The 144,179-nt window shown below is 35.5% G+C and overlaps 6 protein-coding genes across 6 annotated transcripts; 4 read left to right on the plus strand and 2 right to left on the minus strand.

Annotated features, from left to right (window-relative positions):
* Nucleotides 1-349: 349 nt before the first annotated feature.
* LOC129256961 (uncharacterized) lies at nt 350-15,288 on the plus strand. Its single transcript, XM_054895191.2, has 8 exons — nt 350-791; nt 7,571-7,643; nt 8,181-8,233; nt 8,593-8,721; nt 9,066-9,268; nt 10,681-10,758; nt 11,596-11,806; nt 12,981-15,288. The coding sequence occupies exons 1-8, from the start codon at nt 536-538 to the stop codon at nt 13,022-13,024; spliced, it is 1,047 nt and encodes a 348-aa protein (XP_054751166.1). The 5' UTR covers nt 350-535; the 3' UTR covers nt 13,025-15,288.
* A 9,532-nt stretch (nt 15,289-24,820) lies between these two features.
* Nucleotides 24,821-25,915, minus strand: LOC129255483 (uncharacterized). The gene has a single exon (XM_054893834.2). It carries the CDS (start codon nt 25,913-25,915, stop codon nt 24,821-24,823), a length of 1,095 nt encoding a protein of 364 aa, XP_054749809.2.
* A 13,809-nt stretch (nt 25,916-39,724) lies between these two features.
* On the plus strand, nt 39,725-52,450 carry LOC129256210 (ATP-binding cassette sub-family C member 9-like). Its single transcript, XM_054894465.2, has 4 exons — nt 39,725-39,866; nt 46,856-47,496; nt 47,822-47,923; nt 48,731-52,450. Exons 2-4 carry the CDS (start codon nt 46,879-46,881, stop codon nt 48,935-48,937), a joined length of 927 nt encoding a protein of 308 aa, XP_054750440.2. The 5' UTR covers nt 39,725-39,866; nt 46,856-46,878; the 3' UTR covers nt 48,938-52,450.
* Nucleotides 52,451-62,595: 10,145 nt separating this feature from the next.
* LOC135153445 (ATP-binding cassette sub-family C member 9-like) lies at nt 62,596-79,155 on the plus strand. The gene is made up of 12 exons (XM_064096022.1): nt 62,596-63,784; nt 64,459-64,611; nt 65,456-65,611; nt 66,901-67,035; nt 68,154-68,316; nt 68,772-68,812; nt 69,703-69,951; nt 70,377-70,532; nt 73,358-73,436; nt 73,764-73,869; nt 74,823-75,084; nt 78,976-79,155. Exons 1-12 carry the CDS (start codon nt 63,632-63,634, stop codon nt 79,153-79,155), a joined length of 1,833 nt encoding a protein of 610 aa, XP_063952092.1. The 5' UTR covers nt 62,596-63,631.
* Nucleotides 79,156-85,108: 5,953 nt separating this feature from the next.
* LOC129256960 (ATP-binding cassette sub-family C member 8-like) lies at nt 85,109-113,688 on the plus strand. The gene is made up of 17 exons (XM_054895189.2): nt 85,109-85,584; nt 85,900-86,125; nt 92,385-92,584; nt 93,164-93,330; nt 97,075-97,144; nt 97,761-97,918; nt 98,379-98,471; nt 99,183-99,285; nt 100,236-100,352; nt 103,536-103,647; nt 104,923-105,050; nt 105,856-105,934; nt 106,344-106,452; nt 107,269-107,372; nt 107,827-107,960; nt 108,372-108,434; nt 109,276-113,688. Exons 1-17 carry the CDS (start codon nt 85,507-85,509, stop codon nt 109,411-109,413), a joined length of 2,079 nt encoding a protein of 692 aa, XP_054751164.2. The 5' UTR covers nt 85,109-85,506; the 3' UTR covers nt 109,414-113,688.
* Nucleotides 113,689-119,444: 5,756 nt separating this feature from the next.
* On the minus strand, nt 119,445-129,277 carry LOC129255482 (mitochondrial import inner membrane translocase subunit Tim17-B-like). Its single transcript, XM_054893833.2, has 6 exons — nt 129,094-129,277; nt 128,646-128,709; nt 126,463-126,591; nt 123,513-123,548; nt 123,094-123,168; nt 119,445-122,671 (listed from the first exon to the last, which is right to left on the minus strand). Exons 1-6 carry the CDS (start codon nt 129,151-129,153, stop codon nt 122,601-122,603), a joined length of 435 nt encoding a protein of 144 aa, XP_054749808.2. The 5' UTR covers nt 129,154-129,277; the 3' UTR covers nt 119,445-122,600.
* Between the last annotated feature and the right edge of the window lie 14,902 nt (nt 129,278-144,179).

The following is a 144,179-nucleotide window of genomic DNA, read 5'->3' on the forward strand; positions in this document are numbered from 1 at the left end:
AACATTGCCTGTACTATGGAAGAAAAACAGGGCAATATATAGACAACAATGCACTGCACTCTATGCCCAGTATTCATCTATGTACTTAGATATAATAATTTCATAATTGTGGCAGAGCAAAATTATTTAGATAAGGAAAAAGACATCAGAATAGTGTGTACAACATCATTTGAGCCATTTTGCTATCCAGTCAAATATAGCCCACTCCCAATAATACGGTATTAAATATTTGTCGTCATATTTCGTCTAGAATAGTTATGTTACGCTCAACTGAACACCAACACTTTGAAAAGCTAATTCAAACTTTGCAATGGAGCAATAGGGAACAATAAACCCAATATCTGTGATCTCTGGTGAAAACAAGTGCACAGGTGGGTGTGTTCAACTGGTGAATAACTAACACCACATAAACGCATGTATCATCTTCTCACTGTGCTGTTTGATAATTTTAGTGTCAGACTTTTACCCCCTAAAGACTCTTCGATGCAAATACCTATTTTCAGACGTTTAAGAGTCCTGATTATATGTAATAAACATGTCGAGCAAAGATGTTGAGCTGAGCAGTGTTTCTGATATGAGAGCCGTCATCCCACCCGAGCCCAAAGAAAATGACTCGAAATCGTCACCATTACTCATCTTCGTTCTCGTTGTGGGTCTAATCGTGGGATTCGTCGCTCTTGTCATCGCTGCGATAAGCCTTGGGCGAACTAGTGGTGGTAGTGGTGGTAGTGGTGGTGACGATCGATCAGTACCTAATATTATCATCAATCAGGATGGTACAGGACAGGGAGGTAAGTCGTTATCTATTCATTTTCAGATCAAATCTTAGCTTGTTGGCTGTCAGGCAAATTTGATAAAGTTTAGGACCTATAGATTTCTATATGAAAACAGCATAGTAAAAAAAACATATCAAAATATGCTACAATTAATTATGATATGATAGAAGCGAGCAAACGAACAAAAGAAAAAAAAAGAGTGAAGAAATATGTACTTTTACTCTACAGAAATAAAAATATAAGAAGTGACAAGAAGGCCGAGCCTTATATGTAAAGGTCAAGCTCCAAACATATATAGCGAATCATGTACATGAAATAAATTATCACCGATTTAAACAAATAGATAAGAAGTTAGGTACATAATCATCAAGTTTAAACACATCCTTGTTTACGACTCACACGCATATACACTCATCAGCTCTCATCCACACACACACACGCACCCGCTCACATATATTTTATTGAGTATGTACCTGTGAATAGTTTTGAAGCAAGTAAAATTTCATTTTCCTTTTGAAACTATTTAATGATGGGCTTAGTTTTATCTCTGACAGTGAAGCATTCCACATTTTGGAAGCCCTGATAAATGTATTATTGTGAGAAATTGATGTTTTTACTAACGGAATGTAGATATTTTATTTGAAAACCTGGTTTGATGTCAGTAACATCTTTATTCAATTTAAAATATTGTAAAATAGTATTTGGTAGGATTTTTTTTATATCATAAGTACATAAAACTTGTTCTCTGATAAATATATTACTTCTCAGAATGTTCATGCAATGGCAGAGAGGCATAGTATGGGAAAGATATGGGCTATGTTTAACAGTTCGTATTATTTTCTTCTGCAACAGTAGGAGTTTATTTGTATTTTGCATACTGGAACATGTTCACAATAAAAAACTTAAGCATTTTATTAAGGTTTCTTTAGGGAGAAATTTCAGTCTATAAAACATATACACGAGCACGTTTAGCTACTTGTTGCAGATGACACCAGTGTGTTCTTTCCTTTGAAGCTTAATTGTCAATTAAGACATCTAGAAAAGTTGCCTGTGTGACCTGATCATTAAAGGAGCCTTTTAATTTAATTATTAATTGAGAATTATCAATTGGATTTTCGAAATAAAATGTATATTGGAGAAATATCATGTCTTGGTGATGCATAAACCCACTAATGTCATCTCCATTGGAAATATACGTATATGAAAGAAATAAAAGCGGCCCTAAAATTGAACGTTGGGGCACTCCACAACTTATACATTCTCTTTCTGAGATTTAGATTCATCTAATACTACATAATTATTGCTTTCGATTATCCAAATAACATTTAAACCTCTCCATTACAATACTTCTAAATCAATTTTGTGTTCTTGCTTTCAAAATACAAAACGATTTAGCCCCAGCTTATCTGGGACCACTTATCTGCAAACGTAATGTAACTTAAAACACGATATTCTGAACAATGTCCCCTTCAAATACCCTGCCCAAGGACGGGTTATAAAAGATCTTTTGAATATGTTGCTGCCGTCTTATTTAATTCTCTCCCTTGTGATATATATAAAATACACGTCCCTCCTTGCATCAAAAACAAAAACAAAAACACTGTAAGTCATTAAAATTCTGACTGTCATACATGTAATTACACTGAATAACTTGATGTAGAAGTATTGATCCCATGATAATTGTTGATTTCACTCTATATGTATATAATGTATTCTCTTTTTACTTTATTATATGTTACATACATTGAATTGATATGATGTTGAGTTGTTTGTCAAACTGCAGGGCGCCTTTGGAAAGCAGTTTTGCATAACTGAACAGGCCTACCCTGCAGTATAAAATAAACAAAACCAATAATTAAATAAATCCATGATTTTCAATTTTTCAATAAAATTGTGTGATGAGGAAAATCAAATGCCTAAGATATGAACATATCTAATCATAATATCTTTATTATCAAAGGAATTAAATACTTAATGTATACATTAAGACAAAAGATGTGGAGTTTCCCGCTCGAATACCGAATTGTTTGGGGGTAATGATATTGCACTCATCCAAAAATTTATATACACGCAGGTACACACATTTTCTAAAATGTTTGAAAAACAAAAGAAGGACAGATATGGGCCTATAGTTTAATACATCATCCTTTGGGCTGGAATGTTTTGTTTAATCCCATCTTATTGGTAATTTGTCATTCTTTTTCAATTTTGTGACTTTTGATTCTGAAACCACTGATGTAAGGGGCTATAGCCGGGCATGGTGGCTTAGTGGTAGAGCGTCCGCCTCATGAACCGGAGGTCGTGGGTTCGATCCTCGGCCGAGTCATACCAAAGACTTATAAAAATGGGATCTTCTGCCTTCTTGCTAGGCGCTCAGCATTTAGATTGGAGAAGGGTAATAGTAACATAATGTTATGCATGGCCCGCTGGTAGAGCAGTTTCATAGTCTACCTGCTCTACTGAAGTGGCTAATCTGGGTGATTAAAATGTTATTATTGTTTTTTTTAATCATTATTATTATTATTATCATTATTATTGTTATTATTATCATCATTATTATTATTAGTATCATTATTATAGCCTCTCTGTGATTGAACCAACCTCTTGATTATTGACACGTGCTTAGTAAAGGTTATTGAAGCTAGCCTATATGTGACAATATTAATCTTGACTGAGTGGAATTTGTGCAGTGCCCTTGTAAATTTTGATCAGTTTCTTTTGAAACCCAGTTTATCATAACAGTCTTCATCAATCCACTACAAACCCAATCGAAACAGGACTCAATAGCTTCTTTAGGTGTACATGGAGTATAATACATACTTTTTATACAACTTTAAAAAAAATTACATATTGCATAAATAACAATTGTTTGTAAAGGAGAAAGATAATTCTTAGCCCATGTTTACAAAGAACATATTAAAAGTATTGCACATTGGACCTTTCCCATTAGCTGTTTTCATCATTGGAAAGAACAGAGTTTGGTAGTATCTTATTTCTTACACCCTCATCAAGCATTTTTTTTTCCATGTGTTTTTCACGTCACCAGCACCTGTGGCGTACCTGGCATATTTCGTCAGGGGGGGCAAGCGACAAGGATGAGCAAGGGGGGGGGGTTGTAGGCATGGACGTATATAGGCACAATTTTTTCAAGGGGGGGCTGTAATCATTGCCAAAATATCAACTTCACAGTTTTTAATTTCGAGTGAGCGAAGCGAGCGAACATTTTTGCAATTATTATTTAGCCTTTTTACATGATGTGAAACGTGCAGAAATTATACATTCGGTCATAAAATTACCAATACACGAGGATATTTGGGCATCTCGCAGTCCTCGTTGCCCTGAATTTTGCTGCCTACCCCCCTTACACGTTGTATAGGTCTGGCAGTGGCACTGAAGATGGGAAAGGTTACCCAGTGGTGCCCAATAAAACAGTTGGGATCTTGCTACTACTAATATTTACTATTGGGCGATTGCACTTTATTGTCGAAATTAATTTTTTTTTGTATATCATTCCAGAAATGAAATGTATTGGATCGTGATCGATATATTTCTAATCAAGTGGAAATTGCAATGTTTATATTAAAATACTTCTTTTATTCCTCTTTGAAGGTGTTTACATTATGTTGCCAATTCTGCTCTTTTGGAGAAGTTATAAAGAGGTATTTGACATTGAAATCAGTTAAAAATGATAATGTAAAAATAATAATTGCGAGCGCGAAGCGCGAGCTGAATTTTTTCTAAAAATTTAGACCTAAAACAATACATTTTGTGCACTTAATTATGAATAGGATGGGTATCTTCTCTAATAAATTATGCGAACGCGAAGCGCGAGCTAAATTTTTTTTATATTCCTAACTGGACACTAGACGTTCCAAGCAGTTTTACAGGATGGGTTTCTAAACAGTCGTTCGGGCGCGAAGCGCGAGCTAAAACTTTTGATATTTTGACTTAAGAACTGAACATTCTAAGCACTTTTAGTAACCATGAACAAATTGGTTTCTAACTGAATAATTAATTGATGCGAGCGTTTGTTTGTTTGTTTGTATTTATTTCCATATAAAAAGATAAAATATATACATGCTCAATTTAAAATAACATACAGATCATATGGAGGATGGCCCATTTCAACGGTATTAATAAAATACCACTGTTCTTCCATGGGGTCCGTGAAGAGCGAGCTGATATCCCCACCTCAAAAGTTTTTTTTAACTTTTTTAACTATGAACAAAATGGTAGTTAAAAACAATTAATTGGTGTGAGCGCAATTTCGACCTGAAAACTTTACATTCTGAGCACTTCATTTAATTATGAACAGGATGGAATTTTATGCGAGTGCGAAGCTCGAGCTGAAATTTTTGATATTTCTGTTTGTTTGTTTCGACCTAAGAACTTGATATTCTAAGCAATTTTTGTAACTGTGAACAAATTGGTTTCTAATGATATATTTTTGATTTTTCATATTTCTACCTGAAAACCGAACATTCTGAGCACTTAATTTAACTATGAACAGGATGGATATATATGTAAACAGTATATGTGAGCACAAAGTGCGAGCTGAGATTTTTGATATTCCGGCCTAAGAACTGGATATTATTATAAGCACTTTTTAAAAAATATATTTCAACCTGAAAACTAGACATTTATCATAGGTATCCAACTAAAAAATTGATGCGAGCGCTACGCGCGTTATTTTTTATTGTTATAATTATATTACCTAAAAGTTGTTCTCTAACTTTTTCCTGTCCCAGGTCAGCCCAGTCCGTCCTCACTATCGGTACAGAGAGCTCTAAAAGTCGCTTTGCGTAAAAATCACAATTTACCGATAAAAGTGTACAGTTTAATTGACATTTACCGACAAAGATGGTGGAACTAAAAACCGAATCAGTTGGAACAGCCCCGTGTGCCTGACAGTTTATAATTTTTTCCGACAGTCTGCGGTCCAGTTTTTAGTTTTTCCCCTTCTCTTAAACTCTTTCTTCTTTTTCCCCTTCCCCTTTTTTTCTCTCTTTCCTCTTTTATTTTTTCTTTCCCTTTTTCGCTTCCTTTTTTTTGCTTGTGACTCGTCAGGGGGGGGGGGCAGTCTGCCCCCCCCTTAGGTACGCTAGTGACCAGCACCATCAAATTTACTTTTAAAATATACTTTCTTAACTTTTCCAAATTCATTTGATACCTTATTTCTAAAATTCTTGCCCCTTTAATATTTCTCTGAGGTATTACATTTTAAATATTTTATATGTTGTGCAAAAATGTTGTCAAAAGAAGTAAGCTGAATGAGTGGTTATCAGAGTTGGAGTATAAATCAGTGGATAAATATGATGAAACATGCATATATTCAGAAATTCGTTTACTCGTTGGCAAGATGTGACATCTAATAAATTTAGATTAAATATCCCCCATTAAATATAATAATTCATGCTACCTTTTTACAATATCTAGAATTTTCTCAAGAAAAGATTTCATAAAGCATTGCACTGGTTGATTTGGGGGTCGGTGCATAACCCAACTATAATATTTTTACTAAAATTTATGATCTCTAAAAGATAGACTCAAAGGAGGGAAGACCACCAAAAAAAAATGAGGAAGAACAAGAAGAAGAGGATAGGAAGGGATGAAAAGTGAACAGGAAGGACAAATAAAAGGAGGAAAAGTGAACAAAAATGAAAGGAAGCTACGGGTAAATTAGCAAATGACAAATCTTTGGGCCTTTTCAGGTCATTATATCAAAATAAACATTCCGCTTGCGCTTCGCACTCGCATCACCCGTACAATGTTATATTTATCATAATTATTCATAATGATTAAATATCTTGCTAGTCAAGATAAAAGAAATAGTGAAGATCATGCATCGCACTTTAATTAGTCTGTTTTGTAAGATACTCAAAAAGAAACTGCTCTACATGTCCCGATTTAGTCCTTAATATAACTACAAGTTTTAGCTTGCGCTTTGCGCTCACATTTTTTTTTTACTGAGATAAATATGCATGAATATGTACAAAAGTTTTTTCAGGTCACTATATCAAGCTAAAAATTCCTCTTGCGCTTCGCAGATCGGTTTATCAAAAATAAAATTAGCTCGCATGATGTTTACTTATTCTGTTCATGAAGGTTCTCAAAATGTCTCTTTTACAAGTGTTGCTTTTGTTCCACAAATTTGGACAACGTACTTTTTTTATGTATAGTCAATCAATAATACATATGGGGGTGGGGTGTTTGAGCCATATGGGTGTATTGGTGGTTATTAGAGCAAATACTTTACAATAGACACTGTGCAATATCATTTATGTGTACACATATTTTCAGCTGAAAGAATTATTTCGACGTAGGTAAATAATTCATTCCTTAATGCTAACTACGTAATGAATGAAATCGATTAGCATTGGGATTAATAACTCAGAAGACTGAAAAGAGAAATAAGGATAGAAGGAAAGGTACTATAATGATGATGGTATAAAGATGATACTGATGAAAGAGATAAATTGTAAATAAATATATATCATGGCAAAAATAATAGATTTTCATGAAAGTTTTTTGAAGCGAATGTTTAAATGTATCATCATGAACTGTTAAACTCAAAAAGAAAAGAAGAAAGCTGGAAAAAGAAATAGAGGATGAGAGAGAGAAAATGAGAGGAGAGAGAGAGAGAGAGAGAGAGAGATGGAGAGGGAGATGGAGAGAGAGAGGAAGAGGAGAGAGAGAGAGAGGGAGACAGAGAAGTTGGGGATGAGATAATGGGAGATTAAGATGTTAAGTTGCCTTTTATTTTCTCTGTGACTTATTTTTGTGATACTTTTTAGACACTTCAGTCTCTATTTCTGGAGACATCTGGACTTTCGCCATTGGGCATGACGGGACGAATATCGAATACATGTACGTATTTTAATCTATGAATCCATTCAATTCAAATATTATGATTATTAAACTTTACGGTAAAGATAAGAGTACAAAGATAATATATAAATGATATAGGCCAAGTATAAAGTGAAGACCACATAGGATATATATATATATATATATATATACATATATATATATATATATATGTGAGGGTGTGTGTGCGTGTGTGTACAATAGTAATTAGATGGAATGGGAAGTCAACCTAAACCAAATATAGCCAGGGGCTAAAGCCACTTGCTCCTGGGACTGAAACAGGGTTTCCCCTTCACAGCCCGTACAGATGCAAGCTAGTCCAAGGCTGGCTCCTTGAAGTTTATTTGAGCCACCTCTATATACTGCTTGCATATCCGCATAGCTTTTATGAGGACATAATTATCTACCATTGTTAAGAGCTGCAAGCTTGTTTCACTTTTGACTTATGTAATGACCTATCCCGCTACCAACATGATTGAATTAGTGTTTTCTTTTGTCCTTTTCTGGTACCGTCTGGTATTTTCTCTTTATTCACAGTGATGATCTAACTGGAACTCTGCGTGGCTTCCATGTTGATATCGTAGATGCAGGTAACTATCTTCTTTGAAAAAATATCTTCAAAGGGGCAACCCATAGAATAATTGTTGATGATCTAACTTTACCTTTTATAGTATTCAGACAATATGACCGCATACCAAAATGTCATATGTTGACATGAAAGCGGTACAATTTATGTTTTGATGTTGTTCATGATTTATATTTTCTTATCTGGATTACACCTATCTGTATTAACCTGCAGACATGATGTCGTTTATCATCAGCATACATGACTTGTGTATGGTTTGTCATCGTATCTGTAGTTTTTGACAAGGACTGATCTATAGACAGAAATCAGCTACTTAGCCACTATGCGCAGCGAAAATACTTTTCACTTTTTTCATCCACGCAGTTTGCGCAGCAGCAAATAAGGACTGTCGACTCATCTGGGATGTGTACGAGAATTGCTGGGATTCTGAAGCTGGTCAACGTTCTCGTGGGGGCTTTGGAATTATGGCTCGCTGGTATGATGCCTGCACTGGTGAGACTCAGAATTTGTCTTTTTTCGGGGAGGGAGTTCAATATTCATTTACATGGATTATTCTTTTTTTTTAATGTTTATTTCAAATTCCTCGTTTCTAGAAAACTGCAAAAAGTCTTAAAGTGCATGGTTCAATGTTTTGTTTTTCATATATTATTATGATGACTGTAATTAGTGTAAACATTGTTGGGCCGAAAAGTAATGAAATAAACCAATGTATTTTCAGCGCAGCATTTTCATCCGTTGTACATACCCGGGTATACACCAAGTCTGATATTAGTTAATTGTGTGTGAAACTAATTGCATGCATTGTCTAATTTTCACCTTTGGTCTTTCACTTCTAGGATGGTTTAATACCTACGAGCGAGCCCTCACCGTGCAATTCTCAGACGAGTTCCGCGTTGGTCTAAGTGGGATCTTTTACGTCAGACCTTCCAATCCAGGCGGTTTTAATCCCACTAATATCCCATCAAATCAGATAATTGGTTTCGTGGATGGATGGGCGTCCGATGAATATTGCTTGGCTCGTAACGCCGACGCAATACAGGTATTATTGGAAGGAGAGTGGTCGACAAGGGGGATGACAGGTTTTAGGGAAGCTGGAGCAAGAGAGGGAGAGAGGGAAAGAGAGTCAGAGGGGTGGGGCGTATAGCGCGATGAGGGTTAAACAGATAATCACTGCTGAGGAAGTGCTATCGTACAAGAGCATCATAATCATGGATTAAGAATAAAGCACCTAAGTTCCTAACACAAACAAGCTTGGAGGAGAACAATTAAAAAAGTTAAGATCTTCCTAAGATGCAAGAAAGATAGAAGGGAGAGAGAGAGATGACGGGGTAGTGTTGGTTGAGAAAGAGAGAGGAGGGGGAGTAGAAAAGGTAAATGAGAGGGTAGAAAATAAAAGAGAGGGAAAAGGGAATTAGAGAGTGAGAGCGATAGGTGATTGTGGCTTTGTAGAAGAGGTTCATATCTTCTGAAGATTATGGATTTAGAGCATAATCGATTAAAGAGAGTGCTAAACATAGAAAAGAATAATAAGAAGAATAAGATTGAGAAGAAGAAGAAGAAGCCAGGAGAAGAAGGACAAAACGAAATGAAATGAAATGGGAAGGATGAAATGAGAGCTTTTTAAAAATCCAGTATCAAGTATAGACAACAAAGGCAAATGTGACTGAGTGAAAGAGGGTTAAGAAGGGGGGTATAATATAATCAAGAGATGGAGAAAGGAACACAGAACGGAAAAGAGTGAGAAGGGGGGGGGGGAGAAAGAAAGAGGAGTTATTCAGGGAAACCGATTGAAGATTGTAGGTCAAATTATATTTTGTGCGATTATAGTCTTTATAACTAATAAATTTCATTTTGTACAAGGTTTGATACGAGATTTTGGAATACAAATATTATGTTTGTCTTATAAACATAATTATATTTCTTCCTGTACAAAATCCCAAGAGAAGGTCAATGGTACATAATAATATTATATCGAAGATTGTAGAAAGATTTCAGTCTACAAATATGATTTTTTTCCCGTGCCTTTATAAAAATATAATTTATATTGTGAGGAGGTCTACTCTATGAGACACAATCGTACTGAACGTTGCAGAAAGGACTTGAAAAGACTAAATTTATACAAAAAATATTGTGAAATCGTTCATTTTAAGTTTATGCTTAAGGAATTATAAGCTAGTAAGGGTATACTTTATATCAATGCCTCTTTCTACATGATTTCCGGTGAAAGAAGGCTAATAAAGTTATTATAATAACGTTTTAGCGACTAGTTTACAAACTTAGTTATTAAATCCATACTTATTTATTACCGGTCCTTCGGTATCACGCATTATTACTGTAAAATTACTGTACTCTTTTAAGACCTAATTGCAGTATAAAGCCAATAACAATTAAGTGGTATATATTTAAATCAGTTAATTTTATTTTGAAACTAATTTTATGTTTGCTGTATAGGGTGCTCCACTTGCGACGAGTCAAGTGATGCATTATCCGACCAGGGAGGCTCTTAAAGCCGGAATCATCGCAAATGAAGTAAGTCGAAGTACAAAATAGGTTAAACCATAAACATAATTATAGGAATTAAAGTGATCACGACAGTACGTCGCACTCGTCATGACATTGGCATATTATATACCGTACTCTTTATGCTTTTTTATGAAATATTTCGTACTTTGTCTTGCTCAACTTGATTGCAATAATTTAAAAGACCTCGAGTCGCTTTGCTCCCTCGCTTTCACTTCTCCAAATTATTTACTACATATACGCTAAAAATGTTTTGCCCCTTAAATGAAACACTGTTATAACTTTTCGGGTGTAATCTTGTACGCTAAGTGAGAAAAGGTGCAAAATTCACTTTATTATTGTTATTATTATTGTTGTTGTTGTTGTTATTATTATTATTATCATCATCATCATCATATCATTATTATCATTATTTGCACCAAGAAATCATTATTGTACCAACGCATAGGGTTCAAATTTGAACCCCTATTTCTTAGTTATTAAAAGGTTGTATACATTGCATTATGAAAGTATATTGTCTTTATTAATCTTTATTATTGAGTAATTTCACAGACTTATATCTGGTTGAAAATATCATTATTGTGATCATTTTATTTTAATAAAAAAAATTAAGTATGCTAAATCATGTTTCAAGTACGCTGGGCGTAAATTCGAAGGAGGAGTGGATATAAATCCTTTCCTGAAACATTTGGGAGTAAGGGTGATCTGTAATGTACATCCAACACTTAAGGGAAAGTAAATATTTGTCAAACCATGGATATCAAACTATGTCATAAAACATACTAGGGAGAGTAATATCGCAATAATGCTTCGGCTCAAGGGGTTTATGCAATTACCTTTAATCAGGTGGCAGCAGGATTTGCGAACACCAATGTGTATGCCGATGATCCTGAGCTGGATACGGTTGGGCAGGCTATCACTACCTGTATCAAAGGAGGTGGTTCTATGATGTCTCGATTGGATAGCTCCCTCAACGTTTGGTGGAATCCAGCCTTTGCAAGTATAAAAAACACTGAAACCTACCGACAAATCTGCGAGCGAGCTTCTACAAGCCACGGTAGGTTAATCATTGATCTATTCTTAACTCAGTAATCTAAAAATAAATAAATAAATAAATCAATACACTCACTAAACTTAACAACAACAAAAACGAGCTTACATGATTCTTTCAAATACAAGAGAATAAAGCGTTACTTGACCATTATCACCATTCATTAGCATGATAACCTAAAGGGAGCCTTTAATTTATCATGGCAACTTAAGAATAGTTTATAGACGTAGATTTTTTTCATCAACCAGACAGAATTAGCCATAAAACTAATGATCCAATGAGGCAGGGCGAACCGGTGCTTTTTATTAAACCAAGATTTGGTAAAGGTGTTATGCTATTTTAGTATCAGTATCGGATATATACAGGATGTAAAATTTATTTGGGTTTTCGTTGTTCCCCCAGATTAAGTTAACAAAATAACTAGTAAATAAAGAGCCTGCAAGTTTTGTTTTAAATATGTTAAATGATGCCATCAAAATTCTGAAAGGCGGAGTGTAACACTCACTGATAAGGAATTGAGGGCAATTACGTCACGGTTTATTCTTTTCACATTCTTATCAAAAAGGCTGCATGACGATCTGCGATGCGAGATTTTGAACTGATGCTATTCTGCAATGGATAAAAATATCTTATACTACCCGGATATGTACTTGAGCGAAAACACATAGCTCCAAAATGTCCAAAGTGAAAAATGAAATCAATTTGACGGTCATTTTCAATGCATTTACTATGTTCTAGAATCCCTCCCCGTTGCACTTGCGAAAACTCGTTGGTGGTTTTTCTTTTACATATTTTATATCTGTCAGAGTAGAGAGATCACAAACGTTAAGTGTAAAGGTATTTCTGAATCCAGTAATGGTATCATAAACAGAGGCATCTAGTCGGATTCGTGCAAACCATCAATAGTTTTATTACTATTGGTGTTAAGATGGACGGTGTTTGTCATGAATAATGGCTATCATCATAAAAGCACGCTTTCCATAAACTCGTATTAAAAATACAGGGGGCAGTCTTAATAGCATTGATATAATCTTTCATCATTTCAGATCCTCTGTCGGTCAAGAGAAAAACATCTTCTGCTTTCTTTCTTTTTTTAAGGTGAGGGTGGGTCTATTTTTTTATTACTCTATTAATGAATAAAGCATAACACGCATCCATATTCTCTTTTTGTATTTGACAGGACACATGCCCGGAGCCACAGGACCTGATCTTTGTTTGAACTAAGAAACGAATGCATCCAAACCTACTCTTTCTTTTTTTTTCTTTTGTCAAGATTTAGTATAAAGTATTGAATTATGTGATACCTTACTTTAGAAATGTGTTTTTTTATAAGAAAATCAAGAAAAAATTTCAATCGATGTTATTTTATCACGTATCATTAAGAAGTATAATGTACCGTATGATGGTATGGTGTTTGGTGGGCAATTCAATGAGTCAATTAAAATTATCGTTATGCTGTCTTGTTTTGATCAATATTTGAACGTATTGATTGATATTCAACAGCAAATTTATGACCTCGTCTTCATTATTCAAAGATTCTACATACTAAATATATCAAAACAGAATATTGTCATTGATTTTTTTTTCTCGACTGGAAAAAATATGGAAGAAAGAAAGGTATTGAAAAATAGTGACCTGGGGCGTTGAAGTCCCATGAACAACGAAATCAATACTCTTGTGCAAAATTTATATGCATAAAATATTAATAAACTTTTATATTTGTTACTATTATATCTCCCTATTTTTGGTGAAGAATTTGCATTTTCTGTACAATATAGGTTTCAGTAGATGTAGAAAAGAGTTTGTTGTAAGTATTGTAGGAATCTTAAAAACAGCTACACTGTAAAAAAAAATATTGGGTAAAATTCTAACCAGCACGAGGGTAATTATGTGTCCAACCAATTTGGGACAGCATTTTACCCAATGCGGGAAGCATATTGTCCAGTATAAGGTTAAACAATAAGCAGCATTTACTTTAGAATGGGCAAAATTTTCATCACATTGGATAAATAAAAATGCCCAATGTTGGTTGGACACATAATTACCCTCATGGAGCATTTTTACCCAATATTTTTTTTGGAGTGTATGTATATGGTTGATGATATAGGGTGGTGACGACGCTACACTGCACTTGGATTTTAAAGAGAGAAAAGAGTGAGACCGTTGTTGATCAAAGACTGCGATAACTTAGCCGAGCTAGACCCACATGGTAAAAGATATCCAGATTGGGTTAAATTTAGTTGATCTGTTTGGCAGTCGGTACTCCTACTGATGGAAAAAAAATCGTCAGATCGATTACTCGTTGCTGAAATTGATTAAGCCATGTTTACATTGCTGAATTGATCGTGCCAGATTAAAATATTCTCGACCGGTATAGTTTCTACTCAGCAATTTAGAACTGAACATTATATGCGTAAACATTGTAAATCTGATAGATGTCCTATTTAAATGAGAATTAAAGTACATAGATCTATTGGGAAGTCCATTCATGCCAAGCATGGTTTTGAGAGACATGTCAGGATTACCTACCCTTTCTGCATATTTTCCGATTCTTGATACCACTGAATTTGATTCTCCTATAAGAAAAGAAGTTTTCCGCATTAATAAACGCAAGAACACAATTAATGATTGACTTGTTTTGGTAAACACTGATGATGTACAGGCCTCAATGATTCTGTGTAATCCGGTTGAATATCACCATCGATCGCCTCGCATCATTTGGTTAGTGAAATACGTATGGTCTTAGTGCATTCCTACAAACAAGCCTTAGAATGCCCCTCTTCAGGTCTGATATCCTAAATTTTCCACTCGCGCTTCGTGCTAGCAATATTTGATTAGTGAGATGCGTATGATAATCATGATTACAATGACTACAATTGCTTCAAAATTGTTTTTAGATGTAATTCTGGTAAAATGTGCTTGGCACTCGCATTAGTTGACAATGGCGAGATATGTATACTCTTAATGGGTTCCTAAAATATAGTCCTTAAATGTCTTTGTTTGTGGTCAATATATACAAAATTTCAGCTCGCGCTTCGCGCTCGCATTGTTTGTTTAGCGAGAGCGAGATACATATTCGTTTAATGGCACTGTCCTTAAAATTTCTCAATTAGGTCAGTATACCTGGCGACTGAGCACGCTTCGCGCGCTCACTAAATAACTCAATTTTTTTTGCTGGTGCCCCCCCCCCCCCATGCCGTGACCCACAGTATGCCACTGCGACCAATGATAACTTGATCATAATGCATATTTTGTGCATGCAACAACAGGAAAGGGAGACAGGATTTGTCAAGGGAAAGAGATCATTGTTCGATGTTGTATCAAATTGTTAACATAACCATGTTAACCTGGTTGGCCAGGGTATAATCGATTACGTTCGTTTAAAAAAAATAAAATTTTCATTAGTGTATATGTTTTTTACTTTGAAACATTAATCCATACTTTTCATTGTCAGAGTCTCAATAAAATGAATTTGATATTTTAATATATGCCTTTAGATTTTTTAAAACATTTTTATTATACTTTTAATGAGTTGTGTTGGTAGAAATAATGATATCGGTAATAATCTGATAATAAAAATAACTTGTCTGATATATGATATAATTATCATTCAATTAGTAGAAAATCCAGAGAAGAAGAAAAGTAAACGAACGTGGAGAATTTAAAGAAATGAGGAAATGGAAAGTAATAAGACTGGAAAGGAAAAGGCAAATGGAGGGAGTTATTAAAATAAACCACAAGAAATGCATCCGTGGGCACAGTCGACATCGACATAAAAAAGCGAGAAAAAGATTATAAAAAAAAGAGCTGGGGGGGGTGATAGAGAGGAAAACGGAGAAATGAGATTAGAAAATGCATGAAGAAACATGCAAACGTCAATATAGGCGGGGCATAGCAATCAAATTCAACGGAGGTATTTATTTTAAAGATTTCGACATTCCCATAAGTTTTTTTTCTTCCTTAGTACACTTTCTCTTTAAAATGTTTAAAGAACAGCAAACGGCATGACTATCATTCAGAGGTTATTTTGTTGAGGGAAATTACTCATGATCAAGGAATCTTTTGTATGAAAGAAATAATTTGAAGAGATGGTGTAGAGATAAAGAGCGAAAGAGAGATGAGTTGGTGAGTATTAAATGATAAAATCTCGAAGCGAGCTCCTTGTTTGATGCTATCTTTTTAATTCTATCATTACTACTTCTTTCTTAACTTGTTTGTTACCTCGGTGATGATAAAAGCGCGGTGAGATGAATGAAAAAGATATTTGAATTAGGACTGTTATTTGTTGTCATCGCATAATCTCCTCACAGTACGCAAACCATCTTTCTTCGTGGCGCTAACGGAAGGAAATGCATAAAGAGAAAAATAAAATCAGTTGGAAAAACGTATAGATCTAGAAGTACATCAACCTGATATAGGCTAAGGACGTGTCTTAGTGAGATACAAGAAACGAGTTTTTGAAAAGAGCGTCCTTCTGTGTGCTTTTGCAGAAAAATACCTTTATTTTCAAACGAAATAATCGGGTGTATCTGTTGCTTCAAACAAACAAGAAATCTTTAGAAAGAAAAAGATATTCCTTCAACTTGCACTTTTTGTTATCTGTCACATCTGCTCTGGTGTTATCCTCATCATTGTTCATCATATTCCCGGAGTTAACTTGAGTTTTTTTTATTGAGGTACAATAGGCTTCCTCTGACATTTAGAAGAACTTATACTACTAACATTGCCAGTAAACACGAAAACGTAAGTCATTGAAGTATATAGGATCAGAGAGAAACTGACCTTTTCAATTTTACCTGTTAATGTCATCGAAATGACTTTTCAGACTTTATCTAAGGTGGAAAGCAATTGAACATAACAATCAAGAATATGTACACATGGTAAAATTTCGTTTATATTTGGTATTATTATCATTAATAATAATAATAACAATAATAATAATAATAAAATAATAATAATAATAATAATAATAATAATAATGATAATAATAACGTTTGAAGGGTAGAGCATTCCAATTTTACGGGGGATTTATTGTTTTGTTGAAAATGGGCATCGCCGACGTAGGTTCTAATTTTTCCTAGTATCGAACTATCGATATTACTCTAGTTTTTCAGATGTTTTAATTGATGGAATCAAATACAGTAAATTCATAACGATCACACATTCACCTCGGCATAATTATACTTGGTATCATTTTTTTCTTTATAATTATACTAGGTATTATTTTAAAGCGAGCGAGCGAGGAAAAAAATCGAGCAAATCTCAATGGTCTATCACACACAGAGTTAAACTTCACGTCTTGAATGGAATATGTAACAGAGTATTTTATTCATAATTATATAGTTTTTTTATTTACCAATAATGATTTGGTAAGCATTTTCACTATCTTCCCATGATTTTATTACCTGAATGTGCCTTCTCATATGATAGCAGGTATAGGTGTTTCATTAAGCTTTTCGTAAATTTACGCACAACTTTACGCACGACTGGAACTTGTTGTTAGGTGTTGAGTCAATTATACATGCATGTACAGGGATATCATTTAGCACAAGAATTAAAGGATCAGCAGTCGTGCGTAAAGTCATTCGTATCTTAAGAAGAGCTTAATTGACATTTTGTAAATGTGATTATTTCTATGCTATATTTTGTATGTTCAATACCATGTAAAAATGTAAATGTCTGTTCATTTATTTTTTGGGACAATAAATACAACCTTATGAACCTTATAAATTTCCCTACTGGCAATGATGATAACTATGCTTGTTTAAAGCAGCAACAAACGAGCAGCCTTAATAACACCACCTTAAGTCTTCAACCACTGACATCTGGCCAGTAACATGTAACATTCTGAGATGTGTAGTCTCACCTGAATGATAACACACTAATTCACGACTCAACACATTCATACCACACTCATTATGTTACCAAGTAGTAAAGTACTTTCTTCTAAAAAAAACCCATACGGGTTTCGCGGTGTAAATAAAATTATAAACTAATACATTCTCTGTATTATTGATGGTTATATCAAAACGTAGTGTATATTAGACTAGTTATTTATAACAAACGGTCAATGAGAAACCTAATAAAGTTTAGGTCAGTTTGCACCCCCCTTAAACTCTTTCTGAAGAAAGCACTTTTAAAATACAAAAACATGTTGCGAAAGAAAAAAAACGGCGACGGATCATAAAAGGAGAGTTTGGGGGAAGGGGTAGGCCCGCCATAGTTGATCTCGAGTTGATTCTCGCCATGCAAGGTTTAAATGAATATGCGATATGATATTTTTTTTAGCCTATTTGAATACTTTGAATACAAATTTTATTCTCCGAATATTCATGATATAGTGATTAGTATACTTACCCATTCGTCAGCGACATTTCTGTCTTGTGCCGTTTTTCTTGCCCCCGTCTTTACTGCGGGGGAGGGGGGGGGGGCAGTGAATGAAACAAAAATGATTGGATTGATTTATCAACGGCAAATTTCTGTGAACATTGGCTGTATATCCCATAGTTGAAATTCGAGTTTCTCAGTCAGGTCCTGCGTGGATATGTGAGAGGTGGTGGGGGTGCTGTTCGTCCGCCTGCCACACCCTTTTATTCGGTGGATTTGACAATGATTCACCAGATGGTCTCAAATACTAGAGAGAGGGCATGTATACCCACTTTCAGGGGGCACAATAAGTGGGAAAGTGAAGGGGAATGGGATTGGGAGGAAGAAGAAAAACAAGATATGAAATCTGATGAAACGAGGAGTATTTAACTGAGGCGCGGGAGTCAGACTGTCGGATGCTTGGCCGTATATCAGTTTTGGTACAGGGTGCATGCCCTTTTGCCCTTATAGGGCCTTATAGACACGCCACTATAATATCATATTATGACTTGTCATACAAAATAATCATACCCCCAATTTATAACTTACAAATGCATATTGCTTGTATGAAAACACAAAAAATATGATCTGTGGCGCAAATAACTCACAAGAGAGTATACCATCAAATAAAAGATATATGCATGTAATGTTAGAAATGAAATAAAAAAATATGCCTGTTACATGTCTTGAGAAAAATTACAATTAGTACAGACAGAAAGACACACACACACACAGAGACTTTCTTAGAATGTGTTTGAATGTATATTTAATTGGTGAAGATAAAATATCAAACTATGTACACAATAACAATACTATTTTACAGGTTCAATTAAACATGCTGAAAATATAGGATGCATTACTGAAAATGAAAAGAAATTTCCCCATTTCTTCTCAATAAGTGTTGTTGATTCTATTTACTCATACATTTTAAACTAATTTCAGGCATTTGGCCTATGATAATATTTCCCATGTATTTTTATTAATATAATAGAACACCATGAATAATAGTCTAACAGTACTTTAATAGCTTCAATAATAAAAGGCAGTATTCTGTGTCTATAAAGCACAATAATATATGTATACCCTCTAGTCTTGAAACTCCGTCTTTAATTGAGCACAATGTTATTTAGCTATTATGTGTTGATCTGTTTGATTACTTCGATCAAAAAATCTTTCAACTTAGTAGAAATAATTTAGTTACATGCGTTTATAATTCATAATTATATCAACCTTACAATGTAAAACCGTTCAGATTAATTTCGACAATTGACATCACTTTTCCCGCCTTATTTTCTCTTAGTTATAATTTGATTTTTCTTCTGTCACTCAAACTAACTTGTTCCAATTCTCTTTGAAGTTCGAACATCTCTATTTGGTTCACTTTCGTTGCTTTATTGTTTCATACAGGGAGCATTGACGTTCTACGATTCATAAAACTGTTTTGTTTTTGTTACACGCGGGTTTACGCACTGATGAACAGTTTTCATACTGTAGTCACCAAATCAGACCAACGTTGAATTCCAAACCTAATTTCTTATATTTAATGATTTTAAATTATCTGAATGTAAGGTGTTTTCCCAGACGGGTTATGAAATTCGATATATCTAATTTCAAACAGAACAAAGAGATATATATCGGGTGTATATCCTATGGACCACACGTCGTTCGTAAAGCATGGCCCTGGGAAGCAGGGTGCTGAAAACCCCCCAAGATTTTCTTGGGGGTTCTGCGTGTAATATTCTCCATAGGCAGCACCCCCATTAATTTTTTCGCTTGTCAAATTTATTGGGACAAAAATGACCATCATTTTTTAGTAAAACTGATTTTTTTAAACCAAATTGTTCCCAGTGTCCTGTCGTAAAGTTGCTTTATCAAACTCAGATAAAAATATAAATGTTCAAGTTTAATAATTTAATTTGAGACCTATTGAATAAACGTTGAATTCCCTCCCAAATAGCAATCTAAATTTTGTTTTGTCGGCAAGATTTGTATAACTCGTAATTTTAATGCGTATTTTGATAACATGACAAAAAATATTCAAATTCACTCAGCACACTCACGAAATAAATGTCAATTTCTTTTCCAATTGTCAAGCAATTACAGAAGTCGTTTCCGCAATTTTAAGGTTCAAATTTAATCAACACAAACATAATTAATTATAAGGCATATGTAGCTCGAAAAATTGTATTTTTTTCATGTAAATTTTCACAACTCTTGCACCTTATTTTATGATTTCTTTCCTTTCTATAGTTTATATAGTTCATAAAGGCTGCTGAGTTGTATACAGCTGCAAGTTGCCGTTTGTTTTGTTTGCTTACTCACGGTCCGTCAAATGAATAAGTAATATACCGTTTGCATGTAAATTTCATTCAAAACGAAATGGAAAGTGAGACTATCACGAACAGTTACGAAAGTCACATGTACACATATAATTCGAAATCCTTTATGTGAGAGTGCATGAATGGCGACTGCGCAAATATGCATTTAAAAAAATAAAGGTTTTAAATGCGCTTTTTATATGATTCAATAATGAAATCGCTTATAAATATATATATAATATATTATAAAAAATATATATAAAGTATTGTTTGGACTTGTTACCCTTTTCGTCAATGAAAATTTAAATTCGAAATATTGACCGAATGAGATGCTGTACGTGCAATATAAACACAATTATACATATTGGTGAAAACATACAACTCTGAGATATATACAATCATGTACACATACACTTTTTTATATCCCACCTCGGGGCCTACTTTTATACCCCACTGAACCAATGAACGTATAATACGCGACTTATCGATACAAACCACAACTAAACCGTGATCGGACCCGATGAACAAAACAAATTTGGAAAAAAGTGTGAGCATGGACAGGGGCGCCGGAAACGGGGGGGGGGGGGGGGGTGAAGGGGCAGATGCCCCTAGTAAAATGGTAGGGGTCAAGAAAAACAAGATGATGCGAGTAAAACGAATCAATTTTTTTTCGCCACGCGTCAGATTATCACAATTCATAATCTGACAATGTTTTTAGCTTTTAATTATCAAATATTAGTAAAAGTAGTAAAATAAGAGGATTGCCCCTGAAACGTGGACTTGTAAAGGCAAATCAAGGGGTCCTAAGCGGTCGCCTCACCAATTACCGGCGCAACTTATAGGAAAAGGGGAAAGAAGCGAAGAAACCGAAAAAAACAGAAAAGAGAAAGGAAAGAAAAGAAATTGAAAAAGAAAAGGAGAAAGAAAAGTAAAGAAAATCCAAAATCTGGGAACGGGAGTACTAGCAAATAGTAAACTTCAGGTTACTGCATAAATATAAAAACCCACTCTTTCTTCTTGCTTCAATTACCTGTTTAATGAGATAGATATCATTTTCGAAAATTAAGGATAACATGGCGCTTTTTTCGTTTCGTTTTCAAGACAGTCAATATTCTTACTGAAATTTACTAATTTCAAAAACTTTTATAAAAAAAAGCTTCATATCCTATTCGCATGAAAGATATGTATCGGGCCTATTCGTGATTTTCAGCCCGCGTGTTATTATGATAAGCTCATCCGTTTCGCTTCCCAGCTTATGAATTTCTTCGAAAAATATTAATATCAATAATCAATACAAAAAAGTCATGTAAGCTTAATTAAAAGAAATATATTGCCGGTCATGTATGCGTCTCCAAGTATCACCTATACCATCACCAATTTGGGGATGAGATTTATTTTATAAAAGTTCAGACTCCATATAGTTTTGACCTCAAACTTATTCTCAGTCTACGCACGTCTTTTAAAATATTCAAACCTAGAAATTCGAACATATCATCCTCAAATACTTTTTGCCAAACAAAGATGACACATGTAAAAATATGGAAACACTGACTCGCCTTAATCTGCATCTCCCTGTTATACAATATCACTTTCCCTCCTCTCTATATGCGCTCATATAAGATAGATTACTTTAATGTAAAAGTTTCAATCCTAAATAGGCTTTTCCTATATTCCTGGCAAACATTTAATGAAGCTGAATTACTTTACTACTGATGAATTGAGTGTTTTGTTCGATGGTTAAATTTAAAATAAAGTAAAGCCCTGTTTTCCATGGCTCAAATGAGAAGAAAAAGGCTATTCCGTGTCTCAGAAAGTGCACTCAAAGGGAAATCCCAAACAGATGATGCAGAATAGATTAGGTGTTCTGAAATCAAAGGAGCAGCAAAAATTAGGTTTAAAAACTATTAAAAACTAAAGTAAAAACACTTAAAGTCCTGTGACAGACCGTGAACGGTCAGCAAACAACGACCTGAAAAGTGGTATTTTTAAGCACTCAGTTTACCGTGCATATCTCAAAAACATAACTCAAGTGTTCCATGACATTTGCTCCGGCGACAATTGCTCCGCTCTAAATTCCACACACTAATCGAATGACCAACTTCAACCCTGGGTTTAACACTATATCCCACCAAAAAATTAACCCTAAAACTAACATAAAACCATGTTGCAAAGGAGCAAATGTCGTGTCACCAACTCGGTTGCCGGAGCGCAAGCTGATTTTTTTATTATACTGACGTAACAATATTTCTGACCTCACTTCGCGCTCGTTTTATCTGTTTAGTGATAAACGGATACCTTTGGCCGTTAAAATCTTAAAATCTTGTCTGTACATCAGCGATTTTTAGCTTGCGTTTCGCGCTCATATTTTGATTAGTGAAATACATACATGAATTCCTACAAACAGTACTTAAACTGTCCCTTTTTTCAGGACAGTATATTTAAGAACTTTCTATTCAATGCTTATTAAACTATATTTACCTTGTAAAAATAGTGATATGTATCGAATCTTCAGCTTTTATAGCTCTTCAAGCAGCCTATCGGGGGAAAATCTTCATGAACAAAATCAAATCCCGTCCCTCCTCAAATTAAACAATGCTGGATCGGCCCCTCCTGAAAAATATTATTCTTTCAGGCAGTGGCGTACCTAGGATTTTCCACAGGGGGGGCAAAATCGGCCGCCAAAAAAATTTACAAGCACAAAAAAAAAAAAAGGTCTTCAATCAAAAATAAAGGTTATTGTTCCAGAAAAAAAATTGACAAGCAAAAAAAAAAAAAAAAAAGAAGGTCTTCAATCAAAATTAAAGGTTATTGTTCCAGAAAAAAAATTGACAAGCAAAAAAAAAAAAAAAAAAAAAAAAAAGGTCTTCAAGCTCGTCAGAGGGGCCAATAAAGGTCTTTAAGCTCGTCAGGGGGGGCAGTGATATGTATTTTGTATGGGTTGTGGCTCGTCAGGGGGGCCAGAGTGCCCCCCTGCCCCCCCCTATAGGTACGCTAGTGCTTTCAGGTCTAAATATCAACCACTTTCTGGTCGTGTTTCGCGCTCGCATTTTATTTTGATTAGTAAGACGAATATTGTCCGTAACAAAAGACCCTTTTATGCGTCAATATAAATTCAGCTCGCAATTTGCACTCGCATTAGGCCTATTTTCTTAGGGCGATACGCTTACGGATTAAATATTTGGAAATCATATTTTTTTAAGGTCTAGATCTCCAAATTTTCAGCAAGAGCTTCGCTCTATGGCACTATTGATTTAGTGAGATACGTAATGTTTCCATGTATCAAAGCCTGCATAAAACGTTTCCTTTCGGATCAATATATTCAGCTCGATTATTATTTTTGGGGGGTTGGTTTCTATGAGGTACCCAAAAATATGGAAGGTGTTAAAAATATTCCGTTTTCAGGAATGAAAATCAACATTATTTTCAGCGCGTTTTACGCACATCATTAAGCGGACACGTATCGTTTTGATGAACTCATACCGAATCATTATAATGTCCCTTTGTTAGGCCATAGGCCAGTGTAATCAAAATTTCAGCTGGCGCTTTTCGCTCTCATTACTCATTTTAGGTCGTATGAGATACATATTTTTATTTACACAAATACTGTTATATTCTTGTTGTCGTTGAACAGAATGCGAAACAGTGCAAATTTTAATTGGGTTGAAGAAAAAATTCAGATTACAACCTAAATTTAATTGTATCCTTTCTTGATAAAAAAAAAATAGGTACTAGAAAAGAGAGAATCATTATGCTCTAGCATGTTTCCCAAAAGTAATCAACATTATTGATAAACTATCAATGCTTTTAATGCTGATAAATATACAATAAATGAAACGATGAAACCAAATAGCATAACTATGCATTTATAAAGGGTCAGGGAGATGGGATGGGGATCTAGCAATATCATTAGGTATGATTTAAAGCAGCTGGAAAACCGACGGAGTGTTGTGTCCCCCAAGCTCAAGTTTGGAGTGCATGACGCCCATGTCAATAAGTCAAGAAATAAGGCCCTAAATTTACTTTAATCTAGCTATTGATTACACGAAATCATACTCTAGATTGGAATGAATCAATTTGTAAATATTTGATAATTTCGCAGGCTCTTAATTATGTTACAAGTTTTCGTACAATAGTAAATTTGTTTTTGCTCTGGATTGGATGTAACGGGTAGCCATTAAACAAATTTTTTTGACGACTTTCAAAGTCGTCATACGTCGCTGCGACGTCAAGTAAAATCCTGTATTAGGACGAGTTTCTTGTGTTGTTTTTAACACTTAGATTAGTAGATTCTAAATTTTCGTTTCAATTGCATACATACAGACTTGACTTAATACAATTACAGCAATGTTTTCTTACCCATTATTTTTTTACAAGAAAGCAAATTGTAACACTCTTGCCGAAATTTTCTGTTAATAGCCATGTAAATAAAGAAGTTGGTAAAGTGAGTGATGTACTTAAGCTGAAGGAGGAGATAGGTGATGGGTCCTCCAATTGTTTGTTGATGAATCTTTATGAGTTGAATTGTCGTAAGGTAGTTGTAGGCCACGGTGGGGAGCCATGTTATAAGGAGGACAGCAGTGATGACCAACAACATCAGAGTGACACGGTGTTCTCCCGTGTTAGAGGATGGTTTTGCAACAGTTTTCTCACGTGTAGCACGACTGGCGTTTTCGTTCTTCCCATCGATGTTTGAATGGGAGACTGATAAATCATTAAGTCCATTTGAAACAGTTTTGTCCTTGCTTACATTCATCCTATCGTTGTGTTTCTCCTCGAGCTCATATCCTGGATTGACACAAGAATGAGCTGCATTGTTCTGAGTGACCAGGTTATTTTGATCAGATACGTTGATATTTGTCATTACCACTGACACCGAGGTGTTGATGCCAGATGCGCTCAGAGAGGATGAGGATAGTTCATTGCCTGCTAACTTGACATTGGTACCTGTACCTCTTTGCCCTCCAAGTACTGTCTTACGAACCTTCTGTGATGCACGAATCACCAAGAAAATTTTCGAGTAGAGACCCACAACCGTGGTGCAACTGATCAAATAAATGGCTGCTTGCCCAGACGAGTAAATGTTGGCAACTAACTCGATCTGGCCATACAGATCGCAGATCAGGAGTCGTGGTCCCAAATAGTAAGCATGCCCAAAATAAGCGATGGGAGCACTAATAACAACCGCAAGAAGAAAGCATCCGAAAGACACCAAGATACTTGACTTCACACTCCACTGCCTCGAGAAGGGATAGCAGATGGCTCTGTGACGATAAAAAGCTATCATAACAGTCAATAACAATGATGTGAAGATCCCGATACGACTTGAAGTTCCTCGTATTTTACAAGTGATGTCGCTGTTGCCGTAAAAGAATTGTAGCAACTTGAAAACGTTGAAGAAAGAAGCAGCCATGTCTACAAGAGCCATAGCCATTATCGCAACATCGGTTACATTCTTAACCCGACGGCGTCCATATACAGCAAGGATCACACCATTTCCTGGGATCCCAAGGAAAAGAGAAAGAAATGACATTATTAAAGCCATGTACTTATGCATGATGCTATCACTTAGCAGTCTTATTCGACTATAAACCAGTATGCAAAAATGTGAGCAGATGGATAGAAGCACAGACTATTATAGCTACATCAAGCGATAATTTTCTGACTTTCGTTCCTCGGAATTCATAATGTCTCTGAACTTTTTCTGATGTATTCTTTTTTTATTCGATTCACATGACGAAGGCCATTTTACTTGATATGATATACAGGTATATGATGTGATACGAAAAGTAGATAGAAAGATAAAGCATCAATGAGAATACTACCTCAAAATGACAGAAGGTGATTGGATGAGCATGCTGCCCAATAATCATGCGATGAGCAAGTCTTCGAATGAAGCCTTCTGGTCGTTATAACGCTAATTGACGGACTCGGAGATCTATTGTCATGCCAACCATGAACCCATAAGCTTTCAAAATTCATCGCCCGCTCACGGACAAAAGAGATGTTATATCAGCTTCCTTTCCCTAATCAAACCGAATGAATTTCTATTCACAATTTTTCTATCTTCATCCCTTTCGATTGTACCCATGCACTGCACTATATCTTCTTTTGTATTCTTTAAATAAAAATAAAAAAAAAACTCTGATCTTCTGGGTACTTATCTTTCAGACACAGTTCTCCGAGAGGAGGAGGGAGAGACTAATGTACTCTTCCAAAAATTGACAATTATCTGCAATTAAAAAAAAATGATGTAATGTAGATTCCAGTCGGGTCGGGTCTGTCTTAAAATCAATAATCTAAATTATTGAGAAATTATTAAAATCGTGATTAATAAAAGTCTCAATTTAGATTGTTTACAGTAAATAAAAATGCATAGCGAAGATTGTGGTCCGAGAATCAAAGCTTAAAAATGAACATTGTTCAGCTTCATAAACTTTGCCAAGTCAATTAGTTTTTAACTCTAAAAAATCACACTTCCAATCAGGAAAGCTTCATAAATATCATAAATTTTAGGTGCTTAAGTGACAAGTGTTATGTTTGTTTTTTGTTGTTTTTTTTTACTTGAAAATCTTTCCTTCAAAATATGTTCTGTAGGCCCTAATGGGTCTTGATCTAATTTTCTTTTTGGATGTCAACATTTTCTTGATTGTAACTTTATCTGACTCCTCCCCCCCCCCCCCTTTGGCTGGCACTTTAGATTTCTACTTGTATCTATCTTTTCTAAACCATGTTTGCCATTGTGACCTGATATATGTCATGCTAATTAAATCAATACTTTTTCTATTTCACTAGCTGCTCGATGCTCTACTTTAAAGATGTAGCCTACGTAGTTTTAGCTGTATTGGCTCAAACTCATGGTGCGCATGACAACTATGTTTATAATCTCTATACAGTAGTAACTAGTATATATTTATTGTGTTTAAATTTCATGTCATATGATTATGCACACTCCAATGTGTTGGGAAAGTCCGTGTATTTTGTTTACGTTTTAGAGATACCTGCTCCGAAAACATGAGTGATATTTTTTTGTGTGCAGATCATGCTGCGCGTGCGAGCCGGGCTGTGTTTGATTAGAAGCCCCGCTCTCCATCCTGCACGCTTGCGTTTCTTTTTTTTTTGTGTTTCTAATTCATTTGTCATGTGTTTTTTTACATATTTATTGTGTTGTTACATGTGTTATAGTGGAATTTCTTCTTCATATCGTTTTTTTCTCTCAAGTTCATAATAGGTATCTTTGTGATGTCATAGGTATGCACTTAGGTTTTTTTTCCTGACTTTGCTGTCCATTGATGAGAATGGCGGTATCATTGTTTCATATATTTTTGTATATTTGAGAATATGGTATTAAAATTACATTCCTTCAATTGTCGCGGATTACAGGATTTTTACAAGAGGAAAGAAATATTTATTATATGAGAAGTATTAAGAGTGATATGTTTTTGTTACAGGAAACTCATAGGGATGAGAATCTTTGGAAATCCCAGTGGGGTGATTTAGCATGGTTTGCAAATTATTCTTCTAACAGTAGGGGTGTAGGAATTAATTAAATGTTACAATAGTCAATATACAGTGCGTATTAAAAAAACGGGACAGTTTAGAAAAGTCTATCAAAATTTTGTTTCAAATTATGATGTTTATATTTTGATGTTAATAGATCTTTCAAATGCTTTAAAAAAAATTTGTTTCGTTCATGCTTGAGCGAACACAAAATGTTTTGCGAGGGGTTCAAAAAAAGGCTTGCGCCAAATGCCAGAAAATTAGAAAATATTGATCATCAGACTTCTTGCTAGTTTTTATTCAATTTGCTTTCAATTCTTTATTTCTACATTAAATTATGTTCATACTTGATAAATATTATCATTGGAGGTCGAAGGTCGTCTAGGGGTCAAAAGGTCAAATGATATGTGGTCGTGTCCATTCTTTTTTTAAGTTTTTGTTCAACTTGCTCTGATTTCTTTAATTCTGCATCAATCATGTTTATACTTGGCACATAATGATCCTTGGGTAATACTACATGACTTGTATCCATGAGGACGATGGGGTCAAACGTCGTCTAGGGGTCAAAAGATTAAATTTCATATTTTAATTATCGCGGAATCAGGAGAGACTTATGGTTCGCAAACCACCTTGTTTAATTTAAATATGTTATTTTTTAGCATTGAATATTCTTTCATAAGTAAGAACAAAAATTGTCAACCTAAGCAAAGAGTTATCCATTATTAATGGAAGAGTTTGTAATTTATTCATATCCTTTTATTATGTGCATCAGAGGTTATGGTGCATTTGAAAAGACATGAATCCTATTATCAAGGGGACATTGATTCCATGAACAAGTCAAATTGTGCGCTTGACAGGACAATATTTTATTCTAGCAGAAGGATTCATGTCTTTCAAAGGCACCAAAACCTTTGCAGCCCACAATAAGAGGATTTGATCAAATTACAAGCTATCCCATTAATATTACGAATCCCCTTATTTGGGTTGACAATTTTTTTCAATGCATTCAATGCTAAAAGACACCATATTAAAAAACACCAACAAAACAATTTGAATTAATGATTAGATTTGTAAATGGATTTTGACAGCATGATTCGAAAATTATGGCAGAGATAATGAAAAGATTAAAATGAAGTTTGCTGATTAGCAAGAAGTCTGGCGATCAGTATTTTCTCATTTTCTGCCATTTGGCGCAAGCCTTTTTATGAACCCCTCACAAATGTGTTCCGTGTTCGCTCAAGCATGAACGAAACTGATATTCTTAATGACATTTGAAAGATAAGACTTCAGATCATCTATTAACAACAAAATATAGACATCTTGATTTGAAAAAAAATTTTGATAGACTTTTCAAAACTGTCCCGTTTTTTTTTATACGCACTGTATATGCCCCTATAATCCTGACTTTTTGCTACAAGTTTTTGCAGAAGTCGGCAAACTATATAGTCCTATTTTAATTGTGGGTGGAGATTTTAACGCTGTAATCAGTTCCCATGATTACCAATGATCTAGGCAGGAACATTTTAATAAGAAAAATAGCGAAATGCTGTCAATTATAATGGAAGAATATGATTTGCATGATACATGGAGAAATGTTCACCCAAATTTAAGGCAGTATATAGGAATAAAAGATCTCCACGAGTTTTATCTAGATTGGATTATAGTTTTGTTTCAAGTAACTTTTTAAATCATTGTGTGAAGTCCAAAATTTTACCCAAGGTACAGTCTGATCATTCTATTGTTCTTTTTGCAATTTAAAGCTAATCAAACATTTAGAGGTAGGGGTTATTGGAAATTGAATTGTCATTTTCTTGATCACGATAATGATTTTATTGACTTGATTAAGGACAAAATCAAAGAATTTAAGGAAGTACATGAAAACTCAGGACTTAACCAAAATTTATTATGGGATTCACTCAAATGTTTTTTGCAGGATCTTGCATCGAGTATTCAGCCAGGAAGAAGAAAGAAAGAAAGAAGGAAAAAATCAAGTTACTGGCAGATATAGAAAAGTTTAAATTACTGTTATCACCTGGCACTTATAGCTCTATTTTCTCACAGCTTGAAGAGGCAGAAAATAATTTGAACAAAATTTTTTATTATGAAACAAAAGGTCGCATTATAAGATCTGGAGCTAGGTGGTTCGAGGAAGGGGAGAAGAATTCTAAGTATTTATGTAATTTAGAAAACAGATCTTGGCAGAAAAGATACATATAAGCGCACGTCAGGATTCTTTAAGAAACCTAATTACTAATCGACATGAAATATTAAAGGAAATTCAACATTTTTATAGCAAACTCTATGCCAATCATTATCCTGCTATTGGACCCTCAGATGAAATTTTTAATGAAGATGTTTTTGGGAAAATAGATATTCACAAGTTAACGAAGCAAGAATTATTTGATGTAATCAAGTCAATGAAATCAAATAAAACTCCGGGACTTGACGGTCTCCCTGCTGAATTTTATGTGACTTTTCGGCCCGATATCTGTGATATGCTTATAGATTCTTTTAATTTTTCTTTGCATAATGGAGTGATGTCCATGTCCCAAAGAAATGGTTGTATTAGTCTCCTTCCGAAAAATGATAGAGACCCTCTATTTATCAAGAATTATCGCCCCATATATACCCTCTTAACTGTTGATCATAAGATTTTAGCAAAATGTCTATAGCTAACAGGTTGAAACGTTGTACTTATTCTCTTATCCATTCTGACCAATCTGGATTTTTGAAGGGAAGAAATATAAGTACTAATGTTCGCCTGATTTTAGATATTAGATATTCCCGGTTCAATCGTACTCTTGGATATTGAAAAGGCATTTGACAGTGTTTCCGAAAGGTTTTTAATTCAAACATTACAGCATTTTGATTTTAGTAATAATTTCATAAATTGGATCAAGACTCTGTATTCTTCGCGGCAGACTTACATTTTAAATAATGGATTTTCAACAGACCGTATTTCTATGCAAAGAGGTATCTTTCAAGAATGCCCGATTTCACCATATTTATTTCTTCTTGTCATCGAGATAATGGCTCTTTCTATTCGCCAAAATGATCAAATCAAATGAATTCCTCTTAACGGGCATGAAGCAGAGATTTCTCTTTTTGCAGATGATTCTGTTGTATTTTTGGATGGTTGTAATAATTCTTTTAATCACCTTTTTATACTTTACATTATATTTGGCTTGCATTCTGGATGCAGAATTAATTTATCTAAAACAGAAGCCATCTGGATTGTTTCTAAGCGAAGTTGCCAAGAATTTCCCCTTGCTAATCGGGGAATAACGTGGAAGACAAATACATTTAAATCTTTGGGAATCAATTTTTCACTTAATTTTGATTCACTCTTGATCCCAATCATAAGGTTAAGTTGAAAAGAATGGAACAGACTATTAACTGCTGGCAAATGAGGAATCTTTCTTTGATTGGTAGAATTTGTGTTATCAAGTCTCTTATTTTGCCTCAACTTTTATATCCTTTTTTTCTGTTCTCGGTATCCAAGTTCCTTCTAAATTTCCTTCTAAATTTTATAAGGACTTGAATAAAATGTTTTTTAGATTCATTTGGAAAGGAGGCAAGGACAGGGAAGAAAACTGATGTGCAATGATTATAGCCAATGTGGCCTACGAATGCATATGATAGACCACTATGCATTTGCCCTATAGCTCAAAGGATGTATTGGGTGCAATATCTTCTTGATCATGTTGATGACAGATATACTTCGACATAGAAATATATTGAATTGTCCTTTATGGAATCTTTTCATCAAGATTAAAATATTCTTTGGAAAGCATATGCCCCTGAAAGTGTTTTAAGATCTCTTGGATGTACACAACTTGCTGATTCTTTACGCACCTGCATATAATTATATCGAGAACAAGCCACTTTTGATATCTTTGATTGTAGTTTTTCTGACTTAGGTGCATGTCAGTCATTATGGTTTAACAGATTGATTCGTTCCAAATCCAAACAATATTTTTATTATGGTACATGGTATGATAAAAATGTTCACACGATATCAGATTTGCTTAATCCACCCCTTTTCCTTGCCATAAATTGTTTGAAGAACTAAATCTTGGATTTTAATATACCCCGTTCTGACTGAAGAAAATTTAATTTTCTAATCCAGGATTTCCCCAAAGACTGATGGTTTATTCCCAATCTTCAAAGTGCTGATGTCCATAACTGTGATGATGTTCATCATCACAATTCTCAAATTGATAGGTATAAAAAAATTACCCAGCTACGCATATAATATCTTGAGTGGCAAATTTAGCCCTGACGCACTTTATGAATATTGGAGCAGTATCTTACCCATTCCTGACAATATTTCATGAGAGAAAATACATTGCACTAACTTCAAATGTTCGAAAGACACTAAAATTCGTTCTTTTTATTTTAAAGTTTTTCACAAATGCATTGCTTTTAATGATTTTTCTTTTCAAGATTAAAAGGAAAGATTCCCCTTTGTGTGAATTTTGCAACAAATTCCCTGAAGCATCGGTTCATATATTTTGTGATTGTGAAAAGGTTTCACTCCTGTGGCAAGATTTGTTAACAATTTTAATACAGAAGTTTAATTCCAATTTTACTTTATCTAATTTCAGAAAAATGTTTGGTGATCCGGATGATAAGTTCATATTCTACTTATTTTTATTATTGAAGTACTTCATTTTCATTTGTAAATTCAGCAAAGTTGATCCAAACTTTGGAGCATTTAGATCTTTTGTTAAGAAGCAAAAAGAAATTGAATATTGTGTGGCCAAAAAAAAAAGACACAAACTCGCGGCTCATTTTAAGAAATAGAAGTTTGAATTATAATTTTTGTCATCTGTACATGTATCATTGTATGACTTGTATCCTGTTTACTGTTTAAAAGCATACAAACACTTGCCATCAAAGTTGTGTAAAATATCACGTCTGTGCCATTGCATAAAACATTCCGGTTTATTATTAATATTATTATTATTATATTTGTATTTCTTTCTAATGATGTTATGATTACTTGTAAATAGTTTAATTATGTTTTATTTTTTATTTTTGTTTATACTTTGTCTGTGTTGACCCAATAAAACATATAAATACAAAAAATGCATATTTTTGTCGCTTCTGAGCCTTCACGAGTATTGGGATTATTTTAGACAGCGATTTCTTTTATACTACTGTAGTAACAACATAATACTGATTATCATATAACAAAATGGCGTAATGAGACCCCCCCCCCATAACAACCGTAGCGCGGAGGCGAAATTTCTTTTAAGTCTGAGTTAGCGAAGTAAGCGAGCAAAATTTTTGACTTTTTGATCTATTTTGCTCCTATAGTTTTGACCTATATTCAGAAAATAATACATCTAGCCCCCTTTCCATGCCTTTTCTCTATACATTTTTTCCTGTTTATTCCCCTAAATTTCGAGGCCATTTCCCCCGAAGCTCCCCCTTCTGTAGCCTACGCCAGTCAAAAGTTTATGTTGATAGGGACACCGCAAAAGCTTTCTAATATAATGTAATTATCAAATTTAATGAAGATGTTATAGAACGATGTACAACGATAAAATGTCTTGGAGTTATACTGTCTTGATCAACAATTATCTTGGCCATTCCAAGTTGATACTGTTGTAAAAAGGTGTATGCCAGCCTAGGTATGCTAAAAAGGGCCTTATGTTGACCATGATACTCTTAAGATTCTATACTTGCGTTTAGTCCAGTCTCACCTTCTGTGAAATCTGGGGGCTGCGTTTCAATATGCACCCAGAACGTATAATCAAACTTTAAAAAAAGAGCGACTAGATTAATCCTAAAATGTAATTTTTATACCCCATCAGTGTGGAGGAGCCGTGGTGTAGTGGTTCTGACTCTCGCCTTGTAAACAGATGGTCGTGTGTTCGAATCCCACAGCGGTCTGGCGTGTTACAACCGATAATGTCGCAGCGACGTATAACATGTATAATGTCGCAATTGCGACATTATGCGTTGGATGATTTTGGCATAATGTCACAGTCAACGCATAATGTCGTAGCTTAAATTACTAACGCATAACGTCGCAAGTCTTAACGCATAATGTCGCAGCGGTATTTTATTCAGGAATCGATTCGCAGATAAGATATATGTTTTCACTCAGTAATTCATTCAAGCTCTGCCATCTGAAAGTTTTTGAAAGTGAGTTTGGTGGTACAGGCGCGAATGCAGGGGGGGGGGGGGGTGGCAGTATTGAATTTTGATATCATGATGAAGAGTGGTCACTTTAAATAATTTAATATTTTATCGTTGTTGATGACATTTTAAGAAAGAAATTATATTTCGTATTGTATGAAAAATATAATTTTTAAGCGATAGGTCCTATACAAATCTCCCGTAGGGAAGAGGGGAGCACGTGATAAATTGATAACATGTTGGTACGTAGCGGGAGGGGGCAGAATTAATGCCCTCCCCCCCCCCCCCGGAAAAAAGTGAAAACCTTCCTTTCTTACTGAAGAGTTTCACAAACTTCACTTAAATGTGCACGAAAAAAAGACACACAGAAAAATGTCACAGAAAAAAAACTCACAGAAAAAAAATCTGTGTATGTATTTCTTTAGAAAAATTAAATAACCGGGCATTTCAATGTTTTATACATGCATTGGCAACCTGTTTCGTTTCTCTTCTAAATAACGAGAGCCCATGAGCAGTGGCGGCACCAGGATTTTAAAACTGGTATAGGTGGCAAAGGAAAAGGGATAGAGGGGGATTAAAATCTATTTTTCATGTTTCACAAAATGGAGTGTGAAGCGCGAATAGGGCGCTGGATCAAACTTTTGACAATGTAAACAATGAAAACATATTTTATGTATTATATTAACTCGAGTCCTGAAGCGAATACCGCTGCGACATTATGCGTTAAGACTTGCGACGTTATGCGTTAGTATATATATAGAAAAGCTACGACATTATGCGTTGACTGTGACATTTTTTGGACGCTCTTGGCACATAATGTCGCAATCTGCGACATTATGCGTTGGTGCGACATTATCGGTTGTAACATGGCGCAGAAATGCTCGTTTTCACGCTGTGTCAAGGGGAAAGGGCGAAATCAAACTTACCCTGCGAAACATTTCTCATACATTTCCCGTGCACTTTTAGTCAATTGAAATAAAACGGATACATTCAAGCATTTTGTAACAATTTTGCCACCCAAATTGAAATTTCAACATTTAGTAAGCACAACCTTTAACCTTTTTGTGCCAGCTGGATCTGAGGACATAACTGAATCTGACCAAAGGTTTATATCAGACATCTCCAGCATTTTTTCACTAGGTTTTTATCATTTAAAGTGGGTTTACTTTTCATTTTTCATTTAGTACTTATTTCTCCAAACTTTTCCCGAGCTTGACAATGATTAACAATATGAAAATCAAGCCTAAGCCATTTCATGTAAATCACAGCTCAGTGTAAAGCAAATATCGTCACGATGGCCTCGGTGTGTGGGGGAGTGGGGTGGGGCGCAATGCACCCTTCGAAGTGTTTTGGGCAAGGAAACAAGTTTAAAAAGGTAAAAGATATCTTCAAATCAATTTTACTATCTAAATACCACGTGTTCTTCATGATTAAGGTCTACTTTTCAAAAGTAAGTGGTGCTCACTCAAGCGGAAATATTTTTCGACAGTTTTATCGTCATTTGCTTAAATGGATATGTACCAATGTTAACAAGTGGAAAAATCTTCAGGATATTACAAATGTATAATTTTACAGGATTTTTTCAAAGTGTAAACGTTTTTTTGATACGCACTGTATATATATACACACTGTACAAAATGAAGTGCTATAATTTAGCACTACGAGTGCAGATTTTCTAGTTTAAATTCGAACTAGAAAATCAGCACTCGTAGTGCAGTCACTATACAAGCACTGTAAGTGCTAAATTAGCACTTCATTTTTTACAGTGTAAATATATATATATATATATATATATATATATATATATATATATATATATATATATATATATATATATATAATATATATATATATATACATATATATATATATATATATATATATATATATATATATATATATATATATATATATATATATATATATAAAATATATATATATATACATATATATATATATATATAATATATATATATACATATATATATATATATATATACATACAAAGGGGTCAAGGTGGTCAAAATACTTTTGAGATGTTCAATTATTATGATTAATACACCAGTGTTGACAGCACACCCTTATCATGCTTGTAACGATTCTGGTAAAAAAAATATTTTTTTTAATTGAACTGATGTTATAAGGTCATTTTGGGGGGCAAAAGTGGCTATTATGATCACAAGCTGTTAAATAGGGTCATTAAGACTGATATATTACGAATCATCATAAAATTCTTAACAAGATAGACCTTTAAATGCATTCCCATTTAATAAGGGAAGAAGATAAACACGCTGAAGTCCTCATTTTCCCTACCTATATTTGCTCATTTTATTATGCAAAACTGCGCGAATGCAGTGGCGTAACATGCCGGGGGGGGGGGGGGGCTAGCTGCCCTCTTGCGGATTTCACCGGGAAAATAAAAAAAAACTGGGAAAAGAGGAGGGAGAAAGAGAGAAAGGCAAAGCGAAAGAAATAAAGAAAGAAAGAAAGAAAGAAAGAAAGGAAGAAAAAGTGGAAAGGGAAAAAAGGGAAAGGAAAAAAGTGAAAAGAAAGGGACAGAAAGAAAGAACATAAATAGAGAAAATGGAAGGAAAGCGGGAAAGGAACGAAAGAATATTTGAGAAATTACAAAATATCCTGAAATAGGCTTACATTAGTAAGATTAGCAAGAGATATAAAATAAAAAGATATGGCACAAACATAAAAAAAATCCTGTTCATAACATGATATGACCGGGAAATTTTTGGCTCTTGCCCCCCCCCCCCCCTGGCCACCGACCCCTGTTACGCCCCTGTGCGAATGATCAGTTATGTCTAAAGTACCAAAAATTACCCTTATAAATATGATTTCATGAGGTCAGTGGCGTACCGTTGGTCAAGGCATGGGGGGGGGGCACCAGCAAAAATTTGTAGGCACTCAGAGTGCACGCGAAGCGCGCTTAAATACCAGATATACTGACCAATAGAGATATTTTAAGGACTGTCATTAAACAGATTTGTATCTCACTGATCAAATACCGCGAGCGCGAAGCGCGAGCTGAATTTTTTTAAATATTCATACCTAAAAGGGACATTATAAACAACTTTTTGTAATCATGATAAGTACCTGTCTAACTAAACAAACAATGCGAAGTGTGAGCTGAAATTTGTGTATATATTGACCCCAAACGGACATTTCAAGGACTCTCTTAGGAATTCACGAAGAGCATACATTATCTCACCATGCATAGTCAGTATACGTGAGCGCCAAGCACCTTACTGGTTTTTACACCTAAATACATTATAAAGCACCTTTTGTAGTCATTTCAATCATGAACATGATACGTATCTCACTCATCGAATGTGTTTTTAAAATTTAGACCTGAAGATGGTCATGATTGTGTGTAAGAATTGATGCAAACGCGAAGCGCGAGCTGAAAATTTTTGATATTTTGATCAGATCCGAAACGGCCAGTTTTTAGGAAGTCATGAAGATCAGACATAATCCACTAATACGAACGTAAGCACGGACTGGAAATGTTTTGTATTTAGGCCTTTAAAAGGGGGCAATCACCAGGCCTATAGTCATGAAAAAGAAGCATAATTATCACTACATAAAACAATAATAAAGTGCGAGGGAATATAATTATATAAGGCGTTTATCTACATTTGCCACTCTCGACCCATGCAAATGTAGTAAATGGGTACCCTGTAGGAAGAAATTCCTTGAATGCTCGATGCGCCCGTTCAGGGTAGCCGTGCTTAAGCCGGGTAGACTCTTGTCGAGGCCCTGGCGGCTGCTTCCCGAGCGAAGCGAGGGATTTCCTAATTCGCGAAGCGAATTAGGCCTGGCGCGAGCCTGGCGCGGCCTGTCTCGCGGCGCTCTGCTTCGCTCTCTCCCTTGCTTCGCCATGTTCACTCGGAAAGCAGCCGACAGGGCCTCGACAAGAGGCTAGGGTAATAGTATGCAGCGCTTAGAAACATTTGTATTAAGCGCTATATAAATGTTGCATAATATTATTATTATTATATATTTGGTGTATATTGACTTGAAAACGGGATGTATAGTACAACATGATTATAATATCTTATTAAACTGACAATGCGAGCACTATATAGGAATGATGAACACAATATGGCCTACGCAAATTATGTTTCAAGTTATGAAAAAATATTTTTTAATTTAATGTGATATAGCATAATAAAATATGCAATAACATGTTCTTCCCCCACTACGTTTCTCTTTCTCTCTCCCTCTTTTTTTCCTTTCCCCCGCTTTTTTTTTTGGCCAGCCGATGGGGGGGGGGGGGGGGCACGTGCCCCCCGTAGTTACCTCACTCTGTAAAGATATAATATAATCACAATTCTGATCAAGACTTTTTATTCATTGATAGTGTTAACACATTTCCGGACAAAAAAATCATGATAATGGTCCTTTTTTGTCAATATATGGCCAAAATGACCACTACTATTGTGATTTGGCAAATGAAACCACTTTATCTTGAATGGGTGCATTTGCACTTTTAAGGATAGACCGGGATGATAGATCATTTTAATTGGATGTGGTCACAAAAATATTATGTTAGTGTTGAAGGTCAAGTTTACCCCAGAAGTTGAATCAATAGAGAAAAATCAAACGAGCATAACGCTGAAAATTTCATCAAAATTTCGCTTATTTTTCACAAAACAGTTACATACACAACTCAGTGATACGCAAATGAGAGAATCGATGATATCCCACACTCATTTTTTCGTTTGTTTGTTATTGTTTGAATCATACAATAATTAAATTTTTACTGATTTGACATAATTTAAGGACCATCTTGTTTGAACTACAGAATGTTAAAACAACTTTGGTAATTCCACATGTTCAGGGAGGAATAAACATTTTGTTTCACATGACAATGAGGAGAAAATAATTATTAGAATAATTCATATTTCATGCAATTAATGAAATACAACAGAAACAGTGAGTGGATGATCCTCATTTGCATACTGACCAGGGGAGCGTTTCATCAATATTTTCATGCGACAAGTTGTCAGATCTGACATCTTTCCATGATTTTGATTGGCTGAGAGGCACTGTTCCTATGGTAACTGTCATATAAAATGGGACTTGTCGGATGAAACGTCCGACAAGTCCTTTCATGAAACGCCCCCCAGGATGTGAATATATTACTGTTTTGTGAAATTCAGCGAAACTTAGAAGTGTCATTTATAACGGTCATAACTTTCTTATTTTACATCTGATTTTGATGAAATTTTTAGTGTTATGCTTATATTATTTTTCGCTTTTTATTAAAACCAATTTTTTGTTGGGGTGGACTTGTCCTTTAAGGGACTAATTTCCAAAGAGTGGTCAAAATTGTTATTTTTGGTCAAAAATGGGTCAAAATGGCCGAAATGTCATGAGGATGCTCCCAAAGACTCACATTCTCTGAATCAGCACATTTTATCACAGATATTCAACCTTCCCCACCAAAAATTCTGAATAAAGCCCCCGAGATCTCCCAGACCATGGAGTATAGGTTCATGCCCAGACTAAACCCCGATCAAACACCAACCCTCCGACGGTACTGGGCCCGTTGCAGAAAGAATTGCAATCATTTGTAACTCTAAAAATCAAGCGTACCGGTACTAGGATCGGAGCTAGCTCGGAGTGCAGATTATATTACGCAATAGTGCTGTGTCACTGTATTGCTGCGACAAGGTCGGACACTAGTAATGACGACTGTCATATTTTTGCAAAGAATTTAGGTAAGGAAATGTTATGAATACTTTGTTAAGAATTGATATGGGAGTGAGTGAGCGAAAATGGTGATATTTTTTAAATGAAACTGCAAATGAAACTTGTCTTTAGTTAGCTTTAGATATATTTAAACTAACGTTAGCCTCGGTCAGTTAGTCCTCGCCTCGCACAACTCGGGCGCTTCATCATGATCACCTCGATCCGCGCCGACGATCGTGCCGCGGTGCGGCGCCTGGGCAGATTGTGTTGACAGTATGAGTAGGATGGGGGGTCGGGTGTCCGGACACTATATTTTTGAAGCCTTCTTTTTTGTCTTTTGATTACACTAAAAATGCCATATGGGCATAATCGTGAAATAGTCCCCAAATCCAAAAATAGGGATTATTAGGATCACACATACCAGAACGCATGAAAACCACTAGACAGGAATAACCGTCGTTTCTGGGGATTTATTCAACAATTTCTGACATTTTACTGTAATCCCCATTTACCGACGGTAGGGTGTACGTGTGGGCTCGCATGTGTTCTCATTCCCTCCCTTTTGTCAATTCACAGTCCAAAGTTTGATGTAATTTTACACATCAAATATACAATCTAAGGATGTATAAACAACAAACTTTTAAAACTTGATATGTCAATGTTTGAATACTTTAAACGATATAGATGAAAAAGGCATGAAAAATATACTTTACCGATGTTTAATTGGGTTGAACACGTCAAAATGGCAGCCAAACTATAAAATATTTACAAACGAACGTCAACAATCACGAATGTGATATCGATATTGCTTTCGATATTATACGATCTGCTCCATATGCGAACGAAACCGAAGATAAACGATACTACTTGTATGATGGGGTGTCCAAACTTCGCGCACATTTCAAAAATATTCATCAGGCTTAAATTTTGTCACAAAATATTCATAATTTATACAAAACCAATTCAAGAAATAGTTACCACATTGACAGCAAGATCGTAAACTATAAAATCATTGACAAAAATGTGAAGAAGGTCAAGGGGTTTCGCCGGTGTCGCGATCTCAAAATTCTATTCCGATCGACGGATGCGCGCTGTGCTGGAAAACCGTTCTGAAAAAGTGTGACCTAACTTCGCGGACAAAAGTTTTTGAGGAGATTGTAACACAAACTCAAGCTCAAAAGGTGAGATATTTATATCAAATTGACGACAAAATGCCATAGAATTAGTCAGTACCACAATGAACTCACATTTTTGATGATATCTGCTTGCAAAAGGATGATGCTTGTTGAGAATATAAAAATTCTTCGGAACGAGCGCTAACGCTGACAAATTTGCCGATCTTTTGACAATATTTTCATGAATACTGAACTCATCCTGAAGAAAGTTATCCCAAAGGGTAATTTTACGTCGCTTTTCACGTTGATGATGTCAGATTTTAAGGTTATTGGCTAGTTTTTTAGATAATGACCGTCCGCGAAGTATGGACACGCGCGAAGTTTGGACTCACTGCCATACTAGTACTAGTACTAGTTATAATCGCGATATATCGATTCGAGACATTAAGTTAATAACGATAATGACGTCATTCAAGATGGCAACTTGCAAGAAAAACCGTCAGGTCAGGTGAAAATGTCTTAGATGACAGATTTCTCAATCATCCAGAGGATTTTTTTCAATAACTCCGGCCCAAGGTATGCAATTACTTAAGTTATTTATATTTCCCTGATAATGGAAACCATGAAACTTTCAATTTTGCTTAAAAAACAGTTTTAAATCGCGATTTATAAAACGCTAGTTCACTATACGTTGGCTGTAGGTACGGGGCCCCATCCCCTTCAGTCTATGTATGGTGAGTGGAGCCAACGTAGTTCAGCGGAACAACCAAAATACAGAGACTGAAGCTTTTGGTCTAGAAAACCACTTCCTTTCTCCAGAACACAGTCCCCATAACTCTTACTCTCTCACAGCTCGAGAACTTGCGAAACGATAACACACACAAATGAAACACACTTTCTCTCCCTATTATATACTCGTGATACAGTCCCCACTCTACGGGAAATCAAGTTTGATTTTCATGGCGGTGGGGACAGTTTCAACAGTATACCGGTAGTATACTCGTGATACAGTCCCCGCGCTATGGGATAATAATAATGATAATAACAATAATGATAATTATGATTAAATAATAATAATAATTATGATAAAATAATAATAATGATAAAATGATAATATAATATGATGATGACAATAATAATAATAATTCCCGACGGTTTTGAATGAGTCTTCCTTGTCAAGTTGCACTGGGAAACTGTCCCCATCCCCTTGTCGAACGAGCACGATTTTATGTTGTGAGGCTGAGGGGACGGTATCACGAGTATAATATACTGTTGGAGCTATCCCCACTGCGTGCCAAATGAAATGTGTATCCCATAACGTGGGGATTGTATCACGAGTATAGCTATACTGTTTGAACTGTCCCCACTGCGTGCAAAGTAAACTGTGTATCCCATAGCGCGGGGACTGTATCACGAGTATACTATACTGTTGAAACTGTCCCCACCGCCGTGAAAATCAAACTTGATTTCCCGTAGAGTGGGGACTGTATCACGAGTATATAATAGGGAGAGAACCCAAGTGTAAGTGTGTTTCATTTGTGTGTGTTATCATTTCGCAAGTTCTCTGTTCTCGAGCTGTGCGAATCTAATAATCCCCATTTTTGGATTTGGGGACTATTTCACGATTATGCCATAACTGCCAAAATATGAATTCAATAGTTGTAGGGCCCCTAATCATCTTCTATTTTGTTCTCTATAATATTTCCTAACATTTTGTACTAAAAATTGATGAAACTTAACTTAATTGTAAATTTTTTCAAATAAATGACTTTCTAAAAGTAAAATTGATCGTCCGGACACACAACAACTGGGTACATGTATATGATGGAGAGACCTACCTCAAGTAATGGTCGTGGAGGCCAGGAGGCTCCATTACCATGATTACCGTAGGCCTACATACTTCACTACCGCTACACTACATACGCCATGATTGTGTCTCTAGAGTCTAGTTGCTAACATTCTTAAACTTAATTTCTTGTACATTCTTTCTAGACAGCTGGCAGCCATCTGTTTCGAGGAGACTTTAACATTTTGTTATTTTTCTGAATTCTCCTCATACTCAGATGGCTCGCGATCGTGCATCGGCTTCCTAGTATTAGGGGGTTTGCAATGCAAAAAACTTCCGGACGGGCTCTTTGATTTTTCACTCTATTCTAGATAATTACATAAAAAGAACTAGTACGGTAGATCCCAGCTCAGTAAAGTTGATTATTCCCTTTTGGCCCTAAAAGCACCTTCGTGAAAATATACATGTGGGCATTTTCACGGTAACTGACATTACACGGCACAATGTTTTCACACCTTCCATTGTGTGTATCTCTAAAACAACAAATTATGGGAGCTTGCTTTTGATAGAGTTAATAAAGTGAACCTTGATGTATACTCTGATACTAAGTTTTCCTATGTAACCACATTTCTTTACGCATCAGCAAGCAAAAATGTGTCGGTAACTGACATTACACAAAAGGACATGCAATTTCAGGGTGTTCATTAAAATTGAAATATCTCATGTCCCTGAGTAGATAGAGAAATAATTTGAATATGTAAATATACCTCCGTTACTAGGTTAAGATGTGTCAAAATATTAAACAATTCGTTTTTGTCTTTTGGGGACTATGATAATTTTTCCACAACCATGCTGGTAACTGACATTACGGTAACTGACATTACACTTAATTTGCCATAGAGATAACACATGGAAGTCAAATGTGTGGAATCATTGCATTGTATCTTCTGTGCAGGGCTTCACATGAAAGTGAGCTTGATGTGGAAGTATACCCGAGTTTTTAGGAACATTTCAATGAAAAAACTTTTTCTTTTTCTTAATTCCTTTCTTTGATTTGAACATTTTTATCATTACTTGTCGGTAACTGACAATACACATTAACATTATCCAGTGCTATATGATTTTCAAAGGCATAATTTTCTTGGTACTTATATGTAAGGCTTTTTAAAATCATAAGAGTTTCATAATACTTCACATTTTTAATTATCAAAAGATAAGAAATGTATGTTTTACTTACCGGGGGGGGGGGGGGGGGGTGGGGTCATAGCAGCTACATGTTTTCCTATAGTAATTTAATATTGCATTGACTGTACACATGGATTTTTCTGACTATACACCCATAATATATTCACCAGTTTTATATTGACTTTTTAAACCTTTTCCTTCTCCAACCTCCCCCTCCCCTCAAAAAAGGCAAAATGAATAAGGGTCTCCTCCCCTAGGCTACATGTACCCCTCCCCCGAATCTCATGCAGCCATGTAGTTTTAGTGATTTCTATTCTGGTCAGTGCAAGCAATGCTTCTTCAATCTGTCGGATTTCAATTCTCTTCATAATTTGTTTAATCATTTTCTTTGCTAATTTCATTTATAAGCTGTCAACAAAAAATAAACTCCAGCTTCTAAACTGAAACTGAACTATTTGTAAATTAGAAAAAAACACCACAGTTTTAGTAGATCCATGCAACATTGATCAGAACTGTCAAATTTCACTTTTCATCTATACTTGTAAACCAAAAACAAAATTGTATCACACATCCACACTACTAACAGGTATAAAATCCAGGAATTTACTTTTAGCGAGGCAATACTCAAAGGAATCCTAGAAACAAAAAAAAAAGGGACCCTGGAAATCCCCTTCATCACAATGTTAAGCTTAGAAAATGTTGCAGATTTAGGCAAAAGGTTGGGAAAAGTACCCCCTACCCCCCCCCCCCCCCCCCCCGGAAAACCAAACAAAAAATTGTCTGATACAAACAATTAGGTACTTGGTAAAGTGCATACATGTACAAAAACATTTCATAGTAATTTTTTTTTGCACGATGGGAATGCAACTGATTTAGCCCCCCTTTATGATCTCGGCTGTCGATCGCGCGATCGCAACGAAAATTGGCACGTGCATTACCCATGGCATTATCTACAAAACTATAAAATCAAATTCTGCAGAAAATCTCATTGCTGATTAATTATGCTAATTTATGCGTAAAATCATAAGTTTGATCTAATTAATAAAATAATGACCCTAAAATGCTAATTTTTGTTTCACATACTCTAGATAAGCATCTGATCAAATTTCTTTTTCAGAAATTTCAACATCACATTTATTTTCTTATGTATTCTATTGTTTTCTAAATTTCTTTTGTATTTCTTTGTTTTTTTGACTTTTTGTTTTTTATTGTTTTTTCAATGGAAATTGTCAAGGAATTTATTTTGGCCCTATACAAGATAAAATTAATTGATTTTAGCAGTAAAAGGAAAAATAATGATACATTTTATGAATTTTGGCTGAAAACACTATTTGCATTGGATTTGTACACAAATTCACGTTTTTTTGAGTAATTTTGGGTCTGCATGCACTTACAAAATGTTGCGTAATTTCGGAACCGTGTACCCGGGGTCACAATTTTGGTCTCAAAAGTTGCTCGAGACTTGAAGGTAAAAAGTCAGCTAGCGACGCGGTCAAAAACATTCGAGCAGTGGATTTATCGCGAAAAATGTCGAGGGGGGGGGCTGAGCCCCCCCCCCCCAGTCTTCTTAGGGTTAAATAACAAGTATACAATATTTCTTCACCATAAAATTGACCACATATTTGTATTTCAATATTGGTAACCAACGTTTTATCATGGTAACTGACATTACATCTCGGTAACTGACATTACATTTTCCACTTGGTAACTGACATTACATATATTTAATGGTACCCTATTGCTTCATTGTTAATTGGTAATCTTTAATTTTGGTGTAGAAGGGAGGGGTGTTACCTAGAGAGGAAATCTACCAAGTTTCATATAATATATCCTCTTTTCCAGGAAATGAGAAAAAAAAGTTCATGTTTTCGGTAACTGACATTACATACCATATCACATACTTCATCAATGTTTTTTTATCAGATGAATGATTACTGGTGTTTCTTTCTGTGGGATTTTAAAAAGTATTATAATAGCAAGCTAAATCAAAGGCGAAAACATCATGATCAAACCTGTTCTTTAAAAATCTGTCAAAACAAAATATGTATCAATATACTATTTTCAACACTAATTTTTATCCATACTTTGGCAGCCATTTTGAAATAAAAAATGGCTGCCAGAGTCGGAAAAAATTTTTGTCTCAGAAACTTCAGGTCTTGATTTATTAAAAAACATAAAGCATTTGACATGAATATCAACTTTATTTTTTTGCCTCTGTGTCCATCTGTGGTGAAAATGCCCATGTAAACTTATAATTAAAAGGAAAAAAAAAAGCAGTGACTTGTAGTTCGGCTGACGTAAACTCCCAGTCTATCCGATGGTGTTATAATGCACAAACATATAGCCGTTGGAAAAACTTTCGGGTCAAAACCATTGGCCAATCAGATCATCCCTTCTATATCGGGTTGGATTGCATGTCTCAACATTGGTGATTTGAAGCCGGTTCGCAGTTCCCCACACCTATTTATTCACTGCCGAATCCAAAATAGCAGACGCAAATTGTGCATGACCAGCTTCAAATCCCCTATTTTGAGATATTTACAAGAAAGGGCAAGGAGTGAGTCTGTGTCCGATGGTAGAGTACACTTAATGTTTTTTTTTACATGACGTGTTGCCTTTTTTACCAAAAAGTGACACAGTTTGTCACTGGTTTTTGAGAGCGAGTATTTATTGCCCGATGGTTCGGGTAGGTGTAGCGGAGGGTAGCAGTAGTGAAGTGTAGTGGAGCCTAAACAAACCATCGCCTGAGGTAGTATCGTGATTTCTGATGAGATTTCAATTAGCTTCGATTAAGTTGTTCATCATATGAAGCATTAAATATAATTATTCATTTTTCAAAAGTCATGATTGTAAGATTAGAATGTAGGTAATATTTTGTTGAAAGACTCTTGTAATTATTATTATTAATATTATTTATATAATTTTTTTGTAGATGTGACATTGTTGAAGGTAGTCATGGGGTCAGACAGCTGGGAGTGGTTTTGTGGGGTCAACAGTTCTGACCTCCACTTCTTTGATGGCTTTGCTTGGAATAAGGACCACATAGCAAACAACACATGCTTTTCAGATGCACTGGATGCTGCCCCACACGCAGTCTTTCTTGTCGCCTTCAGTTTTTTGCTCTTTGTTATGGGATGCTGTACAGGGTACCGAGCTATCAACACCAAGTATCTCCTTCGCTATAAAGGTCATGCCTATAAATGGATGCTTCTTGGTATTCTTCTCCTTGTCCATTTAACTTCCATTATTGAAGGGATTTTAACAGATGAAAACTACATAAATGGAAGTCAACCAACACAGCCACATTTTTACCTGCCTTCAATCACAGCATTTGTGGCATCATTTATGTCTCTGATTTTCTACCATCACATGGAGTTATGGCAGTGTGCTAGTATGTCATTGATTTTAATGCTGTACTGGACTCTTGCTATCCTGGGCGAAGTAGCTGTTCTCTTAAACCTGATCAGTCTTGGCCAAACTGGTTATGACTGCATGAGGTTTGATCTTACCATCTGTACCCTTGTACTTTATGGCCTGATTCTCTTGCTAGAGTTCAACATCATCAGAATTAATGTAAGTCATGAAATAGTTTAATCCATTTTGCATTCTTATTTATCATCTTAAAATTGAATATCTATGACAGTCATCATTTTGATTAAGTGGTTGCATAAATAGAAATCATATTTTGAAGTGTTAAAATTGAGACCAAACTTTTAATTCTAGACAAGTTATTTTGTACTCATTTGTATTGATTTTACTATTCTTTACTATACCCTATGAAGAGCAGTAATGCTGAAAAGATCTTTAGATAATGTAATAGGTATGAAATTTATTTACACATATACATTCCTGCAGTTTCAACTTTCTCTACTTGATTACTTCTTGTGTGTAAATGTAGGTTTGTGGATGTTGCCAGAATGGAGAGAGTAAATCATTACCCAAGGACCTAAGAGGATTAGACATGTATTACCTCGATCAACATGTGAATCTTCTCTCACAGGTATACAATGATATCTTTAAATGGTACTATGGTCTTTAAACATAAAGTTTAAATGGTCAAGAGTTTATCATAGATGCTCTACATAGAGCTCTGCTTTACATAGAGCTCTGGGGCCGATTGCACGAAAGGGTCTTTCCAAAGATTGTCTTTTGTGTCGCCCATCTTTTATGATACGCTGTATGCGGGATATTTCTAAAATATGTGATAAACAAATAAAATTTGTTATCTAGCATTTAAATCAATTTGTATACATTTTCATGATATATCACACCATTTTATAATGAATAAAATTTGTTTGCAGGTAATTTATTTAAAATGCATTTCACATGGCGCATCATAATAAATGGGCGACACGAAAGACGGTTCTTGCAAAGACCCTTTCATGCAATTGGCCCCAGCTTTACAATTTACTTTCCTTCACAATTACCTTTACTCACAGCACACATGTACATACATGTTAATAGGTCCCCTCCCCTACCACTGCTATAAACCATGCATCTATTGTTATTTATGTCTTCACAAAAAATCACTTGAGTCAAATGGGCACTTTGTGCATCATGAAATGTACCATCTTAAACTTATATGTTGCCAGAAATGTCAGTTGTCTCCCTTTAATTGCAGTGACACTATACCAAAGGACAGGGATTGTGAATATTTATTTGAAATTCATATATTGTTTTCCGATAAATCCCCCAAAACAACTTTGTAGCCTTACCTAAAAAATTATGGCTTCTATTACTAAGTCCCTGCTTATGCTACTGGCAACATCATTATAACTAAAATTATTTTCATTGTATTTCTTCTTAGGTAACATACTGGTGGTTAAACTGGTTATTGAAGTTGGGTTACAAACGTCCACTGGAAATGTCAGATCTGGGTGATCTACCACTTATCCATGAATCTAACTACAACCATAACAGATTCAGAGACGTCTTTGAAAAAGAAAAGGCAAGTTTTGACATTCTTAAGAACATTTTTCTTAATCAATTTCTTGATTTAATTTTTTATTTTTAACAGACATATTTGGCTTTATCCTCCCTTCCAAATATCCTTTCTCTCTTGTCTCTCGTCTTTGTCTCCTGTCAGTTTGAGTTATTAAACAGGGGCCCGTTTCTCAACACCTGGATAAGTTAGTCCTATCTTTATTCACCAACCACGGAGTTAGTTCTAATCTTACTAAACCCGTTTCACGAAGGGCTTCCTAACTAGAATCCCTTGATATCAATACTATTGGTAAAAAGAGCAGACGAGACGTAGCCTTAGTCACAAAATAGCGTAATTAAGAAAAAGAAAAATTATGATAAAATTGCAAATATCGTGATGAATTTGGAAATACATCTTTTCAAAATAATAGCAGAGGTAAATTATGCATCATACATACTTAAACCATGGAGACTAGAGCATTCAATTGACGAGAAAATGAAATCACATGTGGAAGTTGAGATCGGTACCCCTGGGATATCAAATTTTGATAGTTTGCGAAAGTAAATCATAATGGGTTTATTTACAGAATGATGATAATTATACGTTTTTTTTAATGATTCCAAACATCATCAAAATATAGTTTAATATAAATTTTTTTAATCTTTAGACATTGAAATATACGATTTCACAAATTATATGCATTAATTAGAGATTTACCCTAATGTTAATAGGGGTCTAGAAACGACAAATACGGCTCCAGTTATCGATGGCCTGACATGGTAGAATCTGTATTGATTCAATTATTTTACTATTTCAAAATATGAATGGTTTTGTGGCATTTTACAAACAGTTTGTATAGTTTCTTTGTAAATATCATTGAATGATCTATCCCATTGTTTTGTGATGTAATTTCAACTTCTATGATTGATTACGCAAGATTATGATTTTCAAATTGTGAGGTACTTTTGCTTGTCATAGTCTAGCCCACATGATGCCACTACGTCATTAAGAAAGAACTTTATAATATGTACGGAGTTGTCATAAATATTTAGTGAGGTTGTTGTACCTGATCTTGGCAATGAGGGCTTCGTGAAACGGTTGGCGGACAAGAAGCTCACTATCTTTGATTTTTTAAAGAAGTTAGACTTATGACGGTGTTGAGAAACAAGCCCCAGAGACTACTGCTAATGCCGGGCACTAGTCCAAATCAAGGCACCAATGAGATAAAAAATTATATTTTGCATATGCCTCAGTGTTCTTGCAATCTCTGTGCAAGTAGATTGTGATCTTGACCCAATTCGCTTGATTGCAGCCACATTCTTGCCTACATGTATGAAAAGCTTTCTTAACAATGGCAGTCTCTGTTACAGAAATTTTGTGAATTTTTAGACTTAGTACATGTATATGAGCAAAAAAAACCTTCTTTCATTTCTTTATATTTTCAAGGTTTGAGAATTTTGTGCAAACCTAACACATTGATCGCTCTGTAAAGATTTTTTTAAAATTCATTTTCAATCAGTAAAGTTAAGTAGATCATACACTCCCACAAGCCAATTTTTCTGCCTATTAATAAGTCCCTGGATATACCAGTTCTGAGTGTTCTCATGTAAAATGTAGTTTATGAATATTCACGAGTGCACTGTTGTGTACGTTCACTTCCATGCTGTTTTGTCTGATAGACTGGTTCACTGCAGCCGTGGAGTATAAATACTGATGAGAGCTCTGATTGTTTCTATGTACTATTACAATGTATGAGTGTATCAAGGTTGCAGTGTATAATTTCAAATTCTTTTCTCTGATGACAGCTATTAGCCCAGGCAACCGCGTAGCCAGGATTTCATTTTGGAGGGGGCGGTAAATGCACGCGAAGCGTGCCAACACTTACAGAGTGCGCGAAGCGCGCTCCCTAGGGGGTGGGTGCAGGGAGGGGGGAGTGGGAGCTTCCCCCTCCCGCGTGAAGCTTTCGGTGTTTCATAAATTAAAATAAAAAGGAGCCGCATCCCTTGTCTCTAGTACATGTACCTATATCAGCTCCAATTCAGTTGACTATATTGTGATTTTGAACTTTGTTTTCAAAAGTGATTGTAAAACGAACAAAGGATAAAATGGAGAAAATTTAAATAATATTAACCCCGCGCGAAGCGCGGAAGCTAAAGCGTTTTATTTTATTTTTTGCAAAGAAAATGGTCCCGAGAAAAGGTTATTTTCTAAGTTATATTGAATACTTCCCTTGGAAAGATCAGATTTGATTACAAACAATTTAGCGACAGTGCATATCTTAACTCGCAAAACAGAGGAGAAGAAGGATATTTGCTGGGAGGAAGGTATTCCTCCCCGCGCAGAGCAATGAAACTCTGAGTCTGAAATTTCAAAGGGCGGACGTTTCATCAAATGCAGATATTTCTAATACCCCCATCAGCTCTAATCCAATTAATTTTCTAAGATTATTGAACTTCATTACAAGGAAAATAGTGCGCAAAAAGTTGAAACTTCTGTGATTATTGAAATTATATAAAACAGGATGATGTAAAATTTCTTTCACTTATCCTGATGCGCTTCACTTTGAATGATAAAGAAACTTAAGTGTCATTCAAAATTTCAAACTGAGGGCGCAAAACAGGACAGGAGATGAATGTGCAGGGAAATGACATAAAGTTGAATAGAATTTGATTAAAAAATTGTACTTTTTAAAATTTAATACGACACAAATTTTATACCTTCCTCTTTTTAAATTAGGAACCTGTTTGCCCCCAAATTATGGTTGTTTAGTAATGAGCTGAAAAGCGGGAGAAGTTGCCTATATGGAGATGACGGCAGAAATTGAGATAAAGATTTTACCCGCCAGGAGCCGACCCGACCAGAAGTTGCGCGATCAATTAAAAAAAAAGATAAATTCATATACTTCGGCCTAACCTTACTCTAATTTCATGCCCTAATGTATACATTTGAACTTTAACTTGCAAGAAACACATATAGCTGAGGTGGAAAAACAAGGTTAGAGAAATGGTGAGGGAAACAAAGGAGAACTGCAATATTGTCATTTAACCGCGCACAGCGCGGAAGCAAAATTCATATATATAAATTTAAAGCAAGAGTCACAGAGTTTCTTTTTTGAGAAAAAAATTAAGAATAAAAAGAAAAACCCACAAAGCTACCTTTCCTCCCTTCGCTTTTCCTTTTCTCTCTTTTTTCCCTTCTTTTTTTCTTTTTGGGGACGTTGTTTTTTTGGGGGGCGACAGCCCCCACTGCCCCCCCTGGCTACGCGCCTGAGCCCAGGGCCCTTGTCATGTCCAAACCCTAGGCTGGGGGGGGGGTCCAAATTGGGAAAAGATTTTTCCTCAATGTTTCCTGACTTTTCTTTCAAGTCTAATTTCACAAGTCACCACAACTCCCACTTATGTTTTTTTTTAAAGAATATGTTACATTTTGTAAGTGCTTGTCAGACTCAAACTTTTAAAAAAATTTGTCATATGAACAAAAATTACAAATTCTGTTTCTAGCCAATTTCTTAAATTGATTGTTATTTTTACTTTTACTAATTGAAATCAAGGAAACTCATCTTCTTAATGTTTATTGAAAAAAGAGAGAAATTCTATTAAATCGAACAATGAAATAATGAAACCAAAAATTATCCTACAGGTGTACTTGGACTTTTATTTCTGGATTTAGAGCAGAATTCTTATTTCACACCTGTTTGTATAGTCAATACCATGCAATAAAAGAAAATAACTGCAATTTCTTAGATTATTCCATAGGCGTCATGCATGCCAATCTTTGGCGCAGTCACCATTGAAGTTCCTATAAAGACCACCCCCCCCCTTCCTGGCTGTATACCAATAGACTATCCTGGTTTGGGGTAACATCACACTTGCCAAGCCAACCATGCTTTTTGATTACATACATGTAATACTGTCCTATTGATTGGGTTAACTCACATTAATTACAAAACCTTATGAGAACAGAAAGCAGAGTAAGACACCATTCTCATTAAGCTTAATTCTCATTATACTTTCTAAAACTAGTTAACTGGAAATGGAAATCGGTTCAGGAAACCAGTTTTGAAGATTGCTTTGCCAGCGTTCCCAAAATATCCGAAGATCACTTCCCGAAGAATGGTTGTGTCTTCACTTACGCTAAAACCAGTTTAATGAGGCAAAGTGATCTTGAAAACTACATCACGAGGTGGTTTTCTATACTGGTTTGTAAGATCACATCCAAGACCGCTTTGACCTTTCTCTTTACACGTCTAATTAGTTTCAAGTAAACTAGTTTTAGGGCGGTATTGAGAACGGGGTCTAAGTGTAATATGATACATATCCATGTACGTACATGTAGGTGGGGCTAACTTGCCATGTTGGTTTGGCCCTAACTAATGAGGTTAAAGGAAAATATGGGTCTTGATACTAATAATAATCATTCATAAGACTTGTCAGCGCACTTTCCATCTTAGATGTTCAAGGCGCTTCAGAGCATGTTCGAATACATGTACGAAATTTAACAATGGAAAGAATATAATTTATTATAAATGGGTAAAAATGTTTATTGTATTTATGAATGACTTGCATTCATTGGTGAATGGACTTTGAATCCAATGAACAATAGAACTTTGAGGTGAAAGTCTATCTCAAGTTCTCAACGTTCTAAAATTATGCATTTTTGTGTGTTATTCATCCATTTATATTTATTTCATTTATTGACATATTAACTTACGTTGTTCATCTGGCCAAACATATTAACAAGACCAGGGGCAGTATTCTGAGGCCATTTTATCTTAAAATCTTTTATTTTATCTTTAAAGACGAATTTGGTATCCAGAAATTTGAAGAAATGATACTGTATTTCATTTGAGATAAGTTTTTGTCTTTCATATTTTAAGATGATACACAACAGAGCAGTGCCTGTGCAGACATGTCCATTGCATATAATCTAACCATTGCAACACAGATGATCGCTTTCTGGATGTTGCTTTAAAGAAAAAATAACACATAAAATAGGGCGGGGGCTATTTTATCTCTTTGTGATCAGCTTCATCAATATTTCTAGGTGATATATCATTTTGGTCCATATTTTGAAATGAAAATAAAGGAAATTGAAATTCATGTAATCATTGACAAAAATACTCCAACATTATTCCTGTAGATTAATGAAATAAAGGATGATATCTCTTTTCATTTTTTCAACGACACCTCCCTTTCTCCCGACTTCCAATCTCTTTTCATTGAAATTAAGAACAACGGGAACAAAAAGAACGTCATAGTCGGTGTAACGTATCGTCCCCCATCTACTGTCATAGACGATTTCATTGAATACCTTGATCCTCTTTTAAGTTCTTTTTCTCGAGGGGGTAAAGAAATCTTTCTCCTTGGAGATTTTAACATCAACCTCCAATCTTCAGATTCTCGAATTAGTGGCACATTTACCAATTTTCTTCATTCGTATGCATTGTATCCATTAATAGACAAGCCGACACGCGTTGTTGGCTCCTCACAAACCCTGCTTGATAATGTTTTTACAAGTTCTTTATCTGAAAATCTTCAAAGTGGAATACTATATTCGGACGTCTCCGACCACATGCCAGTCTTCGCTTTTCATAAAACACACAGTCACCCAACAATAATCAATAATCCTAAACAAGGGCCTACTTATTTTAGAAAAAATACGCCAGAAGAAATTAAAGAATTGAATAATGCTCTTTGCAAAGAGAAGTGGTCAGTAGTTTTTGAAGTGCAAAATGATGTCGATAAGGCCTATGATCTGTTTCTTGATATTTTATTAAAAAAATTCAATGAACACGTCCCACGTCGACTTGTGAAAGGCAATAGAAGGAATATAATTCGTAAACCGTGGATCACTAAAGGTTTACTTAAATCAATTAACAGGAAAAACGTCTTATTCAAGAATTACATACGTAATCCAAGTGACTTATCACTACACAATAAGTTTAAAAGGTATCGTAACAAATTGAACGCCTTGATTAAGCATTCTCGAAGACAATATTATTTTAACAAATTGCATGCTGCATCCGGTCAAACCTCAGCAACATGGACAATTTTAAACGAGATACTAGGGAAAAGAAAAGGAAAAGATTTTCCTTCTGAACTTAATATGAATAACTTAAAAACTAGTGAACCAAACGAATTAGTTAATATGCTTAATAGTTACTTTGTCAACATCGGTGTAAATTTATCAGATTCTACAGGTAGTAATGAGCCGTCTCCAAAGGAGTCATTATTTCCAAGATGCAGCAAATCAATATTTTTCCAACATGTTACTCCTAGCGAGATAATATCCATTGCCAAAACTCTGAAAAACAGTAAATCATGTGGTCACGAAGGATTGAATACTTTTATTTTAAAAAAGATTATCCATAACATCGCTGATCCTTTATGTCATATATTCAACATGTCGCTCACGACAGGAACTTTCCCCCAATCCTTCAAACTGGCAAAGGTAATACCAATTTTCAAAAAGGGTGATCGCAATCAATGTAACAATTATCGACCGATTTCAATATTGCCTTGTATGTCTAAGATTCTCGAACGGATAGTTTACAATCAATTATATGCTTTCTTACTTAAACATGATTTACTGCTTCCTACACAATATGGTTTTCGTAAGAATTACTCTACAGATTTGGCAATATTGGACATATATGATAAAATAACATCTGCCATCGCCAAAAAGCAATTTGTCGTAGGTGTCATGTTAGACCTGTCCAAGGCATTCGACACCCTTAATCATAAAATTCTACTCCATAAGCTCGAACAAAGTGGTGTAAGGGGAACGCCACTTGGATGGTTTAGTGATTATATTTCCAACCGGCAACAATATACTGAATTTGACAATCATAAATCCGATATCCTAAATCTGAAATGTGGCGTCCCACAAGGGTCTATACTCGGGCCTCTCTTATTCTTAGTTTATGTAAATGATATCTCACATGTTTCTCCCAATCTACAATATGTCTTGTTTGCTGACGACACAACCCTACTTTACGCTGATGAAAATCTGGATAATATTTTTTCTCTGTATAACACCGAACTCCCTAAATTATTAAATTGGCTTCGTTCTAATAAATTATCGCTCAATATCAGTAAAACCAATTATATAATATTTCACAGTAAAAACAAACCAATCGTTGATAACCCAAATCATAACATTATTGCAAACAATACTATCTTAGAAAAGAAGTCAACAGTGAAGTTCCTAGGTATTTTACTTGACGAATGTCTTACATGGAACCCCCAGTTTGAAAACCTTAAACTTAATGTATCACGTACGCTTGGCATCATGTCTAAGCTTAAATTCTACCTTCCCACTAAGGCGATGATTTTATTGTACAACTCATTTATCTTGTCTTCATTGTCATATGGTATTATTGTCTGGGGAAATTGTTATTCCAAACATATAGATATGCTGTTCAAATTACAAAAGAGAGCTGTAAGGTTGTGTACAGGGTCTCATTATCTAGCCCACACCGACCCAATTTTTAAAGAGCTTGGATTACTAAAAGTTGCGGATATAAATACCATCCAGACAGCACTTTTCATGTTTAGATTGAAAAATAAGATATTGCCTTCCCAATTCAATTCTATGTTCATATGTAATTACCAAATTCATTCGTATAACACAAGAGGCTCAGAAAATTACCATGTAATAAATCCGCGAACTTTGTTAACATCTAAATCAATAAGACACAGGGGCCCCGACGTCTGGCATTCACTTCCCACTGAGATCAAGCAATACTCGTTTTTATCGGCATTCAAAAGAAAATTAAAATACCACATTTTATCTACATATTAGTTGGAAGATAGGTCGATTTTGTTCATGTAAGGGGGGGGGGTGTGTTTAGGAGTTATCTGGGCAAGTTACAGTTAAGTTTATTTATGCTTTATTTGTATGTTATTTTATCAAGTTATGTATATGTATTTCTGCAATCGTATTCTTTAATTGGGAATAACCCCTTTCAAGCTCCTTGTAGCTTTTTGGTTTTTCCCATATTTCTCCTATAAGTTTTTTATAATCTCAAATTCATGTACCTGATTTCTATATATGTAATTCAATTATTAACGTTTTATATTTTGAATGAATATATTTTGTATTGTTTTTTATCATGAGAAATAAAATCAATCAATCAATCAAATATTTCAAAAGATTGGCTGACTAACATTGTGATGAAATGATGTGACATTGACATCTAAAACAAAAAGACAAGAGTATTGTTCATTTTTTCAAAGAAATCCCAGTAACTCGCATTAGCAATACAATGCTTGCTCATTTGAATTTGATAAATTGACACTTTCTCACACCTGGGGGCCATTTCATAAAGCTGTTCGTAAGTTAAGAACAACTTTCAGAACGACTGGTGATTCTTGTGGTAAATGATATTCACCATTGAATGTTGATTGGTGATTATTTAGCAGATGAGAAAGGTTCACCAGTCCTTCTTAAAGTCGCTCTTAACTTAAGAACAGCTTTATGAAACACCCACCTGGTGGAGAGGGTTACATTGGTTGAATCAGAATGGGATGAGAGAGCTAAAATTAGCATTTCTAATTGGATACTTCTTATGGTTTTTAGAATTCCAAGTCTAATAGATTTTAGGGGTTCTTTGTCTCACTGATATTAACAGAGATACATTCATGTATATATATTTTGTATTTTATCTGGAGATAAAATGGATCTCAGAATACCACACCAGGTGGATTGCTCAGACAAATTAAAGTTGCCATAACCCCGGTAAAACCTGACAACTTCTATTTTTTCTTCTAAATTTGACACTCCCCCTCCCCCCAAAAAGGGGGCCAACCAAACCTGATATTACTTCATTTCTTTTACATCTAAGAACAATTGAAATAAGATAAACACTTGAGTGGTGCAGAAGAACTTCATCGTTATTGTGAGCAGGAGACACCCGTGTCTGACCAGATTTTGATCTCTAGTTCAAGTATATTGTGCTCATGCGCAGCTATAAGGTATGCGAGGAGTTCCTACTGCATGCATTGAACAAATCCTAATAATGTATCAATTATGTCAAACTGTGTAATTCTTTATTAATATAAAGGCTAAGGTATGGCAAAACGTTAACCCTTGGGATGAGATGTTTCCATACTTTTACATTTTTCATCATGCATTACACTGTGTACTATGCATGAAGACTGCTTTTCAAATGCTGCTGCCGTTCTTTGTTCAATATTATGTCATTACCAATACCATTTCATCTACTAGTACTATGCATCTAGAATAAATGGAGATCACAAAGAGCTATTCTTATGTCATTCAGTACAAGACCTGTAGAGAAAAGTGGTATGAACAAGATCCATAAAGAACTGTGTGTGTGTGTGTGTGTATTTGAGTTTTGTCAGACGTGTATCAATCAGACATGATTATTTACGTCTGGGACCGACCTTTAACGTCACCATCCGAAAGACGTGACCAGGGCTCGAACCTCGAACCTCTGCATCAATTTGTAACTTCCCCGCATAGCTTGGATTACAGGCGAACGCCACAACGCCCAGTTAAACATTATGCATGTAGACTACATGTACATGTAGCTGGCATACTTTGTAGTACAGTGAAAATTTTACAGTGCTATTGCTACAATACATTGTTTAGTTATTTTATTCAAAATGTACTCAGTGTTGTTCCAACACAGTAATCATTTTCACAAACAAAATTTTGCATACATGTACATAGGAGTGATTTGTGGACAATCAAAGCCTATGTGGGACTGTTGATATGTACTGTAAATACTTTATCGTAATGTGTCTTGTTAAGTACAAAGTTGGGAGTTGGGAACTGTCTCCTATTATTTTTTAATGAAAAATTACAGTGAGCATAATAAAGCTTTATAGGAATTTATGGTGCTAAATGTAAAGTGAATGCTCACTTTGCTGCACACAACTCAACTTTGTTCACTCTCTGAGTATTCATTCATCATCATCATCCATAACAGTGAAGTTGCTCTGATTGTGGCTATTTTCTTTCCATAGTGCTGAACTGCGAATATAGTTTATGGCAAGCAGACAATTCATCAGGATATGGTACATGTAAGTGCCTATTCAAAAAGAAAACTTGATAAGCCTAAAAAGTAAAGCATAATACTTCAGATTATGATTGATCTAAGATTATATATGGTTTACAATACTTCTACGAAACTCTAGAAACTTCTTGAAAATGGTCCAATTATTAATTTCAATATAAAAAATATTCCAACAAATTTTACAAGTTTTTGTCTCGCCTGGATAGCAAAGCGAGACTATAGGCCCCGATTTTCTGATAGCGGCTACGGCGAGTTTCAGGTCACATGATGAAGGTCAAAGGTCACTTAGGGTCAACGAACTTTGGCCATATTGGGGGTATTTGAGGTATTGTCATCAAATAAAAGTCTATGGAGCTAGTTCATGAAACTTGGACATAAGAGCAATCAAGTATCCTTGAACATCCTGTGCTAGTTTCAGGTCACATGACCAAGATCAAAGGTCATTTATGGTCCACAAACTTTTGTAATGTTGGGGGTATTTGTGGAATTGCCATCATAACTTTAAAAGTCTATGGAGCTAGTTCATGAAACTTGGACATAAGAGCAGCAATGTATCCCTTAATACCCTGTGTGCATTTCAGGAACATGGCCAAGATCAAAGGTCATTTAAAGGTCAATGAACTCTGGCCGTGTTGGGAGTATGTGTTGAATTGGCATCATTACTTGTGAAGTTTATGGATCTAGCTCACGAAACATCGACATAAGGGTAATCAAGTATGAATGATTATTTTGCACATGTCTTAGGTCACATGATCATGGTCAAAGGTCATTTTGGGTCAATGGACATAATATTTTATTATCATATTGGTGTTTTCTTCTGTGAATAATAATTCATTAGCTGTTTCAAAGGAAGCACTGCTGCTATATCGAATTGCGTAATGCAGGCGAGACTGCCAGAGGCATTCCACTTGTTTAAATATACCTGGTGCCAGTGGCGGACCGTGACCCGGAGGAGACAAAGCATTGGAGGGGCACAGCACTGTTCACAAACAATACAGTGCCCCTCCAATCAATTGTCTCCTCCGGGTCACGGTCCGCCACTGCCTGGTGCTGCAGTGGAGGTTTATGAATAGCTAAATTTAGTGGAATATTTCAAGTATTCAAAGCATGCTAACAGAAAGTAAAGTAAGTAGTAAAAGCAACTAAAATATGAAGGTCACTCTTGGGTTTTGGTAAATCCACCAAAAAGTGTTGATTACTATCAAAGTTTACATTGTATAGTTTTATAAATTATGTCCTAAAACAGTTATGGCGAGAACGATGTAAAAGAAAATGTATTTCAATTAATGAATTCATGTACAAGTACATGTATTTTGCAATTTAATATGAAAACTTATTTTGGTCAGGATCTCAACCAAAATGATTATAGCTACATGAGCATGTACTATGTAGGTTTATATTCAGTTTGACTGTAAAACCACTTTTCAAGCATAAATTGGGCTGAAAACTACATGTATTTGGTATTAGCTATCTGACATTTCAAAGTGCCTCTTTATAATTAAATTAAATGATTTTAGAGAGAGGGCATTTTACATAGGCACTACTTGATGAGGAATATGGCCAAGTCACAAGGCTTTGTCAAAAGGCCAGAGTTAATATGGCCTAAATCTAGATTTAGATAATAGGCCTACATGTATGTTTTATTCTGGAGCTAATATGAATGGGGCATGTTGTTTACCTGACATGTAATCCTTCCTACTGGGGAAAGTGCAACCCATGTATAATATGCAAATGGATTTATTAATATTTGATGTCCTAATTCTTTCTGTACTCTCCATCCTCTTTCAAAGCATTACTTGTTATGTATCTATATCATTACAATTTCTAGCTTTAATAATTATTTTTAAAATTCAAACTCCTGTTAAAAAACTGACTGAATCGTTGATATTAATTCTCCACAGGGTGGAAATGCAATGAGAATGAAAATTAAGTCTTACATGTATTCACTTTGAAAGGTGTTTTATGATAATACGTAGTATAGAGTAAAGGCATCTTTTGACAGAAATACCTCATTAGGAGTGGAAAACAAAGAGTAGAAAGAGGGAGGGGAATAAAAAGAGTGAAACTCCATTCTTAATATTTCATATTGGACTTTACGTGAAGCTATAAGGTCACCTACTTATTTTTTCATAGGGGTTCAATCTTTTAATTACATATTCTGTCAATTTTCAGAGAGTACACTTTGGACAGAAATAGATTTGACAACATCGGAACGTGTGCTGTCTGAAAAATAAGTGGATGTGGGCAAATTGTACATAGTTTGTTGCATTGATACAAGTGTTCTTGTACACAAAAATAGTACTAATCAAGTAATGTCTAACAATGCATAAAATCACAGACTTTGGAGAAGACATTTTTTTGACAGAATTGAAACCCCATTTGGGGTTTATTGTCATAAAAATCAAATTATCTGTACATGTAGCTATTGGGGTTTTCAGTTTTAAATAATTGTATTTTAATAAGTTATTCAGATTAGCAACAACATCTCATGATAACTAATGGTAAAGATACGAGGGCTTGAATCTGGAAAAAAACAAAATGAGACAGTAATTTTGGTTCTAAAATGCCAAATATGGTCACTTTGGAGAAGTAGGCCTAAATGTTTATTGTCTCACCTGCATAGCAGAGTGAGACTATACATGTAGGTGCCGCTTTTCTGAAGGCGGAGGCGCCGTCAACATCAAATCTTAACCGAAGGTTAAGTTTTTGAAATGACAGCATTCTTAGAAAGTATATGGAACTACATGTAGTTCATGAAACTTTGACATAAGGTTGATCAAGTATTACTGAACATCCTGCCCGAGTTTCAGGTCACATGATCAAGGTCAAAGGTCATTTTGGGTCAATGAACTTAGACCATGTTAGGGGAATCAACATCAAAATCTTAACCTTTTTTAAATTTCATCATAACTTTGAGAGTAGGCTATATATCCTGCCTGAGATTCAAGTCACATGGCCAAGGTCAAAGGTCATTTAAGGTCAATGAACATTGGCCAAGTTGAGGATATTTGTTGAATTACCATCATAACTCTGAAAGTGTATTGTTCTAGTTCTTAAAACTTGGACATAAAGAGTAATCAAGTATTATTTACCATCTTGCGCGAGTTTCAGGTCACATGACTAAGGTCAAAGTTCATTTAAGGTCCATGAACTCTGGCCATGTTTGAGGTAATATTAAATTGCTGTCATTACTTTAAAAGTTTATGGATATAGTTTATGAAATGTGGACATTTTCCCTCGCGATTCCCTCAATTCCCTTTGTGCCAAGACCGTTTAGATCTAACGACTCGTCTAGAACGACCTGCGGTACGTAGCCTCCGGAGGCACTCTAGATTTTCAGTAGATCTAAACGGTATAAGATGACACGAAGTCCAGAAGAAGTTACATAAAACTTCTTGTGATTTTTGTCATTTGTGTCATATGGTGTGGTATGACTTCTTCATGTGGCTCTTTGAATATTACAGTGGGCCTACATATTCATTTAATAGGATTATAACAATCATTGGACTGTTAGTTAAAAAGTGAAAAAAGTACATGTAGAAGGAATTTGGAAAGCAGCATGCTCTAATTTCAAGCTTCATTCATATTCACTGTACATGCACACCGATTTCTTTTCACTGACAGCATTCTCTTTGGCAATTGCTTTGTGTGCAGACCTCTTTGAGCAAACTTCTGAGCTACATGTATCACTGATAAACCAGTGTAAGCAACTTTAAGTGTATACTGAACTGGTCCATGCATTAGATGATCTAACAAATAAGGGAGTGGGAGTATGAAGAAGTCTGTTTACATAGTCATGGTCTTGCTATCCTTAAAATATACTGAAAGCTAAGCAAATGTATTGAGAAATACATGTAGTTACTTAACTCTGTACATGTACATACTCAACCTTCCAATGTGGTTTAGAAATGAAATTCAATTTGCTATATATATATTTTAACAATCAGTAGATGTTTTCACTGACATCAATGCTTCTTGTTAACATTACAGTCTAATTTGTGTGAAATCTTTTTTGCTCTTTCAGATAAAATTCATAACAATTTTTGTGCAAAGTCATTGGGACATGATGAGGCATTAAACCAATTGTTGAATCCACTGTGAAGATTTTCTGGTGGGCTGCAGTGACAAAAATAAGGGTTTAATGTATCTAATGTTAGTAACACAATACATGTAGCTTGGTCTAATTTTATTTTTTAATAAAATGAAAATGGATTGATTTAGAGACCACAATAATTGGATAATCATCGATGTGTTAATCCATTAGAATTTATCTTCAGACCAATAACAACAATAGTCAATAATCACAATAGCAGTACCTTTTCTGTTTCTGTTAAAGTAACTCCTATAGGAACTCAGCAATACCATACCTTTCCAGGATTTGTAGTTCATTGCACCCAACTGAAACGTCATTGAACTTAATAGCATTCACAAAAAATTTGCTACCAGTGTATCAAAAATGCAACTTGTAGTCTGATGACCACAAATATATTTGATATACTTAGTTAAGAGGTTCTTATTATAAGTATATTTGCCTCCCAAATTGAGTATGACGAGTGTACTACATGTAGATTAACATGTTACGTGGTGTGAAATCATAGACCCCATGAGGAATGTAGATAATGTACAATAGCTTTTAATATCTCATTGGTAATATTCACATTATGATCTGTGATATTTGCTAAAAGTTTTCTTTTTCCCTTTTTTTTCAGGAAGAGAAGGCAAAGGTTGGGAAGAAACCAGGCATGTGGACTGTTTATCTTAAAGTGTATGGAAGGAGAAACTTCTGGGCAGCTCTTATCAAATTGGTTGGTGATTGTATGGGATATATTGGACCTCTTGCAGTAGGAGGGATTACACTTTATGTCCAGAATATCACCACGGGCAATGAACCAAAGGTGAGAAAGTATTTCTCATAATGTGACAAGTAAAATTTGAATTTAAAGAATGGATTTACAAATGATTGTGGGCTTGTGAGCCTTCTCATAGTTGAAGCAATTTGTTCTCAAATTTCACATGGAAAAAGTTATATGTAAAGTAAAGAAGAAAGGAAAGATGTGTGGAGGAGCCGTGGTGTAGTGGTTTTGACTCACGCCTTGTAAACAGAGGGTCGTGTGTTTGAATCCCACGACGGTCTGGCGTCCTTTGGCAAGGCGTTATTCCACACTTTGGCACTCTCGACCCAGGTGCTAAATGGGTACCCGGTAGGATGTGAAAGTCATTGTAGCTTGTCCAGTACTGTGTGTGCCTCACCGGCGACTGACTGGAATACTCTCCAGGGAGTGGAGGATGTGCACACATTGTGTGCGGAAATGACTGATTGAATCTGATGACCGGGGTAATAATATATCTGTAAAGCGCTTAGACACGTCATTCCAATAAAGCGCTATATAAAAGCGGATTATTATTATTAAAGAATAAAATCCTTAATGTTATATAGGGTATTTAGATATTTTTTATGGCTTCATAAAATCTATATTTAATGTATACGTTGGTTAAATTAATGAAACTGAAATAAGCTTTTTCCAAACATCAAATGTATTTAGTTCCTTTTTATACTTGATTTATACAGAACATTGGTTTCATCACATTCTCAAACTTCTTTGCGAATGGTTTTGTCTTGGTGGGAGTTATGTTCTTTGCAGCATCTGTTAAGTTCTTGTGTCTTCAAACCCATTACCATTGGGTCATCTTGGAGAGTATGCATATTAGGACAGCTATTCAGGTGAGCACATTCATCCCAAACATCAGCAATAAAGCTGTAAATCAATGTGTTATTTAGAGATTGTTTGTCATATCTATTTCATAAATATACTTTTTAGCATATAGTATTTGATACAGCCGTTGATTAATTCAGTATTGTAAAATATTGTTAGGGATGCAGTTTTGATTGTTCATTCTGTTTTTGTCTCACCTGCATAGCAGAGTGAGACTATAGGCGCCGCTTTTCCGACGGCGGCAGCGTCAACACCAAATCTTAACCGAAGATTAAGTTTTTGAAATGACAGCATAACTTAAAAAGTATATGGACCTAATTCATAAAACTTGGCCATAAGGTTAATCAAGTATTACTGAACATCCTGCCTGAGTTTCATGTCACATGACCAAGGTCAAAGGTCATTTAGGGTCAATTAACTTTGGCCGAATTGGGGGTATTTGTTGAATTACCATCATAACTTTGAAAGTATATTGGTCTAGTTCATAAAACTTGGACATAAGAGTAATCAAGTATCACTGAACATCCTGTGCGCATTTCAGGTCACATGACCAAGGTCAAAGGTCAATGAACTTTGGCCATAATGGGGGTATTTGTTGAATTACCATCATATCTCTGTAAGTGTATTGGTCTAGTTCATAAAAACGTGGACATAAGAGTATAAACCAAGTATCACTGAACATCTTGTGCGAGTTATAGTAGTTTTCAAAGTCAGTACTGCTGCTGTATTGAATCGCGTAAGGCAGGTGAGACCGCCAGAGGCATTCCACTTGTTTGTTTATACTGATCATTTAAATCAATGTTTTTGAAAGATTGATTAACTTTCATTTCATGACTGATATTTTTGTTACAGACCATGGTTTATGAGAAGTCACTTCGTCTGTCTACCTATGCCACAACTGGTGGGATGATGACTATGGGACAGATTACCAATCACATGTCCACAGATGCCATGTCACTTCTCTTCTGCTTTCAAATGATGCATTACTGTTGGTCTATTCCTCTTCAGGTATTTGCATATTTTATTCAGTAAGATCAACCTCTAGCCCATGAAAATTAATCTTTTAATACAGTACCATTCTCCCATTTTATTCTGCTTTTAAAAGATGCATTACTGCTGGTCTATTAGTACTCTTGAGGTATGAATATCCCTTGCAACTAGACTTAACATTTAGCCCATAAATGTCAATCTGTTTATACAGTATCATTGTCAAATTTTATGAAATCTACAATGGAGGATAACTTTTTCCATTAATGATGGCTACTATTTTAATCTTGATTTTCATTGGTTATTGTTTTTTTGTTTTTTTACTGATATGTTGATCAAGAATCTCAGCACTTTACCCTTACTGTTCTGTTCCTGCCCATTATCAAATTAATTGATTCTTCCAAACAGCCTCAACCTTGTCTTGAATTTCCTGCATTAAGATACACCTTTCTCGCTCTATCCCACAATTACTTCAAACTGTATAATAACACAAATGAAGCTTGACAGTATAAATGTACTGTAGATCTCTAAGAACAGCAGAGGAAGGATATAGAAGAAGATAGTAATGATTATTATTCAAGACAGGTACCTTCCAAAGTTACTTTTATGTTGGAGATGAACATTACTGCTAATGTTATCTGAATAATATATAAATATTTGTGGTTATGAGAGGAGGTCTTTAGGAGTTAGAAGAGATGAATATTTACAAAGTACAAACAAATAATTTCCAGTTTTGTAACCTTATATTAAGCAGTTTGGTTGTGTTTTCAAAATTATGCACATTTCATTATCAGAACACTTTGTGACAAGCGCTATTCCATCAACTGGCTTTTTATGAATGAACCTTAATTATTAAAATTAACACACATTAGACTGCACAGTAGAAACTGTATTTCAGAAAAGAAACTAAGTCTGAAACTAAGGGGTCAAACAATCTGAATACTACTTCTAATTTGAGTGGCACTGGGCTAATCATTGTCCCATCTTACTTCACAGAGTTTAAGTTGAATGAATGGTGTATTCTTGTTTCCCTATTATGTTTGATGCCCTCCTTATTATACCCCTTCCTCTTCCCTGCAGTGATAACAGAACTAGTTAGTGTGTGAACATTTCTGAATGTCATGCACAGTACAATTTCCCTTTTTGTACTTTTGGTGTTTGGTAAGACACCAGCAACACTAAAATTGGATATGTAATAAATTTTAACTGATCATGATAAGGATATTTCTATGATTGGATGAATTTGAATGGGCAAATCTTAATTCTGTGTATATCAAAGAAAGAGAAACACATTTTTTTTCCTGCAACAGATCACTATTACATTAGTGTTGCTGTACCAACAACTTGGGGTATCTGCATTGCTTGGGTCTGCAGTGTTTGTTGTCTTGCTACCATTCCAGATGAAGATTGCTAGTCTCATGTCCAAACTCCAAAAGACAACCCTTGTAAGTAAAACCAGTATCGTGATTTAGATTCTTTGTGAATTTTGTGTACTTTATCTCAATTTATTTTTGTTTTCCCAAATCAAATCGCAAAGCCTAGGTGAAATTTTGTTTATAAATTACATGAAGATGCTTCAAAGGCAAATTTTTGTCATGATTTTTAGCAAATTTGATTATTGTTTGCTTGTTTTTCTTCTTTATGTTATCACAAACTTGCTCTACTTCAGTATTAACCTGTTTGCATATATGTCTCTGTTGCATTTGAAGTCAAAATCCCCCTCCTTTTGGGGTATTGAGCATTTGAAACCAGACAAGACATAAAGGTTTTCTATTGCTGGTGAAATGACACAAACCAGTGTTAAATCTTGTCAGCTTTAGATTTCTTATTTTATACACCCTGAAAGTATCTCATCAAACTATTCACACAAAAAAAATTGAATCGTTCAACAAAAGCCTTGAATTCTCAAGCTGCAAACCAAACAGCAGAACTGTTCTGTAATGAAGTCAGACTGGTGCAAACCAACATTCAAATTGTATGAGCTATATCTGTATGTTTCCCATAAATTTAAGACCATTTTGTATCTTGTACAGTATACATGTATGCTGTTCCTTGATACTGGTGTATTAGGCACTTCTGGAAACAGAAGGTTCAGTAGTGTGATATTTGCGCATTGGATATTCAATTAATTTGTCAGATGAAATGAAAATGATTACTTTTGTTTATGATAAATTTTTAATTTCAAACATTAGTAACTCATTTAGAAATGGCTAAAATATCAAAGGTATAAACAATGTTTCTTGAGCATGGGTAACTTAATGTTCAAGGGATAACATTGATAGTTCACTAATTTACATATCCATTCACATAATGCATAATGCACATTGTGCTGTCTACAATGAATGATCATAGTGTTGCATGTCCATGTCAGTTGATATGAAATGTGATTGTTTGAATACAAGGATTTACCAGAATTACAAGAATTTCCCAGAATATGTTGGTGAATATCAGATATGATATCTATCATAGAAGCCAGGCAATATAAAACCATTTATAATCAATTTCATACCAAATATCCATAAATTCTTAACTTTCTTAATTTGAATTTTATTTCCTTCATCAGCACTATTCTGACACTCGTCTAAAGTTGTCCAATGAGATGTTGCAGGGTATCAAACTCTTGAAGTTGTATGGATGGGAGGAACTTTACTGTAGTGCTATTGAGGCAGTGAGAACCAATGAACTGTGGGCTATGTTTAAGATCAATGGCAATCTTGTTGCTACAAGTAAGACTTCTCGCTTTTTGTGATATCAGGGATAACATACTATTAAGCATGTGCATATCATTAGGATTAAATTTTACTGTAGGGTTTTTATATTTACCAAAGGGCAATATACAAAATACTAACAAACAATACAAATTCATGCACCTTTCAAGCCATGTATTTTTAACTTAGTGTTGGAGTTTAAGTTTTCCCATTCAATAAATGATATATTCTAAAAGTATTCTTATGAACTAGATTGCTTTATACATCAATAAACTTTGTATGACAAACCAGAGGGCTTAGTATTTATTACTTTAGATGTTAACACTCATCTTTCTGACAAACATCATCATCTAAATATTGGACATCTGCAACTTTGAAATACATGTACCTACTTTAATATAAGTTGTTTATTTTTTTATATGAAAGTATTATTAATTTCAAAATTCTTTTTTTTCCTTCAATTTTCTATGCAGTCTTTATAACATCAACTGGACCCATTCTTGTGACACTTGTAGTAAGTATCATCCTAGAAATTGTTACATGTATTAAACTGTTTTTTATCAAGTTTTCTTTACATATTATATAGTCTAGAACTATCATATATACAATGGCAGCTGGCAGGTTTTTTTTTCATTTCATCTTTTTTTAAATTTTATATCTCAGAGCAGCAAAGTGAAAAACATCCACAGCCAAAATTTGATAGGAATCGTTTCAACAAGTTCAAGATATGACCACATTCTAAATGCGTAGAACTAGGCCAATGATACATTGAAACTGTGAGATATGATTTAAGAACAAACAAATGCAAAATCTTGGGTTTTTATGATGTTGTATAATTTGGTACTCTTTGTCTCCCTGTCTGATAGTGGTGTCATTTTATTTCTTATTAATAAAAAATTGATGATGTAACATCAAATATGCCAGCTCTATAAGTCAATAAATAGGGCCAAGTGATGAAGAAAATTTGTATTACATTCTTAAAGTATTCATTATAAATGGTTGAATATTTTTGTTTTCCTAAAAATAGGATTAGTTTTTTTTTAATAGATAAAAAGAATTGATGTGTATTTGATAATAAATATCAAAATTGAATATTTAGGAAAAGCACATTTTTATCAATATCACAAGAATCAAGTAAAAAATAAAATGGAGATAATGACTGATTGTGACTCCTCATATACCACTTACAGGTATATCACACATTCATGAGAAAAGGCATGACTTTAACCAAGGGCAATATTCTGGGAATAAATTATTAGACCACTTTCTTTATAAGGCTCCCATACATTATGGTTTAATTATTATTTCACAAGTTCTAGGCAAATAGGAAGTGTGTATAGTGTTTACGTTTGTTGATGGGATCAAAACATATATTTGAAGACAATACAAATATTTCTTTTGCAGTCATTTGGAACCTACACCCTCTTCACTGGCAAACCTCTCCTTCCTGATGTGGCTTTTGCCTCACTCTCTTTCTTCAATCAACTCACCATACCACTGTTCTTATTGCCTATGACCCTTGCTATCATGGTCAATGCAGTGGTCAGTTCCAACCGTTTGCTCAACTTCTTCCTAGCCCCTGAAGTGGAGACTGCTGCTACTGCTGATGTGCTAAGGGAGGATACGCACTGTGATGGTGACGAAAATGGCCAGGTAACCACTTTATGCTAAATCTGCACATGTTTGTAAGATATGCACAACAAGCCCCTAGTTTTGTCAAATTATTTAATCACAATTCAGATATAGATATACCTGGGGGGCATTTCCTGAAAGGACATGTCAGACGTTTTATCAAACAAGTCCCATTTTATCCGACAGTTACCATAGGAACAGTGCTTCTCAGCCAATCAAAATCATGGAAAGATGTCAGATCTGACAACTTGTCGAATGAAAATATTGATGAAATGCTCCCCTGGGGTGATCAATAAAGCTGCTTGTAAAGTTATCTAGGACTGCCCAAACAACTTGAAAATGAAATGCATGAATAGCAATATGAAAGAAACTCCTTATTTTCTGATATTGATGCCAAATCATAGAATATTTGACATGCAGTATTTTAAATTTGTTGCCATCGTTAGGTTCCTGCTGTTGGTTTCCGACAACCTTCGACCAGTGAGAAATCATCACTGCTGCAGAATGAAGATACATCACACAAATATGGATACGGATCAGTAGATCGCCTGTCAAGGTCAGAGGTGGCACCCAGTCCAATCCCTGATGACGTAGCTGTTAAGGTATGAAATCCTATTTGCTGCTATTTTTGGAGGTTCCATTTCATAGTACATCCCAGGTAGAAAGAATGGAATAAACACATACATACACAGAATTAATTTCAATCAATTGAGTTGGAGCATGTGAAATATGTTGTAAATGAGCTCATTTAAAAGTTAGGTCTATAAGGAAAGAATGGTAAAGAAAGTGGTAGAGAAAAGATGATTGAGATGGAAACACCATGGCCTGTATTCTGAAGTCAGGTTTAACTTAGACCATGGTCTAACTCTGTGCTAAAATTATGGTGAGCCAAAAACTCAAAAATTATGCTTATATTGTATTTTTCTTACATGTACTATTTTGTTTCCCTTTGCTTCATAATGAAACGAAATATTTCAGTTATCATTCTGGAACAGTTATGAATAATTTTAGTGTCATTAGAATTAATACATTGAACATGTACTAAAGAGAGATCTGTGCCCAAAATGGCTCTCCATAGTTAAACCACAACTTTAAACCAGGGTTTAATTTAAACCCGAGTTCAGAATACGGACCCATGGGTTAAGAAGTTAAGACTTATGAATCTGTAAGCATTGAAGCTTGGAGTGACCAGTACATGTGCAAAAGAATATTACAATTCTGATATGTGTACATTTCTTTGAAGGATATGATTATAACAGAATTTTAGTAAGGTTGATTGTTGACATTAAAGTAGAGATATATTGAAAATCGTAAAAATGGAGAATCATATATCAAATTAAAGGAGAAAATAAGAAGAACACGATGGTGTACATCATTTATCATGGAGACCGATGAAACTCAGTTAATTGATAGTTTAAAGTTCTCTCTCTGAATGCTTCAAACACGCAGAATTATGTCCGCGAAATTGGGGATTTTTTATGACGTCACTGTCTGTACGAGAGGCTTTTTGGCTTTCCCACGTGAAGCTCCATTTGCATGCAAAACCTGTTGCGAGGGTACGTTTTCTCCACATTGTCACTGAATACTTCGATCCCGAAATGAAAGAAAACCCAGAATTTTATCTAGATTTGGATTTTCAAATTGATGATTTTGAAGATGAAGAGAATGATGATGAAGTGAACAACAAAATGACGTAGTTGGAGGTAAATTGGGGGAATTACGCCGATGATGATGAGTCGGACAATTCAACTTGCAACACGATCACATGCCGATTCGCTACCAACTCATGTAGCTGCTAAAAGTGCTAGCTACACCGCGTGGGCCAAATTGAATTCATGAAAATGAATTACCACACTGTCCAGACAGAGTCTCTTACCTCTGTGACTATGAAGAAGGAAAATAATGATATAACTGTACTTACAAACAAGTGAATATAATCCGAACCTGAAGGCAAATCAACGAATAGCAGCAGACGATAAACTTCATGTGGCTGGGATAGATTGTCACTCGTTCTGTTAGATGTAATTTTTATCTCATTAATTTGACAAAATTACGAAACTCAGGGAATTATTTATCTATATAAAAATATAGTAATATCTTGTATTATTTTTTAAATTACGATAAAACCTTTTTTGAAGGAAAACTTTGAGGTAAATTAAAATTAGATGTAAAAGATCATCCCCAACATGCGCAACTCGTATATGTGATCGTAAACAAACCATCACAAACATGCCGTATTGCTTGCTCGCCTTGGCTGAGAGAGTAGATATATGCACATGTTTCACAGCTCTCAATCAGCAAGGAATACCAGTACATGTGTTTGAGATGGTTTGTTTGCAATGACAAACAAGCATGTATACAAGCTACGCATGTTGGGGATGATCTTTTACATCTAATTTTAATTTACCTCAACCTTTTCCTTCAAAAGAGGTTTGATCGTAATTTAAAAAATAATACAAGATGTTACTATATTTTTATATAGATAAATAATTCCCTGAGTTTCGTAATTTTGTCAAATTAATGAGATAAAAATTACATCTAACAGAATGAGTGACAATCTATCCCAGCCACATGAAGTTTATCGTCGGTGCATATCGTCTGCTGCTATTAGTTGATTTGCCTTCAGGTTCGAATTATATTCACTTGTTTGTAAATACAGTTATATCATTATTTTCCTTCTTCATAGTCACAGAGGTAAGAGACTCTGTCTGGACAGTGTGGTAATTCATTTTCATGAGTTCAATTTGGCCCGCGCGGTGTTGCTAGCACTTTTAGCAGCTACATGAGTTGGTAGCAAATCGGCATACATGTGATCGTGTTGCAAGTTGAATTGTCCGACTCATCATCATCGGCGTAATTCCCCCAATTTACCTCCAACTATGTCACTTTGTTGTTCATTTCATCATCATTCTCTTCATCTTCAAAATCATCAATTTGAAAATCAAAATCTAGATAAAATTCTGGGTTTTCTTTCATTTTCGGGATCGAAGTATTCAGGGACAGTGTGGAGAAAACGTACCCTCGCAACAGGTTTTGCATGCAAGTGGAGCTTCACGGGGGAGAGCCAATCAAGCCTCTCGTACAGCCAGTGACGTCATCAAATTCGAGTCAATTCAGAGACCGATGCGAGGCATATTTCGGAGAGGCATTTTAGCATTTTTTTAATCGGCGATTTTCACCTTATGTATTATTTTCGTTATTTTTTTTAATGACCCACTGATAATCCCCACATCATTACCTTTCCATTGATATATAATAAGACCACATTCATAATCAATATATTTCTCCTTTAAGATGTGTGGGAAATTGATATTTGAGAGAGGGAGTGCTGTGATGTTACAAAAACCAATTATGAAAGAACAAATGATGATTATGATGATACTTGATGTAATTGTGAGAAAATGAATGTTGTTTGTTTCATTTGTAGCTTGTGAATGCGAGTTTTACATGGGATTCAGATAGCAACCTTCCTATCATATCTAGAGCTAATGTGGAGATCCCAGCAGGTAAGCGTTTATTGAATAATTAAAAAATAAAAATTTACATGAAATTTGTAAGTATACATACCATCACAAACTTTCTGTATACTGTATTTGATAGATTCATACATTTTATAGTGTTTTTAAGGATATTCTTGTGGGTAACTCAATGACATGTATATTCAGAGAGGTAATTCTACTCACCAGCATACTATCTTTTAACAGGAAATCAACTAGCAACAATTGTCAGTATATTTTACATTAGTTGGTTGACCAGCATAATTTTTGTAAATTCTTTTCTGTGTATATCCATGAAATATGTGAATTTGATTTTGCTTCTTTTTTTTTTTTCAGGTAAACTAACAATGGTAGTTGGTCAAGTGGGAAGTGGAAAGTCATCACTTATTTCAGCTATTCTTGGGGAGATGACAACAATGAGTGGAAGTGTTATGTTTGGCAGGTTTGTCGTTTTGTTCTTATTGCACAGGTATTCTTATTGAATGTTGGAAATATTCTGATGATCATCTAACTGTTAGAAATGCTATGACCTTAAAAATAACATTAACAGTGCAATTGATAACAAACTCTGTTACATCATAAAAAAAACTTGCAGGTATTTCATGTTTGAGACAAACAAATCATGAAACATATTCCAAATACATAGGCCCAGAAGTTATATTCTACAAAGTAAAACACCTGTTCTGTGATATGAACAAAATATATAACTGATAGTTAAGGAACACTAATTTAAATACAAGACAATAGTTACCAATATGATCATATATATGGCTATTACAGTTAAATTAAGAATAAGAATGAACTGTTGCATGTCATATGTGCATTAAACAGGAAAACAAAGTTTTAATCCTTTCAGTCCTTTGTCTTGTGGAAGTGGACACTGGAGGCCTTTGAACATTAAATACACTCTGGGTTGGTACCAGGTCCATTCAGGTACATGGTTATTTATTTGAAGTCTGAAATCAATATTTTGTGTTAAGTATTCCAAAAGAATTGTTCACTCCGAACATATATGGTTACCATAATGGTAACATGAAGGATTTATGAAGGATTGCTGTCTCAGCATTTTTATTTTAAAACACAGTACCTCAGACAGTGACAAAGACTTTACATTGGGGTATGCCTCTATACATAATAATCTTCATTCTGTAAAGATGAACAATCTTTAATATCATATGTAATGATGATTGTTCCATTTTGCGACTTAGCATGTGAACAGGGAAAGGAAAGTACAATTATACACAGAAGGCTTGGGTCATCCCACCTTTATGTTAGTTCCAATCCATGGATTGTAACTTGAACAAAACCAATCTATGCCTTACAAACTTAGTCAATCTGGTTCAGTGAAGATGAGGGAATATGAATATTTTTTGTGCTAACCCCTCTTTCTTTCAGTAAGAGTAGCATTGCTTATGCTGCCCAGAAAGCCTGGCTGCTCAATGCATCCCTCAAAGACAACATCATATTCAACAATGAGTTTGATAACAGACGATACCGTAAGGTGCTCAAGTCATGTGCATTAGAACCAGACATTGAGATCCTTCCTGGAGGGGATCAAACAGAGATTGGTGAAAAGGGTATCAATCTCAGCGGAGGTCAAAAACAGAGGGTCAGCGTTGGAAGAGCAATGTACTCCAACAGAGATATCATCATCCTGGTAAGAAAGAGAGCTCAGATCATCTTTCCCACAATACCATGCACTCAGCCAATTTATCAAGATTATAGTAAAAGTTCAATCACAAGTTTTATTGTTGGTGTAAATGAAGTCACTGTTAAAATCAAATATTTGTTTTTAATAATGATGAAATTTGTACAAATGATGTAGGTTTGGTCTTTGATTTGCAATCATGAACAATGACCAGTAATAGGTGAGCGGCCAGAAGCCAAAAAGTGCCTTATTTCTTGACTTTAATCCCCCCGGCTGGATCAAAGCAAAATCATACATCAAATTAAAGGAAATTTTCAGAATTTTTCGGAATTGGGCATTAAAAATGCCGTAATGTGTAGCATCACCATGGAAACCAGCCTTGAATAAGCCACGCCCATTTTAAATACTTATTGAATATTTCTTGTGAATATTGATTTTTTACTCATTAATTTGAGTAAGCATGAATTTTATGAACATTTTCTCAGAAACTGTTGCCTAGCAACAAAAATTTCCTTAGCAACCATTTAGCTCCTTAAGTAAGCCACTTATTTTTCCATATCAAACCTAACTTTTAACTTTTTAACTAGGTTAGATTAAACCAAATAAATTACACCAATTAAATTCTATAAAGTATTATTGAAAAATAATAATAAGAACTGAAAACCCCCATTTTAACCATTGCGAACCTCAAATAAATTTGCTAAGCTCTAACTGACATACCCCTTCACATCGTACAAATCGCCATATTATGTTCATTTTGACTGCATGCATTGAAACACGTATGTACAAGTCACATACTTTATACTATTTTGTGGTGAAAAAGTTGATTGAGTTAATAATACCTGATCAATTAACATGTAGTATCTTGTCTTCAATAGAACAACAACAAAATTACCATTTCATATTACCCATGGATACCAATTCATTGCCTAGCAACGACTATTTTCCATAGCAACGACTATGTTAACACTCTTTTCCTGGACAAATCTGTGGAAAAATGGTTTATTATGAGCAATAATACTGACACAATTATCATATAGATGCCTACAACCTCGTTTTCAATAATCATTCAACAAACTGACTATTTTATAGCTTCCTTGGAGACAAAAGTGTTGCCTAGAAACAATATTCCCTAGCAACGGCTATGTTACCACTCTTCATCTCGGCCAAATGTGCTGAGGAAGTTGTGCCTTAGAGTAAAAATATTGAGAATATTAACATGATAGTTTGTTATCGATAGGCAAACAGCATTCCGGAGTTGTACTATTATCTACTGACACAATTTCATTGCCTAGCAACACTATTTACCTTAGCAACGATGTATTTTCCCCTTAAAAATCTTGAGGAAAATAATCCACTTTTAAGTGTGCAGTACCATTTGTTAAAGGGATGGTCCAGGCTGAAAATATTTCTATCTAAATAAATAGGGTAACATTCACAGAGCTAAATGCTGAAAATTTCTTAAAAATCGGATAACAAATAACAAAGTTATTGAATTTTAAAGTTTATCAATATTTCTAAAAACAGTTATATGCACATCGTCATGAATATTCATTAGGTGGGCTGATGATGTCACATCCCCACTTTCCTTTTTCTTATGTTAATACATGAAATCATAAATGTTTCATTATTTCATACATGCGTAAATAATGTGTCTGCATTATGATGAAATAAGTTACGGCAATAAATAACTAATGTACTTAATCAGTTGTCAATTGTTTTAGTTCTTGGTAGAACAATTTTGAATAAACCTAATTTCATATAATAAATTACAAAAGAAGAAGTGGGGATATGACATCATCAGCCCACCTAATAATATTCATAAAGACATACCTAGAACTGTTTCACCGGAATAATGCAAATCTTTAAAATTCAATAACTTGTTATTTCTTATCCGATTTTGATCAAATTTTCACCATTTTGCTTTGTGAATTTTACTCTTTTAGTTGAGATATAGAGATTATCCAGCCTGGACCATCCCTTTCAATAATATACCTACATGCATACTGGCAATGGTAAATTAAAGGACACCACTTCATTTCTCTTATTTCTAAAAAAAATCATTTATCCTTGTTTGTATATTGCTTGTCTACCAATTCTAAACAGTGCGATGAGCATGGCATTTAAACTTATCATATATAAAAGAGCAGCTTCAAAGAGAAAGTTAAATGTTGAAGATAAAAAGAGAATAATATGGTTTGGAGGATTCATAGCTGGGTACATAACATTTTTTTAGTGTGCTACAGTAGGTATAGCATTGATGATATAATAGAATGGACAACACTACTCTTCAGGCACAGTCCCTGAATTTGATCATAAAGTGGGTCTTCACCTAAGGCTTATACAGATATTTTTTTTCAATTTCAGGGACGTCCTATACTCAATTAAGTCATTGGCAGAGGCTTTTGGCTGCATATTCAGATCACTTTCCTCGAGTGAATATAGAATGGTTTACAAATGGATCTGTTTTGTCAAATAATACCTAATCACCCATGCATGTCCAACTTCCAAGGTTGTGTCTGTGTGGAGGCTGTAGCCCAAAGATGCCAAAGTTGTGAGTTCGACAAGTTTCTGTTGAAACTTTAACGCAATGGCAAAAAGAAGCTGCTGAAAACTGCTTATCTAATAAAAGAGAGCCAAAAACTTTAATACTATTACTAAGTGTCAGAAGTTTAATCACAGGGAACTTATAATGTCACTTTCAATTTGATAACTGGCAAGAAATCAGAGGGATGAAAGTATGAAAACTTGGGATCTTAAGCCTTAATATGATGGTTGTTTACCTGATTACTAAGGAAGCATGAATGCTTGTAAGCAAACAACCAGAGGACCGACAGCTTAATGTCCTCTCCAAAACCTGGTAACATGGTAATGAGGATGCGCCCTACAAAAGAGCACTAATGTACCAAGTGGGAATCAAATCCAGGTCACCGGAATCCGAAACCCCCGCTCTATCGACTGAGCTATCATTCCTGATTAGGCCAAGAAAAGGACAAGAAAACCATTAAAGATAGACAGGCTGACTAAATTGGGAGATGTTTTCTATGTATATATAAGTGTCATTATGTAATATGTCATGATCTTTGCACACATCTATTGAGACAACCAGGGAGGGGTATACAAGAAAAGTCCCTAAATATGGAGAGGAGGCATATCAGCTTAAGTGGTCTTTGATGTTGTCCTTCAGGTATTTTCTGCTACAGCGATAGTGTCAGTGACTCGGCTGTTAAAAACTGATGCCCTAAATACTCAGTTTAAGAAAAGATGTCTGAAAGAAAAGACAAGGATTCCTCTCAACATGCATACATATGTAAAGGACATCGACAAAGCTTCGAGAAAAGCTTCGGGAAAAACAGGTACACATGCCACTATTGTAGGGCTTACACTAACGCTACTGTTCGTTCCATGGAGATTTAGATCATGCATACGCACTCCCAACATCCAGCAGTATCATCTGATAAATAGTGTAATCCCTTGAGTTAGCAACTACAAGAACTTGGGTGTTACAGTTTCTTCTGATCTGCGATGGAACAAGCATTGCCAATTCGTCCGGCAGAAAGCAAGTCGTACTCTTGAACTCTTTCCTCCTGTACAAGAGATGTGAAGTCGAGGGCCTACACATCCTTAGTGCGCCCCCAACTAGAGTATGGCTGTGAGGCCTGGAATCCATACACAGTCACAGTCATGAGATCAGCAGCTCGCTTCGTGTACTCTGACTACAGGATTTCCACATCACCTTCATCTCTTGTGACGTCATTGGAATTGGATGCACTACACACACGCCGAATCCATGCCCAATGTTCCCTCTTTCACAAAATCCACTACCATCATGTCTTCATAACTCTTCCACTTATCATCACCCCAGCAACATTTTATACAAGACATGATCACAACTTGAAGTACATCATACCTGAAGCCACAGTAGACCCCTTCAAGTTCTCGTTCTATCCAAGAACGATAAGGAACTGGAACAACCTACCCAGCTCAGCTGCCAACACCAAAGGAATGTCCAGTTTCAAGGAGGCTGCTCTCCCTGCCATCAGAATGATGCAGCCCCCTATTGGATCCCATATGATTTAAAGTCAAAAGCTTGGTTTTTACTTGCACTCAGCATAGCATGTTTTACTGTACATATACAAAATTGCTATGTATATCCATCACCATCTCTGCACTTCATGATGCTCCTTCCAGTGGCTCACTTTATTCATCATCCCAGTATAGCTTCTGTATGAGCTGCCAAAGGCATCACTACATCAAGTATCAAGTAATGTAAATCTTTAAAGACATCCATGGTATAATAAATATGTCTGAGAATATATCTAAAACTGATGTAATTGGGATGATACCCCTACAGTATTGCTAAAACATACTTATCTGTATTTGTAATGATGATTTGTTCATATAATAAGGCTGGAACATCTAAATTACAGCCATAATTTTGTATCACTGCTTGAATGGAGTGGGAAAACGTTGAACTGTGCAATAATCTCTAAAGTAATAATCAGTCATCAGTGTGCCAAAACGAACTCAGTGATGATCTGGCAAGTCTAACTCCTTACTGTGCTATAAATCATCTCTGAGCCAATCCAAAAAGACCCCCAAATTATAGTGTATTCCACCTTAAAAACAGAGAGCAGATCAAAAACTGAGGGTCAGTTGGTAACAAGCAAACCTACCTTGGCGTCATTCTAGACCTTTTTTTTTCATAGAAAGAACATGCTGCCAAAACAAATGCAAAATTTGGAGCAAGGAATATCATTCTGAAGAAGCTGGGAGACAGATGGGGAATTGACAGATGCCAAATCTTTCTGTACCACAGCTCTTGCTCTTTGCTTCTCCACTGCTGAGTACGCAGCCCTTGGTGCTATATTGACCCCAAGTCTTGAATGGAGCTTGCAGAGCCATCACTGGCTGCTTGCGACTAACAGAAGTGGGTAATCTTTACCTACTCTGTATTATTGCCCCACCGTACGTCAGAAGAGAAGTCATCAGCACAGATGAAAGAAAAAAACAATCAAGAACATAGTATTCCACTCGTCAACCATGAACCTGCCAAGAGACTCAAATCTAGACACAGTTTTCTCCGCTCAATAGAATCCCTTGATGACTCTGCACGCATGAAAGCGTCACCCTCTGGTCTAACAATCTCCAGTCTGTGATGCACAATCTCACCTATGGACTTAGTACATCACTATCCAGGTCCAAGTGAAGAATGGCCTACCTGATCTTGTTTGAATCGCCAATGGGGCTACAATAGGGATGGAGAAACTAACTGCAACTGTAAGGATGATCATAGGATACAACACTTTTGTGTCTGCTCCCTCCTACCAGAGCTATGAACTGCCACTGCCTTTGCCACTGCACGAGAGTCTTTTCACAGGAAAGTTTCATGTAATTCTTGTACCATTAACAGGACATGATATCTTTAGTGACCTAAGAAGAAGTTTGTCATTAATTATCTTACTGGTAGAAGACACCTATTTATGGTAATCTGACATTTGGGGAAAAAATGATTATTTGCTCAAGGGTTGTTGGATGGGGGAGGGGGCGGGGACTTAATTGGTTCCTGATGGGGTTGTCGGTTAGGCTAAAACTTTGCTGAAAAGGTGCCTTTATTCTGATTGTTAGTGTTTTAAGGTGAAAATTACAATTTGCCAGTGAATGAGCAAAGACATTCGATGCTAACAATCTTACCCCATATCTACATACCCCCAAAAGCCACCTTTTGGAGAGACAAACTCCTGCACACCTAGGCTCCCTTTGGTCATAGTATACTGCATGATTTTAAAGGGCAATATTTGCTCTGTGCCCATCTTCTCGGGTCACTACACAAGTCCTGTGTAGTAGAGGGATCAAGCAAGATCTGGCTTTTGGGTTGAACGACTCCAGATCTTTGGCAGCGCACGGCTCTGGTAGGGGGGGGGGGGTGCAGACCAAAAGGTGATGCACTGTCTGATCCTCCCCTCAGTCGTAGATAGTGTCTGCATCCCTGCTGTAGCCCCGAACTGCATATTAAGGACTTTGCACCTTCCTGTTCCAGACCATAGGCGATTAAGACATAGTCAGGATGACCATTCGTCACTTGAACCTGGGGGCGTGATTCGCTAGGTCACATGGAAAGCTTTTGCGTCACAGACTGGAGGTGGTTTAACCATTATAGGGGGATCCTTTGACTGTGTGCATAGCCATCAAGGGATTCAGTCAAGTGAAACGAAGGATTCGAGTCTCTTTTTGGAAGGTTCATAGTTAAAGAGTGGAAGAAGGACATTTTTTTTTTGCTTGTTTTTCCACCCATTCTGATACCTCTATGTGTGGGGGACTGTGCCACACAGTAGGTAAAGATCGTTTACTCTTTTGGTAGCGGACAGTCGGAAATTGCTCAGCAAGCAGCATTCAGGACTGGGTTAAACTTGAAGCATACAGCAGAGCTTTTGAACGGATGGTTTGGCATCTGCTCCCCATATCGTGTTAGCAAGCCTCTTTTTGATGTTGTTCCTTTCTCCAGCTTTTGCCTTTGTCTCGGCAATATGTTCTTTGTACGCAAGAGTGCCGTCAAGGTAGGCAGGCTTGCTGGAGTGTTTCATTCACTTTCAAGTTTCAACACCATCTGACCAGCAGTTTCCGGTCTGCATCTCTATTGTTAAGGTGGAAGACGCTAAGTTGGGTTTTCTCTGGATAGTAAAGAGTCAGATATGCCAGAGCATCACTGAATGTTTTTTTCCACCTCTTCTGCTTTTATGAGGCAATGCACAGTTCATCAGCATAGGTAGCTCTTGGTGTTTGGGTGGATTAGTTGGTCGTTTGTGTATTTGGACAAGGACACTTCTTTGTTGGGGACCATTTTTCTGCCTCCACCATTTGCTGCTGGAACCACTGAGATTCACAAACAACCGGTTTGAGGACATGTTCTGAATTAGCCTTGTCAATTTGACGTCCTTTGTCATCACAATGACTTTCCTCGTAAGTAGGCCTACCCTATGATTAACTGGTTCATAAGCTGCAGAGAAGTCAACAAAGGCTTCTCCAGTTTTCAGACCTTCCTCAAACCATCTGATGTACCGATTCAGATTCAGTACTTGATAAGTAAAGGACTTTTCTGGCCTGAATCTTGCCTACTTGAATGAGGAACTCAGTCACAAAGGGAGCAATGCGGTTAAGCAGGAGCCTTTCAAAGGGATTGTGTGTGTGACAGAGTAGAGAGATAGTTCTGTAACTCCTTGGGCTGATTGGGTCTTTGCCTGGCTCGAGTTAGGCAACTACCCTCAATTTCCTCTTGCCATTTTTTTTCTCATGCAAACAGTCGATTAATATGTCAGCAGCCATTGGGCTGCAACAGGTCCAAGAAGTGTGATCTGCTCACAGAGGACATCTAATCCAGGTTCCTTGTTGCTCTTCATTATTTTCTTTAATAGCATAGCACAAGCAGACAAGACGTTCATGCTGAATTGTCTTGTGTTTTCAAATGACTCTTCAGTTGGGACGCTGTCTCTGCTCTTTTAGGGAGGTTGGCCCTTCGCGGGCAATAAATAGGGTGACCATGACTGTACACAAGAAGATAGTGGGTCACTTGGTCGGTGGTCACTAGGGGTATAGTTTGAGACTCGCATAGTCGTTTTCAAGGATCCGAATTGTTTTCCCGGCTTTTCTGCTGTAGTGAGTCATATCCATTGATTTGTTAAATCACTGTCACTTTCTTTTTTTACTATCCATAATGGCAGTTGTCTATTTCCCCCCACATTCAAGTGTATCGGCACCAAAGGGGTAATTCTAAAAGCTCCTGAAATATATATTGTACAGCAGCTTCGTCATCCGTCAAGCCAGGAGAATAGTTTGTACGGCATCCTCGTGGAATATTTTTCTGTGATGATTTCTTCAACAGCTTTCCAAATGTGCGTAATGAGTAGGGAGTGCTGGAAGATCCTGTGGGTAGGCATTCGGATCTATGACAAACTGCTCCCAGATTGCTTTCTTCAGGGTGAAACGTCTGTGAAAGGGAACTGTGCGTGGAGTAATGGCTGCATTCGCCTTCAGCCCAATCGGTCGATGTTGAGTGTGCGGGAGAGGGTCAAGCACAACCTTCTCACATTTTGTTCCGTGATGCAATCTGATTTGCATCTGACCAGTTCTCCACAAGTTCTCCATCTCGTTGGTTTATCCATACCCCCAGATAATGCTGTGACTGATTAAATCCCCAATAATTATATTTCCTCGATCGGAGGTGGCTTTACGGGGAAGGGAGAGAGATTGGTTAGGAGGTTTATAGAAAGAATTTAAAGAAATACTCATAAGTTCAATGGTTAGGACTTTGCCCGTTAGCTTGATGAGAGGCCTACTCCTAATTAATTCTACTTAAACAGATATTTGACCTGTTATTTAACTGCTGAAATCAGTAATGCCCATAAAGAATGTACAGGGACTAACCGGTTCTAGTGAGCAACAGACTCAGATTAGAGTAATTTTTGTTGTCTACTTGATAGATGTACGACATACTGAGGATCTCTTGATCTGTGTTTAAATCAGGGCAGGTGATCATTTGAAAGCTTTTTTTTCACCAGGTTGTGCAGATAAACCAGCAATACTGCTTGAAGGTCTGCAAATAGTTTATTGTGTTACTGTCCCATTGCCCATGCATTGGTATGATAAAAAGGGAGGGGGGGGGGGAAGAAAAAAAACCTTGCAGCACAGGAAAATTGCCAGATTTGCAGATAAAAACTTTGATAGATCATTGTGATTTACACATTTTAGTAGGTACCCCCAAAAGTAATTAGCTTTTGAGTTCACAATCACTACAGTTTAGGAATTATATTTGCCATACTGATAAATAATTTTGAATATTGAATGGTCTTGGATATGTATTTCCCTTCCTAACATGTTGTACGATCAAATGTTTCAAATAACAAACTACCCATTTCCTCTCCCATTGCCGTATGAAGTGAAAAGTTACATTTTTGACTGAAAATTTTCACAAAATTCACCAAAAGTGTGCAGGATATCCTTCAATTTACTATGAAAAAGCGCCCCTTGCCAAACTCAGTAGCTTCGCTCCCTCGCTTTGTTTCTTTAACAAAATTAATCGTTTTGCCACCCCAAGGAAAAAATTTCTGCATACAGCTATGCCCTCTCTCAATATGCCAACTGCCTGGCCAGATGGGTGAAACTAATTGTCATAAATGCTTAGAATAGTATAAGATGCATTTTGAGGACCAAAAAGGGAATTTTTGGGAGGTTACAGGCTTGAAATATCGCCAAAAAGTGATGGTTGCTAGGGAAAATGCTGTTGCTAGGCAACATAATGGTTTCCATAGGTAACGGAAAAATCTATGAATAATCTATTATTTAGATTAGAACAGATAACATGACACAGCAGGGTATCTAAGAATGATTTATAACAATATTATAAAATCCATAAAATGATGCCGATATAGTCGTAAATACACACAAACATATTAGTGATATCCGTCACATGCAGGGGTTAATCAAACATGGCAATAATGTAATTTTTCATGATCATAAATGCATTATACATCCTAGTCTTCCTCTTTTATCCCTTTTTCATAAAAATTCACCTTCTTCATTAGTTTTTACAAATCAAAAACAAAAAAAATGATAAAATGAATTAATCTGGTCAAAAAATAAGAGAATATTAAAAAATGAATATGGTTGCTAGGGAAAAAATGTTGCTAGGCAACAGTTTTGAAATCAAATACAGATGAAATATATGTTTGGTTGCTAGGCGTTATCATATCATTCAACCTGTAGTGATTTTATCCTCGTAAAGTCTATATTCATATATAAATTAGTGTAATTAATTAACAAATATAAATGATAAGTTACTGCTTTGCATTTATCACAAAAGTGGGCGTGGCCGATTCAAGGCTGGTTTCCATGGTGAAGCTACACTGTGCGACACTTTTAATTCTCAGTTCTAAAAAATTCAGAAAATTTCCTTAAAAATGATGCATGTTTTTGCTTTGATCCAGTCGGGGGGATTAAAGTCCCAAATTTTGGCCTCTCGCCGCTCACCTATAACCAGTGAAGGTTAGTAGCATAGTGTCATTGTTGGAAGAGAAATTTACTTTTTATGATTTTTCTTTTTATATTTATAAGTCAGGATAACTGTTTTGTGAATACCCTCAGCTATTATATCGCAAAATGTACCAGACAGTTATTGTGATTGATTGTGGAGGTATTGAATCAAGTATACTTTTCAGCTTAGGCTGCTCTTCAATCTGTTAATTTAAGCGCTGTTGCATAAAGCCAGGTTTGCATGCCAAGTTATATAATCAATTGAAATTTGATTGCTATAGAACAAATGATTATTAGTGGTTTTGTGTTTCATTTTGTTACTTGTTGTGTTGTATCTTTACCCAGGATGATCCTTTGTCTGCCCTCGATGTCCATGTTGGTAAGACACTGTTTGAAGAAGGTATCATGAACCTGCTCATCAAAAACAACCAGACTGTTATCTTGGTTACACATCAGCTGCAGTACCTACAAGAGGCCGACAAGGTAATACCCTTTTTTCTTGGTTTTGGCCTTTCTCTTAAAAATGCAACAACAACATAGAACAAAGAAGAAGAAGGAAACATGTCAAATATTGTGCCTTTTATTTGTCATTTTTATTCTTTACAGATAAGAAAATGTATATCTGGATTGTAAAATTTTAGTCTTGAAATGTCAAAACGTGCATATTATAGAGCCCTGCAGTGTTTATATAATTATGTACCACTTGTCATAAATTATCAATACAATTAATATCATCTAGGTAGTTAAAGCTAGCTCCTGTTGATTAAAAAAAAACAATATTTTCTATGATTTGAATAGATCCTAGTGATGCAGGATGGTCGTATTAAGCATCAGGGTACGATGGAAGAGATAGCTGAAGCCGATCCTACACTCTATAATAGCTGGAAAGAAGCTATCAACTATGTATCAGAAGTAGAGGCAGACCCATCTGGTAATGAATCTGAATCAGAGACTGAACGTAAGAAGCTCAAAAGACAAATCTCAAGGCAGATGACTGTAGAGGAAGAAGAAAAGAAGAAAGCTGGTGAGTCATACATCTTACCATTTACTTTACTTTGATACATCAGGTTAGAAAAATACAGTTAGAACAGTTTCATCCAGTTTTGTGAACAAATAATTTATTACTGACTTGGAATGAGTAAACAATCAGTAGTTTCTGTTCCCAAGATTATGTACCTTGCTTAACCCTAAAAATGCAGGGGGTGTGGAATCCATGATAAATTGCCAATTCGTGTACTCCCAAATTGTCCACTCACCACATGGTCTACCTTCATTTAGTCTCCATCAACATTTCGTCTTACAACCATTTGGTCCAGTAAACATTTGGTCCAATCATCACTTTGTCTAATCACCAGTTTGTCTCTGACCATTGGTCTCATAACCAGTTGGTTTAATATCCATTTCCTTTTCATTCATTTCGCCAAATCAACACTAAGTCCAATTAGATCGAATGTTGTATGGACTAAATGGCTATTGGACCAACTGGTTATTAGATGAAATGGCAATTAGACCATTAGGATAATGAACGAACTGATGGTAGAACAAATGATAGTAGACAATTTGGTAATTTGACGAATTGGCATTAAACCAATTGGAAATAAAACGAATCCATCCCCTACACGTCTCGCACAAAGATGCCGCTGTGACGTTCCATGACTTTTGTCTGTAGAAAAAGACGCACAAGATTCTATAGACAATTAGTAACATCCAGATATGCATTTCAAAGTTATGTAATGTATGTTCGCACTTCCGAACAAAACTGGCATATAAACATTTCATTTACAAATTCAATATAAATTATAATATTGCTAAATTCATTTATGTTTGATTATTTTTGTTTTTTATGACACAAATCAAGGCTCATATAATTTGGTGTGTAAGATACTAGGATGAATCCCAGGAAGCCTATTGATTTTGAGGTCATGCTTTTGTCTGACCCATCTGAAGTCCTTGTAAACATAATGGCCCCCCTCCTCGACAATTTTTGCGATATTTCTGCTGCGCAAAATTTTTTGACCTCGCCGCTCACTGACTTTTTACTTTCAAGTCTCGCGCAAATTTTGAGACCAAATTTGTGACGCCCGGATACACGGTTACGACATTACGCAACATTATGTAAGTGCATGTCAGACCGCAATTGCTCATAAACGTGATTTCATGTACAAATCCAATGCAGATTGTGTATTAGCCAAAATTCATAAATGTATCATTATTTCTACTTTTACTGATTAAACTTAATTAATTTTGCCTTGTTTATGATCAGAATTAAGTCTGGAACGATTTCCATCGAAAAAACAATAAAAAAACAAAAAGTAAAAAAACATAGAAATACATAAGAAATTAAAAAAACAATAAAATACATAAAAAATCAGTCTTGGTACCAGAATTTTTTTCATTCACAATTGTTAGGAATGCTATAAAGAATATTTTCACCAAAAAATAGCATTCTAGAAACTTTATTTAGTGAATCAGAGCAAAAAGTATGATTTCATGAATAAATTAGCATAATTAATTCATATAAAATAGAAATATATGAAATCAATGAAATTTACCAATGCAGCTGCGTAGATTACGTCATTCTCTACCATCATGCAAATTTTCGTTGTGATGGCGCAATCCGCGGCTGAGATCGGGAATGACAAGAATCAAAATACCCTGGGAGATTTAGGGTTAAAGCTAAATGAACGTAGTTGCAGTAAAACACTGATTTCGTGAGAAAGTCTTTAAAACCAAGGTAAAGTATTGATATGTCATCGTGGATCTAGATCTGGTACAGTTACATAAACTGAACTTTGTGAAATCATAATATCTAGCTAAAAACGATCACACTGAAGATCGCCAACACAGATAGGCACACGTGGGACAGTGTATTATTATTGCTGGAATAAAGACCCGACGGAAGTGACCGAATCCGCGCTAATTTTGCTTATTTCTCAGCAATTACACAATTTCTTCCAGAATCCTTTGGCACATATACTTTTTATTCATACAAACAGACACTTTGGTGATCATTATATTAAATTCTGTAAAAAGTCATTTTGAGATCGTTCCCACAACTGGAATTTATCTTTAAGCTAGGCTCATATGATTTGGTTTGTATGATACTAGCATGGATCCCAAGAAGCCTATTGATTTTTAGTTTAAAAGGTCAAAGGTAAAGTCGCCACCTTCCACTTTTCGTGTTTGACAAATATCTCCATTTTCTGCGTTACAGGCGGGCATATTTTGTGCTCGCCGTAGTGACACTCTTGTTACTAGTTATGATCAAAACAGTTTTTTGTCTCGCCCACCAGAGGTGAAGGCGAGACTTAGGGATCCAAATGTCGTCCTTCGTCCGTCCGTCACAAACCTTATGACACATAACTCCACAACCGTTAGTCGCTTTTCAACCAAACTTGGATGGTAGATGGACTTGGGGGACCTGCATGTTATGCTGCAGTCAGAGGTCACATGGTAAAGTCAAAGGTCATTTTCAGGTCAACATTAAAGTTTACACGCAAGATTCTCTTATGACACCTAACTCCGCAACCGTAAGTCATTTTTCAACCAAACTTGGATGGTAGATGGACTTGGGGGACCTGCATGTTATGCTGCAGTCGGAGGTCACATGGTAAGGTCAAAGGTCATTTTCAGGTCAACGTTAAAGTTTACATGCAAGACTCTTTTATGACACCTAACTCCGCAACCGTAAGTCACTTTTCAACCAAACTTGGATGGTAGATGGACCTGCATGTTATACTGCAGTCGGAGGTCACATGGTAAGGTCAAAGGTCATTTTCAGGTCAACGTTAAAGTTTACATGCAAGACTCTCTTATGACACCTAACTCTGCAACCGTAAGTCACTTTTCAACGAAACTTGGATGGTAGATGGACTTGGGGGACGTGCATGTTAGGCTGCAGTCGGAGGTCACATGGTAAGGTCAAAGGTCATTTTCAGGTCAACGTTAAAGTTTACATGCAAGACTCTTTTATGACACCTAACTCCGCAACCGTATGTCACTTTTCAACCAAACTTGGATGGTAGATGGACTTGGGGGACCTGCCAATGAAGTTTTGATACAATCCTGTTGCGTACCCTCGCAAATCACGATATTTTCATAAGTGGGCGAGACACAAAATCGCTTTTGCCTTGTCTCTTGAATTTCATTTAAAGAAAACACAAGAACTTGCAAAAACAGGAATAACTGAGACTTTGTAAAAGAATGAAATATATGAGAATTTCAATTTGAATTCTTGCGTTAATTGTGTTTTGATTTGGCAAGGACATGTATACTAAGAGGGAGGGTCAAATAATGAGTGCACTATTAGATTAACACTTGTAAATTATGATCATAGCATTAATCAGCTCTTCATGGGTTCATTAATTGACATAAAAGAGGGTGTCATGATTAATGCTATATAACCTTGGTAATAAGCTTGAAGTCTGTACACTGTGCCTAAAGCAAATGGTTATTAACCAGGGTTTAAGGCAATTGATTCAAACCTTGTTTATTGATTCGAGTCAAGCCTTGTGTTTAATATAGCACCATTGAATTATCTGATATATGCTCTCTGTTGTTTTCTCCTTCATCTACTTTATTTTAACTGAAATATTGTCCTCCGTTCTTTCATATTCTGTTCAAACAGTGGAGAATATAAGTGAGTATAGTGTTGTTGCATCATGACCTGCCTTGAAGCCTGCATGCCTTGGATAATGGATGTATTGTTGTAATTCTTTTTTCCCTACCCCACTTTTCTTTGTCTTGTTATATATTTGTCATGGGCATTGCATAAAACTAGTGTTGTAAATAATTATAAAATCAGTTTCAATTTGGAATGAATCCAGTTGCACAAACTTTTATATAAAAATTCCTAAAGACATAAATCAATTGTGCAATATAAAGGCATAGTGATATTTCTGAAAGGAAGTGTACATCTACAGTGTATTATGCTGTATAACAGTTTGCTTGCAGTATTTCTTTTGTGAATCAAGGGTATTCTATGCCCTGTTTTTTTTAAATGTTATTCTATTAGAAGAAGTTACCAGGTACTCTTTTTGAAGTATGTAGGTCCTTAGGGGCAGTGGGTATGTACGAGCAAGAATGAGAATACTGTGTGATTCTCTTTATATTGTGCAAAACTACATGTAAATGGAGTTCTGTTGCATTTATTTGTACAAACATTCTTAATGTACATGTATGTAAGGAGATTTTTCAAGAAACATATAAAAGTTCTCTACATTCTTTACTGCTCACCATTCTGATATTCATTTGGCAGTTCCATAATAAAGCTTACTTTATCTTTCCTCCAGTACATGTACGTATATATCCCAGTCAATTCTGTGGCTTGAAAACAATGTTGGAGGTAATAAGTTTAGCAAGCCGGGAGTAGGAAGTCTCGGTCCTGCCAGATCTTGGCAGGACCTGTTTATTCCACATTAATATAGTCCTGCAAATGGGTTCATAATCACTTGTCCATAATGTCCCCTGATAGAACCATACATAAAATAAGATGGGTCTCCACAAAGTTTTTTTTAATATATTTTTTCTATTTTTTACTTACTAAGAAAAATATTGCTCCATAAGAGAAAAAAACATTTGTAAAGAAGTTGCTGAAACCATCAAAATCTAATGTAAAATAAGTGGTGCTGGACAAAATGTAACATCACTAACCAAGATTAGACCCTGTAGACTTAACAAAATTGAGAGAAAATTCCATAACAATGTTGAACAGAAGAGTAAAACTGATATGGTTTTAAATTTGAGATTTTCTTGTATTTTTTTCATGACATGATTGATCATGGACAAATGGTTTTATCACAGCCCTGGTATCAATCAGTTACTATAAAACAATTTTGTAATGTATTTTGGTGCTTGGGTGGGTGTATAAAATTTTAACAAGTTCAGGTGTTCAAATGAAATACAAATGTCAAATTATCTGTATGAATAGGTATACAAAGCTGCTAATCTTATTAATAACCATCCCACGGTGTACTATTACATTTGGATACTATACTGATGGAGGATTAAGATATTTAAAACATAAATCATAGATTGACTATTAAAATAAAGTTCCACTTAAAACAACAGTACTTGGTCTCTGTTGTAAAAGGCATGGTCAGTGCCAGATGTTCCACATATATCAAGGACAGCTTAAAAGAGTATTGCATGCTGGGTGATTTTCACCAGAAAACTCACTGTGATTCATTATTCTGAATTATGAAAGTGAGATGCATGTTTTCCTATTTTCTTTATCAAAAGAAAAGGTGATTTCATCTTTACAGAATTGTTCAAAGTTATTTTGAATGGATATTACTATTTTTATATTTCTGTCTTTACATTTTTTGTTTTGTTCACTAGGTGTTGTACAGATATATTTTATGTGTTTTAGATACAAAAAATTGCTTTGCATTCTTCTTTGTTTTGTAAGTGAACTACGTTTATTCATGTTTATGTTGTAGAATGTTAATAATTTGCAAAAAAGAAAAAAATGATTTATCTGGTTTAATACTGTTACTTTAGATAGCAACTAAACGTTGTTTGTAAATAGATGAGGTGTTTTAAGGGGCTTTCAAAATTGCTTGTGTGATTGTTTGCGATCATTTAGTCACAATAAATGTTGCACAGAATCGCAATGGTTGTAAGCATTCACACCACCAATTGTGAAAGTGGCTTTTAGGCAATGTCCTATATATCAAAAGCGTGTCATTACTTTAGTCCCTGTAGCCACTTATTTATAGAACTTGGTTTTAAAAAACAATTTTGAGAACCTCTTAAACACAGCTCTTCTTAATAAGTAATTTTCTTTATTTTCGTTTACTTCAATTCTAATTATGTACAGGATTGCTTATTGTGGTAAACAATATGATATAGTGCACTATGGAGAGTGTACTTATAGTCATTTTGGCTTGTCCATTGTAGAGGAGGGTTTTGCCACACATGGGGGGTGTTTCACAAAGATTTTAGTATGACTTAAGTCACAATTAAATGCCGACGCATACATGATATGCAACGCAATCTTATTGATCAATACGCAGTAGTGCGCGTCCTCTTTGCATGATCTGACCAATTAGTCCATGTGTTTTATACCGCGCGCAACTAGACATTTAAGTGCGACTCTAAGTCATACTTAAATCTTTGTGAAACACCCCCATGGAATAGTATTTGGTTGTTCATAGCTGTCTAAAAAAACTTATCCAGTGTGATATAAAATTTCTTTGTGAATTCTTGTCGATACTGGAAGACCATTCATATCATTCTTGAAAGTAGAAGGTCATGTTAGTTCTGTTTTCTTCAATATGTAGGTAGTGAAGAGGGTAAGCTGATAGAGAAGGAAGAGATGGAGAGAGGATCTGTTTCCTACAGAGTCTATCTTTATTACCTTGGAGCCATCACATATCCTGTTGTCCTTATCGTTACATTCTTTATCTTGAGTCAGTCTGGCATACGGATTGGAACAAACTTCTGGCTCTCAAAATGGTCAGAATCCAACTTAGACCCAAATGTGAGTATCCGTGCATGAGGAATAAAACAATGCCTGTTTCTGTTTTGAACAGGAGAATCCCTGATGCATACAATTCTATTGTGAAGTATTTGATATATGTTCTAGCAATTCCATGTTATGACTTCTGCAGAATTTTTGTTTAAAGATGGAGTGGAGTTCTTCGCTATGATACTCCTTATTATGTATTTGCAAGTGGAGCCCTGAAATGTGATATTCCTTTAATCTTTTTAAAAATAGTTGAGGCAGTGTTCACAGGGAGTTCAGTCTTACTATTGATGTTTTGGGCAAGTGCCGGTACTCCAGCATTATTTAACATCTAATCTCTATGATAGGTTTCCTATACATAGACTCAGAGATAGGTTTCTGGGCATGAATCTGATGATTACAGTGATGTCTTAAATACTGGCACTGCATGCAACTAGAAATTTTAGTTCAACTAATCTCTTTGTGAAACATTCCTAGTAAACGTTTCATGTAGGCAGATATGGGGATCCATTGGATATCCCAAGTGAGAGATGCTACCTTAAGGAATATGGAATTTAGAATAGCTTCACTTTGCTCTACTCTCTCTCTATCCAGGCAACCAATGATGATCTGACATATTGGATAGGTGGTTACGCTGGTCTCTCCTTCGGCACCATTGCTGCCCAGCTGATAGCATCAGCTCTCTTGGTGTTTTCATCTCTCATAGCTGCTAAGAGTCTTCATCTAGCTATGCTTCATACCATCATCAGGGTGCCTATGAGGTAGATTGCATTACCTTAAATGGTGCTTAGAAAACATATAGAGGAAATTACGTGTAGGAATGTTCAAACTTAAAATGATGTTAATGATAGTTCTATATTATATTTTTGGGATACTGACATAGAAGTTCAGCAAGGATTGATTTATATGGCGATACAAAATATACAATACTTCATTCATAGCTATAATGTTGATTAGTACTTTAAAGGAAATTAAGATCTCCTCTGTTTGTGGCATTTTACTTTGTATTGTTTTGATTTATTGTATAATCTTTAAGACTTAAGAGTCTATTAAAATCGAGTCTCCAATTATACAATTTTGTTTTTTGCCATTAATAGCAATTATTGCTGACGTAGAATAAGGTTTTGTCTCACCTGCGAAGCAGAGTGAGACTATAGGCGCCGCTTTTCCGACGGCGGCGGCGTCAACACCAAATCTTAACCGAAGGTTAAGTTTTTGAAATGACAGCATAACTTAGAAAGTATATAGACCTAGTTCATGAAACTTGGCCATAAGGTTAATCAAGTATTACTGAACATTTTGCCTTAGTTTCAGGTCACATGACCAAGGTCAAAGGTCATTTAGGGTCAATGAACTTAGACCATGTTGGGGGAATCAACATCAAAATCTTAACCTGAGGTTAAGTTTTTGAAATGTCATCATAACTTAGAAAATATATGGACCTAGTTCATGAAACTTGGACATAAGGTTAATCAAGTATTACGGAACATCCTGCTTGAGTTTCACATCACATGACCAAGGTCATTTAGGGTCAATGATAAGCCTGTGTCGAATCGATTTTAAAATCGGTGTTCGATCGATGTCATCGAATGCCGATGCAGATTTTGCAAAATCGGTGCATCGAAAAAAAAAAAAAAATACGTCGGCCGGCCGATTCATTTGGTTCACACAATCAAACATCAAAATAAACAGTAATATCCGTCTCGACTACTACTTACTTCATTAATATTGCCCCCAAAATGAAACGGATTTTGTAATTATGATGCCTATTCACCATTAATTTGAAGTTTATTTCGATCATAGTTCGAGTCTTACTCGTCTGCACGGCTCGTCTGCTCGTGCCGAGATAATTTATGCACGATGAATTTATGAATGGAAGTCGCCATTGATCGTGCATGCGCAGTACTGTGCTTTAATCAAATCAGAAAATGGCCGGAAAATGGATGCGATCAACGTATAAAAGTAAATCTTGCTTTCATGAACAATATTAATATCATGACCATAGAACATGATTTAATCGTAATATTTAACAATAATTTGCATATGATAATCATTAATATGAATTTAGAGCTTGATGTGAAACGTTTGTATTTCGTTTCAATTTTCAATGGCGGACATCACATGACGATCGACTTGAGTGAGTGGAATCGCACTTGTCTAAAAAAATAATTACACGTCAGGATTGATTATCGAACATTGTCAACATGTAGAAACTCTTTTGATGATCGTAATATCACCATATAATAATATTTTACATGACACAACAGAGAAAAATTACATTTGATATTTTTTCCCATCAATTTGAAGCTTGTTTGTGCCCAACTTTGGGCTCTGATTTCATGAATGGAAAATATGTCAGACGTCATCGAACGCGCATGCGCATTGTGCTTCTTTTCTCGGAGCTCGGAGACGTCCAGAGATGGAATAAAAAATAAAAATAATGCCAGTATAATACTATTAATTCTTCCATATGAACATAACATACTTTGCTGACATCGTCAATATTTTTAGTATGGCCATAAAATCTTATTAAATCGTAATTATTTTACATCCAATAATAATTTATATGAAGTTAGAGCTCGATCCGAGACATTCGTATTTATTTCGATCACAAGCTCTTGTGTCTAAAATAAATGGATTATCATTATCAGGATTAAGTCTCGAACATCGTCAGAACTCATATTTTCCAATCTTTCCTCACAATCGTTATATATCAGCATTGAATACCAATTCAAATGACCATCCAGAGAAAATTACGTATTTATTTCCATCAATTTATTTGGAGCTAATTTTGGATCCAACTACCCCGCCAACTACACAATCTCAGGCAAGTTACAGCGCTCTCCCCGCTGTTTGCACTTGTTAGATGGCGCTGGCAAGCATGCCTGTCATTTCGGGAGAGTGAGTGAACGGGGCTGCGGACGGGGCTGGTCTGTGCGAGGCTGGACTGCGAATGCTAGTTGACCGAAAATCATTCGGATCGACTCTGCGTGATTCATGTCTTTAATATTGTTTCATTTTAAACTTATATGTTATCATCTGCAAATATCATTGTTGAAGATATTTTGGGAAGAATTCTGCATTGCCCCCGGCCTTTTTTGTGTTTTGTGATCATGGAAAATACAAACGAACTTTGCTCTGTCATCTGCTTTTGCAACGCTCACCCGGCGCGGCCAGCGCAGACCGTCAGTGCATGTAGTGCATGCATAGCGCATGCATCGACGGCCGGCCGGAGCAAAAAAAATGACTCGATTTTCCCCGCCTTCAAATTTCGATGCATCGATGTTCGATCGAATTAAAGCTGTCGAACACCGGTTTTCAAAATAATCGATATGACTCAGGCTTAGTCAATGAACTTTGGCCAAATTGGGGGTATCTGTTGAATTACCATCATAACTTTGAATGTTTATGGATCTGATTCATGAAACTTGGACATAAGAGTAATCAAGTATCTTTGAACATCCCTTCCTAGTTTCAGGTCACATGACCAAGATCAAAGGTCATTTAAGGTCAATGAACTTTGGCCATGTTGGGGGTATTTGTTGAATTACCATCATATCCGTGTAAGTGTATTGGTCTAGTTCATAAAACGTGGACACAAGAGTAACCAAGTATCACTGAACATCTCATGCGAGTTTCAGGTCACATGACCAAGGTCAAAGGTCAATTGACTATGGCCATGTTTGGGGTATTTGTTGAATTACCATCATATCTCTGTAAGTATATTGGTCTAGTTCATAAAACTTGGACATAAGAGTCATCGAGTATCACTGAACATCTCATGCGAGTTTCAGGTCACAAAACCAAAGTCAAAGGTCATTTAAGGTCATTGAACTTTGGCCATTTAAGGGGTAATTATTAGATTGCTGTCATAACTTTCAAAGTCTATAGATATAGTGTATAAAATGTGGATATAGGGGTAATCATGTATCACTGACAAGTTTTAGGTCACATGATCAAGGTCAAATATCAATGAACGTAGTATTGTATCATTATATGAATGGTGTTTTTTGTGAATAATTATTATATAGTAGTTTTCAAAGTCAGCACTGCTGCTATAATATTGAATCGCGTGATGCAGGTGAGACCGCCAGAGGCATTCCACTTGTTTTGTTTAGACATGCAAAATGGGGAAAGTAATAATTGTGTTTTGATTTGATACAAGATAAAGAAATTTTCATTTTAATTGACGATAAGCAATTGACAATGGGGTAGTTAATGATAGGTGTTTATGTTACATAACAAAAACACCTTTGGAAACTACAGCTCAAAAAAACAAGAAATTTACCTTAATGTTAAGATTCCTTTCATACAAGTACTGATAGATTTTTGAAGTATATAATATTATCAGTACAATTAAGATAAAGAAGAGACAAAGAGTACATCTTGATGAGGTCATGTATTGAGTTCCAACAAAGTTTATTCAAATGATATATTGTCAGCATGTATACAGGTATTTTTTATAGCAGAATTTATTTAAATACAATAATAATGTCTCTTCTCAGATTTTTTGACACCACACCTATTGGACGTATCATCAACCGTTTTTCCAATGACACTCAGATAGTTGACATGGTGAGTAAGAGATTATACAACATTAATGCCCTGCATTGATTGTTTTATTCTGAACTCAAATAATTTGATTATTTACCTGATAGCAATCATGCATATTAATTTAAGTAATGATTAAGGTGTTTGCATGTTTGTTAATGTAACCTTTTCATATATTTTAGCATGATCTCAGTGTGAATCAATTTTTTGAAATTCAAAAAGAATTCTTGTTCAAATAGATTAATTCAGCCTTGCACAGTATTTTTTCATTACTGCCAGTTTGTATTTGAGTAGAATTTTTACTTGAATCTATTTGGTAAAACAATTCAGATAAGAGATAGGGGAGGGGGGGGGGGCAGGGGCAGGGCAAGCTGACTTACATTATGTGTGATATATTTTTTTCTCCTTCAAATAATGGGTAATTTAGAGTTACGCAACTCTAAGATCTGTAAGTTTTATACTCTTCCTCTTTCTCTTTTCTTCTTCTGTTTCTCCTTCTTCACCTTTCCCCTATTTTCACTACTTGAAAAGTTATTGGTGGAGGGGGGAGGCAGTCACCTTCCCCCTGTGTTGCCACCCTGATAACAGATATCATGTGCTTGCCTTATGTCATCCTATCATTATTATATTATTATTCCAGAAATTGATCAATACTTTGAATGGCCTGCTTGGTAGTATGATGAATTGCTTGTCTGCCATTGTCGTCAATGCAGTTGTGACACCTATCTTCTTAGCAATAGTGTTTCCTGTTGCCGTTGCATACATATTTCTTCAAAAGTACTTCATCACTACTTCAAGGTATGATGCACTTATTTGTCCTTTTATTCATTACAAATATAGCTGATGTTATGTATTACAATATCTTGTTCTCTATGATCTTAGTATTTATCTTTTTATTTTCAGTTTTTTAGAACAGATATATGTGGATTGAAATCTGATTGTTTTTCTTTTGTCTTTGATTGAGAGAAAATAAAATTTCAAAATATAGTAACATTACTTTAAATTTCATGTGTAGATTTGGTATAACCTCTAAAATAATTGAAAAAAAGTTGTTTTAAGCATAGTTTGTTGCAAGACAAAGGCGAAACTTTGATGCTGTGATTTTTTCTCATCATGATAACTAATACACAAGAGGCAAAAGTATGCTGGCCCTTCAATACCCCTTGCATATTTGGATACGAAGTGAGATCAGGGTTGATGAATAATTTGATAAATTATGTACTGTAGAACTATACTGAATTATATCTTTATGCAACAGGGAACTTCAGCGTCTTGACAGTGTATCTAAATCCCCAGTGTTTGCCTATTTCTCTGAGACTTTAGGTGGACTGGCTACTATCAGAGCATATAAGTAAGTCTACTGTATTTTCTTTAATCCTTTTCTTTTGAGAACTAATTAGGATTAAGGGTATGTTCATGATGTACATTTATATCCATTGTGTATGTTTTTTTAACGTTTATTATTGATAGATTTGAGGACTTAATCATTATTGGATTGACAGATGAATAAATGAATGAATAAAGAGTAAATGAGTATATATTTTAACTGAATGAATTACTAAATCTAGAGGAGATTCAGGGAGTATTAAATGAATTGATAACTACTGAATGCATGGGTGAATGAATAAAATTGATATTTGAATGCATGGATGAATAAATATAGTAACCTGATTGATAAATCAAATTTTTGAAAAATTATAAAAAAGACTCAAGAAAGAAAGGGGTCATAAAGCAATATCATGTGCCCTTCATGGACAGGTTGTAAATTATACAGGCCTTATAAAGATTATTCCTAACCAAATTGAGGTTAGATTTTAGTTCCATGAGAAATTGCATGAACTGCACTTATATAATGTAATATATAATTATTAAATCCACTTTGCTAGCTGTTAATTATATTTATGGAAGGAAATCAGAAGAGTGAATTTGTATAACATTTTATGTAAATGCTTAATGGTATTATATATGCATTGTATAGTACTGGACAATTATTTGTTCTTTGAAATTGTCAGTAATAAAAATGTAACCCATTGAATAAGATTTTAATTTTTTCTGATTATAGTTCCCAGAAGACTTTCTACCGTACAATAATGGAGCGTATTAATGTCAACAACACAGCTTATCTGTACCTTCAGACCGCCAACAGATGGTTGGCAGCAAGGCTGGTAAGATTAAGAAGACTATAATTTATTATGTTTCAAGTTGTATCATGTCTGACTTTAATAGTGGTTCACTACAAACTATTAAAGCATTCCACGAACTATGGTTAGATAAAAAAATCTCAATAAATAATGATATTATCAAGACTTGTGTTGATTTCTAGACCCTGCTACATTAAAGAGAAATTCCAGTAGTTGCAGTAAACACTGATTTCATGAGAAAGTCTGTAAAACCAGGCTTAATTGTCAGTATATCATCGAGGATCTAGATCTGGCACAGTTACATAAACTGAACTTTGTGAAATCTTGAAATCTACGCTGAAAAATGTCCAGACTGAACTTCCCCAACACAGATAAGCGCACGTGGGACAGTGTATAATTATTGCTTTGAGCGTCGGGCCCGACGCTCTACCCGAATCCTGCGCTTATTTGCTGATTTCTCAGCAATTACACAATTTCTTCCAGAATCCTTTGGCACATGCGTTTTATTTATACAAACAGACACTTTGGTGGTCATTTCATTGGATTCTGTACGAACTCATTTTGATATCGTTACCAAAACTAGCATTTACCTTTAAAAGATGATAAGATCAATATAGATAGAAATCACTTTTAAATTTTGCCCATGGTTTGTTTTTGACTTAAAGATACATTTTGTTAAATATAGCATATTTCACATGTAGGTCTATTAATTATATTCCTGGGCCCTCACCTTTTGTAGTTTGTTACTAAGATGTCTAATGAAAATATATAATTCATCTTCAGAAACATTTAGCAGTTGAAACTTCTTTTATTCTTACAGTTCTTGTATTTTCAAGAAGAAAACCTCCATCATAAATCACAAGAAAAAAAAAACAATGTATATGAAACAATCACATTGTACAAATATTAAGAATATCAATATGATTTTAAAACAATTGTTAATGTTGAATTTGTATTATTTATTGTTTGCGCAGGACTTTATTGGTGCTCTTGTTGTACTACTAGCAGGATTAACAACAACTATTAGTGCAGTTGTTTTTGGTGGTGTTCCTGCCAGTGAAGTAGGTTTAGCTATCAGTTATGCTCTTCAGGTATGTAAACACCCCGACTCAGGGTTCACCATTAACACTCTGATTTGTAAGGCTGACAGTGACATGTGAAAAAAGAGAGATATTAAGGATGTTCCACAGTTAAAATGAAATCCGTGTCATTTTCACCAAATTTTGCACAGAGTTACTTAACCCTATCTAGGACGAGGGGGATGCCTCGGAGGCCCCCTCCTCAACGATTCACGCAATATTTTTGCCGCGCAAATTTTTTTTGACTTCGCCGCTTGCTGACTTTTTACTTTTAAGTCTTGCGCAACTTTTGAGACCAATTTTGCATCACCCGGGTACGTGGTTCCGAAATAACGCAACATTATGTAAGTGCATGTCAGACAAAAAAATTGCTCAACAACGTGATTTTGTGTACAAAGTCAATGCAAATTGTGTTTTCAACCAAAAATCATAAATGTATGATTATTTTTAGTTTTGCTGGTCTAAATGTATTTATTTTATGCTTTATATGATCTCAGAAGAGTCCCCAACAAATTTCTTTGCAAAAACAATGAAAAAAAAATGAAAAAAATACATAAGGAATTGAAAAAACAATATAATACATAAGAAAATGATTTGATATTGCAATTTTGTTCATGTACACTTGCTAAGAACACCACAAAGAGTTTATATACCAAAAGTTAGAACATTTGGAGCTTTATTTATGGAGTTAGAGGAAAAAGTATGATTTTGCATACTAATTGCGCATAAATTAGCATAATCACTTAATAGCAATTCACATGAAATGAATTGCTATACAATTTTGTAGATTATGTCCCAGACAACCTGCGTGCCAATTTTCGGCGCAATCGCGCGGTCGACAGCCGAGATCTCAAGGGGGGGCCTGGGAGGCCCCCCCCCCCCCCCCCGGCCATATGAACTCCCAAAATACCCCGGCCTAGATAGGGTTAAGCACCTTAATATTCCAAATATGCAAAAATTAACATGGGTGCATGTGCTTCGATTTTTTGCTATTGAACTTTGAAGTTAACCCATTTGAAAGGTCATGAGAAATAGACAATAAAAATATTTTTGCAGTTTTAGACCCCACAAGATCACAATGTTGAGTTTATACCTCTATTACTCAAAATCCATCTGAATTTCACCACATTTTTCATTAAAGTTCAAAATTATACACTTCAGATGAATAATTCACTTATATTCTTATATTGCTATTCGTTTGCTCTTTAAAGAGTAGCAGCACCTTCAATTTTGAAAATAAGGTGAGAAAGACGACAAAAACGTATCAACATTTTATGTAACATTTATTTAAGAATTACAATACTATTACAGCACTTTATTTAAAACCCATGTCATTTTCACAAAATTTTGCATTTTGCATGGTTGTAGAGAAAAGTATGTTCAAGAGGTGTGAATATTAAAAAATGGGGGTTCATGTGCTTGTTGTCTCACCTGCATAGCAGTGTGAGACTATAGGTGCCGCTTTTCCGACGGCGGCGGCGTCAACACCAAATCTTAACCTAAGTATAAGTTTTTGAAATGACAGCATAACTTAGAAAGTATATGGACCTAGTTCATGAAACTTGGCCATAAGGTTAAGCAAGTATTACTGAACATCCTGCCTGAGATTCATGTCACATGACCAAGGTCAAAGGTCATTTAGGGTCAATGAACTTAGACCATGTTGGGGGAATCAACATCAAAATCTTAACCTAAGGTTTAGTTTTTGAAATGTCATCATAACTTAGAAAATATATGGACCTAGTTCATGAAAATTAGACATAAGGTTGATCAAGTATCACTGAACATCCTGCATGAGTTTCACGTCACATGACCAAGGTCAAAGGTCATTTAGGGTCAATGAACTTTGGCCGAATTGGGGGTATCTGTTGAATTACCGTCATAACTTTGAAAGTTAATGGATCTGATTCATGAAACTTGGACATAATAGTAATCAAGTATCACTGAACATCCTGTGCAAGTTTCAGGTCACAGGATTAAGGTCAAAGGTCATTTAGGGTCAATGAACTTTGGCCAAATTTGGCCAAATTGGGGGTATTTGTTGAATTACCATCATAACTTTGAAAGTATATTGGTCTAGTTCATTAAACTTGGACATAAAGAGTAATCAAGTATCACTGAACATCCTGTGCGCATTTCAGGTCACATGACCAAGGTCAAAGGTCAATGAACTTTGGCCGAATGGGGGTATCTGTTGAATTACCATCATAACTTTGAATGTTTATGGATCTGATTCATGAAACTTAGACATAAGAGTAGTCAAGTACCACTGCACATCATGTGCGAGTTTCAGGTCACATGATCAAGGTCAAAGGTCAATGAACTTTGGCCAAATTGGGGGTATTTGTTGAATTACCATCATATCTCTGTAAGTGTATTGGTCTAGTTCATAAAACGTGGACATAAGAGTAACCAAGTATCACTGAACATCTTGTGCGAGTTATAGTAGGTTTCAAAGTCAGCACTGCTGCTATATTGAATCGCGTGATGCAGGTGAGACTGCCAGAGGCATTCCACTAGTTTTCAAATTATCAGCACTTTTGTTTTGAGCAAATGTGCTTTTAAAACACACAAAAAAAGGATCAAAAGGCCTGTATGTACATAAAGGAAAATTCTACACCACTATCCCATTTAATCAAACTCGAGATCATATTTGTCACACTTCGCAGCTTTGCAGAGTAAAGTGTTCTGGAGATGTAGAAGCGTTTAAAAATTTGGTCCATAGATTATTTTCAGCTAATAGCTTCATAAAATAATACATAAAAATTTGCTGTTAGGGTGCCGATGACTGGAAAAATCAGCTGATACTTGTAGCTAATTACTCACCTGTTCACTTATTGTGACGTCAGCGTGCAAGGGTAAAATAAGCTCAGATAGGGATGTGTACAAACATAACTGGGCAACGTCCTTAAATCAGTTCCAAAATGAGTTGTAGGTCATTGTAGGTGATCTAAAATTTGATTGACTTACCTTATGACTCAATTTTGGATCTGATTTAATCTCTTTTTGAACAAGTCAAGAAAAGGAGACCAAAAGCATGAAAATGTTCAAACACAATGATTCTGCAGTGCGTTGCCAGATAGAAACACACATTGCTATATTGTAACTCACAAAACACTACAGAGAAAATAGGAATTATCAATCACTGTCATGTTATTTGAAAATATTATTACCATCATTTTTGTTTCTATCAAGGTGTCTGGATATCTCAACTGGGTAGTACGGAGTGCAGCTGATACAGAGATGCAGATGAATGCTGTGGAACGTGTCAAGTATTATAGCTCTCTCAAAAGGGAACAATATGAAGGTATATATATCTCATTGAAATCCTTATAGTGTTTTCAAGAATTGTACATAGTACATATCAACACCATAAAAGTGGAAGATGAAAACAGACATTTCTTAACTAACCTGCCTATCGTGAAATATGATTAGATGCACATCATTTGAAATAAACATGATTTATTTCTTAAGTTTTGGAGAGATGAGAGTTGATAATTTGATCTAAAATTCTTAGTGTATGAATATCTCACTACTTACAAGGGCTCTAATGAGATGCATATTTCATATGTGATTTCCTGTCAAAATGTATAAAATAATGAAAATATCATAATTTTTTTTTTTACTAATCATTTTGTAGTGACAGTAATCTGATTAGATTTTGAGGCCACAATGTCAATGTTCAAGTTCAAACTTGGCAGATGGGAGCGACAAGATCTGATTAGATCTTTAGGTTATGGGCATGGGAGCGGAGATGATTTGATTAGATTTTGAGGTCAGAGTTCACATAGATCATTGTATACATTCATTTTTCTTGTGATATCCAAGGAACCATTGATTAATGAAATTTAACTTTGCTCATGTATGGCAGTGTCTTTGATCTGATCTCAGTTTAAAGGTCAAAGGTCATTTTCACTATAACTTTAATCAAATTGATCAGTCAGAATTTATTATAGTTAAAAAATACATTTCATCTCGGAAATCTGTTTTTGATTGTGATTATGACAATTAAAAAAAATAAGTGTTCTTTATATTTAATATCTGGCAGTGTTGGAAGCATAAATTTTGTTGCGAGCAGTTAAGATTCTGTGTTTTCAAATTTTTTTTCTTGTACTTTTTTACTTAATTTTTACTATGAACCAAGATGATGGATGTTCGGGTGTGCTTTTGTGTGTGATGATGACGATGTTTCTCGGTGGGTGTGTCTGTGTGTGAATGAGCATATTTCGATTCCCCCCCTCTTCATCTGATGTGTACATATATTAATTACTGTATTCTTTGGAGGCTTATTATCTCAAGTGTAAACTTTTTGTTGCCCTCCTTTTCTTGTAATGATATTTCTATATACGAATGTACAATTTGATGATGTTTTAATTATTATAATTATTATCAAGAATAAATTGAATTTGAATTGAAAATGTGAATTGAATTATTTTCTCATTAGTTAATGATTTTTTTTTGTAAAATTGATTCATTCATCACTTATGCACATGATTATCAATATTATGATATAATGTAGTAGTGATAGTTGAGTATATCACTGAATTATTCATTTAAATCTGTCTTCATTTTGTATTGCTAGGATTGGAACCACCTCTCAATTGGCCTCATAGAGGTCAGATTTCAATTGATAATGTGAGTGTGAGATATGCAGCAGATTTAGACCCAGTACTACAGGAGGTATCAGTTAACATCCAGGCTGGAGAGAAGGTAAGCTCAGCTGTTTACTGCCGCAGTTATAACCAGAGTTACCTTACCAGACAGTGGTGTGTCTTTTATGCAGGAATCCTTCAATCTTCTTTTTCATTGCTAATCCTCAGATCATTCAAAACAATAGGATTTTTTGTGTGAATGATGCATAATGTCTGTGGATGCCACTATAAAGGTACTATGCACCTTTCATAGTGCAGATTCCTGCTTTTCTCATTTACTGTCTGGCCTGCATACCAGATGGGAAACTATAGGTGCCCCTGTAGCATTTTGTTATAAAATGAATGGTGTTTTTAATTTGTGAACAAGTATTCATCTTTGTTGTTTTCAAAGTTGGCACTGCTGCTATATTGACAGCATGCGAGACTGCCAGAGGCGTTCCACTTGTTTTTGTTTTTTAATTGATGTGAGGATGGAACATGAAAAGGATACCTATGAGAGAGATGTAGATCTGATATTTAATAATGTGCCTAATATCACACATTGTTTAGTGCAGTAGAAAACTGCTGCATATTAGAAAAAAAATGCTAGGTCTGATCTTTTCACTATGCTTTAGATGAATGGATTAAAAGAGAGATTTGGTTTGGGAAGTTTTGTATAAGTTAACTGCAGAAGAATTTTCACTCTTTTGAAATAAATTAATATCTTTGGGCAACAATAGGCTGTGTTGCAGGCTGTATTATCAGACTTCTTGTCCTAGTTTGACTAAAAAATCACTGCCCATGCTTTGAATGATATCTTATCTGTAACCATTAATGCACATTGTGTGTAAATGTGATATCTTTATTTTCTTGTCCTCTTATAGGTTGGAATATGTGGTCGTACTGGAAGTGGGAAGTCATCTCTCACCCTAGCTCTCTTTAGGATTATTGATATTTTTAGAGGTATGTATACCATTTACCTAACTGACTTCTGATGATTTTATTGATTGTACACATATATACAAACTACATCCCCTATGCATATATAGTGTGTATGTAATAACTTGTAATATGATTCATTAGGTAGAATTAGATTGGTCAGATACACTCTCTTTTTCATTGCACATTTCATTATATGGTCACCACTATTGGACATACGAACAATTTCAGCACATTTTCTTATGTACAAATTCCCATAGGTCAATGTTTACATGAAGTGTGCATTAAGGGAAAATATTTTGATAGATATAAATTTCTGCTAGGTTGCCTGTATTTGAATGGTCAAATAACATTTTGCATTTCCCATGAAAGATGTATTTGCTATATTCCTGAAAATGTTTCACCAAACCCAATTTATTTGTCCATTTTACAGGTCGTATTTTGATTGATGGGATAGATGTTGCCACCGTTCCTTTGACTACACTTCGTCAGCGACTGGCAATTATACCACAAGACCCAGTGCTCTTTACTGGAACCATCAGGTTAGTCAAAGTTTATATGCACATCTTGTGTCACTATACAGTTACACAACATTTGCATTGGTTGCAATTGCTCTGGGCTTTACTTTGTCTAAAATATAGGGTAAGGGTTAGCGTTGCAATAGTTTTTTATGTTAGGTTGAGAATTAGGCTTAGGATAGGGTAAAGTGTTAAATCCAGGATAGAAGTTGTTATTCTATTATTGTGTAGAATTTACAGTGGAGAAATTGTCACTGGAGCAAATGTCATGGAATCGTATACACAAGCTGTTATGTACGCAACTTATACTATACACAAATGGTTTTGTATGCAAACTTGTACTATGCACAACCGCTTATGTACAAAACTCCTTATAACCACACCTCTAATATATCTGTACAATCGTAATGACATGTCAACATTTTGTTCATAAAAAATCGAAAAATTTAAAATGACCTTTTCCAGTAATGAAGTTTAATGTATAATTCATTTATTTTATATTTGTATATATTTTTCATGAATTAATTCAAATTCTGTTAAACATTATGATTATGAGATGAGCTAGATTAATATGTATGCTTGTACTATTTTTCAGACATTTGCTTTATCTGTAGTCTATTGGTTGCCAAAACTGTACATGTTGTTTACCTTCTCATGGTTTACTGGACTCATGGTAGTGGTTTTTTTTTTTAAGTTTAATTTGTTAAAAGCTTACAATAGCAGCTTTTTCATGAGAAATGAATGGCAAACTATTTCATTAAACACCCTATTTTTCTTGTGCTTTAAACTACTCTACATATTAATCCAATCTCCATTCTAAATATAATTACATCTTGATAGACGTAATTTGGATCCTGAGGAGAAACGCACTGATCAGCAGCTTTGGCAGGCCCTGGAAATTGCCCAGCTTAAAGATGTTGTTGGAAATTTGGAGGAAGGCCTAGGTAATAACTATGAAACTAATTTTGTACATAACTGTGCATATTAACAATATGAAGGAGTGTATTATACCTATCATATCTATGCTCCTATGATCTTCTCATAATGTAAGGCCTGTTACACAACATGATTTTCAGTCTGTCAGAATATAATGGGACTTTCATGTGCGTTGCACAATGGGTCAAGGTGAGATATGATTGTACATTGGATAATCTCACTGGAAGGTATTAATATCTGTTGAAACAAGCCCAAATCAACTTAGAAGAGGTAGATAATAAATGCACAATTTGATCTAAATTTGATCTGACTTGGGCAATTACTTGAGTTCATTTTGCAGACATAGATGTAAATTAAAGCAACAGGTTTTGAGATTTTGCAGTAGGAGTAAGGGTATTATAATGATTAAGATGTTATCTTTATGAATGGAACATGTAAATATTCTTATTTATTCTCATTCAGAATCCAAGGTAACAGAGGGAGGAGAGAACTACAGTGTTGGTCAACGTCAGCTGTTCTGTCTTGCCCGAGCCTTCTTACGTGATTCTCAGGTCTTGATAATGGACGAGGCTACAGCATCTATTGATATGCAGACTGTGAGTGGCATTATTATTTCATTCATTTATTTCTATACATACTAGGGTTAGTAAAAGTTGATCCCTATCTTGAATGCTTTCCTAGAGTAAATCTGACCAGTGGAGGGAAGCACCATTGCATGGACAGTGAGACACATCTATGAAACATTAATTCTGAATTTCTTTTGGAAATCTCATATTTATTTTTTCTCTCTGTAAAATATTTTTTAGAGGTTGAGGAGGGGGAGGGTATATGTCTTATCGAAAAAGTATATATACATTTTTTTGCATTGTCTTTATATTTCCAATGTTCCAAAGCATTCTTCATAAGTTATGATTTTTGCCATTTTTTTTTTATTTCATTAAATTCAACAAAATTGACTGACTTTTATTTTTGTAATTGATTTCTTTTATTTCCTTTTTTCCTTTTAGGATCAAATCTTACAGGATGTTGTGGCTTCAGCTTTCGCTGACAAGACTGTTCTTACAATTGCAGTAAGTTAATCCTTACTACCTACATAAATATTCTCCAGTTTTAAAATCATAAGTACAAAAAACAATATAGCTTTGAGACCTAAAAAACAATTGCACTCAGTTTCTTGTTTTTGTCGAGTGAATAATAGGCAGACTAATGCCCAGTTGACACTTGCACGCATTGTGGTGCCGGCATTGATGCGTGCCAGTGCGGGACACTTTATGGCATGACTTGGCTATGTCAGATCACGCAATGTCCCGACACGTTCACGACATGTTTGCGCATTGTTTGCGCATAGCTCATGCACTGTCCCGACGTGCTCTCAGCAAATATTCTCGACACCCTATTCTGTGACGTATCTCGCGCAAATTTAAATATTCAAAGTTCTGGTGTTTACACCCTCTACGTTCGTTGATTAGGACGACTCACACTGATCACGTGGTCTGCACTCACAATGTTGCGCATATCATTCGAGAACTATGCGTGAAGTATGCTTGGCCTATGTGCAAAGTATGCGCGCCCCTGTCGTGAACTAGTCGTGAACTTCGTGCCACTACCCTGGGGGGTGTGCCTACTATTCTTTGCGCCACAAAATTTCTATTTCGATGCCACGCAGTGGCACAACTAGGTTGCGCATTGTTCACAAATTTGTAATGCGTGCCAAAATTTTCAACATGTTGAAAATTTTGGCACGCACCTATCCGCAAGCTTGTCTAAAATCATGCATTTTTAATCCACTATATATGATTGTTTGTTTATATATTGATTTATTGATTGATGTATAGTTTACTAGTATTCATCACTAATTGATGAGCTATGATGTCATTCATTATTTACTCTAATATCTCTTATTTCACTCAGCATCGGATTGCTACCATCTTGAATTCAGACTCCATCTTGGTGCTATCAGATGGAAGGGTTATTGAGTATGATTCTCCTGACAATCTCCTAGCTCGGGAAGACAGTGTCTTTGCATCCCTTGTCAAAGGAAGTCAATAAAGAAAAATAAAGTGTCAATTCATCATCTTGGAACTCATAGAGTATGATCTGCCTGACAGTTTCCTAACCTCTGAAAATAATATCTTTGAATCCTTGTCAAAACTAATCACTAAAGACACTTTTTACAAGCAGCTATATATAGTATGAAAAGTAACTATTACATTGAAATATTGTATTTATATGAATGGCACAAAGTTAAGTTGAATATAGCACTATGAACCCAACTATGGCCACAAGTTACCTCAAACTTGATCCACAAACATTGGGTATGATAGTGCAGATCATTGGGTATGAAATATTCTGATAATCTCTTGGTTTTAGAGATCATTTCTTTTCAAAGGTTGCCAGTAATTATTATCCACTAATTCAAACTCATAGTGATTAGTCTTGCAATGACTCCCTCATTGTGAATCTTGAAATATAAATGCTTCAATAAATTACTATATTTAGCAGAGCTGCTGGCATTACATGTTTGCTGTAATTATTACAGTTTTACTGCGAAATAACAGCAATATACATACTTATGATTTCCTTACAAAAATATTGATATATTTTATTGAGAAATCGTCTCTATATGTCTTTATTTCATAAAACTAACACAAGTGAAAGCGATTGAATGAATGTAATTTCAGGAAACTCGGGTCATTTTGGGGTCCATATATTAAAATACAGTTTTGGGGATCACTGAATAGTTTCTCATTCCCAGAGATTGACAAGTGTGATTTAATGTGCCATAAATTAATAAAGAAAATAAGTAGTACAATCATGAATATTAAAGCAGAATGAAACCCTTGAAACCAGCTGAATCCATATCAAAGAGAAAAATCAAAGAAACATATTGTTGAAAGTTTGAGGAAGATTGAATGAATAATAAGAAAGTTATGAGCATTTGAATATTGAGATCACTAATGCCATGTAGATCCTCCCATTGGCAATGCAACCAAGATCTGTGATGTCACACACGTACAACTCCCTCAGTACTTTAGTACTTATTTCACTTATATTCTCACTTTTATAGAGTCTATCACAAGGTGAGGTGTTCTCTTTATGAAAGGACAAGTACAGAGGTTTCACAACATTATAGCATTGATGAATCGTTTGTCATATGATTAGAATGAGCAAAAAGAGATGTTTTGGGGTATATTTTCAGTGTCCAAAAGGGGAGAGTTGTTCATCTTTGACATCATAGATCTTGGTCGCATTGCCAATGGGAGGATCTCCATAGCATTAGTGATCTCGACATTCAAATGCTCATAACTCTTCTATTGCTTGTCCTATTTTACTCAAACTTTTGTTGATCTTACTCTTTGATTTTTCTGCTTTCACAAAAGCTAACTTGCTCCAAGAGTTTCATTCTCCTGGGTTTTCATTTGAACAGCACAATATGTACATGTAACACATTTTACGGGTAGTCTTAGAACAAATCATTCATATAATAATACAATATAAAATCCAAATTCTCTTGCATTTTTTGTGTGGATGATTTGTACATTTGTTCTAGTGTGTAACTCCCTTATTACGGTCATATTCATAAATGAATGTTAAATAAAAATGGTGAAAATACTAAAGACCCATCTTAGTCTATTTGTTCACCTATAAAACTTCATGAAGAAAAAGTTATTTCTTTGTAATTAAATAATAAACATGGTTTGTTTTAACACATACAATGACAGAAATATCAACTTTAATAAAAAAATTGTCAGTCATGATGTTTTGCTGTTGCTATGAACTGAACCTCTGAGTTGCCAAAATTATAGTGAGAGAAAGTTTTGATATATGCTATTTCACATGGAGGACAAAATTGAAGTTTGAAGGGAAAATGCATAAAAATGGTAGCTGACAATGTAATATGCACACAAGATGACCTGAATATCATTGTTGCTATCAGTTTATTGCTAGCAAAAGCAAGACATATAATGTAGGCACAGCTGTCAACATTGGAGTCTTAAAACCACTGCAAATGGATAAGTGTAATTTAAGGGCACTAGGCCAAGATCAAACAAAGCTTATTTGGGGATACTAAACTGGGATCAACATCAAAAATTTATCCAAAGGCCAAGATTTTGAATTATCAAGATAATTTTGAAATCTTAAATCCTTATTCAGTCAAACTTAAATTTAATGGTAATCAGGCATCATTGATGGCATGAGTCTACTGATACATGTGGGTTACTGGGTCAAGGTCAACTGTCATTTCAGACAAATCAAATGATAAAACTGTACATACATGTATTAAAAAAAGTAAAATGTTTTGATTTCAACACTGCTGCTATATTGAATTGTGTAATGCAGCTGAGACTGCCAGGGGCATCCCACTTTTTATGAAATGTGTAATTTTTTAGCCAAATTACAAATTGAGTTTTAAATATGTGAAAATGAAGATAAATTTGTAGCAATGACATATTAATTGCTTCATATATGCTATTGTGTATATTACATAATTTGTAATGAAGCATTATCAAAATGTACACAAAAAAATCAAAAGTTTTGTCAGTTTGCATGATTTATGCAGACAGATTATCTGTCTGAACAAGGTATGATATATTTTGCTTTTATAGCTTTGGAATTATTGAATACAAAATAGTGAAAAATTTAATCGCTTTCAAGTTTAGATGTTATCATAGTAATATTGATGATAGTAGTAATTGCTTATAAAGTGCTAAACTTTTAGTTTATCAGAAGTCTCTAAATCACCATTTGCACCCACAATGTATATAACATGTATCAAAGATTGTTTTTAGTAAAACTAAGTGTTTAACCATCATTAACATTCATTATGAATTAATAAGTTTGTTGTTTTCGTTTGCATTATAACAATGTGTGAATTTATACGATGTGAGTGCCCTTATCAAGTAGATACTTTCATTTTTCAAGAGCATAGTGCTTCAGTGTCCTACTGATTGTTGTAAAGGAAAATTATTACATTTTTTTTCTTAGATTATTTACTTTTATATCTACTGTAATTGTCTATGTAACAGAATTATATTGAGACCAGTGATTTCCATTGATAATCATTACATGCGGAAATGTAGAAAATCATAAATATATTTTCTTCTTTTACCTGCAAATTCATTTTGTAATTATGTTTAATTTGTATATATATGAAGTCAAATTAAACACACAATGATATTTCACTTTCAGTGCATATAGTACTTACAAACAATTCGGTTTTCATGTAATTCTGTTAGGCATTAACCTTATGTATTATTGGTCACAAAATGTCTATTTTGCATCAATGCTCTTTCATCATTTGTAGTGGATATTTGAACCCTAAATAGACTAGGCTATTTTGACGCCTCGGGCGACCCATGGCCGAGATCTGGGGGGGGGGGGGGGCATAGTGGCCCCTCTCCCGTAAAAGCAAGCTTTGAAATACCCCAGGAGTATTAGGGTTGAAAGGTACAAAGTATTAATTTACATGAATTGTTTTGTATTTTCATTTAACTATGTTATCTTTTTGTATTCCTTCATAAGTAAAAAATAAAAAGGAAGCTTTTTCAACCCAAGTAAGGGAATTTGCATTATTAATGGGAGAGCTAGTAATTTATTCAAATCCTTTCATTGCGTGCTCCAAAGGTCATGGTGCATTTGAAAGACCTTAATCTTTTCCTGTAAGAATTCATATTGTCCTGTCAAGCACCATGGCCCTGGGAAGCGGGGGTGCTCTGAAGCTCCCCAAGATTTCCCTGGGGATGATGCGTGTATTATTAATCATAGGCAGCATCCCCTGGAAAACTGTTGTGTATGTTTAAAAGTAAATATTGAACAAAAATTACCTTAAAATTGATAATGCAAATCTCCTCGCTTGGGTTGAAAAACAAGTTTTTTGCTTACTTATAAAAGAATGCTAAAAGATAACATAGTTAAATGAAAATACAAAACAATTCAAGTAAATAAATGCTTTGTAAATGAATTTTGAAAGCATAATTCAAAAATTATGGCAAAGATAATGAAAAGCTTAAGATGAATTCTGGTGATTAGCAAGATGTCTGATCATCAATATTTTCTCATTTTCTTTCTGCCATTTGGCTCAAGCCATTTTTTGAACCCCTGACAGAAACGTTCCATGTGCACTCAAGCATGAACAAAACTATTTTTTTTAATGGCATTTGAAAGATTAGACTTCAGAGCATCTAAATGATATCAAAATGTACACATAATTTGAAACAAAAATTTGACTTATCAAAAACTGTCCTGTTTTTTTTTATATGCACTGTATTGAAGGTACATGTAGTATAACATATGTATTCATTTATATATCTTTCAGTAGCCATACGAATAAGAAGAAGAAAACAACAGAACAAGAATCAAGAATATGGTTTTCATTGAATTAAAGAGATCCCTTATAATACAACAAGACTACCATGGTATAGGTTAGGATTACTGTAGCCTGAAGACTTGGTAATGTCATGTTACTTTGCTGATTTTGTGTGTCAGAAAATATTAACACCTTAAAAATTACATAATTAATGCAAAAAACGTGTCATGAACATAGAAGTAATATACATGTATATGTCCTGAAATAATAACTTCTCCCAAATAATTGATAACTTTGGCAGATAAAAAAGAAACAACATAGCAGTGAATGGGGATTTTCCGAGGCTATTTTTTATTTTCCAGGGTTCTTTTGGGCATTTCTAGGGCAAAATCACCCTGAGCCCCTGTGTAATATTTCCCTACTGGTGTAGCATACGCTCATGCTTGGATAATTCTTTGTTGGAATGAAAACATTGGTTTGTGTCAAGGTAAGGCATGGCAGTGGGGAAGTCATCTAGTGGTTACGACTCTCGTCTTTCAATTTTAGGGACTTTGGTTCGATCCCTATATGGGAAGAGCAGCTATAGTCAGGGTGATAATAGCAGCACCTTGTATCCTCAGGCAAAAAGCCCTTTATAAAACTGGTGGTTGTTTCATAAACCTGTTGGTAGTTATGAGCCACTTAAGGAACAACAATGCTTATGCGCTAAATAATCACCAATGAACATTTAATGGTATTTACCACGAGACAGGATCACCAGTCATTCTTAAAGTCACTCTTAAGTTACAAATAGCTTTATCAAACGTCCCCAGCTATTATTCTTATTATAACTCCGCCAAACAGTTTGAAGGGGGTATATAGGAATTAGCGTAAGGTCGGGCGGGCAGTATTTCGGTCGGTCTCTCCAACTATTCTCAACCTTTCACAATTGTTACTTAATCTCTATACAGTATATTGTTATAGTTTTGTATAAAAAATATAGAAAGAAAATTGTTCCATGAATTTTAATGGTATGTTATTGTAGTAGTAAAGAAAGAAATAATACTTTGTGATTTTGAATGAATTCATGTTGACAACTATTAGTGTATCTAACTCAGAAGCCTTATTTGGGGCATTAATGTAATCGTATAATTGTGTTCAACTTAGAAATACAACTCTAGTTTATTAAAGTTTAGATTTTTGTTTGGTTTCCAAGTCTTTGACAACCTGAAATCTATGTTTAGAAGTGATGTGTATAAATTGGTTTTAAAAATGATATAAATTTACTTTATAGTTTGATATTAAATCATGATCATAATTAAAAAAATTGTTTGCTCAAATCATCTATTCTTGTGATATCATTTTTAATTCTCTGGCATTGATTTACCCATTGAGGTATAATGAAAGGATAATAATGTTCACAACTCTAGAAAAAAAGACTGAAATTACTGAGAGTGATTTATGTATGCTGAAATATTGGGAGGACATTTTCCAATCAGCCATGAAATCTAAGGAAAATAACTGTTCATCACACAGACAAATTTCAGTTCTTTCATTACTTAATCATGTGTATCATATTTGCCATGAAATCTATTTTTTAAGCAGACCCGGGAATTTTGTGGAATCAGCTTATTAAGAATTTTTAAAAAGGCTTTAAAGCTAGTGGTTTAGTTAAGGATTTGACATGTTATCTATTGACTTTGAAAAGTTGCATGATACTCGATACATAACCTCGCCAAGTCAACATATAAAATTTATGTTGTACGACGAGCTACATTGTAGATAACCTAACTCAACATGGTGGCAATTAACTTTTGTAAACTGACTTGTCAAGATAGCATATCTTGTCATGTGAACATGTTACTTTCTATAGGTCGACTTGGCTAGATATAATATCTCATCTTGTTGACATAAATAAGGCTAGTAAATAGAGATGGTAAGATGAAATGTATTGCTTAGTAGATAACTGAAAAGCTTGACAGGGACCCTTAATTTGAGCATCCATTGTACATGTACATTAAACACTAATCTAGTGGAATTGGTGAATCTTCATGAGAGAAAATGAAGAATGAATCCAATTGGAACAATTTCATCAATCAAAATTCTTGCAGTAACTTACAAATTTGTAATGCTAAGTTCACACCAACGGCGAATGCCGCGCTTTAAATCGGCGATCAATTCGGCGTCATTTTTGTTTACTTTTCAAAAAAAAATCTCACGATCTCCTCAGATATGTTATGCTCTGATACAAAGTTCGTTCCCACTTTCGGAGACAAATTATTTCCCTAATCGCTACGGCTTCTCATGCTTTGATGCCGATTGATCAGGATTTGTTACGCTTTGATATGCTTTATTACTCTTTGATAAGCTTTGATGCGCTTATCACGCTTTAAATAACGCTCTAATACGATTATCAAGCTCTCTTGTGCATTGATAGGCTCTGTTAAGCTCTGTTACGCAATGACAAAATTCGAGATTCTGACTGCATCCCGCCTCTGATCCAGAGTATATATAAGGATGCAGCAGATACACGAAATCATTGCATCTTTGCAAGAAGAACAAGATATGGAAGTTCAATATGTACCAGAGTATGAACCATCTTATGATGTAGACATGACCTTTGTCTCCCTGCTATATAAGTACATCCTAGCCCTCGAGGCAGAGGAGAGAGAGGAAGAACAGCAAAGACAACAGGAGATTGAACTACCAGCAGGAGGGAGAAGACCATTCATCAGGTGCTGCTGGACCAGGCCATGGCTCACTGAAGAAAGAAGACAGCAGTATGGCCAGTACACTATCCTCTTGGACACACAACTGAGGTTAGAGGACCCTGTTGCCTTCACAAACTTTACTAGAGTGACCCCTGAGGTGTTAAATGAGATCCTTGCGAGAGTGGCACCAGTCATCCAGAAGCAAGAGACTAACTACAGGCACCCTTTCTCAGCTGGCCTCAAACTGGCAATCACCTTGAGACATCTGGCCACCACCTTGAGACATCTGGCCACTGGGGACAACTACAGATCACTGGCATATGGTTTCAGATGTGGTATCTCAACCATATCAGAGTTGATTCCATGAGTGTGCAGGGCCATTGTAGAGGCGTATAAAGATGAGGTCTTCAACATACCTACCACCCCTGAAGCATGGAGCGCACCCTTGCCCAGCAGTTTGAACGGAGATGGAATATCCCCCATGCAATTGGTGCCTTGGATGGAAAGCACATAGCCATTAAGCCAGCAAAAACAGGCAGTCTCTACCACAACTACAAGGGGTTCTTCTCTTTACCACTGCTGACATTGGTAGATGCAGAGTACAAGTTCATCTGGATTGAGCTTGGAGGTAAAGGACACATGTCTGACTCCCAGATATTCACAGACTCTGAGCTCTCTTCGAATGCCTAGAAGATGGGTCCATAGGGCTGCCCCCACCATGCCCTCTCCCTGGAGAAAATCAGCCTGATATTCCCTACTTCATCCTGGGTGACGATGCTTTTGCCCTGAAGAGCTACATGATGAAGCCATACAGTAGAAGAGGGATGGCAGATGAACAGAGGATCTGCAACTACAGGATCTCAAGGGGGAGAAGAGTGGTGGAGAATGCCTTTGGCATCATGGCCGACAGGTTCCGGTGCCTGTTGGGAACACTGGAACAGAAGGTAGATAACGTCAGGGATTTGGTGGAGACTGCTGTGGTGCTCCACAACCAGCTGAGGAAGAGGGTGGCGCTGGCAGCCAATGCGGTGGACCACGAAGATGAAGAGCACAACTTTGCACCAGAGGCCTGGAGAGATGGACCTCACTGGGAAGATGTTCCGCAACAACCTGCAAGGGGGAACCTCGCCACTGTGGATGCCAGACATCAGAGAGATCATCTCAGAGAATACTTCGTCTCTCCAGTGGGTGCTGTTGACTGGCAACAAAGAATGGCTGGGGTGGTACTTCCTGATTGAGTTAAGAAAGGAGTGGCTCAGATATCTTCAGAAGCAGATGATGAAGATAAAGACTTTTGTGTCTGGAAATAAGAACATTCCCATATATGCACACTTTGTTTATTTTTACTATAAGTTTGAAATAATTTTTGTATTATGTGTACTTGTGAAGATGTTATTATTATTATTGATGTTATTGTTGTTATTTATTTCATCTGCTTGTAAAAAATATTAATACAGACTTTATTGATTTTTTACCCATGAAAAATCAGATAATTTTCTTACTAATTAAAAAATTAGAAAGTAAATCAATTTTATATGTGAGATAAATATCCCTTATTGTAACAGAGAAAATTAAAAAATGAAATATAATAAAAAAAGTAAATAGAAAAAACTTTGTGGAAAACTCAGTTTTCAACAGTTTTTCTATTTATTTTGTTTTCTATCTTATTATGTTTTAAGCAGGGTGTCCCATAAAAAAAATGCCCGGTACACTTCCGATCGTTTTTTTGTTTCATTATTTTTTGTTTCATTGAAGAGACCAACTCTTCATTTAGTAACTGATCCAAAAATACCAAAATCACATTCAGTGGTTTTTGTGTTATAATACTTCTTGCAAAGGTCTGTAAGCGCAAATCTAGCCTCTTGTCGAGGCCCTGTTGGCTGCTTTCCAGGCGAACATGGCAAAGCAAGGGAGAGAGCGAAGCAGAGCGCCGCGAGACAGGCCTAATTTGCTTCGCGAATTAGGAAATCCCTCGCTTCGCTCGGGAAGCAGCCGCCAGGGCCTCGACAAGAGGCTAGCGCAAATGAGGCTGAACGAATCCTTAACTGTAGGGCCTATGGGCAAATTATCAAAAGTACATGATTTTACTGCTTGCATCCCTTTGCAAAAGTGTAATAAAATAAAAACTACCAAATCATATTTCGTGATGTTTTGGTCAGTTAAAATGCTGCTCTTTCCAATGATATCGAAATTGTTGCGCATTCCGGACCGGAAGTGTGACGGGCATTTTTTTGTAGGACACTCTGTATTTTTATTTCTTTTGTTTTATTTTTTTTCCTCTTTTGGTTAGGGGATTTGTGTGTATTTTGTATTGTTCACATAATTTTAGTTTAATATCTTCTATTTTTTTTAACATTTTATTATAAAATGCTTTTTTTTATTTAACATATTCTCTTTTACTATTTATGGAACATGTTATCACTATGTACAAAAAGCATCAAACTTAACAAAAAATATTTATCAGTTTATACATTTTTTTTCTTCAAAATAATGCATCCAACTTTAGGCCCAAAATCATTAAAAATGTACAAGTCGGGGTCACCGCTTAGAACCAAGCTCTCTTAAACTCTGTTAAGCTTTCCTTCGACTTTGTGACGCTTTGATAAGCTTTAATACGCTCTCCCCGCTTTACGCAATCCGTGACAGATCGCTTCAAATTTTTAAAGTTTAAAAAATTTTGGCGCTCTTGTCGAATGTCCCGAATTGCTCAAAGCTTTCTCATGCTCTATTACGGTCTTTACGCTTTAATTAAGCTTTGCCGCCGCTTTAAAGCGGCGGCAAAGCGAACTTAGCATAATTGATTTGGGCCTACTTGTCTGCTTTTAACAGAAATCATTATTCATTTTCCATTGACCAAATTAGTTTGGGTTTGGTTCTTTCATGGCAATTTCTTATTTAGAGGCTTCAAGTATGCCAAACAAAAGTTAATTCATGCACTGAAATACATAACAATGTATCTGGCTCATTGCATATCCCATTGAAAGTGCTCTTATTCTCACCCTAATTATAAAAGTTCTCTCAAGTTGGGTTAAAATATAGTTACAAGTACAAGCACAACAAATGCAAGCAAATACATTTATTCATTTAAGTTTAAAAACTCTCGTTTTAATAGACATTTAAATATACATGTATGTCTCGTAGTGTACACAGTACGGTAATTGTAAATCTCTGCCAGTCATATTTTTTTCCACTAATAATTAGATAAGGGCTGAAATGTCATACTATAATAATAAATTTTTATGTCAGGTCATCATATTAAGATAATAATTGATGATTTACATAATTGTTATACAATGATTCATACCATTATTAAAATGCATGGAAGCAATGAGAAATATAAATCTTAAAGAGAAATAAAACAAGACAGTACAGCAGAACGAGTCTGGAACCTCGTAAAAGCTCTAAAAGAAAACTGACAGCTCCTTATCAGCAATAGATCTGAATACAAAACCTGTCAATGTCCTGCCTGAAATCTCTTTAGTAACTGTGTAAGAGTGATCCAGACCAATTTGATAGAATTTGGGTACCCTAGTATGCACGGATCTAGCCGGATAAGACAATGTTAAGAGGGCGACTATTGTCCCTGAAATGGTATTGTGTTCAACCTGGCTAGATCCGCACTGCCCTGGTGCAGGAATACCCAAAATCATCAGGTTGAATACAGCTAATATGTTCATGAAATTCTTAACAAACACATACTCTCTTAATACACCTTCTACACAAGGATGTACAGTACAGCCCTAATTTATTCGGTATCTAGCATACAACCAGAAAACATGCTGAATCCTCTAAATTGGGCATCGATAATAAACACACAGTTATCTTCAATGACTTAAAGCTCATACAAAATAGCTATGAAATATCTTTGGGGGTTTTGAACTTTCATCTAGACCAGTTTCAAGAGAGTGAAAAATAATGGTAACTTCATCTCTGTAAACAATGAGATTTTTATTTGGATAATAATAAGCCATTGTAAGTCAGGTCAGTTGATCGATACAGTACTGTACCTAAGGGTTACTATATCATTATCATGGTAATTTGTATGTGTTTTTCAGAGACCCAATACTCTATTATCACTACTTTTGATGTATTTCAGGCATAAAATATAATTTATATAACAATGGATTGGATTGTATCCATGAAAATTATTTGGGACTCTCAATAGGTTCATATTAACCCTAATTCTCCCGGGGGGGGGGCCATAATGCCCCCCCTCAACAATTTTCGCGATATATCTACTGCGGAAATTTTTTTGACCTCGCCGCTCACTGACTTTTTACTTTCAAGTCTCGCGCAAATTTTGAGACCAAATTTGTGACGCCCGGGTACGCGGTTAAAACATTATGTAAGTGCATGTCAGACCCAAAATTGCTCATAAACGTGATTTCATGTACAAATCCAATGCAAATTGTGTATTTAGCCAAAATTCATAAATGTATCATTATTTCTACTTTTACTGATTAAACTTAATTAATTTTGCCTTGTTTATGATCAGAATTAAGTCTGGAACGATTTCCATCGAAAAAACAATAAAAAACAAAAAGTAAAAAAACTAAGAAATACATAAGAAATTTAAAAAAACAATAAAATACATAAGAAATCGGTCTTGGTACCAGATATTTTTTCATTCACAATTGTTAGGAATGTTATAAAGAATATTTTCACCAAAAAATAGCATTCTAGGAGCTTTATTTAGTGAATCAGAGCAAAAAGTATGATTTTATGAATAAATTAGCATAATTAATTCATATAAAATAAAAATATATGAATTCAGTGAAATTTACCAATGCAACTGCATAGATTACGTCATTCTCTACCATCATGCAAATTTTCATTGTGATCGCGCAATCCGCGGCCGAGATCTTAAGGGGGGGCCATAATGGCCCCCCCCGGAAATGACAAGAATCAAAATACCACGGGAGATTTAGGGTTAAAGAGGTAAAAACAAGTAATTGTCAACATAAAGCTCACTATTGTGTGTTAGGATACTTTGAGAGTTACTATGACCGATTCTCTTGTATAAACCCATAAATACAAGCATTGTGTAAACCCCCCTCCACTCTAAAAAAAAATGAATTATTTGAATATACTATAGGTACCACTAAATGCAAACATTTCATAGCAGCATAAAAACCCACACAACTGAAAACTACCATACAACTTGCAAGTACTATTAAATGCTTTTAAATTCAAACATCAGTGGATGAAATATATACCAAAGGACACCTCTTCACTAAAATGCAGCAATTTTCGAACATGGATCACATGGATCACTGCATATATAGTTTTCTAATTCATTTTCCACTCGTGTGATATTTATTGTTGTGTATAAAAATATAAATACATATTCACTGAAATTAATCAATTATAGAATGGGGACCATATATCTCCACTGCATGTAGTTTATTGATTTTTATTTTATTCCTACACATGAAGACATGAATTGCACCTGTATCTGGCTTAAATGTCAAGTGGTATATTTTGGGAGGAGTAGTGAATCATCAATATTAATTCAAGTTTTAAAGAAAAATTATATCTTGATTTTAATAGTTGTCAAGTACATGTACACATAATCAGAATTACATTGCATGACAGCACCAAATCCTTGTCAACTAAATGTGAAAAAAATTATTTTTTTATTACTTCTAATCATATGTTATTCAACGTCAACTTTGTTATTCAAACATCAATATGGACAGCACACATTTTTCAATCCTCTTTTTTTTAAAGGTGTGTGTGTGTTGCTTTTATGCAAGAATGGAAAAGGTAGAATTTACTGATATTTTAAAGGATCAAATATACTGTATATTTCTTACCCATGACCTTCCATTGATATCTTATATGTACTCATGGTTCAAATTTCAACGAACCTCCTTTTTTGTCTTTTCTAATCACAGAATTAAACATTTTCCAGGCCCATCATTTAGACATTCAATAAATCAGGTGATAAATTAGTACAGTTTTAAAACAATTGACAATCAGAGATACCACTAGAATTGCTAGACTCTGAGTGCTCAGGAGACGCCATTGTTGACTCAATCATTGTATCACAACACATCCAAGTCTTATCTCAGCTTCCTTCAAATGTAGGGCAGATTTTCCCTGATTTCCAAACACTTGATCCAGCTGCTGCCTTCAGGGTACATTCTGATGATGTAATCCATGGTCAATAAAGGTGTACTCACTCCAGGTACACATATAGAAACAAGTCCATTCATTCTCATATAATTAGTTTTTCATCATTGAAACTGAGTTCCAAACGAAGGACCCTTTTGATCCAACTGTGATGGGTCTTCCATTTGTGGGTTAACTAAGAGATGAAAAAAAAAGAGAATAAAAAGGATCACTGATCTACTGTGAAAAGACACAAAATGATATAGGCAATCCTGTTAACTGTAATTTATTTTATAAAGAAATAAAACTAGGCACAATTTGCATTAACTGAAAGGTACAAACAAAATCAAATAATGATCAGTTGATAATTTTTGTCCATACATCTCTCTCATTGAGTTTCAGATCAAAACTACAGTTTTTTATGGCAGTGGAATGTTTGATGATACTTAAGTATGAGTGCATCTCTAAACTGAAGCTTTAGGACAGACAATTGATAGCTTAATTTCTACTTGCAAATATCTGTAAAATGAAGTAAAGCGAATATATGTACAGCACACTTCCAATAGCACTTTGAGGTTACGTACTCCCAAAGGGAAACATACATATAACACTTCTCACCTGGTCTGAACTGCTCTGCAGACATTCTTGTCATGAGAATTCCAACACCTTCGATCATGGCAAGTAGAATCCCACCTTATATATGACAAATTTGCAATAAAAGTAAAAAATAAGATAATAAGAATAAAATCTGTGCTCATTTATTTATAAAATTAGTCTTATTTCTTATTAGAAAATCTTATAATTCAAAAAATCACATATCAACAAACACAAATGGTATGAAAATATACATTTTTTTAAAAGTCCAAATACATGAATACCCCTCCCCCCCAAAAAAAAAAAATAAGTAAAATAAGTAAATAAATAAATGAAAATAAATAAATAAAAATACAATTGAACTAAAAAAATACATGAAATGAAAATATTAATGATACAACAATAAACTCATAATATTGTACCTTAACTTTTAAAAAACCTACCAATCATTGCAGAACCTGCCATAGCCACAGCCCCATCTGAAATTTAACACAGAAGACAACAATTAGTTCAGATATTTTGTTTGTATCAGGGCAGGTCCAAGCTATTGTCCCCTCTGAAGCCAAAATTAAATCTTTGCCTAATCGAGCATATTGTATGTCATTTTGCAGCTTATACTCTGAAGTATTTTGCCCTCTATTTTTTTCTTCTGACAACGTAAAGTTAATGCATGCTAAGGTCATGATTCCAAGAAATCAATAACAAGCATGACGAACAGGACATCACATTTTTTAACTGCAGATAATACAAGCATTTGAGAAAAAAGTTGATTTTGAAAATTATCTTGTGTCCAACAGGCAGAGGTGTAAGATTCTGTTCACAAAATTCAACGTTTTTGCATCCATTTTAACTTCATAAAAAAGTGAATCTAACAAAACACAACTTCCAAAGATTGCTTTTACATATCAAACTGTGACGTGAAGATTTTCAGATCTTAAGGTACAAAAAAAAAAATTTAAGCTACCTTTTTCACACTTTCTAACTGTTCTTTACAAGGACATATTTATGTACAAGGCACGTCAGCATGGGGGCTTTGAGGAGCATATTTTTGACCATGTTTTGCACTATTTTTGCTTCTCTGAAATGCTGTGGAAGTGTTTGGTACATCTTCCGAAAATGTTGGAATTATAGAAATATATATCAATCATGATAATCCATGTAAAACTGAACTTTGGTTTACATCCAGTAAATTATAAATTTTGATGAAATTTCACTTTCTCCATTCGTTTTACACATGGAAAATTGTCCCATACGTCCCTATTTAAAGGGGAATCCAGCCTTGGCCATAAAATGTTGTGTTGGGAAAGAGCAAAATAAATTAAACAGAATGGTGAAAGTTTGAAAGAAATCGGACAAGCAATAAGAAAGTTATAGCTGCTTTAAAATTGAGATCACTAATACTATGTAGATTTCAAATTGGCAACTGAGTAAGTAAATTATGACAAGGGGCAAGGCCATAGGCCATGTACTTTATTATCAGGGATTTGTGGTTTTCTCCTTAGTACCCATTCCCCTGGGGCAGTAATCTAAATATAACCCAGGTAGTATATTGTTTAATGTCCTCATGAAAGAAAAATATGATTTAAAATAAAACTTCTGGAGAAAATGACATTTTGGCCATAATATGTATTGGAGTACATGGAAGAGTAGTCCTTGCCTTACATCACTATGACATCCCATATGCGGCCAATTAGAAGTCTCCATGGGTATAGTGATTACCAATATTTAATACTTTTAAAAATTCATAACTTTCTTGTCGTTTGTCCAATATTGTTCAAACTTTCACCAATCAACTTGACTGATTTTTCTTTTCCTTGTAAAAACAAGTTTTCATTTGGGTTGGATTCCCCTTTAAGCTATTGCATTTACAACAATGAATTTATTTCATTTATGGCTAATAATACTTGATAAGATACAGCTGTACAAGATGAAAATGTGATAATGAGAGATTTCCAGCTCATTCCAATTCAAGGAGTTTTAATGACAAACTTTTTTAAAATCAGATTTTGTCTGGTCCAGTACGTCACAGAGCATATCAATTATTACATCATTAATGGAATTGTAGATAACTAATGTTTCTATTGAATAAAAAGGCCACAACTGGCCTTCCAAAATCCATAAATGATTCTCTGTTGTGTCTGTACTTTTTATGATATACACTTATACAGCTTTAAAATCTTTAACTTTCAATGTCCCGTATGTCAAGAGTCGAATAGCTTGGACCTGCTCATCATATGAATAGAAGTTCTACTTGGCAACAACTTAACATTCAAATGAAAATAACACACTGGAATGAGTACATTGAACACGAAAAGAGAAAATAATCATCCAAAGTGTGGTATGTTATCTACATGTCTAAAATGAACAATATCTGACAACTTTTTTTTTCCAATTCTGGTGAGTATGAGAACCAATTATGTTGTGGACACCTCTATGTATTTATTGCGTTAAACTTAAGGGAGTATCTCAATTCTCAATGTGTGGTAAATGTTTGCAAACGCATCGGTAGCAAATACAGGATATATAATAGCTTTTGATAATGCAGACATTTGAAAGCATTTGCAACTCTTGTCAGAAAAAAAATGGCAAAATCAAGCATTGCTAAAAGTTGCATGCATTATTTCCTCCGCACACTCTTTAGTAAATAAAGCACTTCACATATGTAGAGTAGATTATACCACCTGAAAATTACTGGTACCATTATTTCTGAAATATTGATTGTGTGAAATGAGGGATTGTTAAGGGATTTTTTGCCTTTTTTATGACTTTAGTCTTATTCTAAAACAAGAAATACTTGATTGATTTATTTATCTATTTATTCAATCATTTATTTTTTCTAAATATCATTATTATCAATATCATTATTTCTATTCTTTTTTTTTGCTGGGGGTACTTTCCTTGACCCTTTTTTTGTGAGAATGAAGAGCACTATACAGTTCGTCCCATTAAAAAAGAAAATTATAATTCAGTGTACCGTTTTGCCATCATAATCATAAACTTGCTTCATGAGATGTACATCAATGAAAATATATGCTTCCCCTCTTTCATTTAAAGCCCATCTCAACATTCATAATGCACGCATGACTGAGTTAAAACAATGGAAACTCCTGCCACCAAATTTTTCTTTGCACAAGCAAATTACCATTTTGACTGGAATTTTCTGACTTTAACTGCTATCTATTCGGAAAACAAAGTTCAAAACTTGTAATTTGCATATCAATCTTTTTCTATTTCACACGAGACAGAGACATTAAGCGTAAAATATGAATGATGCCTCGTCGAGAAAAAGTTGCAGAAAAACATGCTTGATTTCTACCTATTCAATGGATTACACTGAATTTCTGTGACACACTGTATACCAGTGATTTCATCTTACATATAATTAAATCTTACTTCTTGCAGCTAAGACGGCACCTGTCAGAGCTCCACTAGTGATTGAATTCCATGGGTCTTCCTTCTTTCTTATGTGGACCAATGCACAATCAAATGTTGAGAACAAACCTCCCCATACAGCAAAGTTACCTGATCAAAAAGGAGGTATCAACAAGAAAAGACTTGCATAAGAAAAACAATTAACAATTTGATGCAACTATGCATATCATATTGAATATATCAGATGATATGGTGTAAAATTACTTTTGGAGCTACTTTATCGCAAGAAACAACCATTTTCTACAACACTAACAGGAGGACTACTGACATCATCTTTGATTCTGTTCTGGAAAGCGGAAGAGAGGAGCACCTAGCAAACGCTTCAAAGACTCCCTAAAATCTAACCTAACATTGTGCAAAATAAGTCTGGCCTCATGGGAAGCACATGCCAAAGACCAGAATGCATGGAGACATCACACCAAAAGGACTTCTTTTGAAGTAAGACGTACTGCTGATCAAGAGGAAAGGGCATCAAAGGAGAATCAGGATGCTCTTCATGACCAGGCATACGATCAGGCATTTACTTGTCCCAGAAGTGGGAGAGTGTGTCTTTCAAGGATAGGACTCTTTAGCCATAAGAGAGCTTGCATCTCATTAACAATTTATCTTGATTATCTTCCCAATCTTTGCAAGCGAAGTTTAGCCAAATGTTCTGGGAAAGACCAGAGATGTTGATGGAAGTGGACAAGAAAATATAAAAATATGATATGTCAATCCTCCCTCATTTAGTAAAACTGATAAGGTTTGAATCTGAATTCTTAATAAATAATGTGAGATAGCAAAAACAAAAAAAAAAGTCCATCTTTAATCTAATATCTTACTCTCAAGAATTTAACAGCATATTTTGTGCAGCCATTTCATGTTTCGACATGGCAGACTCAGGCCTAAATAACACATGACAGCAAATATCATGAGAGTGATGTGCTTGCTTTGTGTCTGTAGCCCACCGATACAAGTCACTGAATTGGCCAGATAACAGAAGAAAACATGCTTTCAAATTTATACCTCGGTCACATTTGCTCTACGGTGGCAGTACGGCGAGTAAAAAACAGCCGTTTTAACATTTTTTGTACCAGCTACATATCGATGGTTTGAATTAGAATTAATTAAACGGCTGTTTTCGACTCGCCGTACGGCCGCTGTAGAACAAATGTGACTGAGGTATAATGCAGGGGAAGGGTTCAGCAAATAATGTTCAAATTTGAGAATAAGGGAAATTCTTCTATTTGTGATGAACAAATAATATTACCCATCAATTTGGTGAAGTTTATTACCACTGTTGGGGCCGATGTCGGCCGCAACCATTTACTCATCAAGGGTGACAAGAACAGATGAGAGCGAAGGGACAGGCAGATAATGTGGTATGTAGTTTTTAATCATAAACAGAAGAAAAACGGAATAACCCCCTAGTATAAGGTACCAGGATTATACATGTATGTCTCCTGGTCAGCTGCCATGTATAATCATCAGCCTCTATATCAGCGGCTGGTAAATAACAACTGCAAACCTACAGTCAAAAGCTAATGTGCAGCTTCTAAAAGAGTCAACAAGCCGCGACGACTTCGTTTTGTGTTGTGCGCGGGATAATGTCACTGCCCAGCTACCGGGCCTTGCCTAATATATCTCCGCATTTAGATATTAATGACGTCACACTCTAATGCATCAAAATATGATATGCTAGTGAATATAAATTTAAATCGACATTAATGTGTAATATATATATGTATATTTATATTCATGCATCTATGTCCAACAATTGTATCATAATACATGTTTTTAAAAATAATAAAGGGGAGGACTATTTTTCCTCAGTGGAATGACACTAGACCCACGTGACCCAAAAGTGATTAGGTTTCGCGGTCTGTGATAACATTTTACCACACCCAAATTGGTTGTAGGGTGGTAAAAAATAGATAAATCAAACAGAAAAAATTAAGAAATTAGTTTGGTCACTACACCACTAAAGGAAGGTGAAATGACTTCATATAAAGCCAGCCTTGGCTCTCTGCTATTAAGTGGTGATTCATCCTTGAAAAAGAGATACGTGTACAGGTGTGTTTTGATTGAGAATTGTTAAATACTAAAATAACAACAAAAAAATGTTTTGTACATAGACTTGAAAAGCAATAAAGGTCCTGACTCACCTCCAACTACTGGTGCTTTGTGTTTCACAGCAAGAAAACTACCAATCAGTCTGTGTCTGTACCCCTGTACAAATGAAAAGAATATACAGGCATCTACAGTTCTGAATTTTAGAATCTATATGTATGAAGCTTCAAACAAAGACATAATTTGAGCTTTCTGTCAATCATAGGTGTAATCTCCAGTTCATCAATTTCTGAGTTACTATTCATGTCATAAAATCAAACTTATTTAAATTCAAGAGTAAAATGAATGATAATCCAGTCAAACTGTGGGTATAGACCTCTGGATGAAAGGTGCAAAATGTGGTGTTTATTTATAGAAAGTTGGAATTTATGAACCTGTCCTCCTACAGTGATCAAGTGCTTACAAGAGAAACAAACATTTTATAGACATGCAAGATGGTTGTTTACAACGAGTGGATTCTACACAAGGTTTGGGTGTACTTACTGCAGGTGCGTTCCTTGCTCCAATAATGGCATGAACAACTGATCCTCCAATTACTCCCATAGAGAAGGCACCTCCACAATCATCTACAATTCGCCATGGGCTGTTTGAAAGCAATTTAAAAAGTACATGTGTGACCAGCCAACCCAAAACCAACAATAAGTCAACAGGAAGGTTTATCTACACCTGTATAAATAGCCAAAATAGTAATTTGGTCTTTGGTTTAATATACGGTTTCTCAGTTGAATGGAAAGATATGGTCATGAAATTGCAGGGAATAATTTTCCTGGTATCGGATCGCAATTTGCTCCACATTTTTTAAAGACTGCTATACATAAAGTCTATTGTATAGCATTATTTTTACATTGGACTGTACATTCCTTAGTTGAGAGCTTTTCTCTTATGACCAAAAATGCTATTCAAATTTGTAAAGCAAAATCATTCCCTGAATTGGTATCAATTTAAAGCTTAACATATACTCTATCATATCTGAAAAAATTAGCATAATAGCTGTATATTCACGTCACGACTGGTAAAATACAAAATAACGAGGGTGGAGGGGGGGGGTAGCGGTACTAGTCTTGAGGACTCCATGATGATGTTTTATTTGTTATTTAGACAAATACTTCTTCATCATTGGAGTCTTGAACCCCCGGTCATATATGCAAGGCTCGACATTAGCGGTGGCCCAGGGCCACCAAAAATTCACCTCGGGCAACCATTATTGATAAAATGTTAAGTTTTGGTGGCCCAAATCGGGCAACCAATAATTTACAAAGTAGCGCAATTTTTCTCCCGATTTTGCACGCATTTATCAACTTTCTACAGTTAAAATTGCGCCCTTTTTGTTGATCTACACACAAATATGTACACAAAGTTTGCATATTAGGCCTACAGCTATAGCATACAGTAGCTATTATCCAGCCAGCCGCGCCGGCCGGCTGGCGTGAGCTTTGCATGAAGCCACTGCATACAGCTGTGCTCTAGATCTAGCTCAGCCTATTCAGACTCCGGGAGCTGCGATAAAAAATGTTGCTGCTAAGAAATCTTCCACAGAACTTTGAAAATCTTAGTCAAAGTCACATTTTACACCAATGAAATGACATTCTACAGTCTATATTACGAAAATTTGGTGTACCCTGATTATTTGCAAGCATTAAGAAGAGGAATTATGACCTCTCTTTTGACTACAAAAGACCGATTTCCAAATGAATTAATACACATAAAAACACATAGGCAAGTACATCACAGTCCCACGTGTGCATTTGTATGTATGTTGATACTTGGTTTCTTTCGAAGCTGTGTCTTTTCTAGCCAAAAATAAACAGACAGTTTCTTTCTTTCTTGTTTATAAATGACTTCTTAAACCACTCTTGAGAAAGTAAATACTTTGGGAAGGCATTTCATTGATATGAAATGTGAATTTTTCCAACATTTTGGCAAATATAGGGAAGGACTTTTCTCACACTTTTTTTCCAGATATAACTTTTGCCGTTTTCTTATTTTTTTTCTTTCATTTTTTTTTGTGGTTAAACCATTTATACCCCTTCCCATTGAATATGCCTGATTAAAAAATATGTTTCTACTGAAAATAAAATAATACAAACTAAAGGATATAAAAATAGAAATAGGCCATTCCCAGAAGGTAAGTGAAAATTATTTGCTTGGCTTTTGATTATATTCCAGTAAGAATAGACTGTTGCCACAGCTGTTTAAAAATATTCCCCCTTTTCCCCATGTTTATATTAATTTTGTTTTATTCATTTTTCTTTCACTTTCTTTTCTTTTTTTTCTCTCTAAATTTTTCTTTTCTTTTTTTCCCTGTTCTTTGTTTTTTCTGTCTTCATTTTCTTTCTTTTGTTTTATTTCACTTATTTCTTTTATTATTTTTTTTTCTTTTTGTAATATACTTTTTGAAAATTATTTTCATTTGTTTCACCCTTTTATGCATTGTTCTAATTTTGCAGCATATTTTTCTGTGATTTTCTCCTGCTATAATATGCTGCAAAAGAGAAAACAGAAATAAACTGGATTTGGGGCCTGCATAATCTAGGTTTTAGGATTCAAAGAGGAAGAAACGAAAAATCATTGTTTTGTACATCTATCTGAGTTTGCTATGCACTATTTATTTACTTTACCATTATGAGTGTGTGTCTATACAGAGATTTTAAAAAAAAGTCCACACAACCTGCGAACAATAAAATTCATTTATTCTCTTTCAATCATTTCATTTTTACAACGATAGAAACAATTTATATTTTACCACAAGCCAATTAGCAAAGTACATTGTAAAATAACAGCAAACAAGGTTTACATACAAGATGATAAAGTGAAAGTAACTTAGTGGTAGTGGCTGCAGAATTAATATTTCAGAAGTTTGTTTTATCAATTTTTTATGTGTTTCTTTATATTTTTCGGGCCACCACCAAAAAAGGTTAATGTGGAGATGATATAATTTTGTTCTCAGTTGTATATCTCCATGTGTGGCAATATAAGGATGACAATGTTTGGCTTATTTTCTTTTTCTTTGGGACAAATGCTTGATTTTTTTACACTGACAGTTTCCATTACACCTATTCGTTATACAACTTGGCCCTTAAGTAAATTTGATTCTTTAAATTATTTTTTTCTTAATTAAAAATAGAGATAAAAAATGAAAATTTTCTTGCCATATTATTTTCCACCAATAGAGGGCGTACACAAAAATATGCCCAAAATTCAAGTTTTTGAGCGCTCTAGTGAATACAAAAATTATTCCCAGGTTACAAATGAAAAATAAATTGCAACTGTATGGAAATTAGTAATTTTGGTCACAAAAGTGATATACAGAGCACACACTTGAAAAAATGACTAAAATATCACTTTTGTGACCAAAATTACTAATTTCCATACAGTTGCAATTTATTTTTTCATTTGTAGCTTGGGAATAATTTTTGTATTCACTAGAGCGCTCAAAAACATGAATTTTGGGCATATTTTTCGGTTCGGAAGTGCCATGTTCGGCGAACTTCCGTTCGGTTCGGCTACAGCACTAACATAAACCTCGTGCATGTATAGTGAGTGATTGTATTACCGACCGGCCTTGTATTACCGAACGTGCGCATCATACGCATCAGAAAATAATTCCATACGCTCAAAATTTTGCAACATCCTTTCAAAGAGAACTTGAATAGAAAGATGATGAAAAATTGTCAAAAACACAATTTCAAAGTCTTAATATTCGAAAAATAATAAAATATGGTCAAAATAGCGCATCAGTGATTTTGTTGTTTTCTCAACTTTTCCCATAGAAAACAAACATTCGTTAATACGATACCTTTTTCAAGTGACCAAAATATTTCACATGCGAAGAGGGGTCCGATAGGAAGCTAATATCGTAAATAGGAAAAACGATTTCGGCTAAATTTTTACATATTTATATTTTGTAGGTAATTGTGGACATGGTCATGGTGAAAGTTTGGTGAATTTTATGAGAATAGTGTGTTTGATATGATTGAATTCATAAAGTGTTCGGTAATACGATCCACTACCGGGGTCGGGACAACTCGGACCATGGGACATCTCGGACCACGGGCCGAGTTGTCCCACCCATTACGATTTTTTTTTTCCACAAATTTGCGTCTATTTTTCCGTCATTTCAAAATTTCTTGTGAAGATTTTCTAGAGATATGGTCTGATGGTAATGTTCTTCACTTTCTATTAATTTTTTTCCGCTGAAATAAATAAAAAAGTGTAATTTTAGGCGTTTTTCGACAGCTTGCGATTCCCATAGGCGCGCGTGTATTAACTGTGTAGGTGCTCGGCTCGGCCCCGCTCAACAACTGACTTGATTTTGTGATCATTTCTCCTCAAGTTACCACTTTTATCGCAGAAGATGGACTTTCTTGTATTCCATTAACTCCATTTTCTCATCAAAAGGATAAAATTTGGAGTATTTGTACGATTTTCTTAAAGTTTTTCACCTTTTCTCTCTGGTCGTAAGAAGCGAACAACCGATGAACGGTCCGCTGCTCTTCATCGCAATTCTACGTAGCTCGGCCGCCTAAACCGGCGGGGTGGGATTCAGCCCGAATCCCCAATGGAAGTGGGCGTGCACAGTCAAAGAGCTGAGCTTGACTGAGTGAGAGAGTGAACTACAGCTTGAAGCTTGGCAGTGTCGTATAGGCTCTGCCTTTTTTTGGGTAAATATATATATATATTTTTTTATTTTTTCTATATTGATTTTCCCTGGTGTAGAGCTTTAAGATTGTAATAATTTAATATGCTTTAATTTCTTTGACTGAGTGTGACTGTGGTGTGGATGTTTGAGTCGCACAAAAAATACTTTTACGTGGGTGGGGGCTCGGGGCGATTTCACTCCTGCCCCCGAAATGTGAAAAAGAAAATATATTTTAGCAGACAAGATCAGTAAATATCGCGATTATGACGACTGGTCTATCGACGATCATTCTTTCTCACAAGTAGACAACTTGTGGGGGCCACATACAGTCGATAGGTTTGCCTTCCCCCACAATGCCAAACTTCCCAATTTTAACGCAAGATTTTTTTGCCGGGGCGTTTCCGCCGTGGACGCATTTTGTCAAAATTGGGAATTTGAAAACAATTACCTCTGCCCGCCAGTATCGTTCATTATTCAAGTAATAAAGCGCATGGCTGCTTGTAGCGCTGTCGGCACGCTGATAGTTCCCCGTTGGCCTACCTCCCATTTCTGGCCTTTCATTTGCCCCGACGGCATCCATTTTGATGCGCACATTCACGATTGGAGGATATTAAATGCTTCATTTACTCCCTCCTCCTTGCACAAAGACAAAGATGTGTTTTGCGAGCAACCGTCATTTTTGACCCTAGCATTACGATACGATTTTAAGCGCTCGCCTAGAACTTCAAACACCGGTTTTTGTTCTGCTGATTTGGGTTATTGTCCAAATTGTATTTGAAGCAAACGAGTCCTTATCATGATCAAGTACTCATATTACGATATTAGCTTTTTGCATTATACAGGCCGATTTGTGCGCCCTTCGTTCCTTCTTTTGTACGATACAGGCCGATTTGCGGGCCAATAATATTATTATTTTGTTCTATCGAGGCTGATTTGCGTACCTATCATTATCTCTATTTATTCTATCCAGGCCAATTTGCGTGCCTAGTCACCCCCCCCCCCCCCCCCCCCGTTTTGTGATATACAGGCAGATTTGCATGCCTAGGTGATGTGCAGCCCTTGCTTGCATTGTAATCACACCTTGCTTAGGTCAATTTAAGTTCCTGGCAACTTTTTACCCTATCTGTTATGCCTTCTTTTGCGTTTCTCGATAGCTAATAATCATTGCCCAGCTCTGACCAAACATGTTCAATCTTTTGTCATTGTTGTTATTTTTCAGTATTTGTCACCCAACCGCGTAGCCAGGATTTCATTTTGGAGGGGGCGGTAAATGCACGCGAAGCGTGCCAACACTTACAGAGCGCGCAAAGCGCGCTCCCTAGGGGGTGGGTGCAGGGAGGGGGAGTTTCCCCCTCCCACGCGAAGCGCGAAGCTTTTGGTGTTTCATAAATTAAAATGAAAAAGGAGCCGTCTCTCTGACTCTAGTACCTATATCAGCTCCAATTCAGTTGACTATATTGTGATTTTGAACCTTGTTTTCAAAAGTGATTGTGAACGCACAAAAAGGAATACAATGGGGGAAATTAAAATCATAATAACCCCGCGCGAAGCGCGGAAGCTAAAGCGTTTTATCAATTTTTTTGCCATGAAAAGGGTCCCGAGAAAAAGGTATTCTCAAAGATATATTGAATACTTCCCTTGGAAAGATCAGATTTGAATACAAACAATTTAGCGACAGTGCATATATCTTTAACTCGCAAAACAGAGGAGAAGAAGTGTATATGCCGGGAGGAAGATATTCCTCCCCGCGCAGAGCAATAAAACTCTGAAATTTCAAAGGGCGGACGTTTCATCAAATGCAGATATCTTTAATACCCCATCGGCTCTAATTCAATTGATTTCCTAAGATTATTGAACTTCATTACAAGGAAAATAGTGCGCAAAAAGTTGAAACTTCAGTGATTTATTGAAATTATATAAAAAAGGATGCCTAATTTCTTTGACTTATCCTGAAGCGCTTCATTTTGAATTATAAAGAAACCTAAGTGTCAGGAGCCGCAGAAGCGGGGGGGGGGGGGGGGGGGGCTGGGGGGCTTCAGCCCCCCCCCCCCCCACTTTTTTCCAAAACCGTGTACAAAAACGTAAAAATGACCATAAGATTGTGATTTTTTGCATGGTCAGCCCCCCACTTTGAAAACCGTTTCGCGGCCCCTGAGTGTCATTCAAAATTTCAAACTGAGGGCGCAAAACAGGACAGGAGATGAATGTGCAGGGAAATAACATGAAGATTAATAGAATTTGAAAAAAAATATTGTACTTTTTTATTCAATACGACACGAATTTTATACATTCCTCTTTTTAAATTAGGAACCTGTTTGCCGCAAATTATGGTTGTTTAGTAAAGAGCAGAAAAGCGGGAGAAGTTGACTTTATGGAGGTGACGGCAGAAATTGATATAAAGATTTTACCCGCCTGGAGCCGACCCGACCAGAAGTTGCGCGATCAAAAAAAAAAAAGATAACTTCATATACTTCGGCCTAACCTTACTCTAATTCCATGCCATAATGTATATATTTGAACTTTAACTGGCAATAAACACATATAGCTGAGGTGGAAAGCAGGGTTAGAGAAAGGGTGGAGGAAACAATGGAGAACTTCAATATTGTCATTTAACCGCGCACAGCGCGGAAGCAAAATTCATATATAAATTTAGAGCAAGAGTGAAGGAGTTTCTCTTTTGAGAAAAAAAAAAGAATAAAAAGAAAAAAAAAACGACAAAGCTACCTTTCTTCCCTTTCCTCCCTTCCCTTTTCCTTTTTTCCTCTCTTTTTTTCCCTTCTTTTTTTTTTCTTTTTGGGGACGTTTTGGGGGGGGCGACCGCCCCCACTGCCCCCCCCTGGCTACGCGCCTGTTGTCACCTGAGGTAGATAAAGAAAAGAAATTAACTTTCCGACGTTGTAACACATAGGAGGAAAGTGGAATTTCTTTTCGGTATCCAACGCAAGGTGTTCCTTTTGTGTTTCTTACGTAACTGCGTATTTCGAGTTTTCTCGTTGCGCTAACACGCATATCTTTTCCATTCTCGGCTCAGCATTATTAGCTCGACTTCCCACCCCCCCTTTTTTGTTCTTACGGTTTTCCCCTCACCCCCCCCCTCCCCTGGTCAAACTTGCATTACTTAGTATTCAGGAGCAAGGAGCAAGGGAGTGCGCCCTCGCTCGGTACCCTGGGACGCAACCACGTTTCCTCCATGAACTAATATGGGGGTTTTTCGTGGCCTCCGAGTACTAGTGTCTCGTACACTAGTCAGGTACTGGGCACCTTGCATCCTCCTTATTCGTTTCCTGTCGCATTGTTATTCTTTTGATTAAATCTAGGTCTTTTGGATACCTACTTTTGAAAGAGTACGTATTAAGCAGCTTTTGGTTCTACTCATTACTTTGTTTCTTGAAATTTCTCACTGTGCTTACTGTTACAGTATGTATGTCAGTCTTTCGACTGATTTCTTTTTATTAATTTTGTCTAATTTTCTTGCTCTCATGAGCTAACTTTCAGAAACATGGTCCGCCAAGCAAGACTCCATCTCCGATCCGCATCTACGCAGCCTAGCCGCTGATGTTCTTCCATCCCTACTCATGTCTGCCAAAGCTTCATCTACCACATCAAAATACAAATCCCGTTGGGACAAATGGGTCCAGTGGGCGAGCTCCAAATCTCTACCCACATTTCCAGTCCAAGCGTACCACCTCTGTCTATACCTTTCCCACCTGTCTTCCGTTAGCGGAGCCAAGACTCTAGCAGATTCCCTCGTCGCGTCAGTGAAATGGGCGCACAGTCTCGCAGGCCTTCCTTCACCCACAGATGACCCTATGGTAAAAACAGCAGTGCAGGGGTATAACTGGACTCACTCTTCCCCTGTTTGTCGTAAGGAGCCTGTTACACCAGAAATCCTGTCCCATCTTCGCGCATCACACGGTCAGCTCAATGCATCTTTAGCTGATCTACGCATTTTGTTTATATGCTTCATTTCTTATGCTGGATTCCTACGCTTCGACGACCTTAGCAGGATAAGAAGGAAGGACTGCACTCTTCATCATGACAGGCTAGTCCTACACTTACCCTCTTCTAAAACCGATCAATTCCGCCAAGGCAGAGATGTTACCATTGCTAGGACATCCAACCCGACCTGTCCCGTCATTATAGCCGAGCGATATTTCGCAGCTTTAGGCGATCCTCCTCATTCTCACCTACCAGTGATTCACAGGCTTGCTCGTTCCAAACGCGGTCTAGTCGCCACTTCTCACGGCCTAAGTTACACCAGAACTCGCGAGATTGTCCTGGAGGCGTTGAAGCCCTTTGTTCCCGACGTCTCTAAGTTCGGTTTGCACAGTCTCCGGTCGGGTGGAGCTTCATCCGCTAGTAACAATCGAGTTTCTCCCTTTCTGATTTCACAACATGGCCGTTGGAAGTCAGACAAAGCCAGGGACACATACATAAAATCGGACGCAACGTCAAATCTTCTTCCTTCACAATCCCTCGGGATTTAAGCTTCAAATCCCAATCCTTTATCATCGTTGTCGAGTTAATTTTCTTGGCTGTGTTTTTGCTTATGCATACTTTGCAATGTTCGTATCATTCTGAACAAATACGAGTCTATTGAATAAACAGCGAGCTAATAATCATTGCCCAGCTCTGACCAAACATGTTCAATCTTTTGTCATTGTTGTTATTTTTCAGTCTTTGTCACCTGAGGTAGATAAAGAAAAGAAATTAACTTTCCGACATTGTAACACATAGGAGGAAAGAGATATTGTCAGAACCCCGTACCACACAAGCATTACATGTAGCTCTATGATCACCTTCTCAATGACTCTAATGACAAGCTTCTGTAATAATAGAATATATTGTATTTACTAGATAATTTGAAAAACTGGACCAAATTGTGGCAATATTAATGAGTTATATATATAAGTGATAATGGGGTACTACAGGCTGAAAATGATATGATTTGAACAAAGAAAACAATGAAAATTTGATCAAAATCAGATAAGGAATAACAAAATGATCGCTGCATTTTAAAGAATGATTTGCATTATTCTGGTGAAACAGGTCTGGCGTGTCTTCATGGATATTCAATAAGCAAGCTCATGATGTCCTATTCTCACTTTTTCTTTATATTTTATTATATGAAATTAGATTGATTAATTTTTAAACGTTCAATTCAATAACCCCCCTATTTGTTATCAGATTTTTATGAAATAAGCACTTTAATATGTGATGTTACTATATCTATTTATATATAAATATTTTCACCCCGGAGCATCCCTTTAAATGATTTATTTATTATTTCTGTTTTCTAGAGAAAGAGTGGTCTCTTCAATAAAAAAAAAAACTGAGTTAAAAGAGAGCCCTGTACATACAACAAGTGGAACGTCTCTGGCAGTCTCACCTGCATTACACGATTCAATATAGCAGCAGTGCCCGGGAGCAGTGCTGACTTTGAAAACTACTATAAAATTGTTATTCAAAATTAGTTATTCAACAAATACCCCCACATGGCCAAAGTTCATTGACCTTGAATGACCTTTGACCTTGATCATGTGACCTGAAACTTGCTGCAGGATGTTCAGTGATACTTGATTGTCCAGGTTTCATGAACTATGTCCAAATACTTTCTAAGTTATGCTGTCATTTCAGAAACTTACAACCTTCGGTTAAAGGGATGGTCCGGGTTGTAAATATTTATATTTTAATACATAGAGTAGAATTCACTGAGCAAAATGCCGAAAATTTCATCAAAATCGGTTAACAAATAATAAAGTTATTGAAGTTTAAAGTTTAGCAATATTTTGTAAAAACAGTCGTCATGAATATTCATAAGGTGGGCTGATGATGTCACATCCCCACTTTCCGTTTTCTTATGTTATTACATAAATCATATTTTTTTTCATTATTTCATACTTGTGTGAATAATATGTCTCCCTTATAATGAAATAAGTTGCAGCAATAAATATCTAATGCACTAAATCAGTTGTCAATCCAATCGGCTTTTCACCTTATCATCCCCATCCCTCCCCATCATCCTTATCCCTATCATCATCCTCGTCCCTATCATCATCCCCATGGGCGGAAATCTGTCCCCAAAGGTAGGGGGGATCAGGGGCTGGAAAATTTGACAATTAAGCATTAAAAAAAAAGGTTATCGCCCAAAATATAGGGTCATTTTTTAACCCCAAAATAATTGACAAGAAAAAAAAAAGGGTTTTAAAAAATATAAGGTCATTTAGTCCTAAATACATGTATTATTTCGATTGTGAATGATGTATTTGTTCTCCATTATTCAAGAAGAAAGATAGTATAGGGTGGACATTTGATATCGTGTCCCCCTTACTATTTTTGGTAGGGGGACACGTCCCCCCCTGTGATTTCCTCCCATGATCATCCCCATCCCTCACATCCTCGTCCCTCTCACCATCTCCATGCACCCCTCTCACCATCGCCATCCCTCACATCCTCGTCCCTCTCGTCATCTCCATGCGCCCCTCTCATCAAAGATCCTCACCATCACCATCCCTCACCTCCTCGTCCCTCTCGTCATCTCCAAAACTCAGCTCTCTACACCAGGGAAACTCAATATAAAAATGAAATTTATATAAAAATTAAATAGGCTTAAAAATAATTATAGTTCCATTAAAAAAGTAAGCCCCAATGAAACATTTTTTTATTGATGGCTACCCTCAGCCCGGCCCAGCATGCCCACACAGCTACACCCCGAATATTTTTTCACATTTCGGGGGCAGGAGTGAAATCGCCCCGAGCCCCCACCCACATAAAAGTATTTTTTGTGCAACTCAAAAATCCACACCACAGTCACACTCAAGAGTCAAAGAAATTGAAGCATATTGATTATTGCAACTTAAAACTCAGCTCTCTACACCAGGGAAACTCAATATAAAAATAAAAATAAAATGTAAAAAAAAAATTAATAGGCCTAAAAATCAATTTGATTAAAAATTAAGCCCCCCCCCCCAAAAAAAAAAAAATTATTGATGGCTACCCTCAGCCCGGCATGCCAACACAGCTACACCGCGAATATTTTTCACATTTCGGGGGCAGGAGTGAATCGCCCCGAGCCCCCACCCACGTAAAAGTATTTTTTGTGCAACTCAAACATCCACACCACAGTCACACTCAAAGTCAAAGAAATTGAAGCATATTGATTATTGCAACTTAAAACTCAGCTCTCTACACCCACTCACACGTATTGCGAGGTTAGTATTAGTATACTAACCTCGCACCACGAACCGCGTTTGGCAGTGGATTTCTAACTAGTGGGTCGCGCGTGCTGGGATCTCACTTCTTGGGTCCACAACACACGACTTCTATGGCTTGATTTTTCTGTGCGCGGCGGCATGTAATGAACCCTTGGGTGCTCTACACCAGAGAAACTCGATATAAAAAATAAAGAGGCCTAAAATTAATCAATTTGATTAAAAAATTAAACCCCCAAAATAATTTTTTTTTATTGATGGCTACCCTCAGCCCGGCATGCCAACACATTTACAACGCGAATATTTTTTCACATTTTGGGGCAGGAGTGAAATCGCCCCGAGCCCCCACCCACGTAAAAGTATTTTTTGTGCGACTCAAACATCCACACCACAGTCACACTCAGTCAAAGAAATTAAAGCATATTAAATTATTACAATCTTAAAGCTCTACACCAGGGAAAATCAATATAGAAAAAATAAAAAAATATATATATATATTTACACAAACAAAAGGCAGAGCCTATACGACACTGACAAGCTTCAGTTCAAGCTGTAGTTCACTCTCTCACTCAGTCAAGCTCAGCTCTTTGACTGTGCACGCCCACTTCCATTGGGGATTCGGGCTGAATCCCACCCCGCCAGTTTAGGCGGCCGAGCTACGTAGAATTGCGATGAAGAGCAGCGGACCGTTCATCGGTTGTTCGCTTCTTACGACCAGAGAGAAAAGGTGAAAAAACTTTAAGAAAATCGTACAAATACTCCAAATTTTATCCTTTTGATGAGAAAATGGAGTTAATGGAATACAAGAAAGTCCATCTTCTGCGATAAAAGTGGTAACTTGAGGAGAAATGATCACAAAATCAAGTCAGTTGTTGAGCGGGGCCGAGCGGAGCACCTACACAGTTAATACACGCGCGCCTATGGGAATCGCGAGCTGTCGAAAAACGCCTAAAATTACACTTTTTTATTTATTTCAGCAAAAAAAAAGTAATACTAAAGTGAAGAACATTACCATCAGACCATATCTCTAGAAAATCTTTACAAGAAATTTCGAAATGACGGAAAAATAGACGCAAATTTGTGGAAAAAAAATCACGAAACGGGTGGGACAACTCGGCCCACGGTCCGAGATGTCCCGTGGTCCGAGTTGTCCCTGATTCCCACTACTCAAGGCACTAGTCACTACCATACGTCATGCGTGTTCATCGGTCTATCGAGCAATCTCTGATTCATGTGTCCGAAAACGTCTGAAAGTCCTCAGAATAAACCGCCCAAACCTCCAAGTCACACAGAAACTTGATTATCACCATGCAAAATGCCTGCATGAACATCGCTCACTGACCCAAGCAGTGGGCCAAGTCAAGAATGCAAATTGCAATGAATGTCCAATCATGTAATAAAAAAAATACAGCACTGCCGGCTGCCCAAGCCAAACTAGCATGGCATGGCCATGGCCTGGTGCGGATACGGTACTTATCTCTGCTCCGACTGCGAAGGGCAATATTTAGGACTCTTGGTCAATTTTCATAGGGCAGGTTGCAATGAAATTGAAACAAAAATAATTTATAAATTCTATTTCTTACCAAGGTTCACGTGCGTATTCCTCCATTTCTGTCCGACAATAAATTACGCAATAGACGTGCGTGACCGACGCAACGACCGAGATATTTTGCGCACGTTCGCATTCACAACGCAAACGTGCGCGACGTAAGCATGCATACAATGTATAGCAGGTACAATGCAGCCATGTGTAGTAGAGCGTTGAGACAGCATCAGTATCTTTTTCTCAATGTACGCGTACGTGTGTGTTTGGTTTGGATACGAGAGACAATGACAATGACAATGATTTGACAATGATTTTATTTCTTTGACGGCCCCTCCTGGGGGCATAGAAGAAATATAACAACTTACAACAATGGCAATAATAGGCATAAGAAAAAAATACCAAGGTAACAAGAATCAAACATGATGATAATAAAATGATATGTACAATACAAGTCAAGAGCAGTAATAGAAATAGAAACGGGCACAAATTAACCCACCCACTCCCGGCTCCCGACATGCCAGAGAGTATCTGGAGACCGGTACGGGCGGTACCCCACTGAGCATGTGCAGGTGCAATCCAACAAAATCTGAAATCATGCCCTAATACAAGAAAGTAACCAAGACAGCAACTACACTTAAGATATTAAAATTTTGACATAATGAATTTACAAAATCTTGACAGATTTTTTAAGTCTTTTGTATTTCGCATATTAAACAACTTGTGCATTTTAATCACGTTTGGTCTGACAAAATAATACCCTCTAATTAAAGAGAAAAAAGAAAAGGATTATAAAATCATAAAAAGACATGAACAAATCAACAATAGAAAATTAGAAACATGACGAGAAAAGGACTTGGTAATCATCCGGGGGAGGGCAGTCAAATATATTGCTGTGCTTATAGATCCGGGCTTAGATCTATATCTATATAATCAAATAGGGGCCTATATCTATCAAAAATTTTGTTCAGAGAGAGAAAAGAAAAAGGATGATAAAATTATAAAAAGACATGAACAAATCAACAATAGAAACATAACGAAAAAAGGACTTGGTACACTGTAAAAAAAAATCTTTGAATCAGTAGTTAACACTTAATGTATTTAAGTAGAATTTACAATTTGTAATTATTTTTCGTTGTTTTTAAGTAGTTTCAACTTGTCTTTTAATTTACTTGATTTACTTGATTTATTTGGGTTCAATATACATTTAAGAAAATTCACGTATTGATAGCTTGCTTTGATTGAGTAAATCTAACTCAATTAGGCAAAGATGATTGTTACTTATAAAATCATGTTGAATGTACTTATATTTTTCAATTAACGCCATATTTAAATAATGCATGAATATTCATTAGAGCAAGTAAATGTTTTTTTTTTTTAATAACTGTCATATCTATTTGTGTTTGAAATTGTTTTGGATAAGGGTGTGCTAACTATTGTATTCTTTTGTTGAATCAATGAAAAGGCAATATTAAATAGTCATTTAGCAGAAAATTATTCTCACTGTTTTATTTGTAAGAATGAAACGATCGCGTATAAATATAAATGTCAGTACCTATACATGTACAGGTAAGTGACAATTCACAAAGTCTAATATTTGGATAAAACATGTCTAAAATGAAAATGATGCCACCAAAAGTGGGACGATGGGGGAGCGGACTTTCGAATCACGAAAGTCCACTCCCCCATTTGATATTTTCAAATATTTTGTTGATTGTTTTACTTAATTGAATTAAGTTATTGTAACTTAATTTTCTTGAGTAAAATGGAAGCAAAGAAAATAAGTAAATTTTACTTAAAACTGCCAAAGTCATAAATACTTGAAAAAATTAAGGCAATTTTTTGCCACAATTTTATTAAGGTAATTTCTACTAATTTTTTTTTACAGTGTAATCATCGGGGGGGGGGGGCAGTCATATATTGCTGTGCTTAGATCTATAAAAAAAAATTATCAAAAATTTTGTTCAGGATTAAGCATTAGGCCTATGCTCGGATCAGATCCCCCCCCCCCCCCACGGGCCCCAAGTACCCCTCAGATCTCGGCCGTTGATTGCGCGATCACCGCGAAAAGGATGATAAAATTATCAAAAGACGTGACAAATCAGCAATAGAAACATGACGAGAAAAGGACTTGGTAATCACCCGGGGGGGGGGCGGCCGGAGGGGGCAGTCAAAT

The sequence above is a fragment of the Lytechinus pictus genome, chromosome 3, assembly GCF_037042905.1.
Source record: "Lytechinus pictus isolate F3 Inbred chromosome 3, Lp3.0, whole genome shotgun sequence".
NCBI classification, from domain to species: domain Eukaryota; kingdom Metazoa; phylum Echinodermata; class Echinoidea; order Temnopleuroida; family Toxopneustidae; genus Lytechinus; species Lytechinus pictus.

Bases quoted from the DNA above. Each gene is read 5' to 3' on its own strand.
- LOC129256961 (XM_054895191.2), top strand. From the start codon at position 536: ATGTCGAGCAAAGATGTTGAGCTGAGCAGTGTTTCTGATATGAGAGCC. The intron at 9,269-10,680 runs GTATTATTGGAA...TTTGCTGTATAG, and splicing joins GTAACGCCGACGCAATACAG to GGTGCTCCACTTGCGACGAG. The intron at 10,759-11,595 runs GTAAGTCGAAGT...ACCTTTAATCAG, and splicing joins CCGGAATCATCGCAAATGAA to GTGGCAGCAGGATTTGCGAA.
- LOC129255483 (XM_054893834.2), bottom strand. From the start codon at position 25,915: ATGGCTATGGCTCTTGTAGACATGGCTGCTTCTTTCTTCAACGTTTTC.
- LOC129256210 (XM_054894465.2), top strand. From the start codon at position 46,879: ATGGGGTCAGACAGCTGGGAGTGGTTTTGTGGGGTCAACAGTTCTGAC. The intron at 47,497-47,821 runs GTAAGTCATGAA...GTGTAAATGTAG, and splicing joins TCAACATCATCAGAATTAAT to GTTTGTGGATGTTGCCAGAA. The intron at 47,924-48,730 runs GTATACAATGAT...ATTTCTTCTTAG, and splicing joins ATGTGAATCTTCTCTCACAG to GTAACATACTGGTGGTTAAA.
- LOC135153445 (XM_064096022.1), top strand. From the start codon at position 63,632: ATGTGGACTGTTTATCTTAAAGTGTATGGAAGGAGAAACTTCTGGGCA. The intron at 65,612-66,900 runs GTATTTGCATAT...TTCCTGCAACAG, and splicing joins GTTGGTCTATTCCTCTTCAG to ATCACTATTACATTAGTGTT. The intron at 67,036-68,153 runs GTAAGTAAAACC...TTCCTTCATCAG, and splicing joins AACTCCAAAAGACAACCCTT to CACTATTCTGACACTCGTCT.
- LOC129256960 (XM_054895189.2), top strand. From the start codon at position 85,507: ATGAACCTGCTCATCAAAAACAACCAGACTGTTATCTTGGTTACACAT. The intron at 93,331-97,074 runs GTAGATTGCATT...GTCTCTTCTCAG, and splicing joins ATCATCAGGGTGCCTATGAG to ATTTTTTGACACCACACCTA. The intron at 106,453-107,268 runs GTTAGTCAAAGT...ACATCTTGATAG, and splicing joins CTCTTTACTGGAACCATCAG to ACGTAATTTGGATCCTGAGG.
- LOC129255482 (XM_054893833.2), bottom strand. From the start codon at position 129,153: ATGGGAGTAATTGGAGGATCAGTTGTTCATGCCATTATTGGAGCAAGG. The intron at 123,549-126,462 runs GTAAGATTTAAT...GTTAAATTTCAG, and splicing joins TGCCGTCTTAGCTGCAAGAA to ATGGGGCTGTGGCTATGGCA. The intron at 122,672-123,093 runs GTGAGAAGTGTT...TTCATCTCTTAG, and splicing joins TGCAGAGCAGTTCAGACCAG to TTAACCCACAAATGGAAGAC.